Here is a 144,179-nt window from a genome sequence, read left to right on the forward strand (position 1 = left end):
GTGTGATGGCATTGTCAGTGTGCCTCCATGCTTTGCACATGTCCTCATATTCTAAAATCTAATGATTTCTATCTAACAGGTTGGGACCAACATGGTTGAGTACCTGCGCCAGGTGGAGGAGACCAGACCCTAACCATTTATGTTGGCTCTTGGGGACTGCTCACAGGTGTTTACAGTCATTAGTGGACAGGCATTGGAGCAAGGTACATTGCTTGAGGCACTGGATGTGTGCTTCAAGTCATCATATTATGTGTTTGATATCCATTTTCCTACAGACCACAGTGTATCAGCTGCCAGGAACAGAATCCCCCGCTGTAAGACAGTTGCGAGCATGTTTTTTCCCCACTGAACAATAGTGGATAAGTATCTGTTCTTGTGTGTAGTGTGAGAAGTGTTCCTGTGAATTAATAGATCAATGGATGGATGAGCCATGAGTGTCTCTGATTCAGAGAGGTTGGGTTAAATGCGGAAGACACATTTCTGTTGAATGCATTCAGTTGTGCAACTGACTAGGTATCCCCCTTTCCCTTCCCCTTCATAGTGCAATGCTAATATGCTCTTAAGGCACTATTTATAGCTCTGTTAAAAGGACTTTTAGTTTGTTTTAATGCATTTGTGCCTACTTTTTGCCTACTGTACAGTATGTGCTTGTTTGCCTTTAGTTCCACTACTGTTGCACAAATCTTTATATATTTGTATGATTAATATATATATATATATATATATATATATATATATATATATATATATATATATATATATATATATATATATATGGTCACGACTTCCTCCGAGGCTGCCTCCTCTTCTTGTTCGGGCAGGCTTCGGCGTTCGTCATCACCGGCCTTCTAGCCACTGCCGCTCCTCATCTCATCATTCCATTTGTTTTGTCTTGTTTATTACACACACCTGGTTCATGTCCCGTCATCAGTACCTGTATAAGTGTTCCCTCTGCCCCCTTGTCTTTGTGTGTGATTGTGAGATTAGTGAAGCTGGGTGGAGCTCCTTGTATTTTGTATCACCAGGTTATTTTCCCCATGTGCCTTCTTGGTTTCAGTGCGCCTGTTTTGCGCACTGGACTGTTTTGACACTTAATTGAGTAACTCTGTATTCCGGAATAAATCCTGTTATTCTGTGATTTACCCTCCTGCGCCTGACTCCTTCAAATCTCCTCATTCACATATATATACAGTTTGTTATGATGTTTTCATAGTGTGATGGGAGCCAGGTTGAATTTAGTAGAAAGTTACTTGGTGCCTCACAGTCTGGGGGGCCATGCATTCCATTATGTCAAAGGAGATTACTGATGTTTATCTTAGAATGATTGATGGACATGATATACTGACTTGGGGTACAAGGTAATAACATCAAAGAAGGGAGTGCCCATTGAGGGTTGCCAGATGTTAGTGAAGAAACGTGTACTCGAAGCTATATAAGCTGAGATATGGTCTTTGTTCAGTAGTTCGGAATGGCAAGAGGCAAAGCACTGTCTTTTGTTATAACGAACCCGGTACCGACTATTAAACCTTTGTATTAACTTTCCACAGAGTTGTCTAAGTATATTCTTACATCCTTAATTACTTGATACCCTAGAAACTCATCATAACACAGTTGAAGTCGGAAGTTTACATACACCTTAGCCAAATACATTTAAACTCAGTTTTTCACAATTCCTGACATTTAATCCTAATATATATTCCCTATCTTAGGTCAGTTAGGATCACCACTTTATTTTAAGAATGTGAAATGTCAGAATAATAGTAGAGAGAATTATTTATTTCAGCTTTTATTTATTTCATCACATTCCCAGTGGGTCAGAAGTTTACATACACTCAATTAGTATTTGCTAGCATTGCCTTCAAATTGTTTAACTTGGGTCAAACGTTTCGGGTAGCCTTCCACAAGCTTCCTACAATAAGTTGGGTGGATTTTGGCCCATTCCTCCTGACAGAGCTGGTGTAACTGAGTCAGGTTTGTAGGCCTCCTCGCACACGCTTTTTCAGTTCTGCCCACACATTTTCTATAGGATTGAGGTCAGGGCTTTGTGATGGCCACTCCAATACCTTGACTTTGTTGTCCTTAAGCCATTTTGCCACAACTTTGGAAGTATGCTTGGGGTCATTGTTCATTTGGAAGACCCATTTGCGACCAAGCTTTAACTTCCTGACGGATGTCTTGAGATGTTGCTTCAATATATCCACATATTTTCCTTCCTCATGATGCCATCTATTTTGTGAAGTGCACCAGTCTCTCCTGCAGCAAAGCACCCCCACAGCATGATGCTGCCACCCTCGTGCTTCACAGTTGGGATGGTGTTCTTCAGCTTGCCAGCGTCCCCCTTTTTCCTCCAAACATAACGATGGTCATTATGGCCAAATTGTTCTATCTTTGTTTCATCAGACCAGAGGACATTTCTCCAAAAAGTACGATCTTTGTCCCCATGTGCAGTTGCAAACCGTAGTCTGGCTTTTTAATGGCGGTTTTGGAGCAGTGGCTTCTTCCTTGCTGAGCGGCCTTTCAGGTTATGCCGATATAGGACTCGTTTTACTGTGGATATAGATACTTTTGTACCTGTTTCCTCCAGCATCTTCACAAGGTCCTTTGCTGTTGTTCTGCGATTGATTTGCACTTTTCGCACCAAAGTACGTTCATCTCTAGGAGACAGAACGCGTCTCCTTCCTGAGCGGTATGATGGCTGCGTGCTCCCATGGTGTTTATACTTGCGTACTATTGTTTGTGCAGATGAACGTGGTAACTTCAGGCGTTTGGAAATTGCTCCCAAGGATGAACCAGACTTGTGGAGGTCTACAATTATTTTTCTTAGGTCTTGGCTGATTTCTTTTGATTTCCCCATGATGTCAAGCAAAGAGGCACTGAGTTTGAAGGTAGGCCTTGAAATATATCCACAGGTACACCTCCAATTGACTCAAATGATGTCAATTAGCCTATCAGAAGCTTCTAAAGCCATGACATAATTTTCTGGAATTTTCCAAGCTGTTTAAAGGCACAGTCAACTTAGTGTATGTAAACTTCTGACCTACTGGAATTGTGATACAGTGAATTATAAGTTAAATAATCTGTCTGTAAACAATTGTTAGAAAAATTACTTGTGTCATGCACAAAGTAGATGTCCTAACCGGCTTGCCAAAACTATAGTTTGTTAACAAGAAATTTGTGGTGTGGTTGAAAAACGAGTTTTAATGGCTCCAACCTAAGTGTATGTAAACTTCTGACTTCAACTGTATAATGAAATGTTTTGTTCAAGCTGGGCTGTCATTCTAACACAGCAATTTGTTTTAAATACAAATGTTACATTTTGGGAATTGTGAAAAGTGCTTTATGAGTGAAATACAGTTCATACTTAAATAATGACAGTCATTAGTCCATGTCCTTTGTGGAGTGACCTTCAATTGTAATATTTTACACTTGTTTTCTGTGTAACAATGTTTTGACTCGACCCAAATGTAGAACATTATTGTATGGCAAAACAGCATAGATGAAGTGTGTCAGTGATTGTGAATATCTATTGATTTGCTCTGGCACTGTCTGATAGACAGATCTGTGTTAATACCACTTAAGACAGACAGTGTCACACGCACAAATGCTTTGTTTTTATCAGATTGCAATCGTGAGTGTTCATATCAAGTTCAGCTGAGGCTTTAGTCTGATGTTTGGACTGTGTGGCTAATTAAATAATGTAAATCAATTTTAAGATTTCATAAGATAGGATTGATTATCTTACGAAATAACACATACTTGGACAAAAGGGTTTTGTTTCAATGTGCTATTTAAAAAATGTACAGTACCAGTCATAGGTTTGGACACCTACTCATTCCAGAGTTTTTCTTTATTTTTACTATTTTCTACATTGTAGAATAATAGTGAAGACATCAAAACTATGAAATAACACACATGGAATCATATAGTAACCAAAAAACTGTTAAACAAATCAAAATATATTTTATATTTGAGATTCTTCAAAGTAGCCACCCTTTGCCTTAATGACAGCTTTGTACACCCTTGGCATTCTCTCAACATCCTAAGGTCAACATCCTCATAGTGTTCACATTTCTCTCATGTAAATGTTGTAGCTGCATAAAAAGATTACATAAACAATTTATTTGGAAAGTATCCAGGCATTGCTCTTTTCTTCATTACCATGCTGATGATTTCAAGTTCAATTGGACTTGTTTTTATCTTTTAAGACATTGAATACATGTTTAGTAGTATATTTACTACATTTAATGTTTTAGTTTTTTTCTCTTAGATGTAAATTAATTTAAAGTTATGTGATTTGGTTTATGTAGATACATTTCAATGTTGTTAACACAGTAACCAAAAACCGGATCTAATTTGCATATTCATACTGACTTTCGCAGAATTGTTGGCTAGAAGTTCACAAGTTACCGCAACAGTTTGTAAAAAAAATTATTTGCATGTGAAAAATGTGCGACAAATTGGCCAAAGGTTTGCCACAACTGTTTGCCAGAAGCCCGTTTTTTTGGTAAGGGCAGCAGGCTGTCAACACTCATTGAGAGCGGCCTCCTGTGTCCTCCTGTGGTTGGCAGTTGCAGTACAAATAAAAATAAAAATATACTACATATATAATATATACTGTATATATAATATATACTATATATATTTCCTTATTTCTATTTATTTTATTTTATTGTTTTGCTACCTCTTGGGCCCCCCACTGGGCCCTGGGCCACAGGAGTAGCCTACAGTTCAGTTGTACTGCATGCAACCACATGTGGGGCGCACTAGTCTTGACCCACCAGAGTATAGAGCAGGCGGATCACTAAGAGTAGGGTGGTATAATGACTTGTAACATCAATGCATTGCAATGCAATGCAATGCAACATCTGTCCGCTCTGGACACCGGTAGAGCCAAAGCAAGTGAGTTTCTTGTACATTCCACCTTGGGATTCAGTTAATGAATTAATTTTGATATACAGTAACTGTCCAACAAAGAGCTGGAAATAATAATTGAAAGGTGCATAATTGTGAGCTTCTCCCACATAGCTGGCTTATTTGCAGTGGCGATTTTAGCATGTAAATCTTGGTGGTGCAAACTCAAAAAAATGTTTTAGATGCACGCCAGCAAAGCCACTACACAACACTAAACAATACATTAATTGCACTAGAACGGTGACAAACGGTGCCCACAAACTGTTAGGGCCTACATAAAGCTGTCCCAACAGCAGAGCTTTCTTTTCAGCACCATGGAGTGAATCCTTACCACCTGGCTACCAGCGGCGCCTTGTCTGGCAGTGAAACAATTCATTCAGCCTCATTTACTGCCTTAAAAAAAAACATAGCTGATATGGCTGACTTTCTTAAACAAATGTGGTTTCTACTGACAATTGAGATGTACAAACTATGGTATAAGGGAACGATGAGCGGATAAGAGGCAATCCGTAATTTCTAACTAAGACGGATTTAGTCAATAAAACTTTTGTTCAGCACTTTTGAAATGTACAGTGACAGAATTCAGAACATGGGCCGTTCTTACACTATTCTCCATGTACACCAAGTCAGAACCGTAGGATAAATAAAGGGGGCATATAAGCAGACAATGAAAGCTCTTACAATATTCGTTGATGACATTTCTCTAAAACAGGCTATAGGCTACATGTGCAGCACCAAGTCAGAACAGTAGGCTAAATTATGAGGGGAAAAAGGACCAAATTATTAGGGTGAGGCATATGGGCTACTAACAGCTTACTACACAACATACACTTAGTATTACTTTCTTAGCTACAGTATAAATATCTCCCTGGCATATTACATAATCTATGCAGCAGCATACAATACATTTTTGGACTCTTGAACAGGAAGGTGGCACGGCGATCCTTCTTGTGGGCAAATTTTGTCATGAAACTTAGTCATGAAAGTCTGGCATTCTCTGGATTTATGGTGCTTTCAAGACAACTGGAAACTCAAAATAAAATAAAAAAGTTGAATCATGACGTCAGTGATCTTCAGGTCGGAGCTCTAGAAAGAGGCCCGAGTTCCCGACTTGGAATTCCGAGTTGGATGACCGTTCAAAACGTATTTTCCCAGTCGGAGCTTGTTTTTTTCAGAGTTCCCAGTTGTATTGAGCTCACTGAAGTCATGCATGATTGACAGCATGGCCAATGTATTCAACCGTTTCTGGCCCATGGTGTTGCGTGTGAATGTTTATCCTTTTAAGCTTGGAAAAGAGACCACACACCCTCTCCACCGAATAGCAGGCAGGGGAAGAGAAATAGTGATTGCTTTGCAACGCTTCCAAACCACTCATTGTTGAATTTGCGATTTCCAACTTGTTGTGTAATGTTTGTGTCCAATGGCCGTTGAGCACCGATACGTTTGATCTATAAATTCTCTTCATATGACAAGGATTTAAAAGGATTTGCCAGTAGACTGTCGACGTGATTCATGATGATGACTGCTTGTCTAGCTTGCTAGCTAAGATTTTGAAAGTATGATGTTGCCATGATCAGTCCAATCAAAGCTACGGTAGATATAACGTGATTTAACTTCATTTTATCTGTGGCCAATGACCTTGAGCCTTCTTGGATGGGCACTTCTAATGTAAATCTATGGCCGCACTCAAGGGGGTTTGAACTTTCTAGCTCTCCCTGTAGATTTTGCGGTGACATAGTGTCCCCATGAGTGACAGAACACTGAGCCAATCACGGCGCAACTAGAGAAGATTACTAACCCCTACGCTCTGTATTTTCCGCTGGCTGCCCCTCCACCACAGAAAGCACTGAACTAGGCTGAAACACCTGCATTTTGGGCCTGCCTTACTCAAGAAAGCAAAAAAGAGACCAGGTTTGTATGCGGTTTTATTAACTCAGTACATTGTTTTTACATTGTTTGCGAACTGCTATGTGACACATATTAATGCCACGATAACATGCAAAACAGGCAACAACAAAAAACAAACAGGTGGGGCTCTGCCCTGCCCTGAATGATGGGTCGCCACTGCTTATTTGTCTCTCTCTTTTATAAACTCTGCAGTTGCCCATGTTTCTTCAACATTCATTCAACCAATTAAAAAATAATATCCCTGAAATGTATTGAAATCAGTCATTAGTGTCAATGGCCTTTCCAGACCAAGTTTTCATTGATTCTAACTCAATGTAATTGTATATTAATTGTTGAAGTTTAATCAGGAAAAGGGAAAATACTTGTAACGAGCATAATGTCTGCCATTCTGTATGAACAAAAGTTTCCTACCAATCCTTTTGCACTTATGTTCCTGGAGAAACTCTTGCTTGGTTGGTAGTGGGACAGGAGGGATGAGTCCGAGTCTGTGGGGCTTGTTGGCACTGTGGGAAAACATACAACTAATTGTTACTTCAATAGTGCACGTACAATGCAATTATATATTCCTGGGTTTAGCGGAATCTGGGTTTGGCGGATGTGAGGAGAACGCTACCTGCCCCAATGCATAGTGCCAACTGTAAAGTTTGGTGGAGGAGGAATAATGGTCTGGGGCTGTTTTTCGGGTTATGCCCCTTAGTTCCAGTGAAGGAAAATCTTAACGCTACAGCATACAATGACATTCTAGACGATTCTGTGCTTCCAACTTTGTGGCAACAGTTTGGGAAAGGCCCTTTCCTGTTTCAGTATGACAATGCCCCCGTGTACAAAGCGAGGTCCATACAGAAATGGTTTGTCGAGATCCTTGGAAGAACTTGACTGGCCTGCACAGAGCCCTGACCTTTGGGATGAATTGGAACGCCAACTGTGAGCCAGGCCTAATCGTCCAACATCAGTGCCCGACCTCACTAATGGTCTTGTGGCTGAATGGAAGCAAGTCCCCGCAGCAATGTTCCAACATCTAGTGGAAAGCCTTCCCAGAAGAGTGGAGGCTGATATAGCAGCAAAGGGAGGACCGACTCCATATTAATGCCCATGATTTTGGAATTAGATGTTCAACGGGCTGGTGTCCACATACTTTTGGTAATGTAGTGTAAGTCAGGACTGAGACTGGACCATTCAGGAAACCTCAACACCTATTGGAAAGCCATTCTGTTGTGTCGTTAGCATTACAATTTGTATAATTGTCCCACTGAAAAATAAAACTCTATCCCAGGGTTAGGTATTCAGAAGATGGAGGCAGGGTTTCCCTTTAACTTTTTATCTGGGCTTTGCTCCTTTCATATTTATTTTGATCCTGAATATTGCTGTCCATCAATGATTCCCAACCAAATTCTTTATGAGCTTGAGCAATTTTGACAAAAACAATGGACAAATGTTACCGTAAGAGTTGTGCAAAGTTGGTAGAATTGTATTCAAAATTATTCACAGCTGTAATGGCTGCCAAAGGTGATTCCACCAAGTATTAACTCTGGGGTGTGAAGACATACACAATCAAGACATCTTTATTTGTTTTTATTTTTCATTAATTTGGAAAATGTTCTATAATTTTTCTATCACTTTAGAAATGTGGAGAATGTTGTGTAGATCGGTAGGAAAATAAATATAATGTATTCCCTTTATAGATTTAATTTTAAGGCAGCAAAATGTGAAGACTTGGCAAGGGGTGTGTAGACTTTCACTAGCAACTGTATAAATAGGAGCAGTGGAGCTGTTATTTGGAACACAGCTGTTTGACCCTCAGAGTTCTTCTCTGGAAGGTCATCCTCATATGTTTAGAACATACCACAATTAATCACCTTTCCCCTACTTCCAGCTCACATGGTTGCTGCCCTCTGGTATTTGGGGGATGGGAGCAAGAAGTTATACTGAACAAAAATATAAACGCATACAGTTCATACATATAAGGAAATCAGTAAATTTAAATAAATAAATTAGGCCCTAATCTATGGATTTCACATGACTGGGAATACAGATATGAATCGGTTGGTCACAGATACCTTTAAAAAAAAATGGGCCTCACAATGGGCCTCAGGATCTCGTCACGGTATCTCTGTGCATTCAAATTGCCATTGATAAAATTCCATTAGCTTATGCCTGCCTGCCTGCCTGCCCATACCGTAACCCCACCGCCACCATGGGGCACTCTGTTCACAACGTTGACATCAGCAAACCGCTCGCCCACACGACGCCATACACGTGGTCTGCGGTTGTGAGGCCGGTTAGATGTACTGCCAAATTCTCTAAAACGACGTTGGTGGTAGCTTATGGTAGAGATATGAACATTAAATTATCTGGCAACAGCTCTGGTGGACATTCCTGCAGTCAGCATGCCAATTGCACGCTCCCTCAAAACGTCAGCCATCTGTGGCATTGTGTTGTGTGACAAAAATGCACATTTTAGAGTGGCCTTTTATTATCCCCAGCATCCGTCCATCTGTGTAATGATCATGCTGTTTAAACAGCTTCTTGATATGCCACACCTGTCAGATGGACGGATTATCTTGGCAAATAAAAAATGCTCACTAACAGGGATGTAAACAAATTTGTGCAATAAAAATTCGGGGAACTTTTAATTCAACTAATGAAACATGGGACCAACACTTTACATGTTTTGTTTATATTTTTCTTCAGTGTAGTTGCGTTTGGCTTTGCTGTTGTTAATATAGGATATCGGCCATGCTTATATTTGGCTCAAATAGATCATGACCTCACAGCTGTTGTTTGGTTCTCATGGATATTTTCACTGACATTCTCAGATCTTTCTACATCAGAGGAATTAGGGCAGAAAAGGAAGGTTTGAGTGACAGTTCACAGATAGTATGCCACTTCATTTAGCCCTCCAACAGTCTGTGTTTTATCCTTTACAGTTTGTTGGATGAAAGTAAAATACATAGTAATAAAACAGAACATGTTGCAGTCATTTTATTTTTCCTCTCTGAGAGACATTTCTTCTTCATGTGTTACAAGAAGGTACTTCGTAATCAAAAATGCAAATTTACCCTGTCATAATGGATGATGAAAACAGGCTGGGGTAGAAGATGGTGACTGGCATGATGACTCGCAATGGACTGAAGGCAGATGCACCATTAACTCTTTAACAACGTGTGTGACCAAAATAACTTTAAACTTTATAACTCTGTTATAAAGCATCTGTTAGTTATGATTTCACTTCAAAGCAGCTCCTCCACAACTCCCCCACAGACACTAGCATGCTCAATACAGTCATGGCAGCAGATACATGATTAGAGCAGGAGGCCGGTATGGATGGTATTTGTTGTGCCTCCAGCAGTGACTGGACTGGACACAGCCTGTTTAGCCAGCCCTGGACACAGCATGCTGCCAGAGGCTAGAGTGTGGGAGGGGGATATGTGGGATGAAGTGAAAGGGTAAAAAGGCAGTACGAAGGGATGCTAATCACTATGGTCTTTAGGGAGACGTGGTGAGGAACAGGAGAGGGGTCAAGCCATTCTCATGCACAGTGACCCTTATCTCTCTCTCTCTCTCTCTCTCTCTCTCTCTATGTTGTACTTTACTCTTCTAACTTGCTCTATCTCTTCCTATCAGCCTTTTACCATAGCTCTCTTTCCCTCTCTGCCATTATAATGACCCCCTCATTTATCTACCCTTCGATCTTGTGCACACATACAGCACCCCGCAATTATCTCTCTCTCTCTTGCTTTCTCTCGATCTTCAGTCCACAAAGGTGGGTCACATGCTGCACTGTTATCTCTGCTGGGCTGCTGGGTCACATTGTTAGGTGTGTGTGCGTGTGTGCGTGTGTGTGTGTCCACTTAACCCATATAGCTCAGTTAGGGTTGCTACTAAATCAATAGGCCATGTCATTGCAAAATTCAGATTAGGCTACAGCGGTTTAACTTTCAGTTGTATTGCTTTGAAAATGTGTTCATTCAGATCCCATCTATGGTAAACAAAATCTCCCAGAGGAAACTTAAATAAATGAGTTCTTAGACTCACTGGAAGTCCTTGGCCTACATCTCAGTCTATATATAGCCTGCAACTCATTCAATGCAGCAGGCCAAGAACATGTAGGCATTGTTGAGTAGGCTACACAGCATCAGTGACCTGTCCTAAACTCATACCTGACTGTCTGTGATTTCATTTGATTTCCTGGCCCAAGCTGAAACACAGTGTGAACAATAAGACAAATATCAACATGTTCATCTTTCTTGAGAAACTGAATAGTCACTCAGCCTGAGCCTCTTACAGAGGAATCCCAATCACTCTGAAGCAATCTAGCAGAAGTGTGTGTGTATTTGCATAGTCAACATTCATCACAGTATCACACAGCTCTAGACCTCAACTGGCTGCAGCACGTTTGTTCCGTGTGATTGCCCCTCTCTCATCAGACGCACACACACCACAACCAACCTCTACGTAACGTAGGCTACATCAGAACTAAACAGGGATGATGAGAGGCTCCAGTCGTTCAAAAAGCACGCAGAATCTGGATCGGACGGGTAAGGAATTTGGACTTTAGATAATACGGTTTATTATGTGCTATGCATGCAGACATTCGACCAAAGCTAGGCTGTGAATAGCCAACCGAGAACGACTTATGGGCTTTTCGGAAGACGTAAACAAGTGCAGATGTCATAGGCAGTGTATTTTTAACACTGAACAATTACCTTATAGTAACGATGCTACGACCTACAATGTAGACGTTTTGAAGATTGACATCCACGACAGATTGTTTTACCACACTGACAAACATATGTTATTTATTGCCCATGAGCAGCTATTTAATTTGAATCTGATACAACACAGTCGTACAAGTCCATTCACTCAACATAGGCAGTATAGTTTCATAGGATGCAGTGTAAATTTAGTTTGCAATATGTGATCAAAGCTTGACAATTCATTCCTATAGCCTACCTGGTGCTACCAGGATTACTGGTGGTTGCCAGACGAAGGTAATAATGTAATGTGACAGTGACATGCATGAGTTTCTTGTGGCCGATTTGGAATGAGTCTGCAGAATTTAGGCTATGCAAAATAATCGATATTTTAACCACAGACCCCTTTGGAATCTATTTAATCTAAACTCAAGTAAACTTACTTTTTAGGAACAGATATATTCTATAGGAAACGATAAACATGCTACTGATAACCATTGGCATTTCTAGGCTAAGTGAGTTTCTACGTGTTATTGCTTCTAGCACAACCATTGAGCTATAAAGAGCTCAACCTCCCTGACAGCTGCGACGTAAGACAGCCTGGTCTCATAGACTAGACGTAATATAGTAAACATTAATCCGGGACACGAAATAAGTATTATAATTTACGTTTGGTACGGTTACATCAGACAGATGGTTACGTCTGGGTGGATGGCTGGGCGTTTAACAACAACGTCTAGCAACCCAAAGGTTGCGAGTTTAAATCTCATCACGGACAACTTTAGCATTTTAGCTAATTAGCACCTTTTCAACTACTTACTACTTTTTAGCTACTTTGCAACTACTTAGCATGTTAGTTAACCCTTCCCCTAACCCTAACCTTAACTATTTTAGCTAACCGTTCCCCTAACCTTAACCCTTTAACCTAACTCCTAAACTTAACCCTAACCCCTAACCCAGCTAACGTTAGCAAGCTAGCTAATGTTAGCCACCTAGCTAGAATTCGTAACATGTCAAACGTTTTGCAGATTCGTAACATATTGTAGGTTTTGTAAAATTGTAACATGTAATATGAATTGTAATTCATAACATATCATGTGAAATTGGTGATGGACATCCACAAATTAATACATACCATATGAAACATGTCATACTAAATGTAGTGTTTCAGATTTATGTACAGAATCATATGAAATGCTCTTAGACCAGGTTGCGTGGGAGGGGCTATGCTAGACCCACTTTCTGTTCATGATACAATGTAGTGTAAAATGTTTTGTCATGAGTTGATTTATATCCTCCTGGCAAGCACAGCTATCTGGCAGAAGAAACCAGGGAATTTACATACACTGTAACGGCAAAATGCATACAGGGAAATTGTGTATTATCAACAGTGAAATACTGTGTGACACGTTCTACTGCAGCATACTGTAAATGATGGTGAATTGTGGGAAAATGTTCTGGGCAGGGAAAGAATTGCTGTATTTCGAATTGTACTGTAATTCCACCCCAGATTACATACTGTACCATATTTTTGGAGCGTCAAAAACCTTTTGAGTTGGCCTTCCGAGTGGCGCAGCGGTCTAAGGCACTGCATCGTAGTGTTGCGGCGTCACTACAGCCTGGGGTTTGGTCCCAGACTGTGTCACAACCGGCCGTAACCGGGAGTCCCATAGGGCGGCGCACAATTGGCCCAGCGTCGTCCGGGTTAGGGGAGGGTTTTGCCGGGGGGCTTTACTTGGCTCATCGCGCTCTAGCGACTCCTTGTGGCGGGCCGGGTGCCGACTCCTTGTGGCGGGCCGGTGTTTCCTCTGACACATTGGTGCAATTGGCTTCTGGGTTAAGCGAGCGGGTGTTAAGAAGCGCGGCTTGGCGGGTCATGTTTCGGAGGACGCATGACTCGACCTTCGCCTCTCCCAAGCCTGTTGGGGAGTTGCAGCGATGAGACAAGATCGTAATCACGAAATTGGGGTAAAAAATAAATGTTTCGCTGTAAGTTTGGAAGCCTTTGTTAAGGCCTCTATTAAGTGCAAGTGTTAGAACACCAAATATCCATTGATATTCAGTAATTACTTAGCACAGTGGTTCCCAAACTGAGGGGCACGCCCCGCAGACCTCCACCCCCCAAAAAAAATATATATGAATATTATTTTAAGGCTTTCAACTTACTCTTGAAAGTTGTAATAGTAGAATGCACAAGGTGCAATTTCGAAATTGGGTAGTGCATCATCAGTTTTCCTCTTGCATACCTTAGAGAGCTATGTATAACTTGTCAGAAATGTCCAGATCAACTAGCCCATGTTAGCTAACGTTTTAATGTTTGAGTCACTCAAATATCACATGAATGCACATTAGACATGGATAAAATGTATAGAATTGCAAGAAAACTTGCTTTAAAACTGCAATATGTTCTCTGCACCCCATGACAAAATGTATAGAATTGCAGGAAATAAGCTTAAGGGAGGGGGGGTATCCTGAGTGAAAAGGTTTGGACACCCCTGACCTAGCAGCCAACCTGCTGGAAGCCAATGCTGGAAGGGTGTCCTGAGTGAAAAGGTTTGGGAACCCCTGACCTAGCAGCCAACCTGCTTGCACCAAACCCATGTAAATAATGTGAATTAATAACCCCATCTCGCCTCAATAAATGTCATTTCATTCATTAATCGTTTCGTTCATTCATTACAGTAGCATTGACTTTTTTACAGTATTGTACTGTGTGTCATTACACAGTACTTGCTTTGATACTGTATTTATATTACAGTAGGTGTACTGCCGTATGAAATACAGTAACTTACTTGCCGGTAGCTGCCTGTAACTTACAATTCTGGGCAACCCCTTTAAAGTGTAGTGACTAAAGCTTACTGTTTGAAGTCAAACCTTGTCATAACCAGATTGATGCTGACAAATCAGGTTTGTTAGCTCTATAGAATGTGAAGTGGTAGTGCTGGACTGGTTAGAGAATCTACACTACAGCATGCACAAACAATAATTATAAAATGGCAAATGTCTGTCAGGGGCACATTGTAAAGAGGTTACCATGAATTTGACAGTATCTTACAGGCAGCTCGGTGGCAAGTAAAATTCTGTATTTCATATTACAGTACACCATTTGTAATGTAAATATGGTATCAAAGCAAGTACTGTGTAATGACACACAGTAGAATTGACTATTATATTGTACAAAATTAAATGCTACCTTCATCGGACTGATTGAATGAATGGATGAATTAAATTGGTTGATGGGAGGGGTTTGTATTTCACAGTATTTTAATGTAATTACAAAGGATTGGTGCAAGCAGGTTGGCTGCAAGGTAAAGTGTTTACAAACAGTACAGCATATTAATGAATATTTGGTGTATTATAAACTAACACTGTACCTATCACAACCAGTCAGACAGGGCATTTCAGAGAAGAAGCCTGTAATGTGTGCAGCCTGTAATGCTTAACTAGACACTTCATGTCTTATTTCAGTGAAAACATTTGAGTTAATTTGTTCACCTAAAAGGAGCAACAACTTACTTTGCTAACAATACAGATTTATCTTCATAAACGCTTTAAAATTGGTAATAAATTGCCAATATATAATTAGTTATTGTAAATTGTTATTAATAGCCAAATTCAATGTGGCTTGTATCACAGTAACTAATATGTTTACAGCAGCCATCGCACCAACACTATTAATTCAGTAGTCAGTTATGCTTTTTTTTTTTTTACCAACACAGGGGTTCTTCCAAAGGGTTGCAATTGTATCTGTAAACATGGTTACCATGGCACAAGACAAGGTAATTGCAATACCAGAGAAAGAGACTGTTTCGAAAATGCAACAAATGAGCAGGTTTAAATAGAAAAGCAACATGCAATTGTTGAAATTGAAGAAGTATTAACTTTTAGAGAAGTTGGTTAATCTTGCGGTTTGTTGTTGTGGCACTGCTTACATCTATCATATTCATTAGAGTTATGACCCTCGGGTACCAATTATAATCACTATGAGAAGGTGTGTCCACTATGTGCCGACTTCTGAACATTATCCATGCATGGGCTATTGTGTATTATGATCAGGTCTTCTGATCCACCATCCAGTATAATGTACTATCAATGCTTCAAAATCTTAGGGTTAGCTAGCCCAATGCTGCCATGTTATGGACATGGAAAACACTACCTGTATTGGAGAGATAAAAGTGATTCACAAACACTGAACCTGTTGGTATCCTGAGGTCATGCAAGCATTACAATAGTAATTTGGTATTTACCCATCAGCTAATTGTCTCACCATTGCGGTTTGAACAGTTTTGTAAAAAACACAACAACAACTCTTAAAGTGTTTTTAGATATCCTTTTGTTTCTGAGCAGCATATAGCTCCCATGTTTGTTTTACGATATGGTTTCACACCGTAATATCTATATATTTAGTGCTAAGATGTATATCTTGTGATTTATACCCCTACCATTCTTTCCCTGTCTGTAGCAGCCTACAGTTAAAAAATGAATAACGGAAAAGTGGTGCGGGCATATGTATTCACCCCCTTTGCTATGAAGCCCCTAAATAAGATCTGGTGCAACCAATTACCTTCAGAAGTCACATAATTAGTTAAATAAAGACCACCTGTGTGCAATCTAAGTGTCACATGATCTGTCACATGATCTCAGTATATATACACCTGTTCTGAAAGGCCCCAGAGTCTGCAACACCACTAAGCAAGGGGCTCTACAAACAGGTCAGGGACAAAGTTGTGGAGAAGTACAGATCAGGGTTGGGTTATAAAAAAACATCAGAAACGTTGAACATCCCACGGAGCACCATTAAATCCATTATTTAAAAATGTAACGAATATGGCACCACAACAAACCTGCCAAGAGAGGGCCGCCCACCAAAACTCACGGCCCAGGCAAGGAGGGCATTCATCAGAGAGGCAACAAAGAGACCAAAGATAACCCTGAAGGAGCTGCAAAGCTCCACAGTGGAGATTGGAGTATCTGTCCATAGGACCACTTTAAGCCGTACACTCCACAGAGCTGGGCTTTACGGAAGAGTGGCCAGAAAAAAGCCATTGCTTAAAGAAAAAAATAAGCAAACACGTTTGTAATGCTTAACTAGACACTTCATGTCTTATTTCAGTGAAAACATTTGAGTTAATTTGTTCACCTAAAAGGAGCAACAACTTACTTTGCTAACAATACAGATTTATCTTCATAAACGCTTTAAAATTGTTAATAAATTGCCAATATATAATTAGTTATTGTAAATTGTTATTAATAGCCAAATTCAATGTGGCTTGTATCACAGTAACTAATATGTTTACAGCAGCCATCGCGCCAACACTATTAATTCAGTAGTCAGTTATGCTTTTTTTTTTTTACCAACACAGGGGTTCTTCCAAAGGGTTGCAATTGTATCTGTAAACATGGTTACCATGGCACAAGACAAGGTAATTGCAATACCAGAGAAAGAGACTGTTTCGAAAATGCAACAAATGAGCAGGTTTAAATAGAAAAGCAACATGCAATTGTTGAAATTGAAGAAGTATTAACTTTTAGAGAAGTTGGTTAATCTTGCTGTTTGTTGTTGTGGCACTGCTTACATCTATCATATTCATTAGAGTTATGACCCTCGGGTACCAATTATAATCACTATGAGAAGGTGTGTCCACTATGCTGGAGCAGTTTTGCCTTGAAGAATGGGCAAAAATCCCTGTGGCTAGATGTGCCAAGCTTATAGAGACATACCCCAAGAGACTTGCAGCTGTAATTGATGCAAAAGGTGGCTCTACAAAGTATTGACTTTTGGGGGGGGGCGAATAGTTATGCACGCGCAAGTTCTGTTTTTTTGTCTTATTTCTTGTTTGTTTCACACACAAAAAATATTTGTCATCTTCAAAGTGGTAGGCATGTTGTGTAAATCAAATGATACAACCCCCCCCAAAAATCCATTTAAATTCCAGGTTGTAAGGCAACAAAATAGGAAAAATGCCAAGGGGGGTGAATACTTTCGCAAGCCACTGTACATATTACCTCAATCACCTCAACTACCTCGTACTCCAGCACATTGACTTGGGACCGGTCAATGTGACATCACCATCTAACTGAGCAGCAGCAGTTAGGCTCCTCCTACATTTCTTATACGTTTTGTTAAATTATTTCATTTTTAGTGAACAGTTTGGTTGTTTCAATGCAGTGCTGTCTCCACATCTGGAGATGTTTTTCCTTTGAGAAGATTGTTTTATTTTGAGATTTATTTTGAGAGATTGATCAACCTGACTATGAAAGCTAGCTAGTCTACTAAATCATCTTGATCATCTGTCAAGAAGCAAGAAGCAACAATGGCAGGATTGAGGGACTAGGACATAAGGACAACGAGAAAAAGGAGGAAAAATAGAGGATAAAACTAACAGAAAAAGGAATTGATTTGGAGGATTTCTGGAGGATTTCTAAAGGAAAGACAGTACAAGGCAATGAAAAGGAAACAAACAAACACAAACAAACAAACAAAAAAGCACATAAAGGCGAAGTAGGATTGTTCTGGACATTATAGTTGATGTGAACAGTGTTAATTGCACTAAATTACACATTTAATAGCTTTATATTTTCATTAGTCCAGTAGCTACACGACTCAGGCTGGTTTCCAGAGTAGCCCTCTACATGATCGTCACCAGACTCTTCATCAACCATCTCCCGGTCCAACCTTCCTCTGATCAAGCCATGAACTGTCCCTCTCCATCTTTGGAGGATACATGCACTAAAAGACTTGGCCTCTATTGGTTGACCTAACTATAGCTAGGATACTCATGATGATGTATTGGTTGTTTGTTTTTTTGCTTTTGAAGCGCTTTGAGATTGTTATGAAAGGTGCTATAGAAATGTAATAAATTATTATTATTATTATTTTTTTAAAGTGCATTATTTAAAAGTTGCATGCATCAATAATCAAATTCTAAAAATAACAATGGAAATAGTAGCAGGAGCTTGGCCCCTTCCATTTGATCTACCAGCTGAACAGAACTCTGGACATTCTAAACAGCATCCCAAACAAAAGCTGCGGAGGGAAAATCTAGAGACATTGTTTACTGATTATACTCTAATTGGAGACAAGAATACAATCTCTGACCTGCTCTTCTATACAGATGTTACGTCCTCAGCAAGAAAACCCAACATTTTGCTGAAACAGAAAGGGGAACTAACAAAGAGTCACTGACAACAACCAAAACGAAACAGGCTGGGTTTTAGGAGGGGTTCTGAAAGACACTCATGGGGATGTCCACTGAAAGTTGTCTAGCAACAACAAATGGGACCTAAAAGATACCCGCCATGAGCGCTCACTAAATTTGCCCAACAACAGGCAAACTTAAAGACAGGAAGCAAACCAAAAACTGGAGCAAAACGAAAACAGGGAAGATCAGATAAAGGATTGATTGTTTAGAAATCAAAATAGGGAGCGCCAACTAAAGGTGTTAACCCTCTGCATCTATCAACACAACTGGAGCACTCGGCCAACCACTCTTAAATATCACCTGGGCCAGCACAGGTGAAACACCTTCCCACTAACGAGATGACAAACCAGCACAGGTGTTACAGGAGGGGGTCGCAGTTCCGGAGCGACCCACTAGGTGTCCTCCTCCGACAACCTTAGGCACCTCCTCACTCACAGTTTGGACTAATCATGATCCTATTGGTGTCACCTCTATCTACCTGTTCACCTGTGTATCTATGCCCTCACTTCCCTGTGTTCCTTTGCTCAGTTTTCTCTGCTAGTTTCTCGATGCCAAGTAGTACGAATCAGTGTCTGATCGCGAGACGTATGTACAGGTACTTGAGAAGTGTTCTCCCTGTTTCATTGTTGTTTCAGTCGTAGTTAGTATTTCGTATTTTTGCTGTCAGCCTGTTTTTGGAGACCAATTTGCTCCTCCTTTATTTTATCATGACAAGTCCGTTATTTTGTATCCTGGCTTTGGGACCACCAGTAAATATCCTTGTTTCACCATCTCTGCCTACTGCCTACTGTCTATCCTGCAACGCACCTGGGTCACACCTCACACCAACCCTTACAGAAAACTGAGCCAATATGGACCCAGCGGAGGCAGCACAGTATCGTAGCGCATTGGCAACGCAGGGAGCTATGCTGAACCAGCACGACGTAGCCTGCAGCAGATCACCGAGAATCTCCGCCAGCTGACGATCACCGTGCAGAGCCGGGTGGACACCCGACCAGCCCCGGCAGCCAGCGGAGCGACATCGCGGGAACCCCGCCTACCACCTCCGGAGAGGTACAACTGACATCCAGAGGGCTGCAGGGAATTCCTCACCCAGTGTTCCCTGGTATTCAGCCTACAACCCTCCTCCGATGGAGCAGGACCGGGTGGCCTACATTATCACTCTGTTGACGGGTCAGGCCCTTTCCTGGCCTACCGCGGAGTTGGAGAGCCAAACTCCGGCGTGCTCCGACTCCTACCAATTCACCCGGGAGATACGCAAGGTGTTCGACACCTCTTTGGTGGTGTCGGGGCACGAGGCCAGGAGGCAGCTCACGGCCTGTCGGCAGGGTGACCGTTCGGTGGCGGACTACTCCGTGGAATTCCAGACCCGGGCTTGAGAGGCAGGATGGGAGGAGGCCACCCTGGTCGTCCTTTACGCGCAGGGGCTATCGGAGGGGATGAAGGACAAACTCTCCTTCAGGGAGCTGCCTGAACGACTGGACGGCCTCGTCAACCTCTCGGTGTGGGTAGACAATCGGCGTCGTGAGAGAGTGCACGAGAGAGGGATGACGCAAGGCGCACCTCCGCATCACCCTATCAGCCCAGAGACTTTCCGCCGATTCAGGGAGGAGACGCCTCAGGAGGAGGCTATGCAGGTGGGTGTGGCGCGCTTGTCCAGGATGGAGAAGCAGAGGGGTCTGCGCCAGGGACGTTGCCTGTACTGCGGCCAGACAGGTCACCACTGTGACTCATGCCCGGAGAAGCCGGGAAATGGGAGGGCTCGCTAATATCGGGAGGGGTGCTAGCGAGCCGGAACGGAAACCCCAACTCCAGAGACTCCCAGACTTTTCTCCCGTCAGGGTTCAGTGGGCCCGTGCTGCGCATCGGGCGCATGCACTGGTGGATTCGGAGGCCGCGGGAAATCTGATGGACTCGGGGCTGGCCCAAGGGTGGAGCGTTCCGTTACCCTCCCTCTCCGAGCCGGTTCCGGTCATGGGCCTGGACGGCCGGCCGTTGGGGTCGGGCTTCATCACCCGGCGCACTGTCCCCAAGCTGCTAGCGGTCAAGCTCGCCCTGGGGGAGTGGTGGCATTGGCTAGAGGGGGCCGCCCATCCATTCGTCATATGGACTGACCATAAGAACTTAGCCTACATTCAGGGGGCCAAGAGGCTCAACTCGCGCCAGGCCAGGTGGGCGTTGTTCTTCACCAGGTTCCGGTTCACGATCTCATACCGTCCGGGGTCGAAGAACACCACGCCTCCAGCAACCCAGCTACGTGGAGTCAGCGACTAGCGTGGGCGGAGTACGCCCACAACACCCTTCTCTGCTCGTCCACTGGCCTGTCCCCCTTCCAGTGCCAATACGGGTACCAACCCTATTCCCGAGCAAGAGGAGGAGGCGGCGGTCCCGTCGGTCCAGGCCCACATCAGTCGCTTAAGCGGGCCTCGGTCAGGTCTCAACATCAGGCCAACTGCAGGCGTCGCCCGGTCCCGGTTTTTCGCCTGGGACAGAGGGTGTGGCTCTCCACGCGGGATCTTCCCCTCCGCGTGGAGTCCAGGAAGCTGTCCCCCCGGTTGACGGGCCATTCAGTGGTCCGGCGAGTCAACCCAGTGGCCTACCGCCTGCAACTTCCCCACACCATGCGGGTGCATCCCACGTTCCATGTGTCCCTCCTCAAACCCATCGCCACCTGTCCCCTGGCTCCCTCTCCTTGTCCTGTTCCCCCGCTGCACCTCGTCGGAGGGCAGCCGGCTTTTACAGTGGACCGGATCCTGGACTGCCGGCAGGTGGGGAGGGGTCTCCAATTTCTGGTGGACTGGGAGGGTTATGGGCCTGAGGAGCGGTCCTGGGTGCCCAGGAGGGACATTCTGGACCCAGGGCTGATAACAACAATCAGGCGCCGAGGTGAACGGCTGGGGCTGTTCGTCTGGCGGGGGGGGGGGGAAATCAGTGTCTGATCGCGAGACGTATTTAAAGGTACTTGAGAAATGTTCTCCCTGTTTCAGTGTTGTTTCAGTCGTAGTTAGTATTTCGTATTTTTGCTGTCAGCCTGTTTTTGGAGACCAATTTGCTCCTCCTTTATTTTATTGTGACAAGTCCGTTATTTTGTATCCTGACTTTGGGACCACCAGTAAAGATCCTTGTTTCACCATCTATGCCTACTGCCTACTGTCTATCCTGCACTGCACCTGGGTCACACCTCACACCAACCGTTACACACAGGTGTAACACATACTGACTAATGAGGTGACACCAGTCGGTGCGCCCCACGTGCTAACGTGCTAACGCCCAACCTCAAAATATAAATGGGAAAACCAAAGCCTGCAACACAGAGCATACTGCTGCTTGGTATTCTGCCACAGAATACACTTTGGCCATGTCGGAAAGAGACAAATCACTAATGGTCGACAGATCTTGGTATTTCATGAACAGGAGCCTGATAATCGACTCTTCACCATTAATGCCTACAACAATGGCATTGTAATGATTCAAGACCTAGAAGCTGCACTTATCCTCTATATATACATGAGTTTACATCCCTGAAAGAGCTAACAGACACCTTGAAAGAGAATGGGACTATAACTGCTACACTTCAATCAGAAGACAGACCTGATGAGAAATCAGTTAATTCCAAAAGTCCCCCACTCTCATATCTAACCAAGCCACCCTTGCAGACATGGAGAGTGACAACCTATCCCAGCTGTCCCAGGCCTTTGGGAGTATCTCCCTACTGGAGGTAGAGGTGAATGAGCTTTGTGGTGAGATGACAGTTCTGAGGCAGGATAAGGAGGAGCTGAGAGAGAAACTGGCAACGGTCGAGAGCATCATGAGGAGAGAGATAGCTGACATCAGGGAGGAGCTACAAAGGGAGTTGTCAGCAGTCATATAATTGCTACAACACAGAGACACCACCATCCACACTCTAAGAGAACAACTGGAGCCTACCACAACCCTCACTACTACACCCTCACATCCCCTCATCGGCAGTACCACATATTGAACCTCTGGAACACACACAGCACAAGAGGTCCGTAACCAGGTCTGACCCGACCTCCCCAAGATCTTCACATCCCAGCCCCAGAGCACCAGCACCAGTGGAGCCATGCTGGGACCCTCAGGAGTGAGGAAGACAATGAAATCCCATCTGTGTTCCCCACCCCACTCCATCCAAAGAAAATAATTCCAGACACCACAGCCCACAACAGCAGCGGAGCACCCTATGGTCTTAATTTTTTATGTGACTCCAATGGGACATTTCTCAGACAGAAACTGCTATTCCCTGGCATGTCATTTAGAAAGCTATGGTGCCCAACAACAGCAAGTGCCTTGAAAAGTCTGTCAAGCAACAAACTAAATGGGGCCAAACATATTATAATTCACACAGGTACTAATGATTTTATGGCAATGAGAGGACATGTGGCAGCCAGAGCTGCAAAGAGATTTCCTAACACCAAAATCACTATGTCAACCCTGTTGCCACGTGGAGCTGTGCCCTTCCACATTATTCAAAGCAAAAACAATGAGCTGTCTAGAGGTTGTGCTCTCTTGGACAATGTTTACCTAGCAAACCACTGTGATATTCACCACCAGGTGATCTATGACCTAGTGCACTTGAACAAGCAGGGTGTCAAGGCGTTTGCTAGGAAACTGAAAGAAACTCCTCTGGGACAAAGCAAAAACCCAAATAAGAGGAACTCTGCCTAACATCCTCCAAGATCACGACGACCAGCCCCCACCCAGAGAGTCCAGCACCACCTTACACCACCGGGCCACATCCAGAGAGGCCAGCTCTACTCTACACCATTGGGTCACATCCAGAGCGGCCAACACCACCCTGCACCATCGGGCCCCTTCCAGAGAGGCCAGCTCCACCCTACACCATAGGTTCACTTCCAGAGAGGTCAGCTCCATCCTACACCACCGGGCCCCTTCCAGAGAGTCCAGCATTACCCTACACCACCAGGCCACATCCAGAGGCCAGCTCTAACCTACACCACCAGGCCACATCCAGAGAGGCCTGCTCTACCCTGCACCATCGGGCCCCATCCAGAGCAGCCAGACAACACCCCAATCAGAAGAGACCAACAGTCCAGCAAAATAGCTATGCAGAAGTGGCTAGAAGAATAGAGCACCCTGCTGCCACCAAGCTAAACCAGGTAAGGCATCTGCTGAACATAATCTGCTCAAAAATCTATTGTTTTTTATTATCAGAAATATAATTAATAGAAATACAACCTATTATCATTATAAGTTCAGTTTTATATAAGCTACATAGGAAAGGGTTAGCTCATATAAATATATGTAGCCTCAGAAACAAAGTTCATGAGAATAGTAGTTTCTAATCTTAGATAATTTTAATATATTAGCCATTTCTGAGAAACACTTAGACAGCACCTTTGATTATATAGCAGTAGGAATACAAGGATATAACATCTATAGAAAAGACAGGAATGTCTACGTGGGAGGTGTTGCTGTATACTGTATTTTCAGAGCCATATTCCTGTAAAGCTCAGAGAGGATCTCATGGCACATACAGTAGAAGTGGTGTGGTTGCAGGTTCTCCTGCCTCATCTGTAGCCTCTTCTTTTAGGGTGCTGCTATAGCCCACCAAGTGCAAACTCTCAGTATCTGGAGAATATGTGTGTGATTTTAGATAAGGTCTCTGATGCTAACAGAGAAATGTATTTTCTTGGTGACCTGAACATTGACTGGTTATCATCTAGTTGTCCTCTCAAGAGGAAGCTTCTTACTATGACTAATGCCAACATGACCCAGGTTATCACTCAACCAACTAGAGTGTATACCAATAGTGTTGGATCTGTGACATCCACTTGTATTGATCATATCTTCACCAATGCTGCAGAGCTTTGCTCCAAAGCAATATCGGTTCCCATTGGCTGTAGTGACCATAACACGGAAAGCCAAAGTACCAAAGGCAGGGCCTAAAGTTATTTACACTATATATACAATAGTATCTGGACACCCCTTGAAATTAGTGGATTCAACTATTTCAGCCACACCCGTTGCTGACAGGTGTATAAAATCGAGCACACCGCCATGCAATCTCCACAGACAAACATTGGCAGTAGAATGGCCTTACTGAAAAGCTCAGTGACTTTCAACGTGGTACCGTCATAGGATGCCACCTTTCCAACAAGTCAGTTCGTCAAATTTATGCCCTGCTAGAGCTGCCTCGGTCAACTGTAAGTGCTGTTATTGTGAAGTGGAAACGTCTAGGAGCAGCAACGGCTCAGCCACGAAGTGGTAGGCCACAAAAGCTCACAGAAGGTTACTCAGGCAAAAAGCAAGTTTAGCTTTAAAAAAACAGATAAAAAAACATTGTAGCCTCTCCTCTTTCTAAAGATCTAATTTAACTGTACTGTATATAATAATATTAATATGGATATATGAATAGTGTGTAAATAGTATTTTTGTTGTCTCTTGGTGTTTTTCCTATATATAACTTATTTTATTTTGAATTTAAAGTAATATATTATGTTGTTCTTGTCTATTACTGTTCTGTACTTTGTCAGGTATTTACATTTACATTATGTATTTGTAAGTTTTATGTTGACCCCCAGGGACCCCAGGAAGAGTAGCTGCTACATTAAAAGCAGCAACGAATGGGGTAAAGTCTACAGCTTTTGTATTCGGTGCATGAGACAAAAAAAAAGTGATTTGATCTTGAATACTCGATATTCGAGGGTGCATTGTGTAGTTACTACGGTAAACAGAATACAACGTATTAGTTTCTCCGAATTGATACATTGTCGGTGCTTGTAGAGAGCTTGATACTACAGATGTATAAGGGAATAATGACGTCGTTTAGTAGGCAATTAAGCCCAATATACACTTGGAAGTATGACATTTGAGGGAAATTGTAATTGCATTAACAGCAACAGCAACAGCGCGAGGAAGTAAAAACAAACTAAATAGAATTATTGTAAAATTGACTGTGTCCATAAAATGTATATAGTATGTATAAACTGGAAGAAGAGGCCTATAGCGTTGTTGTTCACTAGTTTACTCCAATTAGGGGAGGGGTGATGGGGTTGGAAAGTAATAAAGGGAAATATATATTTTTTTTTCAAGGAAATGTGTATATATATATATGTATGTATATGTATTTATATGTATGTATGTGTATGTATGTGTGTGTATGTATGTATATATATATATATATATTTATATATATATTTGCGAGAAAAAAAACATATGGGGGATTGGAAGTGATGCAGACAATTACATTGATGGAAGTTACAATCTATCTGCAATATTAAAGCTGATTTACCCCCTAAAAAATATTAATACAAAAAAAAAACAGCAACAGCGTGACTTCATTGTTTCTGAGCAAAAGTGCGCGTATTTTCGCGAAATTATGGTAGGCACATCCTTCTGTGGTTTCACCACGACACCACCAGACCTCATCAGAACAACACTGATGCGAGACCAATCACCTGAAAGACAGAACAAAAGGCTCCGCGCCACAGTAGTCGAAGCCACCACTATGTCCACAATGGAAGTTGGAATGGAAGAACGACCATCGAACTCTGCAACGCCGCGTGAACTCACTCAAAACCCGCTTAAGAAAATCTGGATGCCATTGCCGTGTAAAAATGGCCTTCCCGAGAAACACATATCTCAGAGAAAGGGTGCGTATATAACGTTATCGACGTGACTAGACAGCAAGCGGGTTGTTGCACACGCACGAATACTACTTTTAATGGACGTTGTTTATGTGGTGAAAATGCATTTTATTCATATTTAGCTAACGTTACGTGTATCTCTTACTAGTTAACATTACAAACGTGCAGCCAAGCGTCAAGCCAGGTTCTTATCCATCTATTGTGTCGTAACGTAATCAACTTTCGTTAAAAATTTTTTTGAGAAAATGTAAATGTATCAACGGCGTAATCGTCAGCCAGAGAAAGAACATTAGTCATCTTGGCAATCGATTATTGATGATCCTGGCTGCCTGTTATCTGATGACTGTCAGTTCTGACTGCCCCTCTGACTGGCTCTTCATACAGTCATTGGACTGGCCCCTCTCCAGTCCAGAGCAACGTTCTTTGCTTCTCAGTGTTTATCTCATTGTATCGTTTCTCCTGACTTGTGAAAGAAGCAGATGCCATAACAACAATCCAAGCGGTTGAGCATTAGTGGCAAACTAAGTCACTTTCAGGACACGCTGCTCATTGAAGTATCTATTGTCTGTTCTCCCAGCACTGACTGTTCACAAAAGGCCAGTAGATGGTAATCCATGATGGCATTGTCCTAAATCATCTGCCCCATCATTTATCATTCCAAACTTGTTGGTAAACATGAATTGTAGTCCTGACTCCTGGCACTGGACTCTTTAGAAATTAATAATGTTTACATATCTTGCATTACTCATCGTATATGTTCTATACTATTCTATTCTATCTTAGTCTCTGCCGCTTTGACATTGCTCGTCCATATATTTATATATTCTTAATTCCATTGCTTTACTTAGATTTGTGTGTATTGGGTATATGTTGTGAAATTAAATTAAATATTAAAATTAAATGGCATATTAAATTGTTAGATATTTCTGCACTGTTGGAACTAGAAACACAAGCATTTCGCTACACCCGCAATAACATCTGCTAAACACGTGTATGTGACCAATACATTTTATTTTATTTTGTGGATCTGCTTCTCTAACCCTGTATTACCCTGTTCGGTAATATTTGTATTAGTATGATTTGTTCTGTGGGTAGACCAGCCACACCATAGTCTACATTCCTGGTCATAATAAGCTGCTATAACAATAGTATTTTGCATTCTACATTTCTCTCAGGAGAGATCTCTACGACTACTTCAGGTTTTACTGTCTTGGTCAGTCATAGAATATCACCATGGTTTGCAATACATAACCTGATCAGTTGCTGGCTTGCTGCACAGGCTTTTTTGTTTGAAACTCACAAACATATAGGCAACTTTGACATTTGTTCCTGGCATTGACTTGTTGTATTAACACCGCTGGAGTATCTTTTTCACCAAAGGGATATGATATCAAGCCAAGACACTGGCTCCTCTCTCCCCCAGTCCTCTGTACAGACCGAACCAATGTGTGGAAAATAGGTTACAAGTCTACAGATGCCTTGGCTTGTACTGACAGTCATTTCACAATAGCATGCCATGGTGGCACTTGTGACATTTGGGACCTCTACTCCTTATTGACAACATTTCTAATACTTTGTGATATGGTTTTATTTCTTCATGTTAGAAAACATTGGGCGTCACAGTGATTGGGGGAATATGTTGTCCTTATTCGATTTCAACACAATGCTGCCATCTTTGCAAACTGCTCTCTTTCACTTGGCTCAATAGTTAGTGTGAGTTACAGAGGGCAGGTCAGATGAGGGATTGAAGTTCACTTGGGAATTAACTCCAAAGGGTCATTTAGGACAATTTTAATAAAAAAAATTGTCATCAGAGCCCTTCACTGCTATAGCCTGCACTGTGTTCGTTTATATTTCAATGTCAGTCTCTGTCAAAATATAGTAGAATAATTTAACCCATCTCTCCCTCTTCCCCTCTACTCTTTTCCATGTGCAGTATGTATGACCAACTGCCCCACCCTGATAGTGACGGTGGGCCTCCCAGCCAGAGGGAAGACCTACATCTCCAAGAAGCTCACCCGCTATCTCAACTGGATCGGCGTTCCCACCAGAGGTACCAACTCTCAGCCCTTATACCTGAAATTACATTTCGGCTATCCACTCACACACACTGAAACTCGCAAGAATGCCCCCGAACAGTCAGTAATAGTATATAGAAAAGTAAAGCATGCAACTCTTTCTTTCCCCCATTTAGAGTTCAATGTTGGACAGTACCGGCGTGAGTGTGTGAAGATCTACAAGTCCTTTGAGTTCTTCCGCCCAGACAACGAGGAGGGCCTGAAGATCAGACAGTAAGAAACATTTACAGTGCTTTGATCCTCTGCTGTGAACAAGTGAAAACACTGAGCAGATCCACTTGACCTTGAATCCCCCAAATTGCCTATCAATATCATGATATTATATGATATTACTACCTGTTTTTAACCAGTGTCTGTGTTTAAGCAAACTACATTTCTTTGTCTCTACTAACCCACCAGTTGCTCTTGTAGTCTTGTCATTGCTGCCTCTGACTCAGTTTTCCCACTGTCCCTTGCAGGCAGTGTGCATCAGCAGCACTGAATGATGTCAGACAGTACCTCGCTGACGAAGGAGGCCAAGTTGCGGTGTGTACAATCACTTTAAAGCCAAATATCATAATTGAAAATCTCCAATGTGGCCGGATTATGTGCACATTAAAGGTCAATTCTGCCACTTTTCAACCTCGTATTCATTATTTCCAGCACCATACCAGTGTCTACATATGTGGAAATGGTGTGTTTCTATGATCTGTGATAGAAATGCATGTTTTTCACACATGTTGACACTGGTATTGTGATGTAAATAATGAAAATGAGGTTGAAAAGTGGTGGAGTTGCCCTTTAACATTGGGATGGGATTATCCCATCATGAAATGCTGTGATATCCCATTGTGTATTTGTATATGGATTACAGTGCAGTGGTTCTGTCAGTCTATGTGTGAACTGTGAGTGATGGTCTGTTCTGTTCTTTCTCCAGGTGTTTGATGCCACTAACACCACTAGAGCGAGGAGAGGGACCATCACCGCATTTGCTGAGCAGAATGGCTTCAAGGTAATGTTGGCTTCTTCAGTGGTGATGGTGGTAATTGTGCTTGTGTATAGACTGTGTTGACAACGTCATGACAAAAATGAGTGCACAACTCTGAGGTAAAAGGCTGGGTGTTGTCACTGATCGGTCAGATAGCTAGCGTTATGGCTGCACGATTTGGGTAAAATATCTAATAGCATTTTATTTTTTTGGGGGGCCAGATATTGGAATTGCAATTATGAATTGCAATTTTCAACACTTGGGTGAAAACTTGGTAATTCCATCAGACATGGTTAAAACAACTGTCAGGGTATAGAACATCACTTATAAAATGAGATCAAATGAATGTATACGTACTGCAGCTAACTGAATACAAAACCAAATGGAAAATATTTTCCAACATTGTTATAGGTTACATATAATAATATATAGGATTATTACACCTACATATTAACAAACATTTTTAACATGATCATCAAATATAAAATGTGCTATAAGCGCAGCACTTATTCATTCATTCATGAATAACATTAGTTCCTATTTTACCATTAGACCTATGTGTTCTTAAACTAAGTTCATTATTTATTCAGGCAGCCATAGGCTGCAGATAGAATAGGAGGCTTATGATTGTGTAATTATGTATAAGTAGGCTCAATCATTATTATAAATGAAATGCTAAGTCCATGCCTTAAAAACATGTAACACGTAGCCTACCTATTATTACAAGGTGCAGCCTGTGTCCAAAACATTGGAGTCTGGTCCAGTCATTCAACGCAACATTCAATGTTTCAACTTCTCCCTTAAGTTTGTTATACAGTGTTGGGATGGCGACTTGGGAGAAATATATGTGCGAGATGGACTGTATCTCCTGACCAGCTTGTTTATCATCTTCTTGAAGTAGTCTTTGCTGACTGTGTAAATAGGAACCGTGTCTTTGTGATAGGTGATTGCCTCTGTGATTTCTATGGGTCTGTGGGATGTTTTTTAAATTCAAATTATGGAATACATTTGTAGTGTTGCCTCTTCTTGTTACCACAACTCTGAGGTATTTTATTTTAGCATTTTCCAGTTTAAGAACATTCAAGACAAAAATGAGACAACAATATAACAGTGACAATAACCTTACAAGACAATAGACAAGAATGTAAATGCAATAAAAAAATATCAACAAATATATTTAAAAAAGAATGAGACCTTGGATCATATGGTCACCTGCCGTAGGCTACATATTATACATTACGTGTGAAACATTATGAGAGGATTATATAGAGATGCAATCGATGTGAGGGGAGATTCTCCATATAATCAATAAAAGGTTGCCACATTCTGTAAAATGTCTCCAATTTATTCCTCAAGCAGTAAGTAATTATCTCCAGTGGGATACAAATATAAACTTCTGATATCCACATTGCAACTGGCAGGGGGAATCCGATTTCCATTTCAAGGCAATACATTTCTTGGAAATCGCTAGCAATATTTCTCTTAGCTTTATAGTATGACTTTGCCTAAGATTGGACTTAGTAAAGTTACCCAGTAGACAGACCTCCGGGTCTAAAGGGAATGCAGCCCCATGAATTGAGGATATGCCAGAAACGGTGTAGTTTTGAACACTGCCAAGGGGAATGGAGGAATGTTCCTTCATCTGAGCCACATCTAAAACATAGGGAGGAGATATCAGGATTGAACTTGTGCAATCTAGATGGGGTGATATAGAGCTTATGGAGGAAATTAAACAGGATCAGTCTGTATCTGGAGTTCAATGTGGAAGTAACTCCATCCCTGCATAGGTCACTCCATAGTCCCTCATCAAGATTAATACCCAGATATTTTCCCCATCTAAGACTAGGTTTATCTAGCTCAGGTCCTGACATAAGAGCATTGTAAACACAGGAAATGGTCTTGAACAGTGGTTGGTCTGCATGGCAGAGTTGTTCAATAGGTGACATCTTAGGTAGGTTCCATTGGCCTTTGAGATTCACCCTAATAAAATGTTGTAGTTAACTAAAGAAGTCCTTGTTAGACAAGTGGTATTTCTGTTTCAGCTGTTCAAAGGACATAAGAATTCCCTCATCATAACAATGTTCCAGAAAGTGATACCCTTATCAGACCATGGGCTAAAGTTACTATTCTGGAAAAACAGGGATCAATCTATTGTTCCATAGAGGGATTTTAGGGGAAAGATATCCCTCTCGTCTGAACAGCTCATGCAGTTTGCACCATGCCAGGACAGAATGTATAATTAAAGGGTTGTCTGTGATAGTTTTTATAGATTTCATGTCACATTTGTAAAACAATTCTGCCCCAGTGTCCTCATGTACCTCAAACTTTTCCATGTTTAACCATGAGGGAGAAGGACCATTATCAAACCTCTGAGCCCAGTGATACATTCTGAAATTGGGGAGGTTTAAGCCCCCTTGACCGTAATCAAGGGTCAGTTTGTCCAGGCTAACCCTAGGGGTTTTGCCGTGCCAGATAAACCGTCTGGTCAGCTTGTCGAGAGAGGAAAAGAATGCTGCGGGCACAGGGATGGGGAGAGATTGAAACAAATATAGAAATCTGGGCAGGACGTTGATTTTAACTACATTAATTCTACCAAGCATAGTGAGGCAAGTCCATCCATTTACACAGGTCACCCTACCTTTTGCAACAAGCTGGCCAGATTGAGTTTATAGAGGTTGTTCAGGTTACCATCCACCATTATGCCCAAATATGTGAAGCCCTTAGGCGACCATCTAAAAGGAAACTTTTGCTTGATGGTATGATGGTCAAAGACAGACAACGGTAAGATTTCGCTTTTATCAAAATTGACCTTACATCCAGAGAAATAACTATAATACTGTAATAGGTTCTGTAAGTGAGAGAGAGAATGTTCTGGGTTCGTTAGAAATACGATAAGGTCATCCACAAAAAGTGATAACTTATGGGTATGGGGGCCCAACTCAAAGCCATGTTTGTCATGGCACGTTCAGCTAACGGTTCGATGGCGACGGCGAAGACGTGGGGGCTAATTGGGCAACCTTGTCTATTCCCCCTATAGAGAGGGAAAGAGGAGGAAGTAATCCAATTGGTAGCAATCCTAGCTTTAGGAGATTTGTAGAGTGACTTTATCAAATTTACATACACTGTGCCTAAACCAAACTTTTCCAAGACGCGAAAGCGGTATGGCCATTCGACCCTATCAAAGGCCTTTTCGGCATTGAGGGAGACTGCGACACTAGGTATTTTGTTTTTGTTAGCAAGGTGAATTATATCAAAGAACCTTCTGAGATTATTGGAGGACAATCTATTAATTATGAAGCCAGTCTGATCTGGGTTGACCAACATGACTCCAGTCTCTTAGATAGCATCTTGGTGACCAGTTTACGATCCGTATAAGGAGAGAGATTGGTCTATAGGAGGCGCATTTTAGCGTGTTTTTCCCTTTCTTGTGAATTACTGTAATCACCGCTTGATAGAAAGACTCTGGAAAGCAGTTGTCCTCCCCGGCTTTTTTAAGTACCTCCATGGGGTAGGGTACCAACAGCTCCTTAAATTCTTTATAGAACTCTGGAGGGAAGCCATCCTCCCCAGGAGATTTATTAGAAGGTAAGGATTTAATGGCCTCCAATAATTCAGGGACTGGGAACTGTTCACTCAGGCGCTCTCTGTCTTCCTCTGACAGGCATGGGAGGTTGAGAGAGGAGAGAAAAGAGTCGATCTCTGATAGATCATTGCTTGATTGGGAAGTGTAGAGGTCCTCGTAATATTTCTTACAAGTATCATTAATTTCAGTATGGTCAAAAGATATCTCGTTAGTAAGAGTTTCTATAGCATTAATTGTCTTCTTACTTTCCACTGCTTTCAGTTGCCATGCCAATACTTTGTGTGCTTTCTCTCCAAGCTCATAGTAACGCTGTTTTGATTTAGGTGATGGCCCTCTCAGCTTGATACGTGTTCAGAGTATTATATTTCAGTTTTTTGTTTACCAAAAGCCTGTATAGGTCTTTAGTCTGGCCTCTTTGGTAGGTTTTCTCTAGCTCAGAGATTTCAGATTCAAGGACATTCAGTTTGGCACCGTGTTTTCTCTTCAATCCTTTAGTATAGGCAATGTCTGTCCCCTCAAATAGGCTTTCAATGCGTCCCAAAGAATGAAACTGGCAGGAGCGGAGGGTTTGTTTGTCAAAGTAAAAATATTGATCTGCTCTTTAATGAATGCACAAAATTCCGGTTGCTTCTAGAGTGTAGAATTTAGTCCCCAACTACAGTGAGGGGAAAAAAGTATTTGATCCCCTGCTGATTTTGTACGTTTGCCCACTGACAAAGAAATGATCAGTCTATAATTTTAATGGTAGGTTTATTTGAACAGTGAGAGACAGAATAACAACAAAAAAATCTAGAAAAACGCATGTCAAAAATGTTATAAATTGATTTGCATTTTAATGAGGGAAATAAGTATTTGACCCCTCTGCAGAACATGACTTAGTACTTGGTGGCAAAACCCTTGTTGGCAATCACAGAGGTCAGACGTTTCTTGTAGTTGGCCACCAGGTTTGCACACATCTCAGGAGGGATTTTGTCCCACTCCTCTTTGCAGATCTTCTCCAAGTCATTAAGGTTTCGAGGCTGACGTTTGGCAACTCGAACCTTCAGCTTCCTCCACAGATTTTCTATGGGATTAAGGTCTGGAGACTGGCTAGGCCACTCCAGGACCTTAATGTGCTTCTTCTTGAGCCACTCCTTTGTTTCCTTGGCCGTGTGTTTTGGGTCATTGTCATGCTGGAATACCCATCCACGACCCATTTTCAATGCCCTGGCTGAGGGAAGGAGGTTCTCACCCAAGATTTGACGGTACTTGGCCCCGTCCGTCGTCCCTTTGATGCGGTGAAGTTGTCCTGTCCCCTTAGCAGAAAAACACCCCCAAAGCATAATGTTTCCACCTCCATGTTTGACGGTGGGGATGGTGTTCTTGGGGTCATAGGCAGCATTCCTTCTCCTCCAAACACGGCGAGTTGAGTTGATGCCAAAGAGCTCCATTTTGGTCTCATCTGACCACAACACTTTCAACCAGTTCTCCTCTAAATCATTCAGATGTTCATTGGCAAACTTCAGACGGGCATGTACAGTGGGGAGAACAAGTATTTGATACACTGCCGATTTTGCAGGTTTTCCTACTTACAAAGCATGTAGAGGTCCATACAGACCTTCTCCAGATCCTTCAGGTTTTGGGGCTGTCGCTGGGCAATACAGACTTTCAGCTCCCTCCAAAGATTTTCTATTGGGTTCAGGTCTGGAGACTGGCTAGGCCACTCCAGGACCTTGAGATGCTTCTTACGGAGCCACTCCTTAGTTGCCCTGGCTGTGTGTTTCGGGTCATTGTCATGCTGGAAGACCCAGCCACGACCCATCTTCAATGCTCTTACTGAGGGAAGGAGGTTGTTGGCCAAGATCTCGCGATACATGGCCCCATCCATCTTCCCCTCAATACGGTGCAGTCGTCCTGTCCCCTTTGCAGAAAAGCATCCCCAAAGAATGATGTTTCCACCTCCATGCTTCACGGTTCGGATGGTGTTCTTGGGGTTGTACTCATCCTTCTTCTTCCTCCAAACACGGCGAGTGGAGTTTAGACCAAAAAGCTATATTTGTATCTCATCACACCACATGACCTTCTCCCATTCCTCCTCTGGATCATCCAGATGGTCATTGGCAAACTTCAGACGGGCCTGGACATGCGCTGGCTTGAGCAGGGGGACCTTGTGTGCGCTGCAGGATTTTAATCCATGACGGCGTAGTGTGTTACTAATGGTTTTCTTTGAGACTGTGGTCCCAGCTCTCTTCAGGTCATTGACCAGGTCCTGCCGTGTAGTTCTGGGCTGATCATGATCATTGATGCCCCACGAGGTGAGATCTTGCATGGAGCCCCAGACCGAGGGTGATTGACCGTCATCTTGAACTTCTTCCATTTTCTAATAATTGCGCCAACAGTTGTTGCCTTCTCACCAAGCTGCTTGCCTATTGTCCTGTAGCCCGTCCCAGCCGTGTGCAGGTCTACAATTTTATCCCTGATGTCCTTACACAGCTCTCTGGTCTTGGCCAATGTGGAGAGGTTGGAGTCTGTTTGATTGAGTGTGTGGACAGGTGTCTTTTATACAGGTAACAAGTTCAAACAGGTGCAGTTAATACAGGTAATGAGTGGAGAACAGGAGGGCTTCTTAAAGAAAAATTAACAGGTCTGTGAGAGCCGGAATTCTTACTGGTTGGTAGGTGATCAAATACTTATGTCATGCAATAAAATTCAAATTAATTACTTAAAAATCATACAATGTGATTTTCTGGATTTTATTTTTAGATTCCGTCTCTCACAGTTGAAGTGTACCTATGATAAAAATGACAGACCTCTACATGCTTTGTAAGTAGGAAAACCTGCAAAATCGGCAGTGTATCAAATACTTGTTCTCCCCACTGTATATGTGCTTTCTTGAGCAGGGGGACCTTGCGGGCGCTGCAGGATTTCAGTCCTTCACGGCGTAGTGTGTTACCAGTTGTTTTCTTGGTGACTATGGTCCCAGCTGCCTTGAGATCATTGACAAGATCCTCCCGTGTAGTTCTGGGCTGATTCCTCACCGTTCTCATGATCATTGCAACTCCACGAGGTGAGATCTTGCATGGAGCCCCAGGCCGAGGGAGATTGACAGTTCTTTTGTGTTTCTTCCATTTGCGAATAATCACACCAACTGTTGTCACCTTCTCACCAAGCTGCTTGGCGATGGTCTTGTAGCCCATTCCAGCCTTGTGTAGGTCTACAATCTTGTCCCTGACTCTTTGGTCTTGGCCATGGTGGAGAGTTTGAAATCTGATTGATTGATTGCTTCTGTGGACAGGTGTCTTTTATACAGGTAACAAGCTGAGATTAAGAGCACTCCCTTTAAGAGTGTGCTCCTAATCTCAGCTCGTTACCTGTATAAAAGACACCTGGGAGCCAGAAATCTTTCTGATTGAGAGGGGGTCAAATACTTATTTCGCTCATTAAAACGCAAATCAATTTATAACATTTTTGACATGTGTTTTTCTGGATTTTGTTGTTGTTATTCTGTCTCTCACTGTTCAAATAAACCTACCATTAAAATTATAGACTGATCATTTCTTTGTCAGTGGGCAAACGTACAAAATCAGCAGGGGATCAAATACTTTTTTCCCTCACTGTATATGCTCCGTTTACGTTGGTAGGAATGGAGATTGATAATACCAGAGGAGAATGGTCACTAAGCAATCTGGGGAGATAATCTGAGGTACGTCTTGCACAACACTTGCATTTGGTTGACACCGGATTGCCTGTAGCCGAAATACTGCTGTATCACTGAAGATGCGCCCTTCTTTGGCACCAAATCGGCGTTCTTGTTGGCATTGGCAGCACTTATGTTTCCGACACACACTCTCTCTTCACCAGCATGTAACTGCTCGCTCTAAGCGAATTGGCCAGCATGAGTATGCCATGCAGAGGGTGAGAGCCCGCTTGTGATTGGTCAGCATCCTCTGTGCATGTAGAGAGTGAATAAACAGAGTCTAGCGCAGGGGTGTCAAACTCATTTTAGCTCAGGGGCCACATGGAGGAAAATCTATTCCCAAGTGGGCCGGACCGGTAAAATCATGGTGTGTATATATAATTTAAAAACAACAACTTCAGATTGTTTTTTTTGTTTTAATACTATCAACATAAAACATAAAGCTGGAGCCTAAGGACAGTGTGTCCAAAATAGTACAAGCACAACATCACTATTAATCATAAAACACCTGAAGTTTATTTGAAAATTCTAAAGAAAAAGAACACACAAACACACAATGCCTCAGTGATTCACATAACTGTTTCACAGATCACAGAACTATATCAGGGTGTCATTTCTCAGGCAGAAATGTAGATACAAATAATGAAATCCTGTTCCCCAAACAAGTGCAAGAACCACAGAGTCAAGAATAGGTTAAATATACAAATAAAATAAAATCAATTAAAAACAATAGCACATCAACATAAAAACATATAAACATAAAGCTGGAGCCTGAGGACAGTGTGTCCAAAAGCACGACATCACTATTAATCATAAAACACCTCAAGTTATTTGAAATTCTGAAGACAAACAACACACAAACACACAATGCCTCAGTGATTCACAGAAGTATATCAGGGTGTCTCATGCAGCACTTTAAGTGGGGTTGCATAGTTTATTTGACTCCTGATACCTGGCATCTTTTAGCTTTCACCAGCGCATCAATATCAGGCGTCACATCCTGAGTGGCAGCCAACTTCAGGATGTGATTCAAGTGCTTGTGCGTGAGCCTTGAGCGCAGCTTTGTTTTATTTATGCTCATTACAGAGAACTTGCTCACAAAGATATGTGGTTCCAAACATGCACAACAGTTTTGCAGCGAGGGCTGTCAAGTTGGGGTAACCTGGCAAGAGATTCTGATAAAATGTGTCCAAGACAGCTGCGGCAAATTTGCCCTTCAAATCCGAGTCACACTGCAAGTCTATTATTTCAAGTTGGATGCTGACGGGCAGATCAGAGGGATTCACGGTGAATGGCGAACAAAAAACGTTGAAGTCTTTCTCCAGTTCACCAAAAATCTGAAAGCGTTGCTCAAACTCCCTTAACAGTCCCGTTATTTTATCTTTGAACCGCTTCATGTCTGCCACATGTTGGGTCGCGCACACATTTTTCAGACAGGGGAAGTGAGCTGCATCACCACCGGCGAGTTGCGTCTCCCACAATGACAGCTTCAACTTGAAAGAACGTATGCTGTCATAATACTGCGTGGCAACTTTGTTGCGCCCTTGCAGCTGTTTGTTCAAGTTATTCAGGTGCTCTGTAACATCCACCATAAATGCAAGGTCCTGCATCCATTCTGCGGAATTAAATTCTAACACTGGTTTGCCCTTTTCTTCCATGAACTGTTCAATTTCTTCTCGTAAATCAAAGAAACGCCTCAGCACAGCACCTCGGCTTAACCATCTTACCTCAGTGTGGTATGGCAGGCCATAGATGTGATCTTTCTCTCTGAGAAGGCTGTCAAACTGACGGTGATTCAGGCTTCTGGATCGGATGAAATTAACAGTTTGGATGACCACCTTCATGACGTTATCCATCTTTAATGACTTGCAACACAAAGCCTCCTGGTGCAAAATACAGTGAAAAGTCAAAAAATCACGTCCTCCATTTGCAGATTGCACTTTCTCTCTGAACTTTGTCGCAACGCCTGCTTTTTTCCCGATAATTGAGGGCGCACCATCTGTAGCCAGGCTGACAGCGCGGGACCAGTCCACTCCGACCCTGTCCAGCGCGCCGACGAGTGCAGTGAAAATATCAGCTGCTGTCGTTGTATCTGTCATCGGCACCAACTCCACGAACTCCTCGGTGACGGTCAATGTGTCATCAACTCCGCGGATGAAAATGGCCAGTTGTGCAACATCTGTAATGTCCGTGCTTTCATCAATTGCAACCGAAAACGCAATAAATGACTTTACTTTTTGCTTCAACTGGCTGTCCAAATCCACTGAAAGATCGGAAATCCTGTCTGCAACAGTGTTTCTTGTCAGGCTGATATTTACAAAAGCCTGGTGCTTTTCAGGGCACACAATCTCTGCTGCCTTCATCATGCATGTTTTTACAAATTCACCCTCACTAAATGGTTTTGAAGCCACTGCGATTTCATTAGCAATGAGGTAGCTAGCTTTCACTGCAGCGTCACTGATGTCTCGGCTGTGAGTAAACACAGACTGCTGTTTCTTCAGACCCACCAACAGTTCATTCACCTTCTCTCTTCTCTGCTGTCCTTGAAAGTTGTCATATTTGTCGGCATGAAGACTCACATAGTGGCGACGAAGGTTATATTCTTTCAGCACTGCAACATGCTGGTGAACACACCAAACATACAGCTTTCCCATTCAATTCCATGAATAAATAGAAGGATGACAATTTTTCTTGGAACACTCTGCACTCTGCGTCCACTTTTCTCTTTTTTGACAGAGACATATTGGGGCAATGAGGGTGCCAAAGCACATAATGTTAAAAGTAGAAGCCGTAATAAATATCGCGGGCAAAACAAAGTAGCTCATCCGGACTGGCTGCACTTGCTTGACCTATTTGCTCTGCCCCGGTATAAACAGTTTGCTTGCTTAACACAATTGCTATTGCGCCATCCAGTGGACACAATTGGAACAGCAGTTTATTTTATTGAAAAATTGCAGCTCATTTTTATACTTTACAAAATCATCTCGCGGGCCGGATTAAACCCGTTTGCGGGCCTGATCCGGCCCGCGGGCCGGACGTTTGACACCCCTGGTCTAGCGCATCTCATTGGAGATACCGTAGTGCAGTTTTTGTTCTATTAATGGAGTGTCAAAGAAAGGAGTAAATCGCAGCCTCTTGTCAATATCTCAATTTCGATCTGAATTCGATTTATCAGCCCTAGCTAGCGACAATATCTAGAAGCTGCTGTGTGGTGAATCGTAGATGGCTTATTTCAGCTAGTTGTATTTTGTTCTTGATACCATCTCTTGTTTTGACTCGTCACATCTGTGCTAACATGGCTAAGGTTAGCTAGCTAACCAACAACTGTAACAATGTATTTGAAAGGGAACAAGCGCTTATTGGGCAAATGTATGTTTTCAATAAACATTTGCAGATGAAATATAGCTTACATGTTGTGAATCCTTTGATTGTAAGCCAACCCTGTCTGTTTTTAGTCTTGTGGTTACACATACATTGGTTTTGTAACACCCCACCCATCTAAATGACTTGGATGTTTTGTCTATTCTGGGGGTTTACTGTCTTCCCTTTTCTCCTAGGTGTTCTTTGTAGAGTCTGTTTGTGAAGACCCTGAAGTCATTGCAGAGAACATTGTGGTGAGTGATCATCCACAGTTCCTGTCGCTAACTCTTTAGAGAGAGAGCCAATGAGTCTTAAATCTCCCCTGTCGCTTTCTCTGCTCAGCAAGTGAAGCTGGGCAGCCCTGACTACACCAACTGCAACACAGAAGAGGCTATGGAGGACTTCAAGAAGAGGATCGAGTGTTATGAGAACTCCTATGAGACCCTGGACGAAGTTCTGGACAGGTGAGCATCTTATCTCACTGAGGAACAAAGAGTTGTCTCCCCACTATTTGATTGAAGAGCGTTCTGTAGACCATGTTCTATTCAAAAGTGGTTGCTTTTACAGTTGTAACAAGAATTTCCAGGTGAACAAAAAGGAGAGTAGTCGTTGAGAAAGCCAATCAAAATCAATCTGGTTTATTACAATAATTCAGGGAGAACACCTCCAGAGCAGAAGCAAAGAAAATGTTTAACGGGCCTTCTCACCACCCCAAGAGGCTTGTAGGAAGTCACAACATCAGCTGCTACAGAATCACACAGTGTCACAGATACATTATCAGTGTGTCCTCGAATCCAGTCTGGCATCAAACTTTAACCATAACATTCAACACTGGCAGACATTTGATACTAGCAGTTAAACAGGTCAAAGGTAAGAACATCAGTACTTAGTTACAACAGATAATTATAGACTAACAAGTGACTACTTAATTAAATATGCTACTTAAACATACAGTGCATTTGGAAAGTATTCAGACCATTCCCTTTTTCCACATTTTATTACATTACAGCATAATTCTAAAATTGAATTATTTTCTTTAGTCATCAATCTACACACACTGCCCCATAATGAGAAAGCGAAAAATAGGTTTTTAGAAATGGTTTGTAAATATATTAATAGAAAAAACAGAGACCTTATTTACATAAGTATTCAGACCCTTTGCTATGAGACTTGAAATTGAACAAGGTCCATCCTGTTTCCATTGATCATCCTTGAGATGTTTCTACAACTTGATTGGAGTCCACCTGTGGTAAATTCAATTGATTGGACATGATTTGGAAAGGCACACACCTGTCTATATAAGGTCCCACAGTTGACAGTGCATGTCAGAGCAAAAACCAAGCCATGAGGTCGAAGGAATTATCCGTAGAGCTCCGAGACAGGATTGTGTCGAGACACAATCTGGGGAAGGGTACCAAAACATTTAGGCAGCATTGAAGGTTGTCAAGAACACAGTGGCCTCCATCATTCTTAAATGTAAGAAGTTTGGACCCACCAAGACTCTTCCTAGAGCTGGCTGCCCGGCCAAATTGAGCAATCGGGGGAGAAGGGCCTTGGTCAGGGAGGTGACCAAAAACCTGATGGTCGCGCTTACAGCGCTCTAGAGTTCCTCTGTGAAGATGGGAGAACCATCCAGAAAGACAACCATCTTTGCAGCACTCCACCAATCAGGCCTTTATGGTAGAATGGCCAGACGGAAGCCACTCCTCAGTAAAAGGCACATGACAGTCCGCTTGGACTCAGACCATAAGAAACAAGATGATCTGGTCTGATAAAACCAAGATTGAACTTTTTGGCCTGAATGCCAAGCGTCACGTCTGGAGGAAACCTGGCACCATCCCTACGGTGAAGCATGGTGGTGGCAGCATCATGCTGTGGGGATGTTTTTCAGTGGCAGGGACTGGGAGACTAGTCAGGATCGAGGGAAAGATGAACGGAGCAAAGTACAAAGAGATCCTTGATGAAAACCTGCTCCAGAGTGCTCAGGACCTCAGACTGGTGCGAAGGTTCAACCTTCCAAAAGGACAACGACCCTAAGCACACAGCCAAGACAACGCAGAAGTGGCTTCTGGACAAGGCTCTGAAAGTCCTTGAGTCAGCCAGAGCCCGGACTTGAACCCGATCGAACATCTCTGGAGAGACCTGAATATAGCTGTGCAGCAACACTCCCCATCCAACCTGACAGAGCTTGAGAGGCTCTGCAGAGAAGAATGGGATAAACTCCCCAAATACAGGTGTGCCAAGCTTGTAGCATCATACCCAATAAGACTTGTGGCTGTAATCGCTGCCAAAGGTGCTTAAACAAAGTACTGAGTAAAGGGTCTGAATACTTATGTAAATGTGATATTTCCATTTTTTCCTTTTTTATAAATTAGCAAACATTTCTACAAACCTTATTCTGCTTTGCCATTATGGGCTATTGTGTGTGTAGATTGATGAGGGGAAAAAAACAATTTATTCAATTTTAGAAGAAGGCTGTAACCTAACAAAATGTGGAAAAAGTCAAGGGGTCTGAATACTTTCCGAAGGCACTGTATATATAGATTGTGTGTAAATACAGTATATTAATAGAAAAGGTGTGTACAGCAGTAGTTACATAGGACTAGAATACAGTATATACAGTTGAAGTCAGAGGTTTACATACACCTTAGCCAAATACATTTAAACTCAGTTTTTCACAATTCCTGACATTTAATACTAGTAAAGATTCTCTGTCTTAGGTCAGTTAGGATCACCACTTTATTTTAAGAATGTGAAATGTCAGAATAATAGTAGAGAGAATGATTTATTTCAGCTTTTATTTATTTCATCACATTCCCAGTGGGTCAGAAGTTTACATACACTCAATTAGTATTTGGTAGCATTGCCTTTAAATTGCTTAACTTAGGTCAAACGTTTCGGGTAGCCTTCCACAAGCTTCCCACAATAAGTTGGTAGAATTTTGGCCCATTCCTCCTGACAAAGCTGGTGTAACTGAGTCAGGTTTGTAGGCTTTGCTCGCACACGCTTTTTCAGTTCTGTCCACAAACTTTCTATAGAATTGAGGACAGGGCTTTGTGATGGGCACTCCAATACCTTGACTGTTGTCCTTAAGCCATTTTGCTTTGGAAGTATGCTTGGGGTCATTGTCCATTTGGAAGACCCATTTGTGACCAAGTTTTAACTTCCTGACTGATGTCTTGAGATGTTGCTTCAATATATCCACATAATTTACCTTCCTCATGATGCCATCTATTTTGTGAAGTGCACCAGTCCCTCCTGCAGCAAAGCACCCCCACAGCATGATGCTGCCACCCCCATGCTTCACGGTTGGGATGGTGTTCTTCAGCTTGCAAGGTCCCCCTTTTTCCTCCAAACATAACGATGGTCATTATGGCCAAACGGTTCTATTTTTGTTTCATCAGACCAGAGGACATTTCTCCAAAAAGTATGATCTTTGACCCCATGTGCAGTTGCAAACCGTAGTCTGGCTTTTTTATGGCGGTTTTGGAGCAGTGGCTTCTTCCTTGCTGAGCGGCCTTTCAGGTTATGTCGATATAGGACTCGTTTTACTGTGGATATAGATACCTTTGTACCTGTTTCCTCCAGCGTCTTCACAAGGTCCTTTGCTGCTGTTCTGGGATTTATTTGCACCAAAGTACGTTCATCTCTAGGAGACAGAACACGTCTCCTTCCTGAGCGGTATGACGGCTGCGTGGTCCCATGGTGTTTATACTTGCGTACTATTGTTTGTACAGATGAACGTGGTACTTTCAGGCATTTGGAAATTGCTCCCAAGGATGAACCAGACTTGTGGGGGTCTACCATTTTTTTTCTGAGGTCTTGGCTGATTATTATTTTTTTTCCCATGATGTCAAGCAAAGAGGCACTGAGTTTGAAGGTAGGCCTTGACATACATCCACAGGTACACCTCCAATTGACTCAAATTATGTCAATTAGCCTATCAGAAGCTTCTAAAGCCATGACATTTTCCAAGCTGTTTAAAAGCACAGTCAACTTAGTGTATGTAAACTTCTGACCCACTGGAATTGTGATACAGTGAATTATAAGTGAAATAATCTGTCTGTAAACAATTGTTGGAAAAATTACTTTTGTCATGCACAAAGTAGATGCCCTAACTGATTTGCCAAAACTATAGTTTGTTAACAAGAAATTTGTGGAGTGGTTGAAAAACAAGTTTTAATGACTCCAACCTAAGTGTATGTAAACTTCTGACTTCAACTGTATATGTAAAGTGGGTGTGGGGATCCCAGTAGCACCACCACTGAGTAGGGATGTGTTTGTGGCTAGTGGATTAACCTTTAAAGGTGACGGTGCTTTGAGAAGGATGTAAGCGCAATGCCATAGGTCCAGTACAAAAGAGGTGGTCGATTTAAGAACAAAAAGGGTTACTAAAATAATAACAAATGTAACATTAAGGATCCCGGGATATGAGAATGACAAAAGAAAGCGTAATTAATTAGAACAAAGAAAGAATAAACGTATACAAAGTCTCCACAGCCTCAGTACAAGCCGTTAACCAACCAACCATCTGAGCTCAAATGCCCAGCTGAAACGTCCATGGAGCCCTACCCAGCTTGGACTGAACCATTACTGCAGTTAAGTTGAGTCTAGGCTAAACAATTGGACGTTCAGATAAATGCTTTCAAACATGATCACAATAGGTTTCTAACATTAGTTTTACACAACATCAATGTCATAATAGTGCTCAATACATGAGTCATTATTTATACTGCAGTTACGTTATATTCAATAGATACGGCAAGCATTCCCTTTAAACTTGGTGAATGCACTGTAGGGCTTCAGTCTAAGGTGCAGGGTAGAGTACCGGCTGGTAGCTGGCTAGAACAATGACTAAGGTTCAGGGCAGGGTACTGTGCGGTACTGGTGACTGTTTAACAGTGATGGCCTGGAGATGGAAGCTGTTTCTCAGTCTCTGTCCCAGCTTTGATGCACCTGTACTGTCTCTGCCTTCTAGATGGTAGCGGGATGAACAGGCCGTGGCTTGGGTGGCTGAGGTCCTTGATCTTCTTGGCCTTCCTGTGACACTGTGTGCTGTAGATGTTCTGGAGGGCAGGCAGTGTGATCCCAGTGATGCGTTGCGCTGACCGCACCACCCTCTGGAGAGCCCTGCGGTTGCTGACGGTGCAATTGTGAAGGGACTATTTCAGGTTGTCAGTGATGTGCACGCCGAGGAACTTCAAGATTTTGACCCTCTCCACTGCGGCCTTGTGGATGGGGGTGTGCTCTCTTTGCTGTCTCCTGTAGGCCACGATCAGCTCCTTCGTTTTGTTGACATTGAGGAAGAGGTTATTTTCCTGGCACCACTCCGACATGGCTCTCAGCTCCTCCCTGTATGCTTTCTCATCGTTGTTGGTAATCAGGCCTACCACTGTTGTGTTGTCAGCAAACTTGATGATTGAGTTGGAGACGTGCGTAGCCACGCAATCATGGGTGAACATGGAGTACAGGAGGGGGCTGAGCACACACTGTGGGGCCCCTGTGTTGAGGATAAGCGTGGCGCAAGTATTTGGTATTTTATTAGGATCCCCATGAGCTGTTGCAAAAGCAGCAGCTACTCTTCCTGGGATCCACACAAAACAGGAAACATGACATAGACAAGTACAGAACTACATACATTTTTTTTCAAGGCACACGTAGCCTACATATCAATACATAGACACAAATGATCTATGTCAAATAGGGGAGAGGCGTTGTGCTGCGAGGTGTTGCTTTATCTGTTTTTTGAAACCAGGTTTGCTGTTTATTTGAGCAATATGAGATGGAACGGAGTTCCATGCAATAATGTGCGCTATATAATACTGTACGCTTTCTTGAATTTGTTCTGGATTTGGGGACTATGAAAAGACCCCTGGTGGCATGTCTGGTGGCGTAAGTGTGTGTCAGAGCTGTGTGTAAGTTGACTATGCAAACAATTTGGGATTTCCAACACATTCATGTTTCTTATAAAAATAAGTGATGCAGTCAGTCTCTCCTCAACTCTTAGCCAAGAGAGTCTGGCATGCATAGTATTTATATCAGCCCTCTTATTACAATGAAGAGTAAGATGGGCCAGCTGCAGCTTAACTAGGTATTTCCTTGCAGCAGTGGATCACAAGACTGGACTATAATCAAAATTAGACAAAACTAGAGCCTGCAGAACTTGCTTTTTGGAGTGTGGTGTCAAAAAAGCAGAGCATCACACAGACCTCTCCCCATCTTTACAACCATTGAATCTATGTTTTGACCATGACAGTTTACAATCTAATGTAATGCCAAGTAATTTAGTCTCCAACTAGTTCAATAGCCACACCATTTATTACTAGATTCAGCTGAGGACTAGAACTTAGGGAATGATTTGTACCAAATACAATGCTCTTAGTTTTAGAGATGTTCAGGACCAGTTTTTACTGGCCACCCATTCCAAAACCGACTGCAACTCTTTCTTAAGGGTTTCAGTGACCTCATTAGCTGTGGTTGCTGATGCGTATATGGTTGAATCATCAGCATACATGGACACACATGCTTTGTTTTAATGCCAGTGGCAGGTCATTGGTAAAAATAGAAAATAGTAGAGGGCCTAGAGAGCTGCCCTGCGGTACACCACGCTTCACATGTTAGAATCCAGGATATTGCAGAGGTTGAAAAACCATAACACATACGTTTTTTCAACAACAGGTTATGGTTAATAATATCAAAGGCTGCACTGACATCTAACAGTACAGCTCCCACAATCTTCTTCTTATCAATTTCTTTCAACCAATCATCAGTAATTTGTGTCAGTGCAGTACATGTTGAGTGCCCTTCTCTATAAGCATGCTGAAAGTCTGTTGTTAATTTGTTTACAGAGAAATAGCATTGTATTTGGTCAAACACCATTTTTTCCAACAGTTTGCTGAGAGCTGGCAGCAAGTTTATAGGTCTGCTGTTAGAAACAATAAAGGCCGCTTTACCACTCTTGGGTAGCGGAATTACTTTGGCTTCCCTCCAGGCCTGAGGACAAAGACTTTCCTCTAGGCTCAGATTTAATGATATGACAGATAGGAGTGGCTATAGAGTCAGCTACCATCCTCAGTAGCTTTCCATCTAAGTTGTCAATGCAAGGAGGATTGTCATTTATTGATCGATAACAAAAACAAATCCACCTCTCCCACACGAACTTTACAAAATTCAAACTTGCAATGCTTTTCTTTCATTATTAGTTTTTTTATGCATGAATACGATGGCTCACTGTTTGTTGGCATTTCCTGCCTAAGTTTGCCCACTTTGCCAATGAAGTAATCATTAAAATAATTGGCAACATCAAATGGTTTTGTGATGAATAAGACATCTGATTCGATGAAAGATGGAGTTGAATTTGTCTTTCTGCACATAATTTCTTTTAAAGTACTCAAGTTTTTTCCCATCATTCTTTGTCATTGATCTTGGCTTCATAATACAGTTTCTCTTCTTTTTGTTAAGTTTAGTCACATAATTTCTCAATTTGCAGTAAGTCAGCCAGTCAGATGTGCAGCAAGACGTATTACATTTACATTTTACATTTACGTATTACATTACATTTTAGCCAGAGCGACTTACAGGAGCAATTAGGGTTAAGTGCCTTGCTCAAGGGCACATCAACAGATTTTTCACCTAGTCGGCTCGGGGATTAGAACCAGCGACCTTCTGGCACAACGCTCTTAACCACTAAGCTACCTGCCACTCCTTTTACCCCATCTCTTTCAACCATACAGTTTTTCAATTCCTCATCAATCCATGGAGCCTTAACAGTTCTAACAGTCAGTTTCTTAACAGGTGCATGTTTATCAATAATTGGAAGAAGCAATTTCATAAATTCAATAAGTGCAGCGTCTAAATGCTCCTTATTAATCACATCAGACCAACAAATATTTGTAACATCATCCACATAAGAGTCAGAGCAAAATCTTTTGTATGATTTCTTATACACAATTTTAGGCCCAGCTATTGGAACTTTGCCTTTCCTGGATATATCAACTATATTGTGAACACTGCATCCAATGGGTACGGATACAGCTTTAGAACAAAGTTCTACAGTATAAGTAAAAATATGATCTTATTCCTGTAGTGTTTGTAAACTCCCTGGTAGGTTGATTAATAACCTGAACCAGATTACAGGCACTGGTAACGCTAAGAAGCTTCCTCTTGAGCGGACAGCTTGATGAAAACCAGTCAATATTCAGGTCTCCAGGAAAGTAGACCTCTCTGTATACATCACATACACTATCAAGTCAAGCATTGCACACACATTATTTAGATACTGACTGTTCGCACTTGGTGGCCAATAGCAACACCCCAAAAGAAAAGGCTTTAGATGTGCCAAGTGAACCTGCAACCACAACATTTCAATAACACTTGACATAAGATCTTCTCTAAGCATTACAGGGATATGGCTCTGAATATATATATATATATATATATATATATATATATATATATATATATATATATATATATATATATATATATATATATATATATATACACACACACAGTGGGGAGAACAAGTATTTGATACACTGCCAATTTTGCAGGTTTTCCTACTTACAAAGCATGTAGAGGTCTGTCATTTTTATCATAGGTACACTTCAACTGTGAGAGACGGAATCTAAAACAAAAATCCAGCTAATCACATTGTATGATTTTTAAGTAATTAATTTGCATTTTATTGCATGACATAAGTATTTGATCACCTACCAACCAGTAAGAATACTGGCTCTCACAGACCTGTTAGTTTTTCTTTAAGAAGCCCTCCTGTTCTCCACTCATTACCTATATTAACTGCACCTGTTTGAACTCGTTACCTGTATAAAAGACACCTGTCCACACATTCAATCAAACAGACTCCAACCTCTCCACAATGGCCAAGACCAGAGAGCTGTGTAAGGACATCAGGGATAAAATTGTAGACCTGCACAAGGCTGGGATGGGCTACAGGACAATAGGCAAGCAGCTTGGTGAGAAGGCAACAACTGTTGGCGCAATTATTAGAAAATGGAAGAAGTTCAAGATGACGGTCAATCACCCTCGGTCTGGGGCTCCATGCAAGATCTCACCTCGTGGGGCATCAATGATCATGAGGAAGGTGAGGGATCAGCCCAGAACTACACGGCAGGACCTGGTTAATGACCTGAAAAGAGCTGGGACCACAGTCTCAAAGAAAACCATTAGTAACACACTACGCCGTCATGGATTAAAATCCTGCAGCGCACGCAATGTCCCCCTGCTCAAGCCAGCGCATGTCCAGGCCCGTCTGAAGTTTGCCTTTTTGGTCTAAACTCCACTCACCGTGTTTGGAGGAAGAAGAAGGATGAGTACAACCCCAAAAACACCATCCCAACCGTGAAGCATGGAGGTGGAAACATCATTCTTTGGGGATGCTTTTCTGCAAAGGGGACAGGACGACTGCACCGTATTGAGGGGAGGATGGATGGGGCCATGTATCGCGAGATCTTGGCCAACAACCTCCTTCCCTCAGTAAGAGCATTGAAGATGGGTCGTGGCTGGGTCTTCCAGCATGACAACGACCCGAAACACACAGCCAGGGCAACTAAGGAGTGGCTCCGTAAGAAGCATCTCAAGGTCCTGGAGTGGCCTAGCCAGTCTCCAGACCTGAACCCAATAGAAAATATTTGGAGGGAGCTGAAAGTCCGTATTGCCCAGCGACAGCCCCGAAACCTGAAGGTTCTGGAGAAGGTCTGTATGGAGGAGTGGGCCAAAATCCCTGCTGCAGTGTGTGCAAACCTGGTCAAGACCTACAGGAGACGTATGATCTCTGTAATTGCAAACAAAGGTTTCTGTACCAAATATTAAGTTCTGCTTTTCTGATGTATCAAATACTTATGTCATGCAATAAAATGCTAATTAATTACTTAAAAATCATACAATGTGATTTTCTGGATTTTTGTTTTAGATTCCGTCACTCACAGTTGAAGTGTACCTATGATAAAAATTACAGACTTCTACATGCTTTGTAAGTAGGAAAACCTGCAAAATCGGCAGTGTATCAAATACTTGTTCTCCCCACTGTGTATATATACAGTGAGCTCCATAATTCACTGGACAGTGACCATTCTTTTGTTATTTTGGTTCTGTACTCTAGCACTTTGAGTTTGAAAGGATACAATGACAATGAGGGTGAAGTGCAGACTGTCAGCTTTAATTTGAGGGTATTTTCATACATATCGGATGAACCGTTTACGAATTATAGAAGCTTTTGTACATGGTCCCCCCCATTTTCGGGCATCAAAAATCATTGGACAGTTTAACATAATGTAGAATAAAGTAATCATTGTTAATATTTGGTCGCATATCCTTTGCATGCAATGACTGCTTGAAGTCTGCGATGCATCGCCATCACCAGACGCTGGGTATCTTCCCTGGTGATGCTCTGCCAGGCCTGTACTGCAGCCATCTTCAGTTCCTGCTTGTTTCGGGGACTTATTGCCTTAAGTCTCCTCTTCAGCATGTAAAATGCATGTTCAATTGGATTCAGATCTGGTGATTGACTCGGCCAGTCAAGGTTTTTCCACTTTTTGGCCATCAAAAACCCCTTTGTTGCTCTAGCAGTATGTTTAGGGTCATTGTCTTGTTGCGTGATTAAGTGCCGTCCAATGAGTTTGGAGGCATTTGGTTTTATCTGAGCAGATAAAATATTTCTGTAGACTTCAGAATTCATTGTTCTACTTCTGTCTGCAGTCACATCATCGATGAAGACAAGTGAGCCTGTTCCACTGGCAGCCATACAGGCCCAAGCCATAACACCCCCTCCACCATGTTTCATGGATGAGGTGGTATGCTTTGGATCATGGGCATTTCTTTTTTTCTCCACACTTTTGTCTTTCCATCACTCTGGTACATGTTAATCTTTGTCTCATCTGTCCACAATATTTTTTTCCAGAACTCTTGGGGTTCTTTTAGGTGCTTTTTAGCAAACTGTAATCTTGCCTTTCTGTTCTTCAGGCTTATCAGTGGTTTGCATCTTGTAGTGTACCCTCTGTAGTCCTGCTGGTGTAGTCTTCTGCGTATGGTAGACTTTGACACATCTACACCTGCATCCAGGAGAGTGTTTTTGATCTGTTGGGCTGTTATCAGGGGTTTTTTCTTCACCATAGAGAGTATTCTCCGGTCATCCACCACAGTGGTCTTCCTCTGTCTACCGGGTCTTTTGACATAATTGAGTTCACCGGTTGTTTTTTTCTTGTTAATGATGAACAAAACTGTTGACTTGGGCATGGCCAGGGTTTTTGCAATGTTCCTGAATGATTGATTTTCATTTCTGAGCCTTATGACGGCCAACTTCATTTGCATCGACACTGCTGTCTTCCTCATGTTGTCACACCCCAATAACAACCTCCAAAGGCAATAGCAACGTCTAGAATCATTACTATTCATCAACAGCTCTCCTGCATTCACTAACGACACAAATGAATACACCTGCCTAACGACACACATCTGTGAAGCCAATTTAACAAATACTTGTAGTACCTTAAAATGGGGGGACCATGTACAAAAGGTGCTGTCATTTCTAAACGGTTCATCCGATATGTATGAAAATACCCTCAAATTAAAGCTGACAGTCTGCACTTCACGCTCATTGTCATTGTATCCTTTCAAACTCAAAGTGCTAGAGTACAGAACCAAAATAACAAAACAATGGTCACTGTCCAATGAATTATGGAGCTCACTGTATATAGCAACACCTCCCCATAAGCATTTCTGTCTCTTCTAAAAATGTTATATCCTTGTATTGCTACTGCTGTATCATCAAATGAATTATCTAGGTGAGTCTCAGAAATGGCTAATATATGAATGTTATTGATTTCATGAACCTTATTTCTAAGGCTACATTAATATGGGCTATTTTCAGCGCTTTCGTGGGTAGCTTAACAGAGATGGACATAATACTGAAAAGAGCGAACAAAGAGAGAAAAATATACATTCAGCAGTCCATTAATCAATTGGTGTGTGTGTGCTGTGGGGATGAAGCTACGAACCCATAGGCTTGGCTCTCATCCCTTCGAGGCTTCTGGGAGGGAGGGTGGACAATGAGCCTATCATAGCGGATGTAAGCAATGTCCCCACGCGCTCTGGCAGCTTTCATGTCTGTGATAAGTTCTTTCCTCTTCTGGCGCACAGCTTCAGGATAGTCCTCGTTGAGGAAGATATACGTTCCTCTCAAGTTCTTGGCTCTTTCCAGAACAGCTACCTTGTCCTTGAACCTCAGGAACTTGACCACTATCGGGCCTGTCACCTGGGCCGGTTGTGGGTTTTCCAGTCCTGTGAGCACGCTCCACCTCAATCTTCCTGTGGTCTATCTTCAATTTCTCAGAAATCATTTCCCTCACTTTGTCCTCCGTCCAGGTGTTGTTGCCTACCTTCACCATTTGGGGTCGGCCCATCAGGAAGTCTATTACCCAGTTGCACAGGGAGGGCTTCAGACCCAGGGCCCTGAGCTTAGTGATGAGCTTGGAGGGCACTATGGTGTCAAAGGCTGAGCTGTAGTCAATGAACAGCATTCTTACATGGGTACTTCTGTTGCCCAGGTGGGATAGGGCAGTGTGCAGTGCAATGCCGATTGCGTCGTCCGTGGGTCTGTTGGGGACATATGCGAATTGTAGTGGGTCTAGAGCAGTGGTCACCAACCTTTTCCGAGTCAACAGAAACATTACTTGTAAGCCTATGCAACAACCTAATAAAAACCGTGCGGTAGGAATGAGGTTTGTGCAGTAGGCCTAATGCATTTTAACAGCATATTGGCCTGCCAATATTGTTTTTCTCAACCTATATTATATTTCAAATCTCAAGCTATGATAACAAAATAGATCAGTTGTATTACTTGCTCCGCACAAATGGAAATGATTAGCTTTAACGTTGGCTTTTCTACAGAAATGTTTGGTGATCAACTAGGAATGCCTTGAAGATCCCCCAGTCGATCGCAAACGACCGGTTGGTGACCACTGGTCTAGGGTGTCGGGTAAGGTGGAGGTGATATGGGCCTTAACTAGTCTCTCAATAGCACTTCATGATGACAGAAGTGAGTGCTATTGGGCGATAGTCATTTAGTTCAGTTACCTTCGCTTTCTTGGGTACAGGAGCAATGGTGAACATCTTAAAGCAAGTGGGAACAACAGACTGGGATATGGAGAGATTGTATATGTTCGTAAACACCCTAGCCAGCTGGTCTGCACATGCTCTGAAGATACGGCTTGGGATGCCGTCTAGGCCAGCAGCCTTGCGAGGGTTAACACTTAATCACGTCGGCCACGGAGAACGAGAGCACACAGTACTCGTTAGCATTGGGGGCCCGTGTCGGTGGCTGGATATTGTTTTCCTCGAAGCAGGCCAAGAATGTGTTTAGCTCGTCCGGTTGCGAGGCGTCAGTGTCCGCGATGTAGCTAGCTTTCCCTTTATAATCCTTGATTGCCTGGAGTCCCTGCCACATACATCTCGTGTCTGGGCCATTGAATTGCGACTTCACTTTGTCCCTGTACTGTCGTTTTGCCTCTTTGATTGCCTTACGGAGGTCATAGCTGGTCTGTTTGTACACGTCTATGTTCCCAGTCACCTTGCCATGGTTAAATGTGGTGGTTCATGCTTTCAGTTTAGCACGAATGCTGCCATCTATCCACATTTTTTGTTTTGGATAAGTTAAATTCGTCACAGTGGGAACAACCTCCTCTATGCAATTCCTGATGAACCCAGTCAGTGTATACGTCGATACTATTCTCAGAGGCGACTCGGAACGTTTCCCAGTCCGCGTGATCAAAACAATCTTGAAGCATAGATTACAATTGGTGAGACCAACATTGAACTGTCCTTACCACGGGAGCTTCCTGTTTAAGTTTCTGCCTATAGGTGGGGAGGAGCAGAATGGAGGCGTGATCTGATTTGTTGAATGGAGGGCGGGGGAGGGCCTTGTAGATATGTCTGAAGGGAGAGTAGCAATGATCCAGTGTCTGTGTAGCACAGGAGATGTGTTGATAGTTTCGGAAGTGTTTTCCTCAGATTTCCTTTATTAAAGTCCCAAGCTATTATAAATGCGGCCTCAGGATATACGTTTTCCAGTTTGCACATAGTCCAGTGTAGTTCCTTGAGAGCTGTTGAGGTGTTTGCTTGGGGGGAAATATACATGGCAGTGACGATGACCGAAGAAAATTATCTCTGGATGTAATGTGGTTGGTATTTGATGGTGAGGTATTCCAGATCGGGAGAACAAAAGGACTTGAGTTCCTGTACGTTACCACAATCACACCATGAGTTGTTCATTATGAAACAAACCCATCCACCTTTATTTTTCCCAGAGAGTTCTTTCTTCATGTCTGCGCAATGGACTGAGATCCCCGCTGGCTGAATGAACAGGGACAATATATCCGGAGAGAGTCATGTATGTTACAGTCACTGATGTCTCTCTGGAAGGAGATCCTTGCCCTGAGCTTGTCTACTTTATTTTCCAGGGACTGAAAGTTAGAAAGTAATATACTCTGAAGCGTGGATGTACCGCCCCAACAGATCCACAGATGACGCAATCGCACTCCACACTGCCCTCTCCCACCTGAATAAAAGGAACACCTATGTGAGAATGCTGTTCATTGACTACAGCTCAGCTCACCATAGTGCCCACAAAGCTCATCACTAAGCTAAGGACCCTGGGACTTAACACCTCCCTCTGCAACTGGATCCTGGACTTCCTGACGGACCGCCCCCAGGTGGTAAGGGTAGGCAACAACACATCTGCCACGCTGATCCTCAACCCTGGGGCACCTCACGAGTGCGTGCTTAGTCCCTTCCTGTTCTCCCTGTTCACCCACGACTGCGTGGCCAAACACGACTCCAACACCATCATTAAGTTTGCTGATGACACAACAGTGGTAGGCCTGATCACCGAAAACGATGAGACAGCCTATAGGGAGAAGGTCAGAGACCTGGCAGTATGGTGCCAGGACAACAACCTCCCCCTCAATGTGAGCAAGACAAAGGAGCTGATCGTGGACTACAGGAAAAGGTGGGCCGAACAGGCCCCCATTAACATCGATGGGGCTGTAGTGGAACGGGTTGAGAGTTTCAAGTTCCTTGGTGTCCCCATCACCAATGAACTATCATGGTCCAAGCACACCAAGACAGTCGTGAAGAGGGCACAACAACACCTTTTCCCCCTCAGGAGACTGAAAAGATTTGGCATGGGTCCCCAGATCCTCAAAGTTCTACACCTGCACCATCAAGCGCATCCTGACCGGTTGCATCACCGGCTGGTATGGCAACTGCTTGGCATCTGACCATAAGGCGCTACAGAGGGTAGTGCGCACGGCCCAGTACATCACTGGGGCCAAGCTTCCTGCCATCCAGGACCTATATACTAGGCGGTGTCAGAGGAAGGCCCAAAAAATGGTCAAAGACTCCGTTCACCCAAGTCATAGACTGTTGTCTCTGCTACCGCACGGCAAGCGTTACCGGAGCGCCAAGTCTAGGACCAAAAGGCTCCTTAACTTCTACCCCCAAGCCATAAGACTGCTGAACAATTAATAAAAATGGCCACCCTTACTATTTACATTGAGACCTCCCCCCTCCCTTTGTTTTACACTGCTGCTACTCGTTGTTTATTATCTATGCAAAGTCACTTTACAAATTACCTCGACTAACCTGTACCCCCGCACATTGACTCGGTACCGGTACCTCCTGTATATAACCTTGTTATCGTTATTTTATTGTTTAATTTTTTACTTTAGTTTATTTAGTAAATATTTTCTTAACTCTTTCTTGAACTGCATTGTTGGTTAATGGCTTGTATGTAAGCATTTCACGGTAAGGTCTACACCTGTTGTATTCGGCGCATGTGACAAATAAAATTTGATTTGATGGTATACATGACGCATGAGTCTGACTAGGGCCCCTCTCCTTCTACCTCTTCTCCGGCGTCAGCTTTTTGGTGTAGCTCCCAGGATGAATAGAGCTGCCTCGGGAAGTTTAAACAAAGGATCCAGGTCAGGGAAGTCAAAATTGTATTTTTTATAATTAAATTTTTTTGGTACTTTTTACCCCATTTTCTCCCCAATTTCGTGATATTCAATTGGTAGTTACAGTCTTGTCCCATCGCTGCAACTCCCGTACGGACTCGGGAGAGGTGAAGGTCGAGAGCCATGCGTCCTTCGAAAAACGACCCCGCCAAGCTGCACTCCTCCTTGACACACTGCTTGCGTAACCCGGAAGCCAGCCGCACCAATGTGTTGGAGGAAACACTGTACAGCTGGCGACCAAAAGTCAGCGTGCATGCGCCCGGCCCGCCACAAGGAGTCGCTAGAGCGCGATGGGACAAGGACATCCCGGCCAGCCAAACCCTCCCCTAACCCGGAGGACGCTGGGCCAATTGTGCGCCACCTCATGGGTCTCCCGGTCGCGGCCGGCTGTGACATAGCCTGGGATCGAACCCGGGTCTGTAGTGACACCTCTAGCACTGTGATACAGTGTCTTAGACCGCTGCGCCACTCGGGAGGCCCGGAAGTCGAATTTCTGCTTGTTGGCTAGGAGCTAGAAACAGGGTAATCATGTCTGTCGGTGCCATCTTGTCTGTCAAATACATGAAAATAATTTATCACATTTCCAATTACAAAAGTCAATTATGTTGCTTGTTCTTTAATCTGTGAATCATTTTAAAGCTGGTTTCAATGCATGTTGTTTCTAAGAGGTGTTCTCTCTTGTAAAGTACGGGATTCCTAAAGCTCTCTGGCCTGTCCCTCGCCCCCTCTCTCCCAGGGATCTGTCCTACATCAAGATCATGGACGTGGGCCGGAGGTACCTGGTGAACCAGGTCCAGGACCACATCCAGAGCCGGATCGTCTACTACCTCATGAACATCCACATCACGCCACGCTCCATCTACCTGTGTCGCCATGGAGAGAGTGACCTCAATGTCAAGGGCTGCATTGGAGGAGACTCTGGACTCTCACCCAGGGGCAAGGAGGTACGGCTAACTCTATCCCTAGACTCCATCTCTACCTTACATATTCTACTTTTCATTTCTTTAATATTGAATAGGTTTACATATTTTAATTACTTTTTTTCTCTCTTTTGTGTTGATTGTTCCCTGTGCAGTTTGCCAAGTATCTGGGCCAGTTCATCAAGTCTCAGGAAATCAGTGATCTGAAGGTGTGGACCAGCCAGATGAAGAGGACCATCCAGACAGCTGAGGCAGTGTCTGTGCCGTACGAGCAGTGGAAGGCTCTCAACGAGATAGACGCGGTAATAACTCAACTCACCTACTGCCTTCTCAATATTGCACAATGCCACCTGTGTGTCTTTGTGTGATATCAAATAAAAGTCATCAAACTAAAGTTTTTTGGGCCCATACACAGTTTAGCAGATGTTATAGTGGGTGCAGCAAAATGCTTATGTTACAAGCTCCTAACAATGCAGTAAAATGTCAAACAAGTACAAAAATAATACCCCCCCCCCCCACATAAAAATAAAATAAATAAATCAAGAAATGTGGGAACGAATCCAATTTGCACTGTAACAGTAATCCAAATGCAATCTATTAGGGCTGGGAATTGCCAGGGACCTCACGATACCATATTATCACGATACTCAGGTGCCGATACGATATGTACAGCCTACAGGGAGGAGGTAGGCACTCTGACGGCGTGGTGCCAGGTAAACAACCTCTCCCTCAACGTTAGCAAAACAAAGGAGCTGATTGTGGACTTCAGGAGGAACCAGGCTGGACACGCCCCCATCCTCATCAACGGGCTGCCGTGGAGACGGTCAATAACTTCAAATTCCTCTGCGTACACATCTCAAAGAAGCTGAAATGGTCTAACCACACAGACACCGTAGTGAAGAAGGCACGGCAGCGACTCTTCAACCTCAGGAGTATGAAGAAATTTGACCTGTCCCCGAGGGCCCTCAGTGTTATACAGGAGCACCATCGAGAGCATACTGTCGGGCTGCATCATAGCCTCGTACGGCAACTTCGCCGCGGACCACAATGCTCTTCAGAGGGTGATATGTGCAGCCGAACGCACCACTGGGTGCACACTGCCTGCCCTACAAGACACCTACAACACCAGGTGTCGCAGGAAGGCCAAGAAGATCATCAGGGACCCCAGCCACCCAAGCCATGCCCTGTTCTTCCCGCTTCAATCACTCAGACACGGGCAGTACAGGCGCATCATGGCAAAAACTGAAAGACTGGCCTACACTCAGACCATCAGGCTGCTGAATAGCCACCACTAGTCAGCTACCTGCTCCCCCCCCCAGCTACTTCCCCTATGGACATTCCCCCCAACCACACCCTCAACTCTCACCTCACTGCTACTCCCCCTATGGACATTATTTCACCTGCTGCACTTGTTGGCTGCTTTTCCTTCACTCTGCGGTCCAACTCATCCCAAACCATCTCAACTGGGTTGAGGTCGGGTGATTGTGGAGGGCAGGTCATCTGATGCAGCACTCCATCACTCTCCTTCTTGGTCAAATATCCCTTACACAGCCTGGAGGTGTGTTGGGTCATTGTCCTGTTGACAAACAAATGATAGTCCCACTAAGTGCAAACCAGATGGGATGGCGTATCGCTGCAGAATGCTGTGGTAGCCAAGCTGGTTAAGTGTACCTTGAATTCAAAATAAATCTCAGATAGTGTCACCAGCAAAGCACCATCACACCACCTCCTCCATGCTTCACGGTGGGAACCACACATGCGGAGGTCATCCGTTCACCTACTCTGCGTCTCACAAAGACACAGCGGTTGGAACCAAAAATCTCAAATTTGGACTCATCAGACCAAAGGACATCAGACCATTGTCCATTGCTCGTGTTTCTTGGCCCAAGCAAGTCTCTTCATCTTATTGGTGTCATTTAGTAGTGGTTTCTTTGCAGCAATTCGACCAGGAAGGCCTGATTTCAAGCAGTCTCCCCTAAACAGTTGATGTTGAGATGGGTCTGTTACTTGAACTCTGTGAAGCATTTATTTGGGCTGCAATTTCTGAGGCTAGTGAACTTATCCTCTGCAGCACAGGTAACTCTGGGTCTTCCTTTCCTGTGGCGGTCCTCATGAGAGCCAGTTTCATCATAGCGCTTGATGGTTTTTGCAACTGCACTTGAAGAAACTTTCAAAGTTCTTGAAATTTTCCAGATTGACTGACCTTCATGTCTTAAAGTAATGATGAACTGTCGTTTCCCTTTGCTTATTTGAGCTGTTCTTGCCATGCTTGGTCATTTACCAAATAGGGCTATCTTCTGTATACCACCCCTACCTTGTCACAACACAACGGATTGGCTCAAACACATTAAGAAGGAAAGAAATTCCACAAATTAACTTTTAACAAGGCACACCTGTTAATTGAAATGCATTCCAGGTGACTACCTCATGAAGCTGGTTGAGAGAATGCCAAGAGTGTGCAAAGCTGTCATCAAGGCAAAGGGTGGCTACTTTGAAGAATCTCAAATATAAAATATATTTTGATTTGTTTAACACTTTTTGTGTTACTACATGATTCCATATGGTTCTTTCATAGTTTTGCGGTCTTCACTATTAAAATCAAATTTTATTTGTCACATGCGCCGAATACAACAGGTGTAGACCTTACCGTGAAATGCGTACTTACAATCCCTTAACCAACAATGCAGTTCAAGAAATATAGTTAAGAAAATATTTACTAAATATACTAAAGGGGAGGGGGGGTCAATGTAAATAGTAAATAGTCCGGGTGGTCCGGGAGTCTTACGGTCCTAGACTTGGCGCTCCGGTACCGCTTGCCGTGCGGTAGCAGAGAGAACAGTCTATGACTTGGGTGACTGGAGTCTTCGACAATTCTTTAGCCCTTCCGCTGACACTGCCTAGTATATAGGTCCTGCGTGTCAGGAAGCTTGGCACCAGTGATGTACTGGGCCGTACACACTACCCTCTGTAGCGCCTTACGGTCAGATGCCGAGCAGTTGCCATACCAGGCGGTGATGCAACCGGTCAGGATGCTCTCGATGGTGCAGCTGTAGAACTTTTTGAGGATTTGGCCAAATCTTTTCATTCTCCTGAGGGGGGAAAAGGTGTTGTCGTGCCCTCTTCACAACTGTCTTGGTGTGTTTGGACCATAATAGTTTGTTGGTGATGTGGACACCAAGGAATTTGAAACTCTCGACCCGCTCCACTTCAGCCCCGTCGATGTTAATGGGGGCCTGTTCGGCCCGCCTTTTCTGTGGTATACTCCTCAATGCCATTGGATGAATCCTGGAACATATTCCAGTCTGTGCTAGAAAAACATTCTTGTAGCGTAGCATCCGCGTCATCTGACCACTTCCGTATTGAGCGAGTCACTGGTACTTCCTGCTTTTAGTTTTTGCTTGTAAGCAAGAATCCGGAGGATATAATTATGGTCAGATTTGCCAAATGGAGGGCGAGGGAGAGCTTTGTATGCATCTCTGTGTGTGGAGTAAAGGTGGTCTAGAGTTTTTTTTCTTCCACTGGTTGCACATGTGACATGCTGGTAGAAATTGGGTACAACGGATTTATGTTTGACTGCAATGAAGTCCCCGCCACTAGGAGTGCCGCTTCTGGATGAGCATTTTCTTGTTTTCTTATGGCCTTATACAGCGCGTTGAATGCGGTCTTAGTGCCAGCATTGGTTTGTGGTGGTAAGTAGATGGCTAAGATAATATAGATGACATCTCTCTTGGTAGATAGTGTGGTCTACAGCTTATCAATACCTCGAGCAATACCTTGAGACTTCTTTAATTTTAGACATCGCGCACCAGCAGTTGTTGACAAATAGACACACACCCCCGCCCCTCGTCTTACCAGACGTAGCTGCTCTGTCCTGCCGATGCACGGAGAATTCAGCCAGCTCTACATTATCAGTGTCGTCGTTCAGCCACGTCTCGGTGAAACATCAGATATTACAGTTTTTACTATGTAGAAAATAGTACAAATAAAGAAAAACCCTTGACTGAGTAGGTGTGTCCAAACTTTTGACTGGTACTCTAAGTATTCACACAACTGAGTCACCTTTTGCAGCAATTACAGCTATGAGTCTTTCTGGGTAAGTCTCTTAAGAGCTTTGCACACCTGGATTGTACAATATTTGCATATTCTTTTTAAAATTCTTCATGCTCTGTCAAGTTGGTTGTTGATTATTACGAGATAGCCATTTTCAAGTCTTGCCATTAGATTTTCAAGCCGATTTAAGTCAGAACTGTATCTAGGCCACTCAGGAACATTCAATATCATCTTGTTAAGCAATTCCAGTGGACATTTGGCCTTGTGTGTTAGGTTATTGTCCTGCTGAAAGGTGAATTGGTCTCAGTGTCTGTTGGAAAGCTGACTGAACCAGGTGTTCCTCTAGGATTTTGCATGTGCTTAGTTCTATTCCGTTTCTTTTTTTTTATCCCCCAAAAACTCCCTAGTTCTTGCCGACGACAAATATACCCATAACATGATGCAGCCACCAACATGTATGAAAATATGAAGAGTGGTACTCAGTGATTTGTTGTTGCATTTGCCCCAAACATAACACTTTGTATTCAAGACATTAAGTTAATTTCTTTGCCACATTTTCTGCGGTTTTACTTTAGTGCCTTATTGCAAACATGATGCATGTTTTGGAATATTGTTATTCTGTACAGGCATCTTTCTTTTCACTCTGTCATTTAGGTTAGTGTTGTGGAGTAACTACAATGTTGTTGATCCATCCTCAGTTTTTTCCTATCACAGCCATTAAACTCTGTAACCTTATGGGGAATCTCTGGCAACTTAGTTAGGAAGGAAAGCCTGTATGTATGTTTGTAGTGACTGGGTGTATTGATACACCATCCAAAGTGTAATTAATAACTTCACCATGCTCAAAGTGATATTCAATGTCTGCTTTTTAAATTGTATATATATTATCTTTGCGAGGCATTGGAAAACTGGGTTGTGGGTTCGATTCCCACGGGGGGCCAGTATGAAAAAAAAAAAAAAAACTCACGAACTGTAAGTCGCTCTGGATAAGAGCGTCTGCTAAATGACTAAAATGTAAAACCTCCCTTGTCTTTGTGGTTGAATCTGTGTTTGAAATGTACAGCTCAACTGAGGGACCTTACAGATAATTGTGTGTGTCAGGTACAGAGATGAGGTAGTCATTCAAACATGTTAAACGCTAGTATTGCTAGTCCATGCAACTTATTATGTGACTTGTTAAGCACATTTTGACTCCATAACTTATTTAAGCTTGACATAACAAAGGGGTTGGATACTTATTGACTCAAGACATTTCAGCTTTTCATTTTTAATTAATTTGTAAAAATGTTTAGAAACAGTGACACAATTTCAATTTAATACATTTTAAATTCAGACTAACACAACAATGTGGAAAAAGTCAAGGGGTGTGATTACTTTCTGAATTGCGATTCAATACTGTGATTTTATTGTGATTTTATGTTCCATGCATATTGCTCACCAAAGTTCTGCTGCAGAGGGGAAATAGCCACGAGAAAACAAGTTTTGATCAGTCATGGACGTAAAAGTGCTGACACCAAATTGGCTCCCTATTTAAAAATAAGATGGAGAACAAGCTATGATGGAAAAATACTGGAGTTTTGGTACAGGTACAACCGACTACACCCATCACTACAATCTATACCAAGGGTCTCTAACAGGTCGGCCTATGAGTAGCTCGCCAAACAATTATGAAAGTACATGCAATTTTCAAGTGTTCCACCGCAAAATGTCATAAACTAATCTCACAAGTATCAGACACTGCAAGATCCCAGCTACTATCTAATCAACGGAACATTTACATTATCCCACCCCTGGTTAGCCACTATTCGCTTAAACACACCATATCTGCCAATTAATTTCCAGCAATATTGCCTGGTGCACGCGTTTGTCTAATACTCACTGTGTAGCCAGCCAGTTGATGCGATAAGTCTTGTGGGTTGACAGAAATACCTTCCCCAAAACCTATATCATGAGTAAGTATATAATTTGTATTTATTTGTTATTTGCAAACTTTGCCATGAAATGAGCAGCAGCAGTACAGAACCATCGCTAGACCTGCACATTAGATGGCACATTAGATGCCACATTAGATGGCACATTAGATGGCACATGCGCAATTAAAGAGGATTTGGGCCTAAACTAACACATTTTGTTGTTTCTCTATGAACAATTGTAATTTTGAGAGTGAAAAACTTTTACAAATCTAATACCGGCAAAAGTAAAACTCGGAAAACAACTTCATTTGGGAAAATATAAAACAGAATTTGGGGAAGAAATCAGATTTTATAGGGCCCTCCTTAGTTGTTTATTAAACATTATTTTACTAGGTATATTGACAGAAAATATAATGCACTACTTTCTCTTGTACGCTATCGACCCGGGAGAAGAGTTGCAGGGAAGAGGAGAATCTGCCTGTTTGAAGAAAATTAGTAGCTCGCGACTTTTCATTTTTTTTAAAAGTAGCTCTCATACTAGAAAAGGTTGGAGACATTTACATTTAGCAGACACTCTTATCCAGAGCGACTTACTGTTAGTGAGTGCATACATTTATTTATTTTTTCATACTGGCCCCCTGTGGGAATCGAACCCACAACCCTGGTGTTGCAAGCGCCATGCTCTACCAACTGAGCTACACGGGACTATACGTATATACACAGGATGAATTTACTCAAGATCTACTAAGAATGATATGTGCAAATCTAATTTTATTTGTCACATGCTTTGTAAACAATAGGTGTAGACTAGCAGTGAAATGCTTACTTATGGACCCTTCCCAACAATGCAGAGAGGAAAAATCTTGAAATAATGGGAAAAAATAATAGCACAAGGAATAAATACACAATGAGTAACGATAACTTAGCTGTATACACGGGGTACCAGTACCGAGTTGATGTGTAGGGCTATGAGTTAATTGAGGTAGATATGTACATACAGGTAGGGATCAAGTGACTAGGAAACAGGAGCCTACAGTGGGGAGAACAAGTATTTGATACACTGCCGATTTTGCAGGTTTTCCTACTTACAAAGCATGTAGAGGTCTGTAATTTTTATCATAGGTACACTTCAACTGTGAGAGACGGAATCTAAAACAAAAATCCTGAAAATCACATTGTATGATTTTTAAGTAATTAATTTGCATTTTATTGCATGACATAAGTATTTGATACATCAGAAAAGCAGAACTTAATATTTGGTACAGAAACCTTTGTTTGCAATTACAGAGATCATACGTTTCCTGTAGGTCTTGACCAGGTTTGCACACACTGCAGCAGGGATTTTGGCCCACTCCTCCATACAGACCTTCTTCAGATCCTTCAGGTTTCAGGGCTGTCGCTGGGCAATATGGACTTTAATCTCCCTCCAAAGATTTTCTATTGGGTTCAGGTCTGGAGACTGGCTAGGCCACTCCAGGACCTTGAGATGCTTCTTACGGAGCCACTCCTTAGTTGCCCTGGCTGTGTGTTTTGGGTCGTTGTCATGCTGGAAGACCCAGCCACGACCCATCTTCAATGCTCTTACTGAGGGAAGGAGGTTGTTGGCCAAGATCTCGCGATACATGGCCCCATCCATCCTCCCCTCAATACGGTGCAGTCGTCCTGTCCCCTTTGCAGAAAAGCATCCCCAAAGAATGATGCTTCCACCTCCATGCTTCATGGTTGGGATGGTGTTCTTGGGGTTGTACTCATCCTTCTTCTTCCTCCAAACACGGTGAGTGGAGTTTAGACCAAAAAGCTGTATTTTTGTCTCATCAGACCACATGACCTTCTCCCATTCCTCCTCTGGATCATCCAGATGGTCATTGGCAAACTTCAGACGGGCCTGGACATGCGCTGGCTTGAGCAGGGGGACCTTGCGTGCGCTGCAGGATTTTAATCCATGACGGCGTAGTGTGTTACTAATGGTTTTCTTTGAGACTGTGGTCCCAGCTCTCTTCAGGTCATTGACCAGGTCCTGCCATGTAGTTCTGGGCTGATCCCTCACCTTCCTCATGATCATTGATGCCCCACGAGGTGAGATCTTGCATGGAGCCCCAGACCGAGGGTGATTGACCGTCATCTTGAACTTCTTCCATTTTCTAATAATTGCGCCAACAGTTGTTGCCTTCTCACCAAGCTGCTGGCCTATTGTCCTGTAGCCCATCCCAGCCTTGTGCAGGTCTACAATTTTATCCCTGATGTCCTTACACAGCTCTCTGGTCTTGGCCATCGTGGAGAGGTTGGAGTCTGTTTGATTGAGTGTGTGGACAGGTGTCTTTTATACAGGTAACGAGTTCAAACAGGTGCAGTTAATACAGGTAATGAGTGGAGAACAGGAGGGCTTCTTAAAGAAAAACTAACAGGTCTGTGAGAGCCGGAATTCTTACTGGTTGGTAGGTGATCAAATACTTATGTCATGCAATAAAATGCAAATTAATTACTTAAAAATCATACAATGTGATTTTATGGATTTTTGTTTTAGATTCCGTCTCGCACAGTTGAAGTGTACCTATGATAACAATTACAGACCTCTACATGCTTTGTAAGTAGGAAAACCTGCAAAATCGGCAGTGTATCAAATACTTGTTCTCCCCACTGTATGTGATGAGTCAAGAGTGCAGAAAGAGTCAATGCAGATAATCCGGGTAGCTATTGGCTTTAACCTCTACGGGATCGGTGTCCCGTATACGGGACGGTTGAGCTAACGTGCGCTAATGTGATTAGCATGACTGTTGTAAGTAACAGCAAACCTTCCAGGACATAGACATGTCTTATATGGGCAGAAATCTTAAATTCTTGTTAATCTAACTGCACTGTCCAATTTACAGTAGCTATTACAGTGAACAAATACCATGCTATTGTTTGAGGAGTGTGCACAACAACAACAAAACTTATCACGGCAACTGGTTTGATATATTCACCTCTGAAGGTAAATAATGTACTTACATTCAGTAATCTTGCTCTGATTTGTCATCCTAAGGGTCCCAGAGATGAAATGTAGCATAGTTTTGTTTGATAAAATCAATTTTTATATTCTAATGTTTGAACCCCTGCTGTCTCTGGCTCCACAACCACCCCGCCCGGCCATCTAGATGTGTGAAAGTTAGTGTATAAGTTAATGATCCATCATGTATGACATTACTGGGAGTGTGTAAACTTACATTTTGTATTACCGTATCATTTTCTCTATAGTTATGTACTTGAAAATATATAAATTGACCAAATCGGCACATTTGTGCAGACTTGATACAAAATAGTCCAGTATTGCAATGCGTCACTGGATCAATCTGAAACTTTGCACACACTGCTACCATCTAGTGGCCAAAATCTAAATTGCGCCTAAACTGCAATATTATATTGTGGCCTTTCTTTTACATTTTAGTCATTTAGCAGACGCTCTTATCCAGAGCGACTTACAGGAGCAATTAGGGTTAAGTGCCTTGCTCAAGGGCACATCGACAGATTTTTCACCTAGTCGGCTCGGGGATTAGAACCAGCAACCTTTCGGTTACTGGCACAACGCTCTTAACCACTAAGCTACCTGCCGCTACCTCTTGCATTTCAAAGATGATGGAATAAAAAAACAAATAGAAAACGCATGTTTTTTTTATTTATTATGTTTTACCAGATCTAATGTGTTATATTCTCCTACATTAATTTCACATTTCCACAAACATCAAAGTGTTTCCTTTCAAATAGTATCACGAATATGCATATCCTTGCTTCAGGTCCTGAGCTACAGGCAGTTAGATTTGGGTATGTCATTTTAGGCGAAAATTGGGAAAAAATGATCCGATCCTTAAGAGGTTAACTAACTATTTAGTAGTCTTATGGCTTGGGGGTAGAAGCTGTTCAGGGTCTTGTTGGATCCGTACTGCATAGGCAGTAGATATGTTAGTGAGCTATGTCAAGAGCCCAGTATATAAATAAATATGGAGTGTGTATAAACAGTGTAACTAAAATGCAAAGTACAAGAGTAGATTTGGAAAATTGTGCAAGTCTGTGATTTACAAACTATGTTGTGGTGTGTTTGAGTAACTGAAGTGATTGTGTGTGTGTGTGTGTGTGTGTGTGTGTGTGTGTGTGTGTGTGTGTTATCCTCAGGGTGTGTGTGAGGAGATGATGTATGAGGAGATCCAGCAGCACTACCCTCTGGAATTTGCAATGAGGGACCAGGACAAATACCGCTACCGTTACCCCAAGGGAGAGGTGAGTGAGAAGAGAACATTCTCTAATGCCACATAAAAAAAAAAAAAATCTTTATGCATTATGAAAGGGCTCTGCCAACCTGAATGCTGGTTTTATGTGTCATAACTTGCTTCTGCTGAAGAGCTGTACAGTTCTTAACAATGTGAATTTGCATCAAAATAGGTCAAAGTAAGGGCCATGGTTTTCTTTGTGAATGTTTTGCTCATGGGGTCCAAATGTTGTTTTCTTTTGGCACTGGGACATTAAAGTAGAACTGACAGCGTTTTAGCAACATGAAATCTGTTCATATACACCCCCAAAAATAATATGATTCCTTTTTTGTACATTTTCTGACAAGCGAGCACTTAGATATGGTAGTTTTCATACTTTCATGGAATGTTTGGGAATGACCGCGTAAAGCATTTGTGAAAATTCTATAGCAATATATAGTGGGAAAGCAGCTGTGCGTTTGGGCAATTAAAACACTGCAGTAAATAAAAACGTGTCCGTCTTGTCCAGGACCGGAATCTAGACAGACCAGTGCGCCATAGCCAATCAGAGCTACAGTAGGCCTATATGCAAATAAGCCATTTGCCACACTGGCCTGCAATCATTCACTTTGAGCTGGACTGTGTGTTTACAGGCAGTAGCAACAGCGTGACTTTAAATAATTAGAAAGTATTAGCCAAAATCCTAAAAATACACCTGAGTGGATTTCACAGGCATCCCCTTACATTTGGGAACTTTACAGTCCTATTGATCAAACAACCAGTTAGGCTATCTCTCCCTCCCTAAGACCAACAACTAATGTTAGCCAGAGAGAGATGAGCTAAAATCTAATGAGGCAAAAGTAGATAAACACTCTTAAACTTTTTCAGCTTGTAGTTGGCCGTCACAATTGCACTGATAAACGATAGGGCCTGCTCGCCCTTCTGCAACTTGCCTGCCAATGCATGCTTGTCCCAACCCACGTTTTGACAACTGAATGGAAACTGCCTGCCCGCCCATTTTATCGATGCCAAATACATTTGATTAACAACTAAGAGATATGCTTGCTAACTGTGCTAAGTCGTTCAGCAATTCACATTTCTTGTTAGCAAACCAAATGACACCTGCATCTCTAGCTGTAGCTGCCGAAAAACGATGTGAAGGGGAAAAAGTCGGCCACTCGTCCAATGACATGACATTCTCCCAGCAGCTAGCTAACGTTAGGCTGTGTTTTTAGCTTGCTTAATAAATAGCTACATACAGTGCATTTGGAAAGCATTCAGAGCCCTTGACTTTTCCCACATTTTGTAACGTTACAGCCTTATTCTAAAATTGATTAAATTATTTATTTTCTCATCAATCTACACACAATACCCCATAATGACAAAGCGAAAAACATTTTAGCAAATGTATATAAAAAAAATACATAAGTATTCAGACCCTTTGCTATGAGCACACAGCCAAGATAACGCAGGAGTGTCTTCGGGGCAAGTCTCTGAATGTCCTTGAGTGGCCCAGCCAGAGGCCGGACTTGAACCTGATCGAACATCTTTGTAGAGACCTGAAAATAGCTGTGCAGCAACGCTCCCCATCCAACCGGAGAGTTTGAGAGGATCTGCATAGAAGAATGGGAGAAACTCCACAAATACATGTGTGCCAAGCTTGTAGCGTCATACCCAAGAAGACTCAAGGCTGTTATCGCTGCCAACGGTGCTTGAACAAAGTACTGAGTAAAGGGTCTGAATACTTATGCAAATATGATATTTCAGTTATTTTTAATACATTTGCAAAAATGTCAACCTGTTTTAGTTTAGTCATTATGGAGTATTGTGTGTAGATTTGATGAGGGGGGGGGGGGAAACTATTTAATCCATTTTAGAATAAGGTTGTAACGTCACAAAATGTGGAAAAAGTTAAGGGGTCGGAGTGCTTTCCGAATCATGCATTGAACTGTATCTGTCTATTCTGCCAACAATGCATTACTCTACGTCATGGATTTTTTGGTCGAATATAATCTATTTTTAAAACCTCTTTTATAAAGCTGGTTTTGTAGCATAATCTGGGAATTTGATATTTTTTACTGATATTATGATTGTCTGTTTGTTTCATATCTGCAAAGTAGTTAAAATGCTGTCAATTCCACTTTAACCACATTCAGGTGGCTAATGGCTGGCCACTTACACACTGCGCCCAGCCTGCATAAGCTGCCTCTCCGACAGCTTGAGCTAAGCACCAGGCTGAGGCTGTAGTAAACAAAGCCCCCTTCCTCTCTCTCTGTCCCTGTCTGTCAGTCTGTGCTCCAAGCTCTGGGTCCAGGCAGTTTTTCAGTGGCCATGAACACCCAGCAGTGTGTTCTCACCTTTAGTCTGTCCCATTACTCCCACTTAGAGAGATGGAGGTGGTGATAAGCGAGGCTGTCTGCCCATCTCCCACTCAGTGGTGGGAGAGGGCATTGTTGTCTGAGACACTTTACTACTAATGGATTAACGTACATTAGGGTTAGGCTTTCTACATTGTTTTCCACTGTAGACCCCATTACTGAAGATAATTTCTCATGTTGTATTTGTCTGTGCCATGTTTTTTTGTGTGTTTTTTTTTTTTACACCCTGCCTTGGTTAAGTTTTTGTGTCACCCTATTGTGACCTTGCCTTTTTGGCCGAGTGAGAGTCTTGGTTGGTCTGCCTGTCTGTTTGTCTATCTCTCTGTCTCTGAGTGTATCTGACCGTTGACCTGTCCTCTCAGTCCTATGAGGACCTGGTGCAGCGTCTGGAGCCAGTCATCATGGAGCTGGAGAGGCAGGAGAACATCCTGGTCGTCTGTCACCAGGCTATCATGCGCTGCCTGCTGGCGTACTTCCTGGATAAGACCGCAGGTCAGTCTGGTTGTCTCTCCTAGATAAGACCGATGGAAGGTGTTGTTTGGTCCCTTTTTGTAGATCTCTTTTGTAATAGATTTCTTGGTAATGTTTGTGTGTTGTTTCTCAGAGGAGCTGCCCTACCTGAAGTGCCCACTGCACACCGTGCTGAAGCTCACACCAGTGGCTTATGGTAAGACTGGCCTTCCACTGCTACCCAGTCCTGTCTGTACCTGCTTCAATGTGAATTGTGAAATAACATAAATATTTCACATTGGATTTTGTTGTTTTATAATACACAAATGCACCTTTCTGTGCTCTGTGTTTTCAGGCTGTAAGGTGGAGTCCATCTACCTAAATGTGGACGCAGTGAACACTCACAGAGATAGACCAGAGGTTGGTATATCTACATACTCGCACACACAGACACTGATTTGGTGGCAGAGTTGGTAAAGATAAGCGGGAATCTGTGCTACGCTTGACAGATGACTCTAAACTCTGTAACCTGTGCAGCTGTAGTGCTTTTCAACAGTCCTGGTTGCAATGGCTTCACAATCAGAGGAGTGTTTAATAGTAGGGCCTAGAGTGGAATCTTTATTGTAGAGATCATGTCATGTGCACTGGTATCAGTACTAAAGATGATGATAGTGACTCATGTTGTGACCTTCATCCATTGTCATCACCTTCTCACGCTCTCATCCTGAATATATCCATTAGTTAGAGGATAGTGGGATGGAACGACATGATTCATGATGTTATGTCATCAGGTGACGTGTCATTAGGAATCATGTTCATGACATTTCCTTATTGTATACGTAGAGAAGCATTTAGGTAGTGTAACTATTAGAATCAACTTGGATAATTAAATTATTAAATGTACTTTTATCACATCTTTATCACATCCTGGGCTCTATTTTCAGCTGGCACTAAGGAGGCGCTAGTGCCGAATGCCAGGTTTGACAGTTTACCTGTCAAACATCAGCTCGCTTTCGCTGAGGTGGGAGGGGTGTCAATATTTGAGGTGTGTCCTTTAAAAACAAGCGCAAAAGTGACAATTTCATGCAGCGCTAATGGGAAGTTTTAAGACCCACAAAATGCAGGTCTTAACGGTAGCACAGGTGATAATGGCATGGATTTTGAGAGTGGAAGTGCAGCCTATCCCGCCATGATGCACAGTGCCCATGGAAGGAGAGATGTGCCAGTGAAGCTCGTATTTAGAAACCTAAACAAATTATTGATTTCCGCCCATTTCATTTAATTTGATAAAAAAACAAGCATAGCCTACCCTCCCCTTAATCAAGGCTGGTTTAGCAACATCACATAGCCTACCCTCCCCTTAATCAAGGCTGGTTTAGCAACATCACATAGCCTACCCTCCCCTTAATCAAGGCTGGTTTAGCAACATCACATAGCCTACCCTCCCCTTAATCAAGGCTGGTTTAGCAACATCACATAGCCTACCCTCCCCTTAATCAAGGCTGGTTTAGCAACATCACATAGCCTACCCTCCCCTTAATCAAGGCTGGTTTAGCAGCATCACATAGCCTACCCTCCCCTTAATCAAGGCTGGTTTAGCAGCATCACATAGGTGTGCCTTTTTATCCTGGCCAAAGGCCAAAAGTAGCCTATGAATAAACCTTTTTTGATATGGTTTCTACTGGGGGTGCTTTTAAATATTTTGGAGGTTTATGCCCTCGTACATTTTAATTATTCACAATTCACATACCTGCATTTTGCTTGTTCAAGTAGGCTATCCATCCCCATTTTCAAAGAGCGCCTCTCATCCGATTTACCAAAGACACGCTCTTCCAAAATATTCGGTCGTTCTATAATGCCATATCAACGGCAGATTATTTTGAGAACGATACAATTGACAAGAGCCTAGTATTGGCTCGAATGCAATGGAAATTTTGTCTGCTTTTTCTGGAGATGTGCAAATATGATCTGTAAGGTGGTTCCATTATGTTTATAAAACATTACATTTGCGAGAAGTATAACGGTGAGTGGACATTCCCCCTTTCTCTTTATATTAGATCTTTATCCAGCTCCTGCAAAAAGTTTGGATGTGCGTAAAACCCTCCATAGTCTAAGTTGCCTTGTCTGTATTGTACGCCCACAGGGAGCAATTATGGTGCCTGTAACTGTATTTAGACATCGCCTATTTAAAACAAGTTGTTTTGTTTTTATTAGAATTATGCACTGTCTTTTTAATAGCCTAGTGAATTTAATATTGCTTGTTGACTACGTTTGGCATGTCCATGTCCAGACTGCAATTTACAGTAGATATTGCCCCTGTGTCAGTGCGAATGCTGTAGCCTATGTTTCCATATTGAAGCAATGCAATTAGAACAATGTGGGCTGACATGTTCAACATATTTAGCAAACTAGGCTATAACGGACTAACATTAGAATTGGAGTTGATGACAGTGCAATACATAAAAGACCGTAAATACACAACTTGAAGCAGCCACATATTTAGCCATGGCGCACATTCTGATTGGCCAGTGAAGGGTCAAGCCTAGACAAACCCACAACTTGTTTATTCATCAAAACCCAGCCCTTTCGCGCCACCAACAACTACTGCGCCCATAATTCCGATTGTGAAAATGGCAAAAATATTTGACTCACCCTGAACCTATAACGCTACCGCCAGCGCTAAGATTTAGCATTGCGCTAGGTTTGAGCCCCCTGTCTTTCCCACCCATCCTCCCATTATAGCTATTTTGTTTCCCTGATGTTTGACCTCAAGCTTTTGTTTCATTGCTGAACAGAACGTAAAGGTGTCGCGGATGGCAGAGGAGGCTTTGCTAACAGTACCAGCTCATCAGTGAGATACTATCCCTCACACTCCCTTCTTTCTACTCCTCCGTCTGGCCCTTTCCCCTTATCTAGTCCTTCAATCAGACACTTAGTCCTCAATCACTCCATACCCTCTTTACTTCCTGACATCAGAAGCACTGATAATTAACTGGAATTCAGTTAATTTGTAAATATCCCTACCATAAGGGTCTGGTGTCATTTTTTGTTGTTTTTTTGTTTATTGAAATGCTGCTTTTTTCTCTCCAAATTGACATAATGGTTTTGTAAATCAATGTTGTACTGCCAAATGTAAAGCGATTAACCCGAAGCACATTTCATTTCAAATATTTTAATTTTAGGAAAACCTTTTTAATTTAGTCTCATGGATGTATGTCACTTTTTATTCAGGAAGCTCAGTATTTTATTATTATTTGTCAGTCGTGAGTATGTGGAGTTCAATGTGCCTCACTGTCTTTTAATTAGTTTAAAAGTTGAATGTGTGTCTGTCGGTGTTCATAGCGTTGCACAAATGTCTACTTGATGAGGTAGTGTTTTGCACCTTGACTCTGAAACCTAAACTCTTTTGAGTGTTTCTTTAATTAGTTATTTTTTAAAATTTCATTCAGTTTAGTGTATTTTTAATTTGATCAAGTTAGATTAAATGTTCATTTTATAATCATGTATAAAGGCCCAGAGAAACGTTTCTTTTTTATTAAAATGTGAAGGTCTCTGCTCCATATGGAATATGAGGAAGTCATTTACATATCACTGTTTACTGGCTATGCTAATAAAATCGACTTGACCAGCCCTGCTATATTTTATGTATCGATACATCGACCCTCATGTTTTTGTTCTACAAATGTCTTCATAAACCTCTTATACTGTGCTATGCAAATGCAGAGCATTTGTTCCTCAACCTTATTAATATGCAGAGGCTGTATTGGAAGTAATTTCCTCTGTAGAGTACTAATGCCTATTCATCAGACTCAGTATAAACACCTGTTTGTAGAACAGTGCTTGGCCTCTGTCTGACACAGTACCCGTCACCATAACAGTAACTCTCCTCATCCACAAAGCCAACTGCAAAACATGCCTTTTTCATACACTCATTTACTTGTCCTGGACACTGGCTCGGAAGCGTGTACATAACCAGCTGACCAGGAACAATTTGGGTCAGTTGTGTAAACTAATATCTACTTCTCTAAACCATTCTCTGCCACAAACATAAACATACATCACTGTGTACAGCACATAGTGTCTCTCACTGAATTTTAAAAAAAAAAGTTGATAACCACAGAACATCTCCCTTGTTTAGAAACTCCATGGACAGATTTGATTCGTCATTCTGGTGTCTTCTTCAAAGGGATGTAAAACGTGTATGTTCCTCTTTCAGAACGTCAACGTTCATCGCACCACAGAAGATGCCTTGCAGACAGTCCCACCTCACCTCTGAAATGCAAGCCACTCGGATTGAAGTTTGGGCTCTCCTCTACCTCCCTGTTACTATGTGTCATTACTTGTGACTCTAGTGGTAAAGAGTCTGTGGACATTCTCTGTTCAACCCACTCAACTGATGGTTCTTTGTTGGGCGATATGTGTTTTCCCAGCCTGGTCTCAGAGCAAAACATATATTTTACAAAAATCCATGCCATTCCATTTAGTATGATATGTTACTTTGTTAGGTTACATTACATTGGCATACGTAAATACGGCACACTCAAATTAGTATGGTAAGTTATATGTTTGGGATGACAGATTACTTAAAGCAAAAATGAAAGGAGGGTGGATGGGTAGGTGTATAACGCGAATGTCTAGCAACCCAATGGTTGCGTGTTCGAATCTCATCACAGACAACTTTAGCAACTACAGAAAAGTATTGACTTTTTCCACATTTTGTTGTATTACAGCCTGAATTTAAAATGGATTAAATTGAGATTTTGTGTCACTGGCCTACACATAATACCCCATAATCTCAAAGTGGAATAATGTTTTTAGAAATGTCTTGAGTCAATAAGTATTCAACCCCTTTGTTATGGCAAGACTAAATAAGTTCAGGAGTAAAGATTTACTTAACAAGTCACATAAGTTGCATGGACTGTGTGCAATAGTAGTGTTTAACATGACTACCTCATCTCTGTACCCCACACATACAATTATTTGTAAGGTCCCTCAGTCGAGCAGTGAATTTCAAACACAGATTCAACCACAAAGACCAGGGAGGTTTTCCAATGCCTCGCAAAGAGGCACCAATTGGTAGATTGGTATATCTTTTTTTACGGACATTGAATATCCCTTTCAGCAAGGCAAAGTTATTAATTACACTTTGGATGGTGTATCAATACACCCAGTCACTACAAAGATACAGGCATCCTTCTGAACTCAGTTGCCGGAGAGGAAGGAAACCGCTCAGGGATTTCACCATGAGGCCAATGGTGACTTTAAAATAGTTTGTTTAATGGCTGTGATAGGAGAAAACTGAGGATGGATCAACAACATTGTAGTTACTCCACAATACTAACCTAAATGACAGCGTGAAAAGTAGGAAGCCTGTACAGAATAAAAATATGCATACATCCTGTTTGCAATAAGGCACTAAACTAAAACTGCAAATGAATAAACTTCAAAGCATTTTAAGTCCTGAATACAAAGCATCATATTTAGGGCAAATTCAACATCCATACATCACTGAGTACCACTCTTCATATTGTCAAGCGTGGTGGTGGCTGCATCATGTTATGGGTATGCTTGTCATCGGCAAGGACTAGGGAGTTTTTTAGTATAAAAAGAAACGGAATAGAGCTAAGCACAGGCAAAATCCTAGCGGAAAACCTGGTTGTCTGCTTTCCAACAGACAAATTCACCTTTCAGCAGGACAATAACCTAAAACACAAGGCCAAATATACACTGGAGTTGCTTACCAAGACGACATTGAATGTTCCTAGTTACAGTTTTGACTTAATTCGGCTTGAAAATCTATGGCAAGACTTAAAAATGGCAGCTTAGCAATGATCAACAACCAACTTGACAGAGCTTGAAGAATTAAAAAAAGAATGGGCAAATATTGTACAATCCAGGTGTGCAAGGCTCTTAGGACTTACCCAGAAAGACTCACAGCTGTAATCACTGCCAAATCTGATTCTAACATGTATTGACTCAGGGGTGTGAATACTTATGTAAATGTGAGACTTCTGTATTTCATTTTCAATAAATTTGCATACGTTTCTAAAAACATACACTGCTCAAAAAAATAAAGGGAACACTTAAACAACACAATGTAACTCCAAGTCAATCACACTTCTGTGAAATCAAACTGTCCACTTAGGAAGCAACACTGATTGACAATACATTTCACATGCTGTTGTGCAAATGGAATAGACAACAGGTGGAAATTATAGGCAATTAGCAAGACACCCCCAATAAAGGACTGGTTTTGCAGTTGGTGACCACAGACCACTTCTCAGTTCCTATGCTTCCTGGTTGATGTTTTGGTCACTTTTGAATGCTGGCGGTGCTTTCACTCTAGTGATAGCATGAGACGGAGTCTACAACCCACACAAGTGGCTCAGGTAGTGCAGCTCATCCAGGATGGCACATCAATGCGAGCTGTGGGAAGAAGGTTTGCTGTGTCTGTCAGCGTAGTGTCCAGAGCATGGAGGCGCTACCAGGAGACAGGCCAGTACATCAGGAGATGTGGAGGAGGCCGTAGGAGGGCAACAACCCAGCAGCAGGACTGCTACCTCCGCCTTTGTGCAAGGAGGAGCAGGAGGAGCACTGCCAGAGCCCTGCAAAATGACCTCCAGCAGGCCACAAATGTGCATGTGTCTGCTCAAACGGTCAGAAACAGACTCCATGAGGGTGGTATGAGGGCCTGACATCCACAGGTGGGGGTTGTGCTTACAGCCCAACACCGTGCAGGACGTTTGGCATTTGCCAGAGAACACCAAGATTGGCAAATTCACCACTGGCGCCCTGTGCTCTTCACAGATGAAAGCAGGTTCACACTGAGCACGTGACAGAGTCTGGAGACGCCGTGGAGAACGTTCTGCTGCCTGCAACATACTCCAGCATGACCGATTTGGTGGTGGGTCAGTCATGGTGTGGGGTGGCATTTCTTTGGGGGGCCGCACAGCCCTCCATGTGCTCGCCAGAGGTAGCCTGACTGCCATTAGGTACCGAGATGAGATCCTCAGACCCCTTGTGAGACCATATGCTGGTGCGGTTGGCCCTGGGTTCCTCCTAATGCAAGACAATGCTAGACCTCATGTGGCTGGAGTGTGTCAGCCGTTCCTGCAAGAGGAAGGCATTGATGCTATGGACTGGCCCGCCCGTTCCCCAGACCTGAATCCAATTGAGCACATCTGGGACATCATGTCTCGCTCCATCCACCAACGCCACTTTGCACCACAGACTGTCCAGGAGTTGGCGGATGCTTTAGTCCAGGTCTGGGAGGAGATCCCTCAGGAAACCATCCGCCACCTCATCAGGAGCATGCCCAGGCATTGTAGGGAGGTCATACAGGCACGTGGAGGCCACACACACTACTGAGCCTCATTTTGACTTGTTTTAAGGACATTACATCAAAGTTGGATCAGCCCGTAGTGTGGTTTTCCACTTTAATTTTGAGGGTGACTCCAAATCCAGACCTCCATGGGTTGATAAATTTGATTTCCATTGATAATTTTTGTGTGATTTTGTTGTCAGCACATTCAACTATGTAAAGAAAAAAGTATTTAATAAGATTCTTTCATTCATTCAGATCTGGGATGTGTTATTTTAGTGTTCCCTTTATTTTTTTGAGCAGTGTATTTTTACTTTGTCATTATGGGGTGTTGTGTGAAGATGGGTGAGGAGAAAAAAAACGATTTAATCAATTTTGAATTCTGGCTGTAACACACAATATGGAATAAGTCAAGGGGTATGAATTTTTTCTGAAGGCACTGTACTTTTTAAGCTACTTTGCAACTACTTAGCATGTTAGCTAACCCTTCCCCTAAGCATAACCCTTTAACCTAACTCCTAACCCTAACCCCTAACCGAACGGAGCATATCATACTAAAGCAGTCGAACGTAGCATATCCTACTAAAGCAGTCAAACGCAATATATCATACTAAAGATCAAGACGCAGGATACTATACGTCCAACAATTCGTATGATATTGTACGATCGATATTACATTGGTAGGCCAATGTAATGTAACCTAACATTAAGTAACATACACTACATGACCAAAAGTATGTGGACACCTGCTCGTCGAACATCTCATTCCAAAATCATGGGCATTAATATGGAGTTGGTCCCCCCCCCCCCTGCTGCTATAACAGCATCCACTCTTCGCTTTGTGCACGAGGGCATTGTCATGCTGAAACAGGAAAGGGCCTTCCCCTAACGGCTGCCACAAAGTTGGAAGCACAGAATCGTCTACAATGTAATTGTATCCTGTAGCGTTAAGATTTCCCTTCACTGGAACTAAGGGGCCTAGCCCGAACCATTATTCCTCCTCCACCAAACTTTACAGTTTACACTATGCATTTGGGCAGGTAGCGTTCTCCTGGCATCCGCCAAACCCAGATGGTGAAGCGTGATTCATCACTCCAGAGAACGCGTTTCCACTGCTCCAGAGTCCAATGGTGGCGAGCTTTACACCACTCCAGCCGATGCTTGGCATTGCACATGGTGAACTTAGGCTTGTGTGCGGCTGCTTGGCCATGGACACCCATTTCATGAAGCTCCCGACGAACAGTTATTGTGCTGACGTTGCTTCTGGAGGCAGTTTGGAACTCGATAGTGATTGTTGCAACCGAGGACAGACGACTTTTACGCACTTCAGCATTTGCCCGTTTCTGTTCTGTGAGCTTGTGTGGCTGAGCCGTTGGCTGAGCCGTTGTTGTGTGGCCGTTGTTGTGTGGCTGAGCCGTTGTTGCTCCTAGACATTTCCACTTCACAATAATAGCACTTACAGTTGACTGGGGCAACTCTAGTAGGGCAGACATTTTATGAACTGACTTGTTGGAAAAGTGGTATCCTATGATGGTGCCACGTTGAAAGTCACTGAGCTCCTCAGTAAGGCTATTTTACTGCCAATCTTTGTCTATGGAGATTGCATGGCTGTGTGCTCGATTTTATACACCTGTCAGCAACAGGTGTGGCTGAAATAGCCGAATCCACTCATTTGAAGGGGTGTCCACATACTTTTGTCTATATAGTGTATCATACTAAATGGAGTGGCAAGGATTTGAGTTAAATATAATATGTTTTGCTCTGAGACCAGGTTGGAATTCCAGCCCTTCTCCCTCTCTGAGCACATCCTTGTCCTCTTTTGGTGTCTATGTTCAGAGCAATGTGAACTGAAGGACCAGAGCCTTTTGGCTTTTCTGTAAGCATCCTCAATAGGCCTGTACAATTGTATCAGTTGGACTTATACTCCTCCGTAGGTATCTCAGTCAGTCTACAGCACATTCAGTCCAATGGTTTAGCGGTCCAAGCAGAATTGTGAATGAAATGAACAGTTCTGCTTGCATTGTAGGGTTTGGGAGAATGCGTTCAGGGAATTACTCAGACCCCATTACCTTTTGCTGCTCCAATCTCATGGTAGGAAGAGCCTTGTTAGTAGTTTAGTTTATGTGTGTTAAGGCTTTATGTATAGCTGACAGCGTTGTCTTGCCTAGGAGAGAAATGGACTGCAACTTATTTTTGTAAAGTATGAACCCCCTCAAAGTATTGATTGTGTTATTCACTTGTCCATTTTGAACCTCAGCAGTGTCACTGTATTGTCCTTCGTGTCAATGTTTTATATGAAAAAGTATTCTGAGATGTGCAATTATAAAAATGTGATGGCTGCACCATCAGCATATGCGAATATGTGGGCATATTCAATTGTTGGTGCTTGTGTTGGCTGCTACTGAATTCAAATGTTTGATCATTTTTCCTGTGTTTTTCTAAATGTTTTTCCTGTGTTTTTTCAAAATCTTCAATAAAGATGTGTTTTATACAGCTGCCTCAGATTCATGACAGAGTTCCTCTATTACAGATTACCTCACAGTTGGATTTTCTCCAAATCAGCCAAGCACATAATTGCATACAAATTACTAAAAAGCACCAGTGTTGAATGAATATGCTGGAATTCAGTGTTGCAGTTTAAGTCTTACAAACGGAGGAAAATAAATACTACAACAAACAGTCTGTTTTAGTCACATTTTAGTCATTTAGCAGACTCTTATCCAGAGTGACTTACAGGAGCAATTAGGGTTAAGTGTCTTGCTCAAGGGCACATCGACAGATTTTTCACATAGTCGCTCAGGGATTCTAACCTTTCGGTTACTTGCCCAACGCTCTTAAACGCTAGGCTACCTTCCCCCCAGCTTAGAGCTAGAGGCCCAGACTTTAACCAGGAAACATGCAAGATCTGACACGCTCATTTTAGAGCCAGCAACACATTCACTTCCCCTTTCTCACACCTAAAATAATACAGTGAGCCTTACTCTGCTCAAACTGAAGATAAACTGCTGATCTTAGCAGAGAATTGAGTCCCAACCAACACAGCTAGTGCCACAGAAATAGAATTAGAAATAAAGTACACTGAGTGTACAAAACATTATGAACACCGTAATATTGAGTTGCACCCCCCCTCAGAACAGCCTCAATTCATCAGGCATGGACTCTACAAGGTGTCAAATGCATTCCACAGGGATGCTGGCCCATGTTGACTCCAATGCTTCCCACAGTTGTGTCAAGGTGGCTGGATGTCCTTTGGGTGGTGGACCATTCTTGATACACACAGGAAACTTGAGCGTGAAAAACCCAGCAGCATTGCAGTTCTTGACACACTCAAACCGGTGCGCCTGTCACCTACTACCATACCCCTTTCAAAGGCACTTACATTTTTTGTCTTGCCCATTCACCCTCTGAATGGCACACATACACAATCCATGTCTCAATTGTCTCAAGGCTTAAAAATCCTTCTTTAACCTGTCTCCTCCCCTTCATCTACACCGATTTAAGTGGATTTAACAAGTGACATCAATAAGGGATCATAGCTTTCACCTGGTCAGTCTGTCATGGAAAGAGCAGGTGTTGGTAATGTTTTGTATACTCAGTGTACATATCTAATGGTATGCACACTCAACCTCAAGAATGAGGATATGGACAAAAATAAGTGCATGGATGGGACACACAAGCACCACTACTCAGAACTACAAACAAGCTGTCATGAGTTTTATTGGTGATTATATAATTCATCATTATCATTTCAAACATGGTTTATTTAGGACAGTTCAATAAATCTGTGATGTCTTGTAATAAAATGTAAACATACATCTTTCTTTTTTTTATGTCCATGATGATCGTACTGAACAGGTTACATTTTCTTTGTTGTAACAAAAAACTATACAACAAATAGACAAACAAGAGTACATAAAGACACAGAATGTATAAAAACAACACAGGCTGTTTCAGTTGCAACAACACATTCTCATTGTCCCGGTAATCATGAATATCAACCTGGTTAATACTTTTAAGGACCCGCCTTGGTTTTGAGATTTGCTCTAAGAGGCAGAAAATGATATTAGAAAATAATTAATTATATACAGTCATCAATATTTATGTATAGTACAGGGAAATACTTGTGAGACACAGTTGGGTGCCACACACCCACACTGGATTGGTTACTTTCTATGTTATTCCTCGCTGATTGGTTGTTCACTTACAGTACGCTTCTCAACCCTCTTCCTGCTATCGGACCCTTGAGCCTGCCCTGTCTCACAGATCCATGGTGATGGCTAAGTCATGTGATCAGTGAGAGGGATGAGAGGACACCAACTCAGAACTGCAACAAAAGGAAGGCATTGACAAGCATCATAATACTGTTCCAATAGTCCCACTGATTTGACCATATTTCTATAAATGTAGATGGTTTTGCTTCAACACATAGCAGTCTTACATTCTTGAGGAACTCCTCCGCTACGATACGGGCACGGGCATTGACAGACAGCTTCATCTCGCTGATCTCCTTGTCGATCTCCTCCATGAAGGTGATGACGAAGTCCACCAGCTTGTGCTTGTACATCTGCTCTGTGTGGAAGTTGGTGATGAGGAAACTGATGTCATAGCCCTACATGACAGGATGAAGAGATGGACGAAGAAAGAGAGAAGGAATAAAAAATATTATCAAGTCCAACAACAGCAATACCAACAACACCAATTGAATCATTTCCTCTTTCTGCCTCTGTTTTCTTTCCTGTTATGAATCTCACTGGTTCCTTCAACCCCAGTTTAAAACATGAACGTCTGAGTTGATTCTAATTTATCACCTCAACCGCTTTCCTCCTGAGAATGAAGAAGTTCTCCGCTCTCATCATCATGAAGCGCATGAACTTGTGGCACAGGATCTTCTCAATCTCATCAGCCTGATGGAGCCAATCACAGTGCACTAATCAGCATTTGCATTAAACACACTTTTTTTGTTTCCTTATTGATTACAACTGATGGCTTTCAAATCTATATGAAAGACTTGATTTCTGCAAACAAACACACAACATCAAGATAATGGAAGGGTGACATTGAAAGTGAAAAGACGGGTCATATTCCCTGACCTGCTTCACAGCAATGCTGACTCGCACAGAGTTGATGGAGCCCTCGATTAGGACCTTTTCCTTGTCATTGCGGCTGATCACCACAGGCTGTAGTAGGAGCTCTTTACTACTCCTGTAATGAGAAAAGACAGTGTCACAAATAACATTAATGTCGTCATCATGAGGGGAGAGAGAGAGAGACACTTTCACACACAACTCACCTGACCTCCACCTCTGGTTTGTTGTGGCGTTCCACTACCTGAGAGGAGAAGTTCTCCAGACAGAGGGCGGCCTGCAGTGTGGCACGCACAGCATTCAAGTATGGGCGCAGGGTCGCTGTCTGAGGGAGGGGGTGCCAACATTAACTCACGTATAGAAAACACTACTATTACATTTCAATTATCACGACAATCATCCAGAAACCTTTTTTCTTTTTTTTGACTAAGGCTTTACATTTCCGTCTCAGACAGACTGCTGTTTGGACCTCTAGACAGGCGGTACCATGGTCACAGGTTTTGCTACAACCATGTTACTACAAACATATTAGCCTCATTAATTTGCATAGTATTGAACAATCTAAGAATGTTGTGGCGTTGTCAGAGCTTTCTAGCTGTAATGCAAGTATACTAGTCCAACGTTACTGTCTTGCTTTGATCCAGACAGTAACGTCCCAAGCCACCAGATAAAGGTTCAACCTGGGAATTTAAAAGCAGAGAATATCATCGGTATTTCTGATTAAAATAGACATTAAACTCACTCACCATTTCTCTGTTGTAGTGGGTTTTGAAGGCGGAAGTTATTTTGCCACGCCTGCCAACTCATCTTCCGCAAATCTCATATCACAGCGAATAGAGCCTTTTCATTGGATTTCGACTTCACGGTCGCCGCGGCCATCTTTCTGCCACAGATAGAACAATGAGACAGATATTTCACTGGATGTATAAATGTGAAGCATCCACTTGGCGTTTCCACTCATACCAAATATGTCCACTCTGTTATGAACAGAGTGGACTAAGGTTTGTAGACTTTACCCGTTGCAAAAGTTTTTACAAATCGCGTTGTTTAGAAGGAGCGCAAAGGCGAATTGAGTTATTGCACAAGCGCACGTCACAGAGTGGGCGTTCCCTAACGGAAATATGCAGATGATGCTAGAATGTGCCAATAGGATCTCGCTAACTCGTGCTTAGTTCCGCACCTCTCCTTGCTTGTTCTGCCCACTATGGCTCATTTGTTCCCATTGGAAACGACAGGCTGTGGTCTATCTTGGTTTAGTTATAAAAAAATCTTTGTTTCTGCTATCTAAAACATCTTTGGACACATCCATTTGTTGGCCTCACTTTGTAGGGGAGTTAAAGAAAATGAGAATTTAGGGAATGTGCTATTTTTTTAAATCATAGTTATATGACAGACTATTGTAATATTATACGTACAAATACACATAAATGAGTGACAAACAAAAACATTTTGATGCCTAATATTCGTTTGATTCCAGTCACCCTAAATTCACATCCCCAAATATGATTTGGTATTTGTCGGGGGTGCCATTCTACAATTTAGAGGGTCACTGACGTTGTTTATTCGTCACATGGGAATTGCTAAAAAAGTATTAACAATTGAGAATCATTCAATACTCAGGGAAATACTATTTCGTTTTTTTACTGGCTCAATAATAGCTAGTACGTTAACGCACAAGTCCCTCTTACTGAATATTCTTATCCCCCCTCTACCATAGATGGTTCAATCAATAATGGATGCCAGTACAGAGGTAACTATTGTTGTGTTAATATTCAACATTTGGTCCATTTACATGGTGTATTTGCAATCAAACTACTCTCTTGTCCATTTATAAAGTTTATTTGGGGTTCTGATTGATATTATGAATGGTCACTTTAGTTTCGGAAGCAACGCCGGTCGTTGAGCGCAGATACTACTGGTACTGTGCTAAAGCTAGCTAACGTTAGCTGGTTAGCTAAGCTAGTTAACGCGCTAATGTTCACGATATCTTCAATGGCATTCACCAACGTTGTTCCCCGGTCTTGACGTTAGTAGTAGTAGGCTAGTGGAATTCAGTGAGTAATGTGAGGAGCGTTTCCAAATCGGTGGTACAAGGTTTTGTTATGGAGAGTTCTAGCGATCAACCCTGGTACTGGGTGGACCCGCACGGGATGTGCAGATTTTACTTCCAGCGCAGTACTAACCCCCTGATTCAACCAGCCCGTTAATAGTTGAGAATCAAGTGGATTAGTACTGGGCTGGAACAAAAGCATGCGTGGCCTGGGCATGTTTGTGTGTGTGACACACAACTAGCTAATTTACTTAGTTTCATGATTATGTATTAGTCTGTACATTTTTGTATGATCAATGGTGCACTTTATCTCTCCCTCTCCACACAGACATAGCCCACTCTAACCATCAAGATGAGTGAGTTGAAGGATTGCCCGCCTCTAAAGTACTATGACTTTAAGCCAGTAGAGCATGTGAAGGTGTGCCCCCGCTACACTGCAGTGCTCGGGCGCTCAGAGGACGATGGCATCGGTATTGAGGAGTTGGACACACTGCAGCTAGAGCTGGAGACTCTCCTGTCCTCTGCCAGCCGTCGTCTTAGAGCTCTTGAGGAACAGAGACAGGTAAGACAGGAGTCAGTGGGTACATCTTTAATGTCACTGAGTAATTGAGTAGCTTTTGTGTCATTGGACAGCCCAAGGATTCCGTTGCCTCTAGGGCTGGCACAATTGCTGTATAACTGTGTAACCAATGGTAGTGTAACCAACGGTCATAAGGGACAGTTGATATTTACTGGGGGGGGGGGGGGTTGTGTCTTACCTTTTTTTTGCTTTGGGGGGAGGGTTGTGTGTGTTTTTTTTTATTGGGCACAGGGTAGGGTACTGCGTTTTCCCCCCTGGTTTATATTTCTTCCATCCTAGCCAAATTTCCTCATCTGCTTGCATGCGCCTCCCCTATATCAAGGTGTTATGGTACTTCCCTTATGCAATACGCTTTTCAGCACGCTAACTATTACTATACCACAGGTCAATATTAGAGAATGACCGGTCAAGGAGGCCGATGGCCAATATTCAATATCATTAAGAGACAGCCATGTATGTGTTAATGCATCAATTTTAAAATCAAACAATAAATGTGACTTTGTTTTTACCAATCTAACTACATAACAACATAATGGTAATACTTTTTATTTGAATGGTAAATCTCTTGATAAACTGGGTAAATTAAGATGGCATAGGCCTACTCACAATTAGGGGTGTGCCGATCTCGTCATACTCGTAATCATATCTGTTTTATCACACTTGATACTCGTAATCTGATTTACTTGTGATCGGAAAACCCGGAAGTGCTCTTTAAATGCCGGTAAAGCCTATAATTCAAGTGCGCATTACTGCGCTATCACTCAGAGCGCGTCGTTATGTACCTTCACTCATTCACACACATTGTTAAAAGGTAAACGACCCCGACAGATGAAAATGCACATGATTTACTTGCTTAGTCCTATTCAATTATCAACTAATAATAAATAGCCTAATGCATGGCTGGCTACTACTGCTTGCATTTATTCCAGACACAGATTTAGATGAAGGTAGGCTAATTTGCTTGCCCCATATATTGTTTCACTTTTTAGAGGAACAAAACTTTTCTCTCCCGACACTTATGCCACAACATGTGTACAATCAAAATAAATTATCTACATTTGTCATTTTATTTTTAAATGATCTGTCGCTCGGTAAACATGCATGAGAAAGAATCAATAATAATAGGAAGCAAGCATGGGCTTGGATCACGACATAACAACAGACGTCATCAGCAATTTAATAATTATATGGACAAAGGAGGCCTACTTAACAACGCCAAGTAGACACACAAAAACAACCATATGGCCTCAGCAAAGTCGACAGGGAATAACTAGATTGAACAACAATGACTAGCTATGGATTCTGATTCATACACGATGTTTGGAGAAGGAGAGACTTGTGCCCTGAGATGATTGAGTGAGTGAGTGAAAGAAAGAAAGAAACAGAGGCGTGTCTGTGGAAATGAGAGCAGAGGGAGAGCGGCTTGTTCTAATCCAATCGTTGCAGCAGGCCCAACCGATACCCCGCCCATTTCTTTATAGACAAGAACTAGCCAATAGTTGTTTAGAACACGCAGTGCTTCACACTGTTTGAGTGAAAGAGATATGCCTGCTGGCAGCTGACAATTACTTTTTTCTGATCACGAATAATAATAAAAAATACTTGTGTCATAATCGTATTCTGAAAATTCTCCATATCCACTACGATACTCAGTATCCTTCCATTTGGGACTTACATTGAGTGTATAAAACATTAGGAATATGGAATAGAGCTACACTACATGATGAAAAGTATGTGGACACCTTCTCGTCCAACATCTCATTCCAAAATTATGGGCATTAATATGAAGTTGGTCCCCCCTTTGCTGCTATAACAGCCTCCACTCTTATGGGAAGGCTTTCCAGTAGATGTTGGAACATTGCTGCGGGGACTTGCTTCCATGCAGCCACGAGCATTAGTGAGGTCGGGCACTGATGTTGGGCGATTAGGCCTGGCTCGCAGTCGGTGTTCCAATTCATCCCAAAGGTGTTGTCATGCTGAAACAGGAAAGGGCCTTCCAAACTGTTGCCACAAAGTTGGATGCACAGAATCGTCTAGAATGTCATTGTATGCTGTAACGTTTCCCTTCACTGGAATTAAGGGGCCTAGCCCCAGACCATTATTCCTCCTCCACCAAACTTTACAGTTTACACTATGCATTCGGGCAGGTAGTGTTCTCCTGGCATCTGCCAAACCCAGATTCGTCCGCAGGACTGCCAGATGGTGAAGCGTGATTCATCACTCCAGAGAACGCGTTTCCACTGGTCCAGAGTCCAATGGTGGCGAGCTTTACAACACTCGAGCCGACGCTTGGCATTGTGCATGGTGAACTTAGGCTTGTGTGCGGCTGCTCGGTTATGGAAACCCATTTCATGAAGATCCCGACTAACAGTTATTGTGCTGACATTGCGTCCGGAGGCAGTTTGGAACTCGGTAGTGAGTGTGACAACCGAGGACAGACAATTTTTACGCGCTTCAGCACTTGGCCGTCCCGCTCTGTGAGCTTGTGTGGCCTAACAGTTCGCTGCTAAGTCGTTGTTGCTCCTAGACGTTTCCACTTCACAATAACAGCACTTACAATTGACCGGGGCAGCTCTAGCAGGCCAGAACATTGACAAACTGACTTGTTGGAAAGGTGGCATCCTATGACGGTGCCACATTGAAAGTAATTGAGCTCTTCAGTAAGGCTATTTTACTACCAATGTTTGTCTATGGAGATTGCATGGCGGTGTGCTCGATTTTATACACCTGTCAGCAACGGGTGTGGCTGAAATAGCCGAATCCACTAATTTGAAGGGCTATCCACATACTTTTGTATATATAGTGTAAGCACAGGCACAGGTTTTTCCTAGAGGAAAACCTGGTTCAGTCTGCTTTCTAACAGACACTGGGAGGCAAATTCATCTTTCAGCTGGACAATAACCTAAAACACAAGCCAAATACACTGAGTGTACAAAACATTAGGAACACCTGCTCTTTCCATGACTAAGACTGACCAGGTGAATCCAAGTGAAAGCTATGATCCCTTATTGATGTCACCTGTTAAATCAATTTCAATCAGTGTAGATGAAAGGGAGGAGACAGATTAAAGAAGAATTTTAAGCCTTGAGACAATTGAGACATGGACTGTGTATGTGTTCCATTCAGAGGGTGAATGGGCAAGACAAAAGATTTAAGTGCCTTTGAACGGGGTATGGTAGTAGGTGCCAGGCGCACCGGTTTGAGTGTGTCAAGAACTGCAAAGCTGCTGGGGTTTTCACGCTCAACAGTTTTCTGTGTGTATCAAGAATGGTTCACCACCCAAATGACCTCCAGCCAACTTGACACAACTGTGGGAAGCATTGGAGTCAACATAGGCCAACATCCCTGTGGAACGCTTTCGACACCTTGTAGATTCCATGCCGCGTCAAATTGAGGCTATTTTGAGGGCTAAAGGAGGTGCAACTCAATATTAGGAAGGTACTCCTAATGTTTTGTACACTCAGTGTATACACTGGAGTCGCTTACCAAGAAAACATTGAATGTTTCTGAGTGGCCTAATTACGGTCTTGACTTAAATCGGCTTGAAATTCTATGGCAAGACTTGAAAATGGCTGTCTAGCAATGATCAACAACCAATTTGACAGAACTTGAAAAATTCTAAAAAGAGTAATGTGCAAATATTGTACAATCCAGGTGTGCAAAGCTCCTAGAGACTTACCGAGAAAGACTCATAGCTGTAATCACTGTGAATAACATGGAACTTAACAACGTGATGAAACTTTGTTGCCCCTTGCTGAAACAAGCGAGGTGTTGTAGCAAACAATGAATAAAATGGCCTTGGAACCTCTAACCCTGGCAATTTGACTTGTAAACTCATGGGTACACTCACAATTGCTGCCTGGTATTGTGATGTAATAGTTTCCATGGTAATGTACAGTGTTCATTCAAATGAAATTATGTTAACTGATGTAGCTCATGCAATGGAATTAATTTTTTGTAATGCCAGTTGAGTTGAATCAACAAATCACAGCACATATTGATAGGTACACTTCCTGCTGTTACTTCCTGCTTTGCTCCTATGGCTAAACTCGCGATAGCCGTCAGTCCACCCATTATGCCATCATTGACTTGAATGGGGACGCTCGTTCTATTCTTTCTATTTCTATGGCAGCACATGCAGTCAGGAGCGGAGAAAATGTGTGTCTAAAAAGTAAATAAAATAATAATAATTTTGTTGTTGTTGCTATTTGAATGGTTATTACGGAGGCCGCAGTCATTTGGCTGGCCAATTACCGTCATCCAAAATTCCATGACCGTTACAGCCCTAGTTGCCTCCTTGCTCTACTCTACCTGCTGCTGCTAAACCTCCATCTATAATGTTGGACAGGGAATATATTTTGCTGCCATAGTGGTTCTGAAACTGCAAGTGGTCTGATACTTGCCTGATGTTATAAGTCTTCCTGTGTCATCCTTCTTTGAAAATGAAGTTTGGTTGGTGACTGGTCCCTATTTTCTCAGATCCTCACAGACTGGCAGGATAAGAAAGGGGACAAGCGCTTTCTGAAGCTGGGAAAGGATGCAGACCTTTCAGCTTCATCACGTCACAAACCTAAGAAGCAGAAACTCGATGGAAAGGGCAGTCACGGGCCTGGTCCTGGACGACCCAAATCCAAAAATCTACAGCCCAAAGTCCAGGAGTACGAGTTAAGTGAGGATCCACAGGACATTCCCCGTAATCCTAAGAACGATGCCCCTAACAGGTCAGTAACAATCACATCTCACATAAACAGTGTAGGGTGTCCGCATCTTTTGACCAATGAGTAAAATAATATGTTAATTGTGTAGATAATCCTCTAAGAAAACAAATGGTCCAAACCTCATGTCTCTGTCATAATCTGTTCCAAAGTTATTGGAGTGTTTACCCTTGTAGGATGGCCAGAATTAGGGTGACTAAATCAATGGAGGCCAGAGAAAAAGTGGTCAGAAATCAGGAATGTTGCATCGTGTCAGCTAGGCTGGATTCTGTGCAAGAATTAAGGCTACTGGCTACCTGACAGGCTCACTTTCCCTTTGAACTCGTCATCTTTCTTAAGATGGATATTGATTTTGAGACATGTCATGTAGTATTTTCATATTTTAGTATACACTTTTCATACTAATTTGAAATTCCTGATCTTTTTCAAAGATTTCTCACAAAAGCAAGCTTATCTCTGTGAAATGTCAACAGAGGATTGAGTGTAGGGCTGTTACAGTGACGTACAGTGGCTTGCGAAAGTATTCACCCCCCTTGGCATTTTTCCTATTTTGTTGCCTCAACCTGGAATTAAAATGGATTTTTTGGGGGTTTGTAACATTTGATTTACACAACATGCCTACCACTTTGAAGATGCAAAATATTTTTTATTGTGAAACAAACAAGAAATAAGACAAAAAAACAGAGAATCTGAGCATGCATAACTATTCACCCCCCCAAAGTCAATACTTTGTAGAGCCACCTTTTGCAGCAATTACAGCTGCAAGTCTCTTAGGGTATGTCTCTATAAGCTTGGCACATTTAGCCACTGGGATTTCTGCCCATTCTTCAAGGCAAAACTGCTCCAGCTCCTTCAAGTTGGATGGGTTCCGCTGGTGTACAACAATCTTTAAGTCATACCACAGATTCTCAATTGGATTGAGGTCTGGGCTTTGACTAGGCCATTCCAAGACATTTCAATGTTTCCCTTTAAACCACTCGTGTTGCTTTAGCAGTATGCTTAGGGTCATTGTCCTGCTGGAAGGTGAACCTCTGTCCCAGTCTCAAATCTCAGGAAGACTGAAACAGGTTTCCCTCAAGACTTGCCCGGTATTTAGCGCCATCCATCATTCCTTCAATTCTGACAATTTTCCCAGTCCCACCGATGAAAAACATCCCCACAGCATGATGCTGCCACCACCATGCTTCACTGTGGGGATGGTGTTCTTGGGGTGATGAGAGGTGTTGGGTTTGCGCCAGACATAGCATTTTCCTTGATGGCGGCCAAAAAGCTCAATTTTAGTCTCATCTGACCAGAGTACCTTCTTCCATATGTTTGGGGAGTCTCCCACATGCCTTTTGGCGAACACCAAACGTGTTTGCTTATTTTTTTCTTTAAGCAATGGCTTTTTTCTGGCCACTCTTCAGTAAAGCCCAGCTCTGTGGAGTGTACGGCTTAAAGTGGTCCTATGGACAGATACTCCAATCTCCGCTGTGGAGCTTTACAGCTCCTTCAGGGTTATCTTTGGTCTCTTTGTTGCCTCTCTGATTAATGCCCTCCTTGCCTGGTCTGTGAGTTTTGGTGAGCGGCCCTCTCTTGGCAGGTTTGTTGTGGTGCCATATTCTTTCCATTTAAAAAAAATGGATTTAATGGTGCTCCGTGGTATGTTCAACGTTTCGGATATTTTTTTATAACCCAACCCTGATCTGTACTTCTCCACAACTTTGTCCCTGACCTGTTTGGAGAGCTCCTTGGTCTTCATGGTGCTGCTTGCTTGGTGGTGCCTCTTGCTTAGTGGTGTTGCAGACTCTGGGGCCTTTCAGAACAGGTGTTTATATACTGAGATCATGTGACAGATCATGTGACACTTAGATTGCACACAGGTGGACTTTATTTAACTAATTATGTGACTTCTGAAGGTAATTGGTTGCACCAGATCTTATTTAGGGGCTTCATAGCAAAGGGGTGAATAAATATGCACGCACCACTTTTCCGTTATTTATTTTTTAGACTTTTTTGAAACAAGTTATTTTTTTCATTTCACTTCACCAATTTGGACTATTTTGTGTATGTCCATTACATGAAATCCAAATAAAAATCCCTTTAAATTACAGGTTGTAATGCAACAAAATAGGAAAAACGCCAAGGGGGATGAATACTTTTGCAAGGCACTGTATTACCAGTGGTGTAAAGTACTTAAGTAAAAATACTTGAAAGTACTACTTAAGTAGTTTTTTTGGGTATCTGTACTTGTCTTTACTATTTATATTTTTGACCACTTTTACTTCACTAAATTCCTAAAGAAAATTATATACTTTTTACTGCATAGATTTTCCCTGACACCCTAAAGTACTTGTTACATTTTGAATGCTTAGCAGGACAGGAAAATTGTCAAATTCAAACACTCAAGAGAACATCCCTGTTCATCCCTACTGCTTCTTATCTGGCGGACTCACTAAACACAAATGCTTCATTTGTAAATGATGTCTGAGTGTTGGGAGTGTGCCCCTAGCTATCCATAATAAATAAAAAAACAAGAAAATTGTTCCATCTGGTTTGCTTAATATAAGGAATTTTAAATGATTTGTACTTTTACTTTTGATACTTAAGTATATTTAAAACCAAATACCTTTAGACTTTTACTCAAATTGTATTTTATTGGGTGACTTTCACTTTTACTTTAGTCATTTTCTATTAAGGTATCTTTACTTTTACTCAAGTATGACAATTGGGTACTTTTTCCACCACTGCGTATTACCGCTGCACTGGGTCACATCGGTAATAAGCTTCTCCAAAACTGCGCTCTGATACCGCTGATGGTCATTAGTAGCCTACCAAACTTGCTAACTGCCAGTCGCTAATGGCCTGGTACTCAGCGCTCTATTGTCCCTCAAATCACTCTGACATCAATGCAAATATCATCAAAAATAAAACACTTCATGAGAGCTCATGTTGCTACTTTTTCTAATCATAGTCGCAAACCTCATTTAGCCTAGCCCATGGGCCTATATGTTTTGATAAGGTTTGTATCACAACTAAAGTGGCCAAATAACTCCAAATGTAGCCTATAGGTCTAGGACCCCTGGAACACGGTTGGAGAGCACATAGCCTACAGAGCCTAGTGAAACGTGTTCTTATATGCCCAGTCATTGCACAATCGCGTGTGAAACCAGAGTTTTGACTGGCCACTATTTAAAAGAGGATCCCAACTTTCTCGTGCTGCTATATTTATTGCTCAATTCTTAAAATTAAGCACATTCATCTGCTTTATAACCAGTGTAGCCTACCTGGCATACATACAGTGGGGGAAAAAAGTATTTAGTCAGCCACCAATTGTGCAAGTTCTCCCACTTAAAAAGATGAGAGAGGCCAGTAATTTTCATCATAGGTACACGTCAACTATGACAGACAAAATGAGGAAAAAAAATCCAGAAAATCACATTGTAGGATTTTTTATGAATTTATTTGCAAATTATGGTGGAAAATAAGTATTTGGTCACATACAAACAAGCAAGATTTCTGGCTCTCACAGACCTGTAACTTCTTCTTTAAGAGGCTCCTCTGTCCTACACTCATTACCTGTATTAATGGCACCTGTTTGAACTTGTTATCAGTATAAAAGACACCTGTCCACAACCTCAAACAGTCACACTCCAAACTCCACTATGGCCAAGACCAAAGAGCTGTCAAAGGACACCAGAAACAAAATTGTAGACCTGCACCAGGCTGGGAAGACTGAATCTGCAATAGGTAAGCAGCTTGGTTTGAAGAAATCAACTGTGGGAGCAATTATTAGGAAATGGAAGACATACAAGACCACTGATAATCTCCCTCGATCTGGGGCTCCACGCAAGATCTCACCCCGTGGGGTCAAAATGATCACAAGAACGGTGAGCAAAAATCCCAGAACCACACGGGGGGACCTAGTGAATGACCTGCAGAGAGCTGGGACCAAAGTAACAAAGCCTACCATCAGTAACACACTACGCCGCCAGGGACTCAAATCCTGCAGTGCCAGACGTGTCCCCCTGCTTAAGCCAGTACATGTCCAGGCCCGTCTGAAGTTTGCTAGAGTGCATTTGGATGATCCAGAAGAGGATTGGGAGAATGTCATATGGTCAGATGAAACCAAAATAGAACTTTTTGGTAAAAACTCAACTCGTCGTGTTTGGAGGACAAAGAATGCTGAGTTGCATCCAAAGAACACCATACCTACTGTGAAGCATGGGGGTGGAAACATCATGCTTTGGGGCTGTTTTTCTGCAAAGGGACCAGGACGACTGATCCGTGTAAAGGAAAGAATGAGTGGGGCCATGTATCGTGAGATTTTGAGTGAAAACCTCCTTCCATCAGCAAGGGCATTGAAGATGAAACGTGGCTGGGTCTTTCAGCATGACAATGATCCCAAACACACTGCCCGGGCAACGAAGGAGTGGCTTCGTAAGAAGCATTTCAAGGTCCTGGAGTGGCCTAGCCAGTCTCCAGATCTCAACCCCATAGAAAATCTTTGGAGGGAGTTGAAAGTCCGTGTTGCCCAGCGACAGCCCCAAAACATCACTGCTCTAGAGGAGATCTGCATGGAGGAATGGGCCAAAATACCAGCAACAGTGTGTGAAAACCTTGTGAAGACTTACAGAAAACGTTTGACATGTGTCATTGCCAACAAAGGGTATATAACAAAGTATTGAGAAACTTTTGTTATTGACCAAATACTTATTTTCCACCATAATTTGCAAATAAATTCATAAAAAATCCTACAATGTGATTTTCTGGATTTTTTTTCCTCATTTTGTCTGTCATAGCTGACGTGTACCTATGATGAAAATTACAGGCCTCTCTCATCTTTTTAAGTGGGAGAACTTGCACAATTGGTGGCTGACTAAATACTTTTTTCCCCCACTGTATGTGGTATGTGAGTTTCAAGTTTGGGGAAGCACATTTTCACCATAAAAATGCACCTTTATAATAAAACGGATTTCCTTGCATCATCGCATTTGCAGACTTATGTAAAATAGCTTACTATTCGTAATGTGATGAGTAGATTGGATTGTCATAATTTAGACTTCTAATATAACTCAATCACTGTTTGCAAAAAACACTGTTCAATGCAGCTGAGCTCGTAGAGTAGGCCTAGGCTATATTTTATATCAGATACATTTCTTCTTTCTTTACATGGGAAAAATGTGGCCTTTTATAAACACATTTCATGCAGTTCTACTACACTTTATATGACTGGAGACATTTTTTAAGTAGCACTAACCCAACAATGATAAATAGTGAATATGCACAGTGCACACTCACCGGGGATATTGCTGATGCTCTCTGCTGGTGCCAAAAAGATAGTCCATACTGTTGTACGCTCAATTCAGTTGAGAGTTTTGTTAACTAAAAGACAGATTAGTCTTTTCATTGTCTTCTCTTTACAGCAATAACCATTCGCTTGTCAAAATATGTTTTTCCGCGATTGTATTTTTAAATATTGTGGTATGCCTGGCTTGGCCTCTCTACTTTTCACAGACAGTCGCAACTCAACAGTTATCTGCCCAAATTGTGCGCGCTTTCTTTCCTTCCGACTGTAGGTAATGTGATTTAAAACAATCCACAACTTATTTTTTAAAAGAAGCTAATGATCTTCTGTGGCTAAATCATCCTTTAGTAGCCTACTTTGAATGATTTTATTTATTTCTGTATAGACAGGAGTAGGCTAATTATGCTATACAGTGAGGGGGAAAAAGTATTTGATCCCCTGCTGATTTTGTACGTTTGCCCACTGACAAAGAAATGATCAGTCTATAATTTTAATGGTAGGTTTATTTGAACAGTGAGAGACAGTATAACAACAACAAAAATCCAGAAAAACGCATGTCAAAAATTTTATGAATTGATTTGCATTTTAATGAGGGAAATAAGTATTTGACCCCCTCTCAATCAGAAATATTTCTGGCTCCCAGGTGTCTTTTATACAGGTAACGAGCTGAGATTAGGAGCACACTCTTAAAGGGAGTGCTCCTAATCTCAGCTTGTTACCTGTATAAAAGACACCTGTCCACAGAAGCAATCAATCAAACAGATTCCAAACTCTCCACCATGGTTAAGACCAAAGAGCTCTCCAAGGATGTCAGGGACAAGATTGTAGACCTACACAAGGCTGGAATGGGCTACAAGACCATCGCCAAGCAGCTTGGTGAGAAGGTGACAGTTGGTGCGATTATTCGCAAATGGAAGAAACTGTCAATCTCCCTCGGCCTGGGGCTCTATGCAAGATCTCACCTCGTGGAGTTGCAATGATCATGAGAACGGTGAGGAATCAGCCCAGAACTACACGGGAGGATCTTGTCAATGATCTCAAGGCAGCTGGGACCATAGTCACCAAGAAAACAATTGGTAACACACTACGCCGTGAAGGACTGAAATCCTGCAGCGCCCACAATGAACATCTATCTGAATGATTCAGAGGAGAACTGGGTGAAAGTGTTGTGGTCAGATGAGACCAAAATCGAGGTCTTTGGCATCTCGCCGTGTTTGGAGGAGGAGGAATGCTGCCTATGACCCCAAGAACACCATCCCCACCGTCAAACATGGAGGTGGAAACGTTATGCTTTGGGGGTGTTTTTCTGCTAAGGGGACAGGACAACTTCACCGCATCAAAGGGACGATGGATGGGGCCATGTACCGTCAAATCTTGAGTGAGAACCTCCTTCCCTCAGCCAGGGCATTGAAAATGGGTCGTGGATGGGTATTCCAGCATGACAATGAGCCAAAACACACGGACAGGACAACTTCACCGCATCAAAGGGACGATGGATGGGGCCATGTACCGTCAAATCTTGAGTGAGAACCTCCTTCCCTCAGCCAGGGCATTGAAAATGGGTCGTGGATGGGTATTCCAGCATGACAATGAGCCAAAACACACGGCCAAGGCAACAAAGGAGTGGCTCAAGAAGAAGCACATGAAGGTCCTGGAGTGGCCTAGCCAGTCTCCAGACCTTAATCCCATAGAAAATCTGTGGAGGGAGCTGAAGGTTCGAGTTGCCAAACGTCAGCCTCAACCTTAATGACTTGGAGAAGATCTGCAAAGAGGAGTGTGACAAAATCCCTCCTGAGATGTGTGCAAACCTGGTGGCCAACTACAAGAAACGTCTGACCTCTGTGATTGCCAGCAAGGGTTTTGCCACCAAGTATTGTCATGTTTTGCAGAGGGGTCAAATACTTATTTCCCTCATTAAAATCCAAATCAATTAATAACATTGTTGACATGCGTTTTTCTGGATTTTGTTGTTGTTATTCTGTCCCTCACTGTTCAAATAGACCTACCATTAAAATTATAGACTGATCATGTCTTTGTCAGTGGGAAAATGTACAAAATCAGCAGGGGATCAAATACTTTTTTCCCTCACTGTATAATTTTGGTCATTTCAAAACATTTTACTTTAGGGAAAGCTTCCCCTAGCCTTATGGATGTGCCGCCTATGCTTGCATATTAAAAAACGTAACGCACATAACTTCCATTCGCTATTTGAGTGCAGGCTACAGATTAGAGTTTTTTTTTTTGTAGGCCATTCTAAATAAAAAATATTTCCACACATATATTAGTAGGCTATATGTAAAGACCAGATTAAATTAAGAATAGTTTGATGGGTGAGAATATTAACAAGTGCTTGTCAAATTGTCAATGAGAGACTGAAGAAGTGTGTGCAGCCTGCGCAAGAAACAGAGCAGAGCTCATGCCTTTCAAGCAACTTTTTTCAAATCATCATTAGTCGCATCATGCAGCCTTAGAATGTATTAAAAATCAAAACATATAGCCTAATGTTTGTATCACAACTAAAGTTGCATAAATAACTCTAAATTAAGCATATAGGAGGACCTGTTTCTTTGTTAACCGCTCAAGACAGAATAGCCGCATGTGCGCACTCCCTCAGAAATCATATGGGAAAAAATATCCTATCTATTTTATTCAGCTATGTTCAATTGTATTCCTCATACTATAAAATTATATAAAATAATCCCACGGAATTCTAAGCAAATCTTGTCTACTAAGTGAACTAGTGTAGCCCACAGCAATATGGAATAGCCAGATCAGGGCCTAACATAAGGACAACTCAGAGTATGCTATTCTGTTGTAAAATAAATAATGGATCTTTGTGATGGTGTAGGCTATATTAAATGGATTTATTATACTTTTTTTTATGTAGATATTCCAAAGGTACGCATCAGTGGCTTGTAGGCTATGCGTGGAAGCCAGGAGATGCTAAACGTGTTAATGTTAATAAACGGTAAATTACCGTGAGACTGGCAATTATTTGCATGACAGTCACCAGCTGACAAAATTTCACTAACTGAGCGTATACCAAGCTTTTTATTTCAAAGCCTTTTACATTTAATGAAGACGACGACCACAAAATGTTAAATCCTCAAGAAACCTGCACCGCTATGTCAACAACAGCTCGGTGCTTATTATCGGATGTATTAGGTTACGAAATCCAACTTTTGGGATATAATGTTAATAATATGTTAGAGAGACCCCACTGAACGATTTAGAACATGAATAATCATATTTATCTAGGAAAAATGTATTTTATAACATAAGGAAGTGTAAGCTATAAAAACAAATAGCGAGAGACACACACTCTCTGTATAAACTCCCAGTCATTTATTGGGTAAGAAACCACCAACGTTTCAGCATCACTGACCCTGAAGAAGGCACTGTGATGCCGAAACATTGGTGGTTTCTACTCAATAAATTACTGGGAGTTTATACATAGTGTGCGACTCTCTTAATTTGTTTTTATAGCTTACAGTTTATTCTCTATTGGTCAGCACCTCTACACTAAGTGATGATCTCTGGGTGTGTGCCAGCTCATGCTTTTTATAACATAAGGAAGTGAAATTTCATCACCAAAGGGCATTTTCACCCACTCTGGGCAGAGTGGGTGGACACCCTAAACAGTGCTCGAAGGTCACTTACAGACACCGACACAAGCTGGTTTGAGAGTAGGTTATGTGTTTGTTTTTCATTGTCCCATGTGCAAGATTTTATAGTGTATCTGTGAATTATGTTTTCCAGATTTTGGGCATCAGTAGAGCCATACTGTGCTGACATCACAAATGAAGAAATCCGGGTTCTGGAAGAACTCCTGAAGCCCCCAGATGATGAGGCTGAATACTACAAGGTACAATATTGAATGTCCAAAATCATACCTCTTTGTGTTTCGTGTAATGTTATGTTCATTGCATTAGTAGCTGCCTTATCAGGTCCTAAGCACTACTAGCATATCTGATAGTAGGTATTCTGTGACACTTCAGATAAGAGTTGTGCTTTGGAATGGTGTGTTACTCACATCCTCTGTTACATATTTCTCCAAGGAGAGAACATAGATGAATAGTATTGTATTGGTTATATTGTGTAGATTCCAGCATTGGGGAAACATTTCTCTCAGCGATGGGCTCAGGAGGATCTACTGGAGGAACAGAGGGAAGGAGCACGAGCCAACGACAAGAAGAAAAGCCTCATGGGACCACTATCTGAACTCGACGCCAAAGGTGAGTGCACGCCAGGAGATTGGGATGACGACATACAGCATGTATTGAATGGATGAGCCTTCATAAATTGGTATTGTGTCTGTCTACCTTCAGCATCAGCACTGAAATGATCATGTGCATTTGTCTGATATAAGGATGCTTTTATTCCCTCAGATGTGGATGCCCTGCTAAAGAAGTCAGAATCCCAGCACGACCCCCCAGAGGATGGCTGTCCCTTCGGTCCTCTCACACAGAGGCTCCTTCAGGCTCTTGTCGAGGTCACATATCTCAGGCTTTATTGTTGTTTAACCATACATTTCTAAATTACTTTTGAAAACGTATCCCTGCAAATAACTAGTTGATTTGAATACTTTATAATTAAACTGCAGAATTGAAATTCTTTAATTAATCTTGTTGTTGTTTTTTTAATGCAGGAGAATATCATATCACCCATGGAAGATTCTCCAGTCCCCGACATATCGGGGAAGGATGGTGGAAACGATGGGGCTGGGACCTCACCTCGCAACCAGGGCAAAGCTTTTAGGTAAAGCCTATCCTCCATAAACTAACATCACCCCCTCTTAACCTTGTAAGATACATTCTATAGATACCCTGAAAGGAAATGCTGAATAGCAACAAAGCAGGGCTCGACAGGTTTTGGAACCCCCCTGGGCCAGTCAATCATCCACAAAAAAATATTGTAATAATGCTATTTTCAATCTAGACTATATAATTGATGAAAAAACAGACAAGTTCCTGAAACTGTTAGTTCGTTATGTACATTATTTATCAAACTCGTGCCACACAGGGTGCAGCAGCTCACAGAATGAAGAACAACAGCAGTAGGATAGGTAGGAAATATGTTTCAACTTATGATATCTACAAGTAAATTCTAAGGCAACAATGGGTATGCAAACCAGGTAATCAAAAGGTTTGGTCCGAAGTCTTGGTTGAATCTTTGCGATGCGCAATTCAGTCATCATGTGCTGTTTGAATAAAAAGGTTTATCCCAAAAAAACGTCCCAATGAAATGTTGACTGCAAAGTAGACCTACGTGGCAGAATGATATCATGATGATTTGTATCAATCGTGGGGCATTGTTTTGGCAAACTCTGCCATCACATCATGTAGCCTACACTATACATTGTAGGCTACGGTACAAAAACACAGCTAGCCAAACACAATGGTCTCTTGCTAGGTGAGCAATTGATTTAAAAGTAAACTACACCCTCCAATTATAACAATTTTGTATTGTTCCCAGACCTAAAAAATGGACTCCTGATGTGGTTTAAGCGTTGTTGTGGACTTTTTCTATTTAAAGAAAGTGTGATTTTAGAGTGAAAACCTCAAAAGGCACTCGCACATCTGAGCTATCTCTTTTGCAGGTGCATGGCAACAGTTGAACAAGATGAGAAAAAAAATTAACAAACCCGCACACTGCTCTTGATAGTATCACTGCTCTTTAATAAGCTTTACGTATCGGCCTCAACGCCTTCATCAGGGCCCTAAAACCTGAAAAAACTTGGAAACCTGGAAAAACAGAACGGTGAAGTGAATTTAGCTAAATATTAAACTGATTTTATAGGGCCCTACAACTTGCTAACAATAACACTCTTTTTGAGATTGCACAAAGGTTTTATTTTTTCTCTCCAAACAATAAATGTAAATATGATATTGTCAAGTAATAATGTAATATAAAATGGAATTATTTGTGTATGGAGGGTAGGTCATTATAGGTTCTAGGCTACTTGCTCAGCCCGCAAATTAAATATAAAATGTAAGTTATTCGCAAATAATTATAAGCTCTAGGCTACAGTGAGGGAAAAAAGTATTTGATCCCCTGCTGATTTTGTACGTTTGCCCACTGACAAAGAAATGATCAGTCTATAATTTTAATGGTAGGTTTATTTGAACAGTGAGAGACAGAATAACAACAAGAAAATCCAGAAAAACGCATGTCAAAAATGTTATAAATTGATTTGCATTTTAATGAGGGAAATAAGTATTTGACCCCCTCTCAATCAGAAAGATTTCTGGCTCCCAGGTGTCTTTTATACAGGTAATGAGCTGAGATTAGGAGCATACTCTTAAAGGGAGTGCTCCTAATCTCAGTTTGTTACCTGTATAAAAGACACCTGTCCACAGAAGCAATCGATCAATCAGATTCCAAACTCTCCACCATGGCCAAGACCAAAGAGCTCTCCAAGGATGTCAGGGACAAGATTGTAGACCTACACAAGGCTGGAATGGGCTACAAGACCATCGCCAAGCAGCTTGGTGAGAAGGTGACAACAGTTGGTGCGATTATTCGCAAATGGAAGAAACACAAAATAACTGTCAATCTCCCTCGGCCTGGGGCTCCATGCAAGATCTCACCTCGTGGAGTTGCAATGATCATGAGAACGGTGAGGAATCAGCCCAGAACTACACAGGAGGATCTTGTCAATGATCTCAAGGCAGCTGGGACCATAGTCACCAAGAAAACAATTGGTAACACACTACGCCGTGAAGGACTGAAATCCTGCAGCGCCCGCAAGGTCCCCCTGCTCAAGAAAGCACATATACAGGGCCGTCTGAAGTTTGCCAATGAACATCTGAATGATTCAGAGGAGAACTGGGTGAAAGTGTTGTGGTCAGATGAGACCAAAATTGAGCTCTTTGGCATCAACTCAACTCGCCGTGTTTGGAGGAGGAGGAATGCTGCCTATGACCCCGAGAACACCATCCCCACCGTCAAACATGGAGGTGGAAACATTATGCTTTGGTGGTGTTTTTCTGCTAAGGGGACAGGACAACTTCACCGCATCAAAGGGACGATGGACAGGGCCATGTACTGTCAAATCTTGGGTGAGAACCTCCTTCCCTCAGCCAGGGCATTGAAAATGGGTCGTGGATGGGTATTCCAGCATGACAATGACCCAAAACACACGGCCAAGGCAACAAAGGAGTGGCTCAAGAAGAAGCACATTAAGGTCCTGGAGTGGCCTAGCCAGTCTCCAGACCTTAATCCCATAGAAAATCTGTGGAGGGAGCTGAAGGTTCGAGTTGACAAACATCAGCCTCGAAACCTTAATGACTTGGAGAAGATCTGCAAAGAGGAGTGGGACAAAATCCCTCCTGAGATGTGTGCAAACCTGGTGGCCAACTACAAGAAACATCTGACCTCTGTGATTGCCAACAAGGGTTTTGCCACCAAGTACTAAGTCATGTTTTGCAGAGGGGTCAAATACTTATTTCCCTCATTAAAATGCAAATCAATTTATAACATTTTTGACATGCTTTTTTCTGGATTTTCTTGTTGTTATTCTGTCTCTCACTGTTCAAATAAACCTACCATTAAAATTATAGACTGATCATTTCTTTGTCAGTGGGAAAACGTACAAAATCAGCAGGGGATCAAATACTTTTTTCCCTCACTGTACTTGCTCAGCCCGCAAATTAAAGATAAAATGTAAGTTATTCGCACATCATTATAGGCTCTAGGCTACTTGCTCAGCCCGCAAATTAAAGATACAACTAAAAAAATGCGTGCATCATTTGCCACTGGCAAATTTACCTGAATGTCAAGCCCTGAACAAAGGCTTTGTAGATTACATCAAAGTATTCCAATCACTGCTTACTTCTTCTGCGACTCAGTCACTCACTAATCAGTTAACTAGTTATTTCTCTCCTCCGACTTTCCCACTCTCCCTCTTTCCTAGTGTTCCTCACACGCGCTCCCTAGAGGCGCGGATCAAGGAGGAGCTGATGTCTCAGGGGCTGCTGGATTCTGAGGAGCGGCCCGGAGCAGGCGGAGACTCAGAGGATGAGGTGCTGGCTGAGCTCCACAAGAGACAGGCTGAACTCAAAGCCCTGAGCGCCCACAATAGATCCCGCAAGCAGGAGCTACTCCGGTGAGAGCACAGGAGAAAAGGGCAGGGGAGAAATGTAAAACATACATTAGAAATAAGGTTGATTTAAGGTCCAAAGGACTGTCTGATGACTTAGTTCAAGACCTAAAAGGAGGGATGTTCTGACATTGATGATAATGAGTTGCATTTATAGAAGGCCCAGTTTCACATTGTGTTCCACTTCATCCACCATCAATATGTGCAGCAGAGATGAAGGGAATTAAAACTTTTTTTTACCTGAACACACATCACAAAACTAGTACTGGATTAGGATATTATTCATAACACGCCTCAGCATTCATTCTTTACTCTAAACTTCTCCTTACAGCCTGGCAAAGGAGGAGATGCGGAAGCAGGAGTTGCGGCAGAGGGTCCGGGTGTCAGATAATGAGGTCATGGAGGGCTTCCGTCGCATCATGGCTGCCAGGCAGAAAAAACGCACGCCTACAAAGAAGGAGAAGGATCAGGCATGGAAAGCACTGAAGGAGAGAGACAGCATCCTCAAGCTGCTGGATGGGTAGAGGGGCAATAGTTTAGGGTGGGAATGAGATGGGAAGGGGTAGTTTTCCAGTCTGCCAATAAGTATATACTGTTGTATGTGTCTGGGCATATGCTTCCATGCTTTAGTGGCCATAAGCATTTATCACATTTGTGTTACTTTATAAAACTCCACAATGGAAGTACAGTGAATACCTGCAATGATGTAGCATGATTGTCATAGTTGTTGACACGAGATGTTGAAAATGGAGGTATGCATGTTTTGTATTGATAATTACTGTATTCTTGTATGAATGTGCCATCTAAACTTTCAGTGTATATTCACTATTGGAACATCGTCACCAGAAGAGCTTATGATAATTTAATGTGGTACTCTGTGTGCATCACTGGCGTTTTTTTGTTTTGTTTTTTATACTGTTAACTGGTATTGTTTCCCACTGGCATTTTCCAAGTGCTGTTGTCGATTTTGTTGTAATTTTATTTTCAACGTTATATAGTGCATTTCTATTCTCTAGTATGGAAAAACAAACTATGAATGTTTGAATAAATAAATATCAGAAAAAGTGTTGTGAGGGACTGTCTATGTAATTTGCCATTCAACTTTCACACTGGCTACGTAACGTTGTGAAACGAACTTGAACCAAGACATGGATACATTTTAACAACGGTAAATCCTAATATTTGGTTCTCATTTTTACCACGCATTGAAAGATTTTTCCTCTATCTGAAGTTGAACCGTAGCTTCCTAGTGAGTTTCATGCATTGGCTGTTGCTAGCTAGCAAGCTACATAAGCTAACAGAGTTGGCTCATGTTACTGAGTTTTAGAGTGCTATAGTTAGTTTTATGCTTCTTGTCATCGTGGAAAATGTTGTGTGTCAGTACGTATACACAATGCATGCATTTCATGACTGCATGTTGTTGTTTCATCAGACACTGGGACTGGGCTGACGAGTTGAACACACCGACTGTGAATAGTTGCGCAAAATAGTATGCAGCATCATCTAGATATGTGTGCAACAAAAGTTCAACATTCACCTTCTGCTACCGTTTCTCAACCCGTTTACGCATACAGTTTTACGCATACGTTCGATAAATCCAACGTATGCACCACACAGAACGCACAGCAACTGCCTCTGCAACGCAATGCTGCAAGGCAAATGCAGCGTTCCATTGGAAATGAATGTACTTCTGGTACCAAAAAGCAAAAACACTGTGTGTTCGAAGCATTAGTGAATGTTTGTGTACTATTTCGTTTCAGGATCCGCTGCTGTAAGGACAGCTCTGTTTCATCCTGGCTAATGTCTTTTATGAATGGAGGAGGCAGGAGAAAGACAAGCAGCCCTTCATCTATTTCCTCCAGACTCAAGGACCCGCTCACGTGAAAACAGGACCAGGATGAGAGGACACCCTGTAAGGAGGATAGACAGACATGCATGTCTGAAGAAGGCTCTGTAGACCTGCAAGAGGTGAGCCTACCCACACATGCACCTTGCATCACTGAGAAAACACAGAAAACTGACAACATTCAGAACAAGATATTTGAGTCTGATTACACTGATGAGATCCCCCATCTTCCCGTTTCTTCTCAAAAACACTTTCTCCCACTGACTCCATCCAGACCCATTTGTGATCCTTCTGTTGTTAGTCTGCAGTAATTAAATAATGTAAACTTTGCCTTTTGACTGATTTATGTATTTCTGTCTTATGTAGGAGGACAAAGGAGTCAGTGAGTGGAGAGGATGGCGGTTGCTGACAATTGCAGGACTGTTTGACTGCTGGACTCCCCCTAGTGGTGGAGATCCCCTCTAGACCTACACCGTGATCACTCTGGGTGCATCCCATAATCTTCAAGGCATCCATGACCGGTATGGGTCTGTCTCAAGCGTTACTCTCTCTTTGAGTAAAGTATGCATGTTCTTTATATATGAAAGTTTGTGTATGAGGTAGACTCACCAATGATTTTGCTTGTGTTGCAGGATGCCAGCGATTCAACTGAGAGGTCAGAAGGTGGCTGGATTTTGGTGAGGTGAAGTCATTAGATGCCCTTAAACTGCTTCAGTCCAAAAACACACTGACCTTTCACAGTCTCCTCATTGGTCAACAACTCTCGAAACAATTCCCCCGAGTGCCTGCTGCCAGTGGATCCTCAGGTTAAGAAGGTACAACTGCATGACCTCCTCACTAAGCTACATAACCATATTTGAGATGTCCGTGTTCCAATCATTGAATAGCTCCCGATCATTAGAAAGGTTGTCCCAGACCAAAGACTTAACATATCTAGATTTAAAACCTTGAAGAGTAAAGATAGATAACGGGCTCCATACCATACTACATTTTCCTCCGCTTACCCACTCATCATATACCCTTCCTTCCCCAGGCGCCCAAGCCCTCAGCAGGCAGTAAGATGAAGATGGGCTGGCTGAAGAGCAGCACGCCCTCCAAGAGGAAAGCGCTAGACACTGGGGAAGTCGAACAGGAGGGGCACACAGGAGAGACCAGGCCTGAGAAGCAGCCGAAGACTGCAGGGAGCCAGTAAGAAACCCAGGACCAACTGAGTGGTTGGGACAAACATTGACTGACTTTGAAAAGAGATGGGAACAGACTGAAGAATGAATGCCTTATTGTCTTGATATTGCCGTGTGTGATTGAGGTGGAAGAGCGCAAATGGTTAGATTATTTTTATGTCTGTCTGGTGTTGGTTGAAGATAATGTAATTAAATATTTGACAGATTTCGATGGTCCTGTGAAGTGTCAACTTTCACAAGTGACCAATTTTTATATAAGTAGTAGACTGAATACAAATACCAAGTGAGTGCCCCCATGCAAAACTACACATTTCAATGTATTCAAGAGTATACTATAGATTATAGTAAACTCGGTCTTTCAACAGCTGTGTGTATGAGAGCCATGATAGTAACCTACTGTGCTTTAGTTACCTGTTCTACTTGCATTAACACACGTACACAGATTCTTCATTCAATAACCATTATTATTACCTGAAACCCAAAGACATTTTCAAACAATGTAGATGAAGTGCATTTATCATTTAATTAAAAACTTAATGATTACTGCTAACACATTTCCCCCATATTTTGTTTAAGTGTTCTCTTGTCCTCTATGATGCAATTCAAATTCTAAACATATGCGAACAGACTAAAATATCTGATCGGTTTTTAAAAAATAAAGCGCTTAACAAATAATTTGCCAACCTGAGATATCGGCAGAGCGAGATATGGAAACTAACAGACATGTTTTTTGCCTTAAACGATTGACAGACAAAGGTTTGCAATAGTTGACAGTGTAAAAAGACAGAGGTACTAGCTAATAATAGTACAGAGATATTTATACTCTGAAAACCTATCCCCTCCCCGACTGTATCAGATAGGACATCCTCCCTTGGTTTGATTCTCTACCCCCTGTGTCAGGTCTCAATGTTGACAAAATAATCATTTGCTGCTTGACTTTCCCCCATTGAGAAACAATGTGTAGGGCAGTTGGGGAACAGTTAAAATCCACATTGCCTCTTCAGCCTTGAGCTAAAAAAAAACAATATTTTTATTATGGCTCCAAAATGAGGTGTCAAACAGGGATTGAATAAGTCTACATGACAACAAAGTGCAAAAAAATGCCTTGAACAACACTTGTATGTTGGACTTGCTAGTTCACTTCCAAGCCAATTAACACATGTATCTTCAGGCAGTACATTGGTATAACCCCCATATACACGTTGATATACATTTCTCAATCTGATCCTACACAACCTCCTTTACCACTGGAACTTTGGGAGTGAACTATATCTAACCCCCCTTATGTCACAGGAGTTTATTTCTGTATGTATGCGTATGTGTGAGGTTGGGTGGTGCCATGGAAACAATGGTGTCTAAAAAGGTGTTTGAGCCACGAGACAGGTTAAGGGGGAAATAATATGCAGATATTATGTTAATAAATGCTCTAATATCCACCTGGGTGTTCTTTGGGCTTGGAGACTCATCTTGAGAGTAAATGTGTGATGTGTACACAGGGATGAGTACAGTGTGTGTGTGTGTAAAGTATACTTTACGAGCGGAACTCTGCTTGCATCTACGAAGGCCAGTGATAATATTGGGCAGAGGAGAGCACACGGGGGGGGGGGGGGGATAAAGGGTAGACAAGGCAAGACAGAGTAGCAGGGCCGACAGTTGCACCCCTGTAAGTCTGCTAGGTCCTCAGCAGCTGCAGGCCTCCGCTGATGGCTTGGCCCGTTCGTTCCTGTCCAGCTTTATCGGTTCAGGAAATTCATTGTACAACTCCACCTCAGTCTCCTAAAGGGAGAAAAAGACGAGATGGTGTTAAGTACTTTACAACACTGAAACAGCTTAAGTAAAAATACTTTAAAGTACTACTTAAGTAGTTTTCTGGAGGTACCTGGACTTTACTATTGATATTTGACAACTTTTAATTTTCTTTAGGAATTTAGTAAAGTATGTACTTTTTACTCCATACATTTTCCCTGGCATCCAAAAGTACTTGTTACATTTTGACAGGAAAGTGGTCCAATTCATACACTTATCAAGAGAACATTCCTGGTCATCCCTACTGCCTCTGATCTGGCGGACTCACTAAACACAAATGCATTCTTTGTAAATTATGTCAGTGTTGGAGTGTGCCCCTAGCTATCCATACATTTTAAAAACAAGACAATTTTGCCGTCTGGTTTGCTTAATATAAGCAATTTGAAATGATTTAAGCTTTTGCTTTTGATACTTAAGTATATTTTTGCAATTACATTTACTTTTGATACTTAAGTAAACTCAGCAAAAAAAGAAACGTCCTCTCACTGTCAACTGCGTTTATTTTCAGCAAACTTAAGATGTGTAAATATTTGTATGAACATAACAAGATTCAACAACTGAGACATAAACTGAACAAGTTCCACAGACATGTGACTAACATAAATTGAATAATGTGTCCCTGAACAAAGGGGGGGTCAAAATCAAAGGTAACAGTCAGTATCTGGTGTGGCCACCAGCTGCATTAAGTACTGCAGTGCATCTCCTCCTCATGGACTGCACCAGATTTGCCAGTTCTTGCTGTGAGATGTTACCCCACTCTTCCACCAAGGCACCTGCAAGTTCCCGGACATTTCTGGGGGGGAATGGCCCTAGCCCTCACCCTCCGATCCAACAGGTCCCAGACGTGCTCAATGGGATACGGGCTCGTCGCTGGCCATGGCAGAACACTGACATTCCTGTCTTGCAGGAAATCACGCACAGAACGAGCAGTATGGCTAGTGGCATTGTCATGCTGGAGGGTCATGTCAGGATGAGCCTGCAGGAAGGGTACCACGAGGGAGGAGGATGTCTTCCCTGTAACGCACAGCGTTGAGATTGCCTGCATTGACAACAAGCTCAGTCCGATGATGCTGTGGCCCCAGACCATGACGGACCCTCCACCTTCAAATCGATCCCACTCCAGAGTACAGGCCTCGGTGTAACGCTCATTCCTTCGACGATAAACGCGAATCCGATCATCACCCCTGGTGAGACAAACCGCGACTCATCAGTGAAGAGCACTTTTTGGCCAGTCCTGTCTGGTCCAGCGACGGTGGGTTTGTGCCCATAGGCGACGTTGTTGCCGGTGAGGACCTGCCTTACAACAGGCCTACAAGCCCTCAGTCCAGCCTCTCTCAGCCTATTGCAGACAGTCTGAGCACTGATGGCGGGATTGTGCGTTCCTGGTGTAACTCGGGCAGTTGTTGGTGCCATCCTGTATCGGTCCCGCAGGTGTGATGTTCGGATGTACCGATCTTGTGCAGGTGTTGTTACACGTGGACTGCCACTGCGAGGACGATCAGCTGTCCATCCTGTCTCCCTGTAGCGCTGTCTTAGGCGTCTCACAGTACGGACATTGCCATTTATTGCCCTGGCCACATCTGCTGTCCTTATGCCTCCTTGCAGCATGCCTAAGGCACGTTCACGCAGATGAGCAGGGATCCTGGGCATCGTTCTTTTGGTGTTTTTCAGAGTCTGTAGAAAGGCCTCTTTAGTGTCCTAAGTTTTCATAACTGTGACCTTAATTGCCTACAGTCTATAAGCTGTTAGTGTCTTAACGACCGTTCCACAGGTGCATGTTCATTAATTGTTTATGGTTCATTGAACAAGCATGGGAAACAGTGATCTATGAAGGTATTTGGATTTTTACGAATTATCTTTGAAAGACAGGGTCTTGAAAAGGGGGCGTTTCTTTTTTTAATTAGTTTATTTAAAAACATATACTTTTAGACTTTGACTCAAGTAGTACTTACTGGGTGACTTTCACTTTTACTTGTCATTTTCTATTGAGATATCTTTACTTTTACTCAAGTATGATAATTAGGTACTTTTTCCACCACTGAGCTTTTTTGTGTGACTCAACATACAGTGCCTTCTAAGTATTCAAACCCCTTGACTTTCACCACATTTTGTTGTGTTACAAATTGGGATTGAAATTGAGTTAATTGTCTTTTTTTTATTTTTATGATTATTCAAAAATAAAACACTAATATATCTTGATTATATAAGTATTCAACCCCTTGAGTCAATACATGTTAGAATCACCTTTGGCAGTGATAAGTCATTTTTTGGGGTAAGTCTCTTAAGAGCTTTGTACACCTGGATATTTGCCCATTATTCTTTTTAAAACTCTTTAAGCTCTGTCAAGTTGGTTGTGATCATTGCTAGACAGACATTTTTAAGTCTTGCCATAGATTTAAGCCAAAACTGTAACTAGGCCACTTGGGAACATTCAATGTCATCTTGGTAAGCAACTGTCCCCTGTAGCTCAGTTGGTAGAGCATGGCGCTTGCAACGCCAGGGTTGTGGGTTCATTTCCCACGGGGGGCCAGTATGAAATTGTATGCACTCACTAACTGTAAGTCGCTCTGGATAAGAGCGTCTGCTAAATGACTAAAATGTAAATGTAACTCCAGTGTATATTTGGCCTTGAGTTTTAGGTTATTGTCCTGCTGAAAGGTGAATTTGTCTCCCAGTGTCTGTTGGAAACCAGGTTTTCCTCTAGGATTTTGCCTGTGCTTAGCTCTATTCCATTTCTTTTTATCCCTTCCCCCCAAAAAAATCGCTAGACCTTGCAGATGACTAGCATATCCATAACATGACCCAGCCACCACCATGCTTGAAAATATGAAGAGTAGTACTTACTCAGTGATGTATTGTGTTGGATTTGCCCCAATCATAATGCTTTGTATTCAGGACAAAAAGTAAATTTCTTTGCCACATTTTTTACGGTATTACTTTAGTGCCTTATTGCAAACAGGATGCATGTTTTGGAATATTTCTATTCTGTACAGACTTCACTCTGTCATTTAGGTTAGTATTGTGGAGTAACTACAATGTTGTTGATCCATCCTCAGTTTTCTCCTATCACAGCCATTTAAACTATGTAACTGTTTAAAAATCACCATTGGCCTTATGGTGAAATCCCTGAGCGGTTTCCTTCCTCTCCGGCAACTGAGTTAGGAAGGATGCCTGTATCTTTGTAGTGACTGGGTGCATTGATACACCATCCAAAGCGTTATTAATAACCTCACCATGCTCAAAGGGATATTCAATGTCATTTTTATTTATTTATACCCATCTACCAATAGGTGCCCTTCTTTGCGAGGCATTGGAAAACTTCCCTGGTCTTTGTGGTTGAATCTGTGCTTAAAATTCACTGCTCGACTGAGGGACCTTACAGATAATTTTATGTGTGGGGTACAGAAATGGGGTAAACATTCAAAAATCATGTTAACCACTATTATTGCACACAGAGTGAGTCCATGCAACTTATTATTTGACTTGTTAAGCACATTTTTATGTTTTACTTCTGAAAGTATTTAGGTTTGCCATAACAAAGGGATTGAATACTTATTGACTCAAGGCATTTCAGCTTTAACATTTGTATTAATTTGTAAAAATTTCTCTAAACAAAATTCCACTTTGACATTGTGGGGTATTGTGTCTCGATCAGTGGTACAAAATCTCAATTGAATCCATTTTAAATTCAGGCTGTAACAACAAAATGTGGAAGAAGTCAAGGGGTGTGAAGGCACTGTACATTGAAATCAAGACAGCACTACTGTAAATACACAAAACACATATGGCATTCAGCAAAGCTCTCATAATCTCCCCTCTGACCCCTACCTGTTTAAGAGCATTGCGTGCGATAGTCTGGAAAGCCTGTTCAACGTTGATGGCCTCCTTAGCGCTGGTCTCAAAGTAGGGGATGTTGTTCTTGCTCTGACACCAGGCCTGTGCTCGTTTGGTCGTCACCTGACAGATACAAAGGGCAGCTGTCATTCTCTGAAGGGAACACAAGCTACTGCCTGAGATGCTCTGGTCTAAAACACTACATCTGGACCCACCTGTCTGTTCTCCAGGTCAATCTTGTTGCCTAGCACCACAAAGGGGAAGTTCTCGGGATCTCGGGGGCTGGCCTGGATAAGGAACTCGTCCCTCCAGCTGTCTAGCGTCTTGAAGGTGTTGGGGGCAGTTACATCAAACACCAGCACACAGCAGTCTGCCCCGCGGTAGAACGCCACACCCAGAGACTGGAACCTTTCCTGCCCTGCTGTGTCCCAGATCTGTGACGGAGCACAGGGAGGCGATACATGTTCATGAACAACAATAGAATACAGGCCTACCCACTGACCTCTACTTCAGCACAGCACTTGTGAAGTGATGAGTAAATTGATAGTATCCCTTCCCTTCCCCAGTACCTGCATGGTGACAAGTCTGTCATCCACCATCACCTCTTTCGTCAGGAAATCAGCTCCTATTGTGGCTTTGTACTGGTTACTGAACTTCTTATTCACATACTGGTTCATCAGCGAGGTCTTCCCAACTCTGACAAGAGAGAGATCCAGGTCAGCAACAGTTATGACAGAGAGTGATTGGTAAACAAACATATTTTGTAAACTTATATGTTAAGAGAGAAGTGTAATTAGCCTAGCTGTGCAAGGTAGACAGGACACTCACCCAGAGTCTCCCAGGATGATGACTTTGAGTAGTACTTTCTTCCTAGACGTCATTGTGCCACAGCTGGGGAAAGAGAAGGTGCACTAAATTAGAATGGTGGACTGACCATGTAGCATTCTTATCATGGTAAACACTGTATAACAGCAGCCTATAAACACAGGCACATAGTCTAAGCATGCTGCCTGTGTGTCTGCTGTGAACCCCCCCCCCCCCCCCCCTCTCCCAGGGTTAAAAAGCAATGCTGTTTATGCTCTACGACAGCATGGCTCAGGCAATATAATAACAGGCTACTTACAACCACTACTACTGCAGTGTGAATATTATAACACTTCCTTCGTGCAATGGACTACTTTGACCAGCTGCTAGCTCACCCTCACTCTAGTCATGTGGTCCACAACTAGTGGTCCAATCATGGGGATTACAGACACTGAAATGCTCTGAGTAGGAATAGTTCTGGGAATGTAACCAAGTACAGTGTGCCTCACTGGAGACTGTTTAACTACATAAACAACAAGCCTAGTTGTTTTTTTTTACTCTGCCTGCCCCTCCAACAACATGTTCCTCTATCTCAGGGATGTCAATCATACGGCCCGCGGGCCAGAACCGGCCCGCCAGATGGTTCAATCCGGCCCGCGAGACGACGTCCACTTTTTTTTTTTAAAGGAACAGATATTCCAAATTTGTCCAGCAGAGTTCGCACTGAAATAACGAGAGATCCTGAAATAAACAGCACGTGACAGCAACGCGCCCAGAATGCGCCATCTGCCGATCTTGCCTTATCGTTATTAAGCTCGTTGTCAAAATTACCCACATTACCAAAATGTCTTTGTCAAAAAGGAGAAAAGTTGACACAGAGTGCAGAGTTTTCCAAGAAAAATGGACTGATTCATATTTATTCACAGAAGTGAATGGGAAATCTGTGTGCTTGGTGTGTAATCAGCAAGTTTCAGTGCTCAAGGAATATAATATAATATTCGGCGCCACTATGAGACTCATCATGGTGAAAAATACAACCATTTGCGAGGACAACTGAGAATAGAGAAGATAAATGAATTGTTAGTGGGTCTGAAGAAACAGCAGTCTGTTTTTACCCGTAGCCGAGAGGTCAGTGATGCAGCGGTGAAAGCTAGCTACCTTATTGCTAATGAGATAGCGTTAGGATCCAAGCCATTTTCTGAGGGTGAGTTTGTGAAAACATGCATGCTAAAGGCTGCAGAAATCGTGTGCCCTGAAAAGCGACAGGCCTTTGCCAACATTAGCCTAACGAGAAACACTGTCGCAGATAGAATTTCAGATCTCTCGGCAGACTTGGAGAGCCAAATGAATCACAAAGTCAAGTCATTTGTTGCATTTTCGGTTGCAATTGATGAGAGCACTGATATTACAGATGTTGCTCAACTGGCCATATTCATTCGTGGTGTTGATGCGACTTTGACAGTCACCGAGGAGTTCCTTGGGTTGGTACCTATGACGGATACTACAACAGCGGATTACATTATGAGCTCTCTCGTTGGAGCGCTGGACAGAGTCGGAGTGGACTGGTCCCGTGCCGTCAGCCTGGCTACAGATGGTGCGCCATCAATGATTGGGAGAAAAGCAGGCGTTGTGACAAAATTCAGAGATAAAGTACAGGCCGCAAATGGAGGACAAGAGTTTTGGACATTTCACTGTATTTTGCACCAGGAAGCATTGTGTTGCAAATCATTAAAAATGGATCATGTCATGGAGGTGGTTGTCCGCACTGTTAATTACATCCGAGCAAGAGGTTTGAATCACCGTCAGTTTGACAGTCTTCTCAGTGATAAAGACATTACGCATGGCTTGCCATACCACACTGAAGTACGGTGGTTAAGCCGAGGTGCCGTGCTGAAGCGTTTCTTTGAGCTACGAGAGCAAATTGAACAGTTCATGGAGAAAAAAGGCAAACCAGTGAAGGAACTTAAATGCCCAGAATGGGTGCAGGATCTTGCCTTTCTGGTGGATATTACAGAGCACCTGAATAATCTTAACAAAATGTTGCAGGGCCGCAAAAAAGTTGTCACTCAGTATTATGACAGCATACGCGCATTCAAGTTGAAACTGTCACTCTGGGAGACACAACTATCTAGCGGTGACACCGCTCATTTCCCTTGTCTAAGAGATGTGCGTGCGACCGGACTTAATGCTGACATGGCTCAATACAAAGACAAGATTACAGGATTGCTGCGGGAGTTTGAGCGACGGTTTCAGGTCTTCGGTGAACTTGAGACAGAATTTGCTGTTTTTTGCTCGCCATTCACAGTCAAGGCTTCTGATCTGCCCGCTGACATCCAACTCGAAATAATTGACTTGCAGTGTGATTCAGGTATGAAGGACAAATTTGCCTCTGTGGGCTTGGACACATTTTATCAGTATCTCTTGCCAGGGTGCCCCAAATTAACAGCCCTGGCTGCAAAGGTTTTATGCATGTTTGGGACTACCTATCTTTGTGAACAGGTTTTCTCTGTAATGAACATCAATAAAACAAAGCTGCGCTCAAGGCTAACACACAAGCACTTAAATGACATTATGAAATTGGCTGCTACTCAGGATTTGACACCTGATATTGATGCAATCGTGAAGGCTAAAAGATGCCAAGTTTCAGGAGCAGCCGGTAGGCCGCAGTGAGAGAAAGAGAGGGGAGGGGGTTAAACAGCGAGTAGGTCAAGTCTAATTGTAAGACTTGTAAGAGACGTTTTGCACTCTGAAGAATACAGTTCTGTGAAAAAATAACATTTACTGTGGTAATGTAATATTTAAAGACCATGAACATTGTGATAACGTTCTTCATAGCTCCCACTTTAGTTTGTGCATAGTGTGGTGAGTCAGTTCAGGTGGTCAGAATGTATACTGTACATTAAAATAAGTTCAGTTAATAAGTTAATAAAACAAGTTGTTTTAATCAAAGTGAAATGCCATTTTTTCAGTTCCATAGGCCTATCTGTGAATAAATGTTTTGTGCCTTTGTAGATCCACTGTGATCTGTGAGTTATAATGCACATATGTAGGCTAAATGATAAATTAAGGCATAATATTGAAAAACAAAGTTAAAGATTTGGAGTTGACGTTATTTATAGGTTATTTTGCTATTATTTTACTGGCCCGGCCCACTTGAGATCAGATTGCGCTGTATGTGGCCCCTGAACCAAAATGAGTTTGACACCCCTGCTCTATCTAATTTCACTTTCACAGGACACAGGTTTGGGAGAGGAATGTAGACTTAACGTAAACCAGAAACGTTTAAACATGTGAAGGACAGCTATGAGTCAGAGAGAGTGGAATACAATATTCTTATTGATGTGCGGGCAATCTTTGCGCAGAGTCCTTCCATAAAGACACACTCCAATAGAGTGCATCTTGCGCTCACTGACCTACATTTTCTTAACAAAACAGCATAACCATATCTCCCCAAAATAACACATTCAGGCTAAGTAAGACTGCAGTGCAAAGCCATCATTAGCACCGCTTCCCTCTCTCAAGGGGTCTCACCCTGAATGGTTACCCCAGCACTGTAACAAAGCAACCATCATTTCATCTTAATTTTATTTAAAGCAACATAAAGTGACAATGAGGATCCTCTGTTAAAGGCCCAAAGCAGCCGTTTTTATCTCAATATCAAATCAATTCTGGGTAACAATTAAGTAATTTACCAATTTCAATGGTAAAAAAAGAAACAAAAATAGTTTCTTAGCAAAGAGCAATTTCTCAAGCAAGAATTTTGCTAGGACTGTCTGGGAGTGGTCTTTTTATTATTTTATAATTTAACCTTTATTTAACTAGGCAAGTCAGTTAAGAACAAATTATTATTTACAATGGCGGCCTACCCCGGCCAAACCCCGACGACGCTGGGCCAATTGTGAACCGCCCTATGGGACTCCCAATCACGGCAGGGTTGTGATACAGCCTGGAATTGAACCAGGGTCTGTAGTGACACCTCTAGCACTGAGATGCAGTGCCTTAGACCGCTGTGCCACTCGGGAGCCCTGAGTGGTCTGAGTGGGGAGGGGAAAACTGAGAACTAGCTGTTATTGGCAGAGAGGTTTGGAACCCTTTCTTATTGGTCTATCAACTAATTTATCACCTGGTGATGGGGCAGGTCAAAACTCCATCCCACCAAAAACATGACCGGAAACATGATCAAATCAAATGTATTGGTCACATACACTTGGTTAGCAGATGTTATTGCGAGTGTTGCGAAATGCTTGTGCTTCTAGTTCCGACAGTGCAGCAATATCTAGCAAGTAATATCTAACAGTTCCACAACAAAAACCTAATACACACAAATCTAAGTAAAGGAATGGAATAAGAATATATAAATATATGGATGAGCAATGTCATTATCAGAGTGGCATAGTCTAAGATGCAATAGATAGTATAGAATACAGTATATACATACAGTTGAAGTCGGAAGTTTACCTACACCTTAGCCAAATACATTTAAACTCAGTTTTTCACAATTCCTGACATTTAATCCTAGTAAAAATTCCCTGTCTTAGGTCAGTTAGGATCACCACTTTATTTTAAGAATGTGAAATGTCAGAATAAATAGTAGAGAGAATGATTTATTTCAGCTTTTATTTATTTCATCACATTCCCAGTGGGTCAGAAGTTTACATACACTCAATTAGTATTTGGTAGCATTGCCTTTAAATTGTTTAACTTGGGTCAAACGTTTTGGGTAGCCTTCCACAAGCTTCCCACAATAAGTTGGGTGAATTTTGGCTCATTCCTCCTGACAGAGCTGGTGTAACTGAGTCAGGTTTGTAGGCCTCCTTGCTCGCACACGCTTTTTCAGTTCTGCCCACAAATTTTCTATAGGATTGAGGTCAGGGCTTTGTGATGGCCACTCCAATACCTTGACTTTGTTGTCCTTAAGCCATTTTGCCACAACTTTGGAAGTATGCTTGGGGTCATTGTCCATTTGGAAGACCCATTTGCGACCAAGCTTTAACTTCTTGACTGATGTCTTGAGATGTTGCTTCAATATATCCACATAATTTTCCTTCCTCATGATGCCATCTATTTTGTGAAGTGCACCAGACCCTCCTGCAGCAAAGCACCCCCACAGCATGATGCTGCCACCCCCGTGCTTCACGGTTGGGATGGTGTTCTTCGGCTTGCAAGCATTCCCCTTTTTCCTCCAAACATGACGATGGTCATTATGGCCAAACAGTTCTATTTCTGTTTCATCAGACCAGAGGACATTTCTCAAAAAAGTATGATCTTTGTCCCCATGTGCAGTTGCAAACCGTAGTCTGGCTTTTTTATGGTGGTTTTGGAGCAGAGGCTTCTTCCTTGCTGAGCGGCCTTTCAGGTTATGTCGACTCGTTTTTCCTCCAGCATCTTCACAAGGTCCTTTGCTGTTGTTCTGGGATTGATTTGCACTTTTCGCACCAAAGTACGTTCATCTCTAGGAGACAGATCACGTCTCCTTCCTGAGCGGTATGACAGCTTCGTGGTCCCATGGTGTTTATACTTGCATACTATTGTTTGTACAGCTAAACGTGGTACCTTCAGGCGTTTGGAAATTGCTCCCAAGGATGAACCAGACTTGTGGAGGTCTACAATAGTTTTTCAGAGGTCTTGGCTGATTTCTTTTGATTTTCCCATGATGTCAAGCAAAGAGGCACTGAGTTTGAAGGTAGGCCTTTTTCTCAAATTTGCTTTGTTAAAATCCCCAGCTACAATAAATGCAGCCTCAGGATATTTGGTTTCAAGATGCATAAAGTCCAGTGAAGTTCCTTGAGGGCCGTCGTGGTATCGGCTTGAGGGGGGATATACACAGCTGTAACAATAACCGAAGAGAATTCTCTTGGGAGATAAAACGGTCGCCATTTGATTGTGAGGACTTCTAGGTCAGGTGAACGAAATGACTTGAGTTCCTGTATGTTGTTACAATTACACCATGAGTCGTTAGTCATGAAACATACACCCCCCCCCCCCACCCTTCTTCTTCCCGGAGAGATGTTTATTCCTCTCGGCGCAATGTACTGAGAACCCAGATGGCTGTATGGACGGTGACAGTATATCCCGAGAGAGCCATGTTTCCATGAAACAGAGTATGTTACAATCCCTGATGTCTCTCTGGAAAGCAACCCTTGCCCTGATCTCGTTATCCAAAGACTGAACATTAGCGAGTAATATACTTGGAAGCGGTGGGTGGTGTGCACGCCTCTTAAGTCGAACCAGCAGGCCGCTCCGAGTGCCTCTCCTCCGCCGGCGATGTTTTGGGTCAGCCGCTGGAATCAGTTCAATTGCCCTGGGGAGAGCAAACAAAGGATCTGCTTCGGGAAAGTCGTATTCCTGGTTGTAATGCTGGTGAGTTACCGCCGCTCTGATATCCAATAGTTTTTCCCGGCTGTATGTAATGATACAAAACACTTTGAGCTTATAATATAAAAAAATAATACATAAAAAACAAAATACCGCAAGGTTTCCTAAGAGCTAGTCGCGAGGCCGCCATTTTCGTCAGTGGCAATTTAATGTTCATTTCTCTAGCATAAGCCACCTCGGTCGTTTTAGAGAATTTGGCAGTACGTCCAACCGGTCTCACAACCTCAGTCCACGTGTAACCACACCAGCCCAGGGCCTCCACATCCAGCTTCTTCACCTGCAGGATCATTTGAGACCAGCCACCAGGACAGCTGATGAAACTGTGGAGTATTTATGTCTGTAATAAAGCCCTTTTGTGGGGAAAACCTCATTCTGATTTGCTGGGCCTGGCTCCCAAGTGGTTGGGCCTATGCCCTCGCACGGCTGCGCCCCTGCCCAGTCATGTGAAATCCATAGATTAGGGCCTAATGAATTCATTTCAATTGAATGCTTTTCTTACATGAACTGAAACTCAGTAAAATCATTGAAATTGTTGTGTTTATATTTTTGTTCAGTATACTTTGTGTTCTCATCTCTATTTCTCTATCGTTTTTGTTCTACTTGACTTTTTTTTGTAGTACTACTGATATTGATTACAGCATGGTTGGGAAAAGCCAAGAAAGGCGTTTCACTGTACTTGTGCACTTGACAATAAAAACTTGAAAAACTAGTTTTGCTCTGTTCGGTTCTTAAACGGCAAAAGGTTTCCGTAATGAATACACACCAGGTAGGTCCCTCCCCGTTTGGTTCCATTTGCTTCCTAGAGTTTTGCAACAGACGAAACGTTTTTGCAACTGATTCGATTAATGAATACACCCCTGGCTGGCTAGTATGAAGCGTTTGGCTAGCTCGTAAACCAATGTCTACCAGCTGCTAACATACTAGCTAGTTAGCTAATGATTACAGATGAGCACGTCATACAACACTAACGTTAGTTATTTTATCAACAAGGTTAGCTAAATGACTAACGCTAGCTAACATGACAGTTAGCTAAACTGTCTGCTTGTTTTCTAACGTTACTTTAGCTAACTAGTAACGTTAGCTGGCATAATGTTGACGTTACCCCTGATGGGCCTAGTAAGTTAGCTAGCTCGTTAACGTAACGTCAGCTGGTTAAAGTTGGTGCATTACTAACTAGAGCCTAGCTAATTAGATACTACAGAGCCATGCATTTGGAAAAATAGTTACGTAAGTACATGGCTTTAGATGCTTATTGGCTGTTTAGACAACTGACATGACTGATTTTGACAAAGATGTTCTAGTTTGAGTGACACTCATTTTAGAGTCGAGAAGCTAGCTAGCTAGCTATCTGACTTTAATGTCTAGCGCTCAACGCCCACTGCGGGGACAAACGACCCGTTAACTAGCTAAGTAGCAGGCTAATTGGTAAACATAAAATAATAACCTTTTATCAAACGGTGCACAAAAAGAATACCAGATACAAATCTTACCTTGATCAACCCAATCCCAGGGAAGGTATATTAAAGAATGTCCAAATGGGCTCTTCGTCTTGATGGATGAAAAACAGACGACTTCAATTTTGTCTGGCTGCCCCCCCAACCCCAGACAACAACCTAACGTTAGCTGGCTAGCTGCGGAGATCGGACGGAAACTGGCTGGGGCCGGTGTGGTAACGCTGCTGTCAGAACGCACGTCTGTTTAATTCTATGCAATATATACTTTCAATACTAGTAGGTAAGCCACGTGTTTCCAAAGTTAGATAAATTATTATGCGAGAGGAATCCCTGCAGGTTTAATTGAAGAGGGCCTATTTCTTTCTTTTTCAGTCTCTTGTCACTTCCTCCAAAACATAAAACAACCTCTGTCAGCAATCTTTGACGTCAGCACAGATGTTGGCGAAGACACGCCCTAAACCCTACCCTATTTGTACTGTATATGGCAGGGTTTCCCAAATTAGGGGTCACGACCCCATGTGGTTGTGGGGTTGCCTGATTTGAAAATGGGGTAGATCGAGAAAATTCGCGCTTGGTCAGCCTGACCTCATACACTAGACCTAACATAGTAAACGAAAGTCCGGGACACTCAATTAAGTGATAATGCGGGAGAAGCCGGTGTTTGTTGGATGTATTGGCAATGGTGTTGTTAGGCCCGAGACAAAGTTGCGTATAATATGTTAGGTTTGGTATGGTTGCATAAGACAAGGTTACTTATTAACGCAACAATGAAAGGAGGGTAGTGGTGGATGGGTGGGTTTATACACCTACAGTACCAGTCAAATGTTTAGACACACCTACTCATTCCAGGGTTTTTCTTTATTTTGACTATTTTCTACATTGTAGAATAATAGTGAAGACATCAAAACTATGAAATAACACACATGGAATCATGTAGTAACCAAAAAAGTGTTAAACAAATCCAAATATATTTTATATTTGAGATTCTTCAAATAGCCACCCTTTGCCTTGATGACAGCTTTGCACACTCTTGGCATTCTCTCAACCAGCTTCACCTGGAATGTTTTTCCAACAGCCTTGATGGAGTTCCCACATATGCTGAGCACTTGTTGGCTGCTTTTCCTTTACTCTGCCGTCCGACTCATCCCAAACCATCTCCATTGGGTTGAGGTCGGGTGATTGTGGAGGCCAGGTCATCTGATGCAGCACTCCATCACACTCCTTCTTGGTAAAATAGCCCTTACACAGCCTGGAGGTGTGTTGGGTCATTGTCCTGTTGAAAAACAAATGATAGTCCCACAAAGCCCAAACCAGATGGGACGCCGTATCGCTGTAGAATGCTGTGGTTGCCAAGCTGGTTAAGTGTGCCTTTAATTGTAAATAAATCACAGACAGTGTCACCAGCAAAGCACCCCCACACCATAACACCTCCTCCTCCATGCTTTACAGTGGGAAATACACATGCGGAGATCATCCGTTCACCCACACCGCGTCTCACAAATACACAGCGGTTGGAACCAAAAATCTCAAATTTGGACTCCAGACCAAAGGACAAATTTCCACCGGTCTAATGTCCATTGCTCGTGTTTCTTCTCCCAAGCAAGTCTCTGCTTCTTATTGGTGTCCTTTAGTAGAGGTTTCTTTGAAGCAATTCGACCATGAAGGCCTGATTCACAGTCTCCTTTGAACAGTTGAGGTTGAGATGTGTCTGTTACTTGAACTCTGTGAAGCATTTATTTGGGCTGCAATTTCTGAGGCTGATAACTCTAATGAACTTATCCTCTGTAGCAGAGGTAACTCTGGGTCTTCCATTCCTGTGGCGGTCCTCATGAAAGCCAGTTTCATCATAGCGCTTGATGGTTTTTGCAACTGCACTTGAAGAAACGTTCAAAGTTGACTGACCTTCATGTCTTAAAGTGATGATGGACTGTTGTTTCTCTTTGCTTATTTGAGCTGTTCTTGCCATAATATGGTCTTTTACCAAATAGGGCTATCTTCTGTATACCCCCCCTACCTTGTCACAACACAACTGAAGCCTCCCCTCGCCCTGACTACAGCTTTATAACAAACTATTGTTTTTTTAAAACATGGGTATCAGTCAAGCAAGACCTGATGAGAAGTTTGATATGTGCCCTAGCCTACCACGCAAAGGCACTATGGATTTATTTTCCCTGGTTGACACAGACATGCTCAGGAAAGTGATATCACTATTTAAGCCTTCTACCTGCCTTCACAATCCTATCCTCACCCCCTTCTTCAAAACATTTTTTTTTGGTTCTGAAGAAGTGCAAGCTATTGTTAATCACTCCTTGTTCACAGGAACGTTCCCCACTGCACTAAAAACTGCTATTATTTTATTTGTATTTTATTTCACCTTTATTTAACCAGGTAAGCCAGTTGAGAACAAGTTCTCATTTACAACTGCGACCTGGCCAAGATAAAGCAAAGCAGTGCGATAAAAACAACAACAACACAGAGTTACACATGGGATAAAACAAAACATACAGTCAATAACACAATAGAAAATCTATATACAGTGTGTGCAAATGTAGTAAGTTATGGAGGTAAGGCCATAGTGCAAAATAATTACAATTTAGTATTAACACTGGAGTGATAGATGTGCAGAAGAAGATGTGCAAATAGAGATACTGGGGTGCAAATGAGCAAAATAAATAACAATATGGGGATGAGGTAGTTGGGTGGGCTAATTACAGATGGGCTGTGTACAGATGCAGTGATCGGTAAGCTGCTCTGACAACTGATGCTTAAAGTTAGTGAAGGAGATAAGTGTCTGCAGCGTCAGAGATTTTTGCAGTTCATTCCAGTCATTAGCAGCAGAGAACTGGAAGGAATGGCGGCCAAAGGAGGTGTTGGCTTTGGGGATGACCAGTGAGATATACCTGCTGGAGCGCATACAACGGGTGGGTGTTGCTATGGTGACCTAAGATAAGGCAGGGATTTGCCTGGCATTGATTTATAGACGACGAATATGTAGTGAGGGACCGCCAACGAGAGCGTACAGGTCACAATGGTGGGTAGTATATGGGGCTTTGGTGACAAAACGGATGGCACTGTGATAGACTACATCTACGTGGTCCTCTGTAGCTCAGCTGGTAGAGCACGGCGCTTGTAACGCCAAGGTAGTGGGTTCGATCCCCGGGACCACCCATACACACAAAAAAAAAATATGTACGCATGACTGTAAGTCGCTTTGGATAAAAGCGTCTGCTAAATGGCATATTATTATTATTATTATTATTATTATTATTGTATTATTATTATTATTATTATTATTAATTTGCTGAGTAGTGTGTTGGAGGCTATTTTGTAAATGACATCGCCGAAGTCAAGGATCGGTAGGATAGTCAGTTTTACGAGGGCATGTTTGGCAGCATGAGTGAAGGAGGCTTTGTTGCGTAATAGGTAGCCGATGCTAGATTTAACTTTGGATTGGAGATGCTTAATGTGAGTCTGGAAGGAGAGTTTATGGTCTAACCAGACACCTAGGTATTTGTAGTTGTCCACATATTCTAAGTCAGACCCGCCGAGAGTAGTGATTCTAGTCGGGCATGCGGGTGCAAGCAGCGTTCGATTGAAGAGCATGCATTTAGTTTTACTAGCGTTAAAGAGTAGTTGGAGGCTACGGAAGGAGTGTTGTATGGCATTGAAGCTTGTTTGGAGGTTTGTTAACACAGTGTCCAATGAAGGGCCAGATGTGTACAAAATGGTGTCGTCTGCGTAGAGGTGGATCTGAGAGTCACCAGCAGCAAGAGCGACATCATTGATATACACAGAGAATAGAATCGGCCCGATAATTGAACCCTGTGGCACCCCCATAGAGACTGCCAGAAGTCCAGACAACAGGCCCTCCGATTTGACACATTGAACTCTATCTGAGAAGTAGTTGGTGAACCAGGCGAGGCAGTCATTTGAGAAACCAAGGCTATTTAGTCTGCCAATAAGAATGTGGTGATTGACAGAGTTGAAAGCCTTGGCCAGGTCGATGAAGACGGCTGCACTGTACTGTCTTTTATCGATCGCGGTTATAATAATCGTTTAGGACCTTTAGCGTGGCTGAGGTGCACCCATGACCAGCTCGGAAACCAGATTGCATAGCGGAGAAGGTACGGTGGGATTCAAAATGGACGGTGATCTGTTTGTTAACTTGGCTTTCAAATACTTTCGAAAGGCAGGGCAGGATGGATATGCAGTTGAAGTCGGAAGTTTACATACACTTAGGTTGGAGTCATTAAAACTCGTTTTTCAACCACTCCACACATTTCTTGTTAACAAACTATAGTTTTGGCAAGTCGGTTAGGACATCTACTTTGTGCATGACACAAGTAATTTTTCCAACAATTGTTTACAGACAGATTATTTCACTTATAATTCAATGTATCACAATTCCAGTGGGTCAGAAGTTTACATACACTAAGTTGACTGTGCCTTTAAACAGCTTGGAAAATTCCAGAAAATGATGTCATGGCTTTAAAAGCTTCTGATAGGCTAATTGACATCATTTGAGTCAATTGGAGGTGTACCTGTGGATGTATTTCAAGGCCTACCTTCAAACTCAGTGCCTCTTTGCTTGACATCATGGGAAAATCAAAAGAAATCAGCCAAGACCTCAGAAAATAAATTGTAGACCTCCACAAGTCTGGTTCATCCTTGGGAGCAATTTCCAAATGCCTGAAGGTACCACGTTCATCTGTACAAACAATAGTACGCAAGTATAAACACTATGGGACCACGCAGCCGTTATACCGCTCAGGAAGGACACGCGTTCTGTCTCCTAGAGATGAACGTACTTTGGTGCGAAAAGTGCAAATCAATCCCAGAACAACAGCAAAGGACCTTGTGAAGATGCTGAAAGAAACAGGGACAAAAAAAAGTGTTGATAGGGGACAGAATGCGGTCGGACCATCATATAATAGGCATATACATTACTCTGACTGAATTTCCACGTGGGCGAGGATATTGGAAATTTAATCAAAGCCTATTGGATGATAATTTATTTATAATTAGAACAAAGGAATTTATAACTGACTTTTTCCAACATAACATAGGTACAGCGAATCCCCTTATTGTATGGGACACCTTTAAATGTGCCTTTAGAGGCCATGCAATTCAGTACTCATCTCGAAAACAAAAGCAATTTAGGTCAAAAGAGTTTATACTAAGAAAGGAAATAGAAAGTCTAACAGAACAGATAGATGGCAATAAAAACTGTAACATAGAGGCTCAGAATAAATTAGAGGAAAAACAAAAAGAAATGGAAAAACTTATTCAAGAAAGATCAAGTGTAATATATTATAAAAATAAAGCAAACTGGATGGAATATGGGGAAAAATGCACAAAATTCTTTTTTAATCTTCAACATAGGAATGCTACCAAAAAGAACTTAATGAAACTGGTTACAATTGACGGAGTCACCCATAATTCACCTAATGATATTTTGAAGGAAGAAACAAAGTACTTTAAGCATATGTTTTCTTTTCAGTCGCCTCCATCTCCTCTAACTGAAGCTAATTGTAGAGATTTTTTTTCTATTGATAATGTCAAATTAACAGCCACACAGAAAGACTCATGTGAAGGTGAAATTACAGAGGAGGAACTTCTGGATGCAATTAAAGACTTTAAGTCTGGGAAAACTCCAGGGTTGGATGGCATACCAATCGAGGTATACCAAACCTTTTTTGATATACTAAGAGGACCGTTATTAGCATGTTTTAACCACTCCTATGTAAATGGTAGATTATCTGACACTCAAGAAGAAGGTCTGATCTCATTATTACTGAAACAGGATACAAGTGGAAAATATAAAGATCCAGTCCATTTACAAAATTGGAGGCCCCTTACACTTCAGTGTTGTGATGCAAAAATCCTAGCAAAATGTATAGCGCATAGAATTAAAAAGGTATTGTCGGATATTATTCATTCTAATCAGACAGGTTTTTTACATGGAAGATACATTGGAGATAATATAAGGCAAGTATTGGAAACAATAGAACACTATGGAAAATATGGGAAACCAGGCCTGCTATTCATAGCAGACTTCGAAAAGGCATTTGATAAAGTTCGACTGGGATTTATATATAAATGCCTGGAGCATTTCAATTTTGGAGAATCTCTTATAAAATGGGTCAAAATCATGTATAGTAACCCTAGGTGTAAAATAGTAAATAATGGCTATTTCTCAGAAAGTTTTAAACTGTCAAGAGGAGTGAAACAAGGTTGTCCACTATCGGCATATCTATTTATTGTGGCCATCGAGATGTTAGCTATTAAAATCAGATCCAATAATAATATCAGAGGATTAGAAATACAGGGCTTAAAAACAAAGGTGTCATTGTACGCAGATGATTCATGTTTTCTTTTAGATCCACAACTAGAATCCCTCCACAGCCTCATAGAGGATCTAGATACATTTTCTAACCTCTCTGGATTAAAACCAAATTATGACAAATGTACTATATTACGTATTGGATCACTAAAAAATAAAAATTTTAAATTACCATGTAGTTTACCAATAAAATGGTCTGATGGTGATGTGGATATACTCGGAATACATATCCCAAAGGAAATAAATGATCTCACTTCAATAAATTTTAATAGAAAGTTAGCAAAAATAGATAAGATCTTACTACCATGGAAAGGAAAATACCTGTCAATTTGTGGAAAAATCACCCTGATTAACTCTTTAGTATTATCCCAGTTTACCTATTTGCTTATGGTCTTGCCTACGCCTAGCAAACAGTTTTTTAAATTATATGAGAAAAAAATATTCAATTTTATTTGGAACGGCAAGCCAGACAAAATTAAAAGAGCATATTTATATAATGAATATGAATTCGGAGGACAGAAATTATTAAATATTAAAGCATTAGACCTATCACTAAAATCTTCAGTCATCCAAAAGTTATACTTAAATCCGAACTGGTTCTCAAGCAAATTAGTAAGATTGTCTCACCCACTGTTCAAGAAAGGCCTTTTTCCCTTTATTCAGATTACAACCTCTCACTTTCAGTTATTTGAAAAGGAAATAACCTCCCAAATGTCACTATTTCTAAAACAAGCCATAGAAAGTTGGTTGCAATTTCAATTTAATCCTCCAGAAACGACAGAACAAATAATGCAACAAATATTGTGGTTAAATTCAAATATACTAATTGACAAAAAAACTTTATTTTTTGACAGAATGTTTAAAAAAGGTATAATCTTCGTAAATGATATCATCGGTAGGACTGGTGGAGTTATGTCGCACATGCAGCTAACAAAAACATATGGAAATGTCTGCTCTACCCAAAATTACAACCAAATAATTGCAGCCTTACCGCAAAAGTGGAAGAGGAAAGTTGAAGGGGGAGAAAGTAAGGAACTTGTCTGTCGGCCTTGCATTAAAGAACATAATTGGTTAAGGAAAACTGTGATAAATAAAAAAGTATATCAGTTTCACTTAAGGACCAAAGGATTGACAGCCGTCCCATATAGATTGCAAAATAGTTGGGAAGAGATCTTTGACGTACCGATACAATGGCATAGTGTTTATGAACTGACACGCAAAACAACACCGGATTCAAAAATTAGAATCTTTCAATTTAAATTATTATATAAAATTCTTGCTACCAATAGAATGTTATTTATATGGGGGATACAATCTTCCCAGCTCTGCAGATTTTGCTGTGAAGAGATAGAATCATTAGATCATTTGTTTTGGTTCTGTCCATTTGTAGCTTGTTTTTGGACACAGGTCCAGGAATGGCTAAAGGATTGCAATATTTACCTGGAACTAACCTTGCAGATAGCATTACTGGGTGATCTGAAAAGTCATAGTCAGTCAATCAATAATATAATAATACTTTTAGCAAAAATGTTTATTTTTAATTCACAATCTGTAGAAGCAATGAGAATAGAAAGGTTCAGAACTTTTGTAAAACATCACAGTACGGTTGAAATATATATAGCAAATAGAAATCCTATATGGATGGTGTTAAGAGATAGATGGGAGGTATTGAATAGAGTTGAAGGATGGGACTAATAACAAATAACAACAAATAATGGCAAAGATAGCTAATGATGTGGGCATACTGTGTCCATAATAAGTATATAGGTTGTATGTTGGGAGCTTTTGGGAAGGAGCACAGTTAGAAAGATATGGCATTTAGAGGCGGACCGGATGGACATCATGAAAATGATCGGAGAGGTTGAGAGTAGAAGAAGTTCAGGAGCAAAAAAATAAATAAATATATATATATATATATATATATATATATATATAGAATTGTTGTAAGGTTGGCTCTGTCCATAAGGTGTGGATAGTAAGTATAGACCGGAAGTAGAGGCCTGGGCGTTGTTGTTCACTAGTTTGCTCCGGGTGGGGAAAGGATGGTGGGGTTGAGAAGTAATAAAGGGGAATATATATATAAAAAATAAAAAAAGACATGGGGGATTGGAAGTGATGCAGACAATTACATTGATAGAAGATACAATCTATCTGGAATATTAAGCTGATCCATTCCCCCCCCAAAAAAATAATAAAAAAAACCAAAAAAAAAAATATATATATATATATAAAAAAAAGAAACAGGGGCAAAAGTATCTATATCCACAGTAAAATGAGTCCTATATCAACATAACCTGAAAGGCCGCTCAGCAAGGAAGAAGCCACTGCTCCAAAACCGCCATAAAAAAGCCAGACTACGGTTTGCAACTGCACATGGGGACAAAGATTGTACTTTTTGGAGAAATGTCCTCTGGTCTGATGAAACAAAAATAGAACTGTTTGGCCATAATGACCATCGTTGTGTTTGGAGGAAAAAGGGGAATGCTTGCAAGCCGAAGAACACCATCCCAACCGTGAAGCACGGGGGTGGCAGCATCATGCTGTGGGGGTGCTTTGCTGCAGGAGGGTCTGGTGCACTTCACAAAATAGATGGCATCATGAGGAAGGAAAATTATGTGGATATATTGAAGCAACATCTCAAGACATCAGTCAAGAAGTTAAAGCTTGGTCGCAAATGGGTCTTCCAAATGGACAATGACCCCAAGCATACTTCCAAAGTTGTGGCAAAATGGCTTAAGGACAACAAAGTCAAGGTATTGGAGTGGCCATCACAAAGCCCTGACCTCAATCCTATAGAACATTTGTGGGCAGAACTGAAAAAGTGTGTGCGAGCAAGGAGGCCTACAAACCTGACTCAGTTACACCAGCTCTGTCAGGAGGAATGGGCCAAAAGTTGCAGCGGGGGAAGGGGGGGCAGAGCTGGTGGCCGGGGTAGGTGTAGCCAGGTGGAAAGCATGGCAAGCCGTAGCAAAATGCTTATTGAAATTCTCGATTATCGTAGATTTATCTGTGGTGACAGTGTTTCCTAGCCTCAGTGCAGTGGACAGCTGGGAGGAGGTGCTCTTATTTTCCATGGACTTTACAGTGTCCCAAAAAACGTTTTGGAGTTAGTGCTACAGGATGCACATTTCTGTTTGAAAAAGCTAGCCTTTGCTTTCCTAACTGATTGTGTATATTGGTTCCTGACTTCCCTGAAAAGTTGCATATCGCGGGGGCTGTTCGATGCTAATGCAGTACGTCACAGGATGTTTTTGTGCTGGTCAAGGGCAGTCAAGTCTGGGGTGAACCAGGGCTATATCTGTTCTTAGTTGGGAATTTTTTTAACGGGGCATGCTTATTTAAGATGGAGAGGAAAGCACTTTTAAAGAACAACCAGGCATCCTCTACTGACGGAATGAGGTCAATATCCATCCAGGATACCCGGGCCAGGTCAATTAGAAAGGCCTGCTCACTGAAGTGTTTTAGGGAGCGTTTGACAGTGATGAGGGGTGGTCGTTTGACCGCGGACCCATTACGGACGCGGGCAATGAGGCAGTGATCACTGAGATCCTGGTTGAAGACAGCGGAGGTGTATTTAGAGGGTAAATTAGTCAGGATGATATCTATGAGGGTGCCCATGTTTACGGATTTAGGGTTGTACCTGGAAGGTTCCTTGATAAGTTTAGATTGTAGGATGGCCGGGGTGTTAAGCATATCCCAGTTTAGGTCACCAAGCAGTACAAACTCTGAAGATAGATGGGGAGCAATCAATTCACATATGGTGTCCAGGGCACAGCTGGGGGCTGAGGGGGGGCTGTAGCAAGCGGCAACAGTGATAGACTTATTTCTGGAGAGGTGGATTTTTAGAAGTAGAAGCTCAAATTGTTTGGGCACAGACCTGGATAGTAGGATAGAGCTCTGCAGGCTATCTCTACAGTAGATTGCAACTCCGCCCCCTTTGGCAGTTGTATCTAGACAGAAAATGTTGTAGTTGAGGATTGGACATTTCAGAGTTTTTGGTGGTCTTCCTAAGCCAGGATTCAGACACTGCTAGAACATCAGGGTTGGCGGAGTGTGCTAACGCAGTGAATAACTCAAACTTAGGGAGGAGGCTTCTGATGCTAACATGCAAAAAACCAAGGCTTTTACGGTTACAGAAGACAACAAATGATAGCCCCCAGTATCACTCCTACTCCCCAGGCGCTACAGGGCCTGGGTTAACTTCTACATCACCAGAGGAACAGAGGAGGAGTAGAATAAGGATACGGCTAAAGGCTTTAAGAACTGGTCTTCTAGTGCGTTGGGTACAGAGAATAAAAGGGACAGATTTCCGGGCATTGTAGAATAGATTAAGGTCATTATGTACAGACAAGGATATGGAAGGATGTGAGTACAGTGGAGGTAAACCTAAGCGTTGGGTAACGATGAAAGAGATAGCACCACTGGAGGCACCGATTGAGCCGGTCTCCGCGTGTATGGGGGGTGGGACAAAGGAGCTCTCTGAGGCTGGTTGAGCAGGACTGGGGGCTCTACAGTGAAACTGTATAATAAGAACTAACCGGAACAGCAATAGGCAAGGCATATTGACATAGGAGAGAGGCATAAAGCAATCACAGGTGTTATTCGAGAGAGCTAAGACAACAACTGGTAATGGCGACGAAAGTTTGGGCTGAGGCTAAACAGATAAACAGGACAGATAAACAGGATGGGGATACCGTGTAAAGGAACAGTCCAGCAGGCATCAGCTGTGCAGCTGAGTGATCATAAGGTCCAGTGAACAGCAATAGGTGAGACCGGGAGCAGTTCGAATGGCTGCTACAGCACAGGCGAGCAGGAAGCACGGCTGTTGATTGCGTGTGCTAGCGGGCCGGGGCTAGCAGATGGATCTTCGTGGTCGTCGCAATGGGAAGCCTGTTGAAACCACATCAGACGATTACGTCGGCAGACCATTCGTGATGGATCAGCGGGGCTCCGTGTCGACACTATGAGGTCCCATCCGGTTGACAGAGAGGAAGATAGCCGGGAGATGGGCCTGGCTCGAGGCTAGCTCAAGGCTAACTGGTGCTTGCTTCGGGGGCGGTGGTGATTAGCCAACAACATCCATTCGGTTGCAGCTAGCTAGTTGCGATGATCTGGTGTTAAGGTCCAGTGATTCAGTGATTCCGGCAGAAAATCCGATATGTTCTTGGTCGATAGCGCGCTGTGCAGACAGGCCGATAATAGTACAGGCTAGAGCTGGCTGGTAGGTAGTGCAGGCCATGGACAATGGTGAAAACCGCTAACGGTGGCTAATAGCAAGTAGCTAGTTAGCTGGCTAGCTGGCTAGTTTCAACTGGAAGTTCTGGATAAAAAGGTAAAATAAATAATAGAATCTGTTCCACATTGGGTGAGGCGGGTTGCAGGAAAGTATATTTAGTTGAAGGATGAAAAGTGTGATTGAGAAATATATACGAAAGAGACAAAAAACTAAAAACAGGCTATTTACACGGACACACTACAGAGTACACGACCGCACTGCTACGCCATCTTGGAATGGTGAAACCCCTTCTGAAGAAAAGTAATCTAGATTGGCTCATCAGCGATCATACACTGTTTACCAGGGGGCAGGGCTACCGACGTTAAGGCTAATCTAAAGATGGTGCTGGCTAAAGCTAAAACTGGCGAGTGTAGAGAGTATAGAGATATTGTTATCCACGTCGGCACCAACGATGTTAGGATGAAACAGTCAGAGGTCACCAAGTGCAACATAGCTTCAGCGTGTAAATCAGCTAGAAAGATGTGTCGGCATCGAGTAATTGTCTCTGGCCCCCTCCCAGTTAGGGGAAGTGACGAGCTCTACAGCAGAGTCTCAGCACTTAATCGCTGGTTGAAAACTGTTTTCTGCCCCTCCCAAAAGATAACATTTGTGGATAATTGGCCCTCTTTCTGGGACTCACCCACAAACAGGATCAAGCCTGACCAGGCCTGATCAAGCCTCACCTCCTGGTTACACTAGTGACCATATTCCCCGTGCATCCCGCAAAGGCGGAGGTGTTGCTAACATTTACGATAGCAAATTTCAATTTACAAAAAAAAAAAAAAAAAATGACGTTTTCATCTTTCGAGCTTCTAGTCATGAAATCTATGCAGCCTACTCAATCACTTTTTATAGCTACTGTTTACAGGCCTCCTGGGCCATATACAGCGTTCCTCTCTGAGTTTCCTGAATTCCTATCAGACCTTGTAGTCATAGCAGATCATATTCTAATTTTTGGTGATTTTAATATTCACATGGAGAAGTCCACAGACCCACTCCAAAAGTCCTTCGGAGCCATTATCGACTCAGTGGGTTTTGTCCAACATGTCTCTGGACCTACTCACTGCCACAGTCATACTCTGGACCTAGTTTTGTCCCATGGAATAAATGTTGTAGATCTTAATGTTTTTCCACAAAATCCTGGACTATCGGACCACCATTTTATTACGTTTGCAATCGCAACAAATAATCTGCTCAGACCCCAACCAAGGAGCATCAAAAGTCGTGCTATAAATTCTCAGACAACACAAAAATTCATTGATGCCCTTCCAGACTCCTTCTGCCTACCCAAGGACGTCAGAGGACAAAAATCAGTTAACCACTTAACTGAGGAACTAAATTTAACCTTGCGCAATACCCTAGATGCAGTTGCACCCCTAAAAACGAAAAACATTTGTCATAAGAAACTAGCTCCCTGGTATACAGAAAATACCCGAGCTTTGAAGCAAGCTTCCAGGAAATTGGAACGGAAATGGCGCCACACCAAACTGGAAGTCTTCCGACTAGCTTGGAAAGACAGTACCGTGCAGTACCGAAGAGCCCTCACTGCTGCTCGATCATCCTACTTTTCCAAATTAATCGAGGAAAATAAGAACAATCCAAAATTTCTTTTTGATACTGTTGCAAAGCTAACTAAAAAGCAGCATTCCCCAAGAGAGGATGGTTTTCACTTCAGCAGTGATAAATTCATGAACTTCTTTGAGGAAAAGATCATGACCATTAGAAAGCAAATTACGGACTCCTCTTTGAATCTGCGTATTCCTCCAGGGCTTAGCTGTCCTGGATCTGCACAGCTCTGCGAGGGCCTGGGATCGGGAGAGACACTTAAGTGTTTTAATACTATATCTCTTGACACAATGATGAAAATAATCATGGCCTCTAAACCTTCAAGCTGCATACTGGATCCTATTCCTACTAAACTGCTGAAGGAGCTGCTTCCTGTGCTTGGCCCTCCTATGTTGAACATAATAAACAGCTCTCTATCCACCGGATGTGTACCAAACTCACTAAAAGTGGCAGTGATAAAGCCTCTCTTGAAAAAGCCAAACCTTGACCCGGAAAATATAAAAAACTATCGGCCTATATCGAATCTTCCATTCCTCTCAAAAATTTTAGAAAAAGCTGTTGCGCAGCAACTCACTGCCTTTCTGAAGACAAACAATGTATACGAAATGCTTCAGTCTGGTTTTAGACCCCATCATAGCACTGAGACTGCACTTGTGAAGGTGGTAAATGACCTTTTAATGGCGTCAGACCGAGGCTCTGCATCTGTCCTCGTGCTACTAGACCTTAGTGCTGCCTTTGACACCATCGATCACCACATTCTTTTGGAGAGACTGGAAACCCAAATTGGTCTACACGGACAAGTTCTGGCCTGGTTTAGATCCTACCTGTCGGAAAGATATCAGTTTGTCTCTGTGAATGGTCTGTCCTCCGACAAATCAACTGTACATTTCGGTGTTCCTCAAGGTTCCGTTTTAGGACCACTATTGTTTTCACTATATATTTTACCTCTTGGGGATGTTATTCGAAAACATAATGTTAACTTTCACTGCTATGCGGATGACACACAGCTGTACATTTCAATGAAGCATGGTGAAGCCCCAAAATTGCCCTCGCTAGAAGCCTGTGTTTCAGACATAAGGAAGTGGATGGCTGAAAACTTTTTACTTTTAAACTCGGACAAAACAGAGATGCTTGTTCTAGGTCCCAAGAAACAAAGAGATCTTCTGTTAAATCTGACAATTCATCTTGATGGTTGTAAAGTCGTCTCAAATAAAACTGTGAAGGACCTAGGCGTTACTCTTGACCCTGATCTCTCTTTTGACGAACATATCAAGACTGTTTCAAGGACAGCTTTTTTCCATCTACGTAACATTGCAAAAATCAGAAATTTTCTGTCCAAAAATGATGCAGAAAAATTAATCCATGCATTTGTTACTTCTAGATTAGACTACTGCAATGCTCTATTTTCCGGCTACCCGGATAAAGCACTAAATAAACTTCAGTTAGTGCTAAATACGGCTGCTAGAATCCTGACTAGAACCAAGAAATTTGATCATATTACTCCAGTGCTAGCTTCCCTACACTGGCTTCCTGTTAAGGCAAGGGCTGATTTCAAGGTTTTACTGTTAACCTATAAAGCGTTACATGGGCTTGCTCCTACCTATCTTTCCGAGTTGGTCCTGCCGTACATACCAATACGTACGCTACGGTCACAAGACGCAGGCCTCCTAATTGTCCCTAGAATTTCTAAGCAAACAGCGGGAGGCAGGGCTTTCTCCTATAGATCTCCATTTTTATGGAACAGTCTGCCTACCCATGTGAGAGACGCAGACTCGGTCTCAACCTTTAAGTCTTTACTGAAGACTTATCTCTTCAGTAGGTCATATGATTGAGTGTAGTCTGGCCCAGGAGTGTGAAGGTGAACGGAAAGGCTGGAGCAACGAACAGCCCTTGCTGTCTCTGCCGGGCCGGTTCCCCTCTCCACTGGGGTTCTCTGCCTCTAACCCTGTTGCAGGGGCTGAGTCACTGGCCTGCTGGTGCTCTTTCATGCCGTCCCTGGGAGGGGTGCGTCACTTGAGTGGGTTGAGTTACTGACGTGATCTTCCTGTCTGGGTTGGCGCCCCCCCCCCCTTGGTTTGTGCTGTGGTGGAGACCTCTGTGGGCTATACTCGGCCTTGTCTCAGGATTGTAAGTTGGTGGTTGGGGATATCCCTCTAGTGGTGCGGGGGCTGTGCTTTGGCGGAGTGGGTGGGGTTATATCCTTCCTGTTTGGCCCTGTCCGGGGGTTTCTTCGGATGGGGCCACAGTGTCTCCGGACCGCTCCTGTCTCAGCCTCCAGTATTTATGCTGCAGTAGTTTATGTGTCGGGGGGCTGGGGTTAGTTGGTTATACCTGGAGTACTTCTCCTGTCTTATCCAGTGTCCTGTGTGAATTTAAGTATGCTCTCTCTAATTCTCTCGTTCTCTCTTTCTCTCTGAGAACCTGAGCCCTAGGACCATACGTCAGGACTACCGGGCATGATGACACCCTGCTGCCCCCAGTCCGCCTGGCCTTGCTGCTATTCCAGTTTCAACTGTTCTGCCTGCGGCTACGAAACCCCTACCTGTCCCAGACCTGCTGTTTTCAACTCTAAATGATCGGCTATGAAAAGCCAACTGAGAGACCTGAGCCCTAGGACCATACGTCGGGACTACCGGCCGTGGTGACTCCTTGCTATCCCCAGTCCGCCTGGCCTTGCTGCTATTCCAGTTTAAACTGTTCTGCCTGCGGTTATGGAACCCCTACCTGTCCCAGACCTGCTGTTTTAAACTCTAATGATCGGCTATGAAAAGCCAACTGAGATTTATTCCTGATTATTATTTGACCATGCTTGTCACTTATGAACATTTTTGAACATCTTGGCATGGTTCTGTTATAATCTCCACCCGGCACAGCCAGAAGAGGACTGGCCACCCCTCATAGCCTGGTTCCTCTCTAGGTTTCTTCCTAGGTTTTGCCTTTCTAGGGAGTTTTTCCTAGCCACCGTGCTTCTACACCTGCATTACTAGCTGTTTGGGGTTTTAGGCTGGGTTTCTGTACAGCACTTCGAGATATTAGCTGATGTAAGAAGGGCTATATAAAATAAAATTGATTGATTGATTGGCTGGAAATTGCTAAAAGCTGAACAATCTCCAAGCTTCCATTCTTAAGCAAAATTCTGGAGAAATTTCAAACAGCTATATTTTTTTAAAGTGCCAACTGCATTTTTGTAAAATTCCAATCTGTTTTTTGTGCCCACCACAGAGCAGAGACAGCCTTAGTTAAAGTGGTAAATTATCTTAGAGCCAACACAGATGCCAAACAGCTCTCTGTCTTTATACTCTTGGATTTAAGTCCTGCATTCAACACTGTTGACCATGATGTCCTTCTGGACAGACTGTAGAGGTGGGTTGGCCTCTCCGGACCAGTTCTAAATTTGTTTAGGACCTATTTAACCGATCAAGAGTTTTGGCATCCTTGGTCAACATAACTCAGAGAAAATGCATATCACGTGGCGTTCGATTTTGTGTCCGATACTGTTCAGTTTATACACTGCTCAAAAAAATTAAGGGAACACTTAAACAACACATCCTAGATCTGAATGAATGAAATAATCTTATTAAATAATTTTTTCTTTACATAGTTGAATGTGCTGACAACAAAATCACACAAAAATTATCAATGGAAATCAAATTTATCAACCCATGGAGGTCTGGATTTGGAGTCACCCTCAAAATTTAAGTGGAAAACCACACTACAGGCTGATCCAACTTTGATGTAATGTCCTTAAAACAAGTCAAAATGAGGCTCAGTAGTATCTGTGGCCTCCACGTGCCTGTATGACCTCCCTACAACGCCTGGGCATGCTCCTGATGAGGTGGCGGATGGTATCCTGAGGGATCTCCTCCCAGACCTGGACTAAAGCATCCGCCAACTCCTGGACAGTCTTTTGTGCAACGTGGCGTTGGTGGATGGAGCGAGACATGATGTCCCAGATGTGCTCAATTGGATTCAGGTCTGGGGAACGGGCGGGCCAGTCCATAGCATCAATGCCTTCCTCTTGCAGGAACTGCTGACACACTCCAGCCACATGAGGTCTAGCATTGTCTTGCATTAGGAGGAACCCAGGGCCAACCGCACCAGCATATGGTCTCACAAGGGGTCTGAGGATCTCATCTCGGTACCTAATGGCAGTCAGGCTACCTCTGGCGAGCACATGGAGGGCAGTGCGGCCCCCCAAATAAATGCCACCCCACACCATGACTGACCCACCGCCAAACCGGTCATGCTGGAGGATGTTGCAGGCAGCAGAACGTTCTCTACGGCGTCTCCAGACTGTCACGTCTGTCACATGTGCTCAGTGTGAACCTGCTTTCATCTGTGATGAGCACAGGGCGCCAGTGGCGAATTTGCCAATCTTGGTGTTCTCTGGCAAATGCCAAACGTCCTGCACGGTGTTGGGCTGTAAGCACAACCCCCACCTGTGGACGTCGGGCCCTCATACCACCCTCATGGAGTCTGTTTCTGACCGTTTGAGCAGAGACATGCACATTTGTGGCCTGCTGGAGGTCATTTTGCAGGGCTCTGGCAGTGCTCCTCCTGCTCCTCCTTGCACAAAGGTGGAGGTAGCAGTCCTGCTGCTGGGTTGTTGCCCTCCTACGGCCTCCTCCACGTCTCCTGATGTACTGGCCTGTCTCCTGGTAGCACCTCCATGCTCTGGACACTACGCTGACAGACACAGCAAACCTTCTTGCCACAGCTCGCATTGATGTGCCATCCTGGATGAGCTGCACTACCTGAGCCACTTGTGTGGGTTGTAGACTCCGTCTCATGCTACCACTAGAGTGAAAGCACCGCCAGCATTCAAAAGTGACCAAAACATCAGCCAGGAAGCATAGGAACTGAGAAGTGGTCTGTGGTCACCACCTGCAGAACCACTTCTTTATTGGGGGTGTCTTGCTAATTGCCTATAATTTCCACCTGTTGTCTATTCCATTTGCACAACAGCATGTGAAATTTATTGTCAATCAGTGTTGCTTCCTAAGTGGACAGTTTGATTTCACAGAAGTGTGATTGACTTGGAGTTACATTGTGTTGTCTAAGTGTTCCCTTTATTTTTTTGAGCAGTGTATATGTTACCCCTTGGCAGCGTTATCAGAAAGCACAGAATTTATTTGCACTGTTACGCAGACGATACACACAGGCCAACATAGATCTATAACTACTAGATCCAACCCTAGAAAATAACACATAGGAACATACACAACAAGGAAAATCACACCCTGACTCAACAAATGAGAGTCCTCAGAGTCAGGGCGTGACAGTACCCCCCCCCCAAAGGTGCGGACTCCGACCGCGCCACATAAACGTATAACAGGGTAGGGGCCGGGTGGGCATTTCGCCTTGGAGGCGGATCCGGCTCCGGGCGTGACCACCCCTTACTCTCCACCTCCCTGCTGCGCCCCTGGTCTGGTCTGGACCTCGGCGCGCTGCTTCCCCTCTCCTTCCTCCCACGACGTACCAAGCCCTGTCTGGACCCTGGTGTGGGAGACCCCGAACCTGGAGAGGGGCTAACGTCTGGGTCTGGACTGGAACCGCTGACTGGAGCTGGACCCGACGACGGTGGATCGAACTGCTCTGGCTCCGGAGTGGAGCCGCTGACCGGAGCTGGATCAGACACCGGTGGAGCGGACTGCTCTGGCTCCGGAGTGGAGCCGCTGACCGGAGCTGGACTGGACCCCGGTGGAGCGGATTGCTCTGGCTCCGGAGTGGAGCAGCTGACCGGTGGAACAGGCACGGGCCGTGCCGGACTGGACACTGGCACCACTGGCTTGATGCGGGGAGCAGGGACAGGCTGTGCCGGACTGGACACACGCACCACTGGCTTGGTGCGAGGGGCAGGAACAGGCCGGGCCGGGCTGGCGACGCGCACCACTGGCTTGGTGCGAGGGGCAGGAACAGGCCGGACCGGGCTGGCGACGCGCACCACTGGCTTGGTGCGAGGGGCAGGAACAGGCCGGACCGGGCTGGCGACGCGCACCACTGGCTTGGTGCGAGGGACAGGAGCAGGCTGGGCCGGGCTGGCGACGCACACCACTAGTTTGGTGCGAGGAACAGGAACGGGCCGAACCGGGCTGGCGACGCGCACCACAGGCTTGATGCGAGGAACAGGAACGGGCCGAACCGTACTGGGAACACGCACCACTGGCTTAGTGCGGGGAGCAGGAACGGGCCGGACCGGACTGGCGACACGCACCACTTGATTGGTGCGAGGAGCGGGACTGGGTTCCTTCATTAACCCCCGCTCCTTCTGCTGCCTAACCAGCTCCTCTCGCCGTGCCTCTACACTTTCCTTCTGCTCCCTCTGAACCAATGGCCCCCCTAATCTGGTGGCCTCCTCTGCTAACCGGCGGAACCGCCCTATCGCGGCCTCCTGCTGCCTCGTCGTCCACGGCGTGTGCCCCCCAAAAATTGTTTTGGGGGATTGTCTCTCCCCCGTGATCATGGCCTCCATCCCTCCTGCCAGCCTCTCGCTCATCTCCTCCCAAGTCCATCCTCTCTCCTCGGCACACTGCTTGGTCCAGGTCTGGTGGGATTTTCTGTCACGATCGTTGACGAACGAGAAGGACCAAGGCGCAGCGTGATATGCATTCATGTTTATTAATAATAGAATAAACACAACGAACAAAGACAATAAACTAACGATACGTGACGTCCTACGGTACACACAACAAACCTCACACGGAACAAGATCCCACAACTAACTAGTGCCAATAGGCTGCCTAAGTATGCTCCCCAATCAGAGACAACGAGCAACAGCTGCCTCTGATTGGGAACCACACAGGCCAACATAGATCTATAACTACTAGATCCAACCCTAGAAAATAACACATAGGAACATACACAACAAGGAAAATCACACCCTGACTCAACAAATGAGAGTCCTCAGAGTCAGGGCGTGACAACTGTATTAGTGCTTTAAATACTTGGATGGCTCACAACTTCCTCCAGCTAAATCAAGACAATACCTAGGTACTTATTGTTGGAGCCAAAGCACAGAGAGAGAATCTAGCCGCACATTTGAATTTACAGGCAATACAGATAAAACACCAGGTAAAAAACCTAAGTGTCATTTTAGATTCTGAACTTAATTTTGAATCACACATTAGGAATGTGACCAAAATAACTTTTTACCACCTGAGGAACATTGCCAAGGTAAGGCCTTTTCTCTCTCAGGCTGACACAAAGAGACTCATCCATGCTTTTATTACAAGCAGGCTTGACTACTGTAATGCTCTCCTGTCTGGTCTACCCAAGAAAGCCATTGGTCAACTGCAAAACATACAGAATACTACAGCACGGGTACTGACCAAGACCAAATGGAGAGTACACATTACAGCAGTTTTAAGGTCTCTGCACTGGCTGCCTGTGAGTTTTAGAATATTTTTTTGGGGTTTTTAAATAAATCCACGATTGTGCACCCCAATACATGTCAGACATGCTTTTAAGTTATGTACCCAGTAGGCCCCTCAGGTCCTCTGGCACTGCCCTTTTAACCAGTGATGGAAAATGTACCAAATTGTCATCCTTGAGTAAAAGTAAAGATACTGCACCTTAATAGAGAATGACTCAAGTAAGTAAAAGTCACCCAGTAAAATACTATTTGAGTAAAAGTCTAAAAGTATTTGGTTTGAAATACACTTAAGTATCAAAAGTAAATGTACACTGATAAAAAATAAACACAACATGTAAAGTGTTGGTCCCACTGATGAGTATTTATTTCTGTAATAAAGCCCTTTTGCAGGGAAAAACTCATTCTGATTGGCTGGGCCATGAATTGTAAAATCTTTGAAATTGTTGCATGTGCCGTTTATATTTTTGTTCAGTATAGTTTAATGTAGTTCACTACTCCTCAACACTGAGCGTTGGCTGTGTGTGTGTGACTGTATATGCGAGTGTGTTTGTGAGTATGAGGCATGTGTGTGATAGCTTGTGTCAGGACCATGCACAGACCTTTCAGGGAGCATGTGCTCAAAAATAAATAAGCCCCCATTGAAAAAGAAAATGGACTTTCATAATTCATATCTCAATTCATTACCCCACCGGGTACAGACGTAAATTCAACGTTGGTTCAACTTAATTTCATTGAGATGACGTGAAAACAACTGACAAGTTTTTATTTTCGTCCCAAAAAACTTTGAAGGAGTGCCTTTGAGTTGACCGCCTGTATATGCGCAGTTCGTCGTGAGACGACCGTTAGACCCCAATGACGTGTTCTGCGCATTAGCTTAGCTAGCCAACATAGCTATGACCTTGCCTACAAACAGGATTGCCATGTCTGTATGTTCTGCGCATTAGCTTAGCTAGTGTCAAAGTCGCGTCAATTCAAATCTGGTATTAGGAACAAAAGAGGTCAACACGACTTCTAAGATATACTAGTTATTTTAATTAATGCAAAAACCTTCAATGGTAAATATGATGTTTCGTATATACGGGCTCTTTGAAATACCTCGCAGGGCACTTCAGAGAACTAAATCCATTGTTTCAGATTGTTGCTCAAATACTCTGACAGAGAAAGTTTCCCACTTCTCTGCTGGCCAATCAGAGTAAAGAACTGAGTGTGGTTTAAACTTTACTCAGCCAATCCGTTGGTTCAGGGGTTGGTCTCATCTCCTCGGCGCCATTTGTTGCACACTTCAGCCAGGCACAAGTTTATCATAACAACCTATCATTGTGAGAAGAGCCAGCTCCCTTAGACATCATTCCTACGTCCAAGGAAGGTTCACAGATCACAAAGAACCAGTATAGTCTAGCATTTGAAGACACAATCCTTATCTCATTTTACCCCCTAAAACAGCTCTTCACATCAATCACAGCCTGCCAGGTGTCACAGCCTACATTAGCCCAGTCAAGAATGCATTCTTTCTAAGTTAGTCATCCCATCAATTTAGGAGAATAATAAATCCCCAATAATCCCCCTTTTCACACCTAATAAGGTGTGATTCAAAAAATAAGAAAACACAGATTGTCATTCATTATAATACAATACAAACAAAAAATCACACTTTTATTAATAGGCCATAATGATACTAAAAAATTAAAACCCTCAGTTCATCTACACCCCACTTGCAAATTGTTACCAGTCATCAAAGAACTTCAAATCATCACATAAGGAAAGACAAACATTCACATGGTTTCCTTGATTAATAAAGCATAAAACACAGGATTAATAGAACACAAAACATATGACTATTAAAACATAAACCACAAACAGAGAAGTATATTTTGGCCCCCTTTAGACACCCTCTAGTGTCACTCCACCAAGCCTGGTAGGTCATATCCTTAATTCCTTAGGTCGGAGTCCAGGATTGGGCCGTATCTCACCATCTGTTGGGAAATCACCTTCCCCATCTCCTTTCTCACCAAACCTCAGACACAGGAAATAAGACAACATCCACAAAGAACAAGTATACCCATAGAAGCTATAACTTCACCCAGAATAGTTACAACAATAGTTTTCCATTTCCCAAATATGTTATCAAACCAACCGTTTATGGAGCTATCAATACCAGATCTCTCAGCCGGTTTGTTCGTCAGTGTAGTTACTCCCCTGAAGCTCTTTTGTCACTGACCCGTCCGGTGCTATATTGTTTGAGGATGAAAATACAGCACATATGTCCAAACAGAACACAAACTCCGCCCCGCTCAGCCAAAAGCATATCTAAAGCTATTCTATTCTGCCATGTCATTAAGATAGTTGCCGCTGTCTGCTCAGCTAATCCCTTTATTGCATCACGAGTGTGGTTTATAAATCTTTGCTGGTTATAGTAAATATAATTTATCCAATCTACGTTTTTATTAATTGTTGACCACCAAAAAAGACTTGATTCAAACTCAACTGCGATCTGATTCCTAGCTTTGAATTTTTCTGGAACCCCTCGAGGTGCTCCTATCCCATCACAGGATCCTTTCATCAAAGGATCCCGGGAGGAGGTCCTACTTTCTACGTGACAACTCACCAGTCTCTGACACGTTTGATTGTTTACATATGTAGTTGAGTTCACAATCAGTTATCACCACACAATCATCAGATGTCAGCACGGGCCTGGTTTTAGTTCCTAAAATCCTCTGGCTGCAACAAAGAGGAGAGATTAGTCATGGTCTCTTTTAGTTGTGATATTCTCTGTGTAGGAGCAGGTGCTAAGATGCCCTACTCTGTATCCTATCTTACTAGTCCTAAAAAACAATTAGAATCCCCTGAGACTTCAAACGTAGGCAACCTAGGTCGGAATGACTTTGTTATCGGGGGATACAGATAGTTCAAGTTACTACAAGACTCTTTCACCACATTCCCAGGTGGCTTGCATGGAGGATAAACCTGTTTTTGCGCACTTCAGACTTTCAGACAGTACCTACCCTTCTATGGGTCGCACTGCCATTTCTGGTAATTCCCTACTTTCACAATACTACACCTGTCCCTAAACTGTGTATGGAGATTTACATATCCCCCACGCTCTCGATATGAGCAACTACATAGTCCCAGGATGTACATGGTGACATACAGTGATGTCCTCCCCTAAAGTCCCTAAACTTCCCCTTTCCCTACATCTAGCTGTCTCCTATGCCTTCG

General features: G+C 42.6%; 4 protein-coding genes and 1 pseudogene across 8 annotated transcripts; 3 read left to right on the forward strand and 2 right to left on the reverse strand.

Moving 5' to 3' along the window:
* Nucleotides 1-11,268: 11,268 nt before the first annotated feature.
* pfkfb4a (6-phosphofructo-2-kinase/fructose-2,6-biphosphatase 4a) lies at nt 11,269-74,651 on the forward strand (the record flags this gene model as incomplete). Of its 4 annotated transcripts, none has more annotated exons than XM_084173584.1 (14): nt 11,269-11,357; nt 28,280-28,396; nt 28,538-28,634; nt 28,880-28,946; nt 29,338-29,412; nt 40,205-40,261; nt 40,350-40,471; nt 56,775-56,982; nt 57,114-57,260; nt 67,068-67,172; nt 69,882-70,011; nt 70,124-70,186; nt 70,325-70,389; nt 74,186-74,651. In XM_084173584.1, 14 exons carry the CDS (start codon nt 11,306-11,308, stop codon nt 74,243-74,245), a joined length of 1,365 nt encoding a protein of 454 aa, XP_084029710.1. In that variant the 3' UTR covers nt 74,246-74,651. The 4 variants fall into 4 exon arrangements, with proteins under 4 accessions (XP_084029710.1, XP_084029709.1, XP_084029707.1 ...); XM_084173583.1 differs by lacking the exon at nt 74,186-74,651 and adding an exon at nt 72,765-73,607; XM_084173581.1 differs by lacking the exons at nt 11,269-11,357; nt 74,186-74,651 and adding exons at nt 26,076-26,349; nt 72,765-73,607.
* Nucleotides 74,652-80,990: 6,339 nt separating this feature from the next.
* LOC311138685 (actin-related protein 2/3 complex subunit 4-like) lies at nt 80,991-83,475 on the reverse strand. The gene is made up of 6 exons (XM_084173472.1): nt 83,121-83,475; nt 82,581-82,699; nt 82,381-82,492; nt 82,099-82,194; nt 81,729-81,899; nt 80,991-81,614 (listed from the first exon to the last, which is right to left on the reverse strand). The coding sequence occupies exons 1-6, from the start codon at nt 83,121-83,123 to the stop codon at nt 81,609-81,611; spliced, it is 507 nt and encodes a 168-aa protein (XP_084029598.1). The 5' UTR covers nt 83,124-83,475; the 3' UTR covers nt 80,991-81,608.
* Nucleotides 83,476-83,939: 464 nt separating this feature from the next.
* LOC311138159 (transcriptional adapter 3-like) lies at nt 83,940-104,185 on the forward strand. The gene is made up of 9 exons (XM_084172829.1): nt 83,940-84,124; nt 84,753-84,986; nt 89,484-89,725; nt 98,766-98,871; nt 99,109-99,241; nt 99,395-99,498; nt 99,655-99,764; nt 102,922-103,113; nt 103,439-104,185. The coding sequence occupies exons 2-9, from the start codon at nt 84,777-84,779 to the stop codon at nt 103,629-103,631; spliced, it is 1,290 nt and encodes a 429-aa protein (XP_084028955.1). The 5' UTR covers nt 83,940-84,124; nt 84,753-84,776; the 3' UTR covers nt 103,632-104,185.
* Nucleotides 103,845-106,343, forward strand: LOC311138362 (abasic site processing protein HMCES-like; annotated as a pseudogene). Its single transcript has 5 exons — nt 103,845-103,859; nt 104,868-105,075; nt 105,320-105,474; nt 105,586-105,768; nt 105,990-106,343. The product of its transcript is annotated as an abasic site processing protein HMCES-like (transcript).
* Nucleotides 106,344-106,577: 234 nt separating this feature from the next.
* LOC311138561 (ras-related protein rab7) lies at nt 106,578-120,838 on the reverse strand. Its single transcript, XM_084173303.1, has 6 exons — nt 120,444-120,838; nt 112,603-112,665; nt 112,344-112,470; nt 111,990-112,208; nt 111,769-111,897; nt 106,578-107,910 (listed from the first exon to the last, which is right to left on the reverse strand). Exons 2-6 carry the CDS (start codon nt 112,653-112,655, stop codon nt 107,815-107,817), a joined length of 624 nt encoding a protein of 207 aa, XP_084029429.1. The 5' UTR covers nt 112,656-112,665; nt 120,444-120,838; the 3' UTR covers nt 106,578-107,814.
* Between the last annotated feature and the right edge of the window lie 23,341 nt (nt 120,839-144,179).

This window comes from Coregonus lavaretus, assembly GCF_964263955.1.
Source record: "Coregonus lavaretus genome assembly, chromosome: 12".
Taxonomy (NCBI): domain Eukaryota; kingdom Metazoa; phylum Chordata; class Actinopteri; order Salmoniformes; family Salmonidae; genus Coregonus; species Coregonus lavaretus.

Bases quoted from the DNA above. Each gene is read 5' to 3' on its own strand.
- LOC311138561 (XM_084173303.1), bottom strand. From the start codon at position 112,655: ATGACGTCTAGGAAGAAAGTACTACTCAAAGTCATCATCCTGGGAGAC. The intron at 112,471-112,602 runs GTGAGTGTCCTG...CTCTCTTGTCAG, and splicing joins ATCATCCTGGGAGACTCTGG to AGTTGGGAAGACCTCGCTGA. The intron at 111,898-111,989 runs GTGGGTCCAGAT...TGTATCTGTCAG, and splicing joins TTGACCTGGAGAACAGACAG to GTGACGACCAAACGAGCACA.
- LOC311138685 (XM_084173472.1), bottom strand. The intron at 82,493-82,580 runs GTGAGTTGTGTG...TTCTCATTACAG, and splicing joins AAACCAGAGGTGGAGGTCAG to GAGTAGTAAAGAGCTCCTAC. The intron at 82,195-82,380 runs GTCAGGGAATAT...TGGCTCCATCAG, and splicing joins TCAGCATTGCTGTGAAGCAG to GCTGATGAGATTGAGAAGAT.
- LOC311138159 (XM_084172829.1), top strand. From the start codon at position 84,777: ATGAGTGAGTTGAAGGATTGCCCGCCTCTAAAGTACTATGACTTTAAG. The intron at 99,242-99,394 runs GTGAGTGCACGC...TTATTCCCTCAG, and splicing joins ATCTGAACTCGACGCCAAAG to ATGTGGATGCCCTGCTAAAG. The intron at 103,114-103,438 runs GTGAGAGCACAG...TTCTCCTTACAG, and splicing joins CGCAAGCAGGAGCTACTCCG to CCTGGCAAAGGAGGAGATGC.